The sequence below is a fragment of the Tetrao urogallus genome, assembly GCF_951394365.1.
Source record: "Tetrao urogallus genome assembly, chromosome: 9".
Taxonomy (NCBI): domain Eukaryota; kingdom Metazoa; phylum Chordata; class Aves; order Galliformes; family Phasianidae; genus Tetrao; species Tetrao urogallus.
The window spans coordinates 17347733-17491911 of NC_136822.1; the positions used below are offsets into that span (position 1 = coordinate 17347733).

At 43.0% G+C, this 144179-nt stretch overlaps 1 protein-coding gene across 1 annotated transcript; it reads left to right on the forward strand.

The window, feature by feature from the left end:
* Positions 1-16195: 16195 nt before the first annotated feature.
* TBL1XR1 (TBL1X/Y related 1) lies at positions 16196-101450 on the forward strand (the record flags this gene model as incomplete). Its single annotated transcript, XM_079539860.1, has 17 exons — positions 16196-16230; positions 51419-51483; positions 72466-72533; positions 86881-86983; positions 89421-89566; positions 91052-91271; positions 93266-93398; positions 93597-93738; positions 94030-94093; positions 94195-94292; positions 96042-96102; positions 97204-97325; positions 97747-97821; positions 98937-99064; positions 99263-99428; positions 100225-100326; positions 101424-101450. The coding sequence occupies exons 4-17, from the start codon at positions 86926-86928 to the stop codon at positions 101448-101450; spliced, it is 1542 nt and encodes a 513-aa protein (XP_079395986.1). The 5' UTR covers positions 16196-16230; positions 51419-51483; positions 72466-72533; positions 86881-86925.
* Between the last annotated feature and the right edge of the window lie 42729 nt (positions 101451-144179).

Consider the following 144179-nt stretch of genomic DNA (forward strand, 5'->3'; position numbering starts at 1 on the left):
TGCGTGGCTCACACAGGCTGCTTGTGACAGGACGTTGAGTAAGGAAAGTCAAAGTGCTGCAGCTGTGCTGTGGGGTGTCATTTGGGAGCAGTGATCAGCATTGAGCTCTGCTGAACTTCAGGCCCTTGGTCTCCTTCCTGTGGCTCCAAAGCCTGGGTCAATCAACCAAGATAAACTTGTTAATTTGCTGTCAGGATTATGTGCCTCAGGTCTCACTTGAGAAGCACTGGGAAGGTTCAGGTGATAATAAGGCGATCCCAGACAGTCTGGATGTTTAATTAAACTTGGCTGTGCCCTCTTTGACCTGTGATGGGCTGGAAATGTCACCAGAACAAAGGTTGCTAGTGAGGTTTGCAGGTCTATCTGTGCTTTGCAGGGTTTGTGATGTAGGTGGGGGTTTGCACCGTTTTTCCTCATGTTTTCACATCACCTTTGGGAAGGGAGAATTGTGTTCTGAATCTCTGGGGGGAAAGAAAACGTGTGTATGTGATGAATAAACCTTTTCTTTGAATCTGCTATAGCAGATGAATTTGTGTGCTTCTGAATGAAGCAACGTGTGTGATTCTGGGTCTCATGGTAAATGGAGAAAACACACTGTTAACATCGTAGCCAGTGTTCAGCTCCTAATCAGCAGCAGGGCTGTTCCCAAGCTCAGGTACAAACTGTGTGTGTTGCTGGGTGGGAGGGCAAGCAGCTTTCCATAGCGTCGTCCCCAGGAACGTGGGCTGAACCCTCAGCAGCAAGCAAACCGAGGATTCACGTTTTAGCTTCTATTGTTTCAGTCTACGTTTACAAACAGAGGCTTTATTATTATTTTTAAGGCGCTCCTGAAAGCAATCCATCAGATTCCCAGGGAGTTCAGCGTGGCAAAGGAAGCCCCAGCTACAGAGTCGCCTTTGTGGAGCAGGTCTGTGGGCGCTCTGCCATCCGCGCAGCAGGAGAGCGTTGTAATAATGACACCAACATCTACCAGATGTCTTCTGGAGGATTTTGTTTCAAGATGCATGGCTGCTAGTTCACAAAAGTGCGTGGGGGGTTTTCTGCCCTAATATACATGATTTGTTTAAAAACTTTGCAGGTGTTAGAATTTTTATTGAAGTCAGAGAGCTGAGAAATTATATACAGTCGGTGAGGTAATGGCTTTCTCCTCTCAGATGGGTGCAGAGAGTATACACAATCTGTATTGAATAAGGGGCAGCTGTGTTGCCAGCACAATTTTATACATCTGAAAACTAATCCCAGCCATACCAAGCCAGCTTTCTGTTCCTGCAAATCCTTGCGGACAGCAAGAAAATCCACCGATTGCTTGCTGCTTTCCTCCAGAAGCTTGCAGGGCAGACCCTCCCCATGGCTAGTGGTGGTGGGGGACCTCTTGGTGCAGCTCTGTTTGAGCCAGCACCACATCTGGCCAGCTGCAAAGGAACTCCAAGCCCCCCAGCTCTTCCCACAGCCCGCAGCCGTGCCCTGACAGCTGTAGGGAAGAGCTGGGGGTATTAGGGCTTGCAGTGGCTTTGGGGAGCAGGACAGCTGCTTCCTCTGTCATCACATCATGCAAGGATTTTGTTTCTTTTCCTCTTTCTCTGGGCTTGATTCAGCCTGCTGAAGCTGTAACCTGTAGAGATTTGAGATTTTTTTTATTATTATGATTTTTATATAGGTAGCTTGTAATGTCAGGATATGAGGTTGAAAGGGCAGGTCTGAGTCAAGCCTCCAATGAATTCTAAGTATTTCCTTTCTACGTGGATGGGATCCAAAAATTTATCTTGGTTCAATAAGCCCCACTTATTTCTGATGCTCGTTCACATAGACTTTGAATCCTTTGTGTCTGCAGAAGAGGGCTGGTCATTTGGGTTCAGCACAGCTCTTTCCTGAGAGCCTGGGATGTGCAGAGTCAGCAGGGGAAATATTTTGAGGTGGCAACTGAAACAGGCCATATTTCTTTATATTTTAGTATATAAAATGTATATTTAAATAGTATATGTGCAGAAGGTGGTGCAGATTGGGGCCTCTCTGTCAGGGCCCCCTGCACCCAATGGTTGTTCCTTCTGTGTCCCTGGGCTGGGCACGTCCAATAGGGTCTCTCAGCTGCCTGAAGTAAACATTTCCTTATTTCATTCCAGGATGTCTTTCCCCCTACCACTGAATTTTGCTCAGCATAATGATTTCAGGGCACCACTTTCACTTTCCTCTACAGGGCCAAAATTAATACTGTGTTATGCCATAGTGCAGCAGAGCGAGGCTTTAAGCATCCACCAACACTATGCATATTTCAAAATAACCTAATGGCTTCTAAAACCCAATACTGCTAAAAACCACTGCCACAGTCCACAGTAAATATCTGTGGTGTCTGCCTGAACTGCGCCAGTGGGAGAACACTGCTAGTTGGTGCCTGTCACCATCCAACATCTGAGTTGGAAGAGGTCTGCAAGGGTCATCAAATCATTGATTGAGAGGTGCTGGTTCTCATTTTCTGTCCATCTGCATAGGGCAGCTCACTTAGGGGCTCACTTTCTCTGTCCCCAGGCCTGGTGGGCAAAAATTAAGGATTTCAGTTTGTGCCTTTCTGCTCATGCCTTGCCCTTTACCAGGGAGATCCTGTTTTGTTTTGAGAAATACATTTAGGTGATAGAAAGAGAGGAAAGTTCATCAAAACACTACGTTGTAACTGGGGTCCTTGTGGCTGCCTCCTGCTGTCTCAAGGGAATTTTGGCCATCTACAGCTCTTCCTTCGTGGCTCGTTGCGACCAAACAGCACCACACAGACTCAAAATGGTGACGGATGGGCAGGTAGAGGTCAGCAGGCCATCCTGGTTTATAAGAGCTCTTGCTCACTGTGTTCCAGAGCTGCTCAGGCTTTTCATTCATTTAGATGCCGGAGAGCTGTGCTTAAGTGCTGGTGTGGGCTGCTTGTAGGAGCAGGAAGCCGCTCCCTTTATCCTTGCTTGATCTTTGGGAGTTAAATAAGTGCAGTGCCCTTGTTGGCAATAAGAGCGTCACAAGGGGTGGGGGAAAGAAATGTTAACACGGATGTTTACCTTAACTTCTTGTTTTGTGTGGACTAGGGAAACTGGGGAAGAGAGGAGCTGAGGAACACAGTTCTGCAGAGCAGGGAAAAAAAACTCCCCGAAAGCCTGCAGAGGTTGTGTCAGATTGGATCTGTAATTCTCTTGATTTTTGCAGCGGCTTTTCTTTGTCCTAGCATTTTCTTATTGCTATTTAAGCTCACCATTCTATTAAAAGAGAAAGATAATTGCTTTTTCTTTCTTCTGCCGGAGCTCCTCAACGTGATTAAGATATGGAAAACAAATGACTGGATGTAAGGGTGATGTAACGGGTAGAGACAAGCCAAAGGTCACTGTGGCCCAGTTTAGAAACCGTGGCACTTCTCCAGGATCTATCTGTTTCTCTTAATGCGGTGATTTGTTTTTATATATTGCTCTCTATAATTATCATCACGCTATGTTCTCGCTGGCTCTAGGTTCAATATAATATAAATCCAGAATTAGTCTATTGAAGTCAATGTCAGATACATTTGCTTTAACAACCAAACTAGGTCCTAGTCTTGTTTATCCTACTGTCGCTCCAAAATAACTCCACCAAAGTAAATACATCTCTCTCAACAGGGTTTTCTGAAAAGCCCTTGTTGTGCTCCTTGGCTACCCCTCCCCCCCTTGTGCTGCACTGCATGCTGCAACACTGCTCAATTGTTCATCTTGCTATGGCGTCAGACTCAGCCTTGCTTTAAGCCCATCTGTGTTTGCCCAGGCTGAAGGAGCAAGGATGTCTTGGTTGGAGCCATCTCCTCTGTGCCATTGGCGATGCAGGCTGGCATTTAGGTGCAACCTAAACTTTTAAGGCAGATCTTCGATCGGACCGAAAAGTAATACTCTTGAACTTAGAAGATTTAAACCCCAGATTTATTTGTAATACTGGATCTAGAGACAACTTTTAAAGGGCCGTGAGATCCCTTGGTTTCTTTACTGGGCTGCTCTGGTGAGCCACACAAGGCTGTGGTTCTTGGGAGCAGATGAAGGAGCTGACTGCCTCTGATCATCACCAGCTAAGCTGGATCTTTAACTCATGTTTATGATCTCCAGCCACCAAAGCCAGAAACAGGGCGGTCGTGTGTGCTGATCCCTGACTGTGTTCCGGGGTCTCAGCTGTCATCCAGGGATCTGAGTACTGAGTTTGGAGGTGAAGGTGGAGAGGCTCAAAAGAATATGGCTAAATTTGGGGAAAGCCACAACAGCTCTGTGAAAACTACAAAAGGAGAGTAAGAGGGCTGTGAATATGGGAGGTGATGCTGAGGGCTGGGGAGGCAGCGGGCGAGCAGCCAAGCTGAGGTTGAGAAAACCTCTGCAGGCTGGAGAACAGCCACACAGCTGGAAGCCATCAGGGCCGTGGTGTGGGAGCAGGAGGGCAGGCACACGCTGCGGTGTGATGCTGGGTGCTGTGTCAGTGCTGGCAATGCAAGGGCCTGGCCATGCTCAGGTTTGCTCCCACATGAGTGGGTGGTCATGGCGCTGACCTGCGGCGGGCTCTGGGAGTCTCTTCTATCTATCTGATAGGGCAGAAAATAACTTCCAGTGTTTGTTTCTGATAATTTGGTGGAATTTTTGTGTCGTCGAGGGCAAACATCAGTTTTCTTCTTTTCCTTTCTCAGACAAAGACATTGCACGTCTAGGGATGCCCAGAATGCTCAAACTTCTCTGCATTTTCCGCAAACTTTCTATTCGGTAGATGTGCAATAATTGCTCTTCACAGTTATATGCTGGTACTTGATAAGACAGCTGCAAAAAAAGCTATTTTCCGATTTTCAGATACAGCAGTTTATCTCTAATGTGAGTTTTTACTGGCAGTTAAAGAAGTTCCTAGAAAACTGTTCCAACTTCCCCCTCAGTACTAAGATGGTAGGAGGCAGATAAAACTTATCATCTACTAATAACCAGCAAAAAGCTTAGAATTTTTTTTAGCTGTAAACTGGGGCCGTTCATTTTTTTGAGATGACCACAGATCACCTCTACCCCAAGCAGAGGATGGTTAGCCCTACCAAACCCAGACTGGAGGATACAGTGTTTTGGCTGAAAATTTGAAACCTAAAGATTTGGGGCAAAAGACTCCTAAAATTCATAGTTTTGATTTGGAAATGTCATTAAGAGGGGATAAAGGAAAGTGCAGGAGGATTTCAGCCTGGCCATACATCCCATACTATCCTGCAGTGCTCTCTCAAATAGGAATAAAATGTTCCATTGCCATATGAGGGATGAGGTAGGGCCTGGGAGCTATTTATTGTTACACAGACACTGATTTTTCCATAGGAAAGCAATCTTTTTCTCCTAAGATTTTAGCTGGAAGAAAAAAAAAAAATTGCCATAAAACCTTGCATGTGCTGGCTGTGTGCATTGCTTCAGAACCCAGAGCTCCTGCTCCCTCCCTGAGTGCCCCAAACCAGCAATATCCTACTGGCTTCTTCTCCCCATTAAAATTCAAAACACAGCCTTTCTCTCCATTCCTGTTCTCAGATGACATTTAAACCTGTCAGCAGTTACAACTGGTGTCATGTAATCTCTGTAACCAATGCAAAAATTGCTCTCTTGCTTCATGATGGCCTCTAAAAAAAGAAAGCGCAATGGAAAGAGGATGGTGAGTCTTCCACAAGCACTCCAAAATGCCCATCTGCTGCTTTCTGTATTTCTTGGTCTGAAAGCATTCCCACCACTCCTTCTCTCGGACAGCAAAATAAACCTGCTCCGTAGTTAGCAATCTGCTGTCCCAAAGTGCAGAGAAAGAGCTTGGTTTTGCTGGATCCCATTTGGCCATGAGGACAGACAGCCCATTCCCGCTGAGCCTCAGATGAGATTTCTTCCATGCATAGTTCAGCTCATTGGAGTGTGTTTCTGGATAAATATTCTTCAGACAGAAACAGTTTCATGTCTGCACACAAAGCCGAGCCGGCGAGCGCACAGGCACGTGCTAATGCTGCCTGGAGCTTTGGGTGAGCATGCAATCATTTCAGTTGCTTTCTTTGCTCTGGGCGTAAGTTTGGCCACCGGTAAACAGTAACGTCGTATTGTTTATAGAAAGTGCTGCGGGTGATGGACGGTCCTGCCCGCCTGTTTCCATTTCCCTGTGATTAATGTATTCAAGCCTATAGCCATTTGCTTTTGTGAACTTCACAAACACAAACTTGATGTTTTGGTACCGAGCTCAAATATGAGAACAATTTTATTCTCGATGCCAGCGTTTGTGATGCGAGAAGTGAAAGGCATCGAGAAGTGCTGTGTTTTCACGGAATATTCTTCGGTCCCAAGATTTAGCATTGTTCAAGCATTACAGAAGCAAAAACAATCCCAGTGCCTTGAAAGCTTTTCGTTCTGCCTCTGCTTCACGAAAACATGACTCAGGGCCAAATGGCTGATTGTATCGTATGATGTAACAAGGAGTTAGAGAGCTTAGCAGGGAATTAGAATAATGCGTTCTGTGTGTGCCTGTGTGAAGGGAAAGGGGGGCACAGTGGTTATTGGAAAGCTCTAAGTCTTTTTTGCAGCTATACGTTATTCACTTGCAAACCTATCCCTTGTTAAAACCAATGGGATCTGGTGTGTGCCAAGCTCCTAGCTGCCCAACTGAACCCAAGGTCAGGATCTTTTCATCTCAATTAAAGGCTGCAACATCCTCCTTGCTGGGGTGTGGAGGAAGCGAGCTGGGTAGGAAGGAAAGGATGAGCAGTGAAACCCCTCTGGGAGGGGAAGGAAGGATCTGGCCTGGCCTATGTCATCATAGCAAGCTAAACGTCTAGGGACATTCAGGGCTTTCTGCTGGAGTGGGTGTTGTGCTGCCAGGAAGTGGCTGGTGGTGAGGTGTGAGGCTGCCTGTGCCGCTGGTGGATTTTGTTTTGCTTTCTGTCTTGGTCCTGTCAACAAGAAAAGGCATTAATTGTAAGCGTGAACTCCGAGACGAGAAAAAATCAAAGATGACCCATGTGCCTGGAGGCATAAAAACAGCTATGGAATTGTTCAGCTTACTTAATGAAATGGAGCAGCACAAAGACACAGTTAATGTATAGATTTATATATACAAATACAGCAACACTGGCACTCAGCTTGCTGCAAATTCTCAAATGGGGAAGCCTGTCTCCTGTTGGCTATTAGAAGGAGATTTGGGACAAAAGGTCCCATTGGAAACATCCTGCCTTTGTTGCAGTGCTGTGCTGGCAGAGTGGGAAGGAGTCTTTGGCACACTGCTCACAGCCTGAGGCTGGCCATGCTGGGTGCCAGGTCCCTAGGGTCTGGGCCTATCAGAACCCATGTGCCCCTGCCCCTCGGGTACCTGGGGTCTCATAACTTCATGTATAACTTCCCATGACATTGGAGGAGAAATCCTCATCCCCTGCTGTATCTGCAGGATAGACAGGGCTACGAGCTGGGTCTGCTGCTGTTTGCTCCCACTGCCTACATTCATGTATCACCATGCTTCTGTGTATCCATGCACATATACCAGCCGTGGGAGACTGTGCCATTCCTCCCCGTGCTGGCAGCACACTGGTGTTCCTTTTCAGCTGGTTATCTGCTTGCAGGGTGAGCAGGGCTGTCTCGCCATGTCTTTTTCCATCTCCAGTGATTCGTAGGAAAAATGAAATGCCTGTGTTGAACTATATTCAATGCTCATATCTGAAACACTGGGTTTGAATGCCAGTGCAAGTCATTAGGTCCTTAATTTTCTCTTTAATGGATTTTCTAATGCATCTGATGAGTAAATAGATGCTCAATAACAAATAGAAAATTCCATTTGTAATCTTGGTCTTGAAACGGCCATAATGTTGCCATTATTTATGTTTACAGAAATCCTGCAGACTTCCTGGGAGATGCAATACATGCAAATGTTAGGATTGCTGGGACCCAGACACGTGCAACCTCAGCCCAGGCCAGTGTCAAAGAAACAAGTCGAGTACGTGCTCTGTTTTAGGAGCATGAATGATCCCATTGACTTCAGATTGGCTACGGCTAGACCCGAATGTATGTCGTGTTTGCACAGAAAGATGATCCAGAAGGAACTGACTGCGCAGGAGCGGTGGGGCTGGGATTCATGTAGGTCTGCAGGAAAGGGCCAGCAGAAGGGCCACCCCATGCAATGTGTGCTGCCCGATGCTCTGTGTGCTCCCACTTTGTGCAGGTGCTGCAATCTCTGGGCAGCTTCCTTCTGCCAGAGCTCCCTGCCTGCTGCTCCAACAATCTGAGCCTCTCGGTTTGCAAGTACCATGTTTGTGCAGAGTAATGCGATTACACGCTCACATCAATTTGTGTAAAGTTGGCAGCGTCCTCAGTGAATATTTTTGTACCTCCAGCTTCTAAATGGTATTGCTCTTAACAGCAATGTATCATCATTAGTAGCGAGACTTTAGTGGATGCACGAGCAAAGTGTGATATTACTTCAACCTCTGAAAATACTGTGTGATAATTAGTCAGGCGTAGGTTTACTGTGCTTCCACATTACTTGGTAGAGACGAATGCAATGCCATGAGCAAGCTTTTGGTTACAGGGCAGCTGTAAGCCCAGCAGTGCAGTGCCTCCCAGACACCTCTTTTGGTGCAGCACCAAGTACTGACACATCAGTGCCTGAGGTGGGAAGCCAGCAAGACGAACCAAAGCTCCAGTCCAGTGCTGCAGACCCTCAGCCCAGACCTTGATTGATTTTTGGGTCTCATCCTGGAACTGTTATGAGGAGCAGCAGTGCTGGCTGTGCTGCTCCCTCCAATAGTGCAGTTATGTATTAATAGGGGACAGCGCTGGCAGCAGGGAAGGGTAGCAAAAGAACACATTTGTCTTGCTGTCCAGCAAAGCACGTAACAAATAGCAGTGCCAAGTGTAATCCTGCTTTGGTTAGAACTGTTACTTTGGTTTGTCATCGTTCATTGTTCGGAATACAGCTGCTTAATGACAGGATGTGGGAAATGAAGTTTTTTATGTCCTCGTGGACTTTTTAAAATAAAAAATCCCGAACAATGGAGGGGAAGGATGCGATTGCACAGAGCAGTCTGACTGTGCTGAGATGCTGCAGAGATGGAGCTCTTGCCCTTCACTTTAAAAATAACCTGCTGTGTAAACCAGGGCAGCATCCACGCCGCAGCTTTGCTTACATTGCACAGCTGTTGCAGCTGCCCCTGTTCAGCACTTGGGTTTGATAAGAAGAAGTGAAGAATAAAAGACAAATGCTATGGATCTGTGTGGGACTGTCGCTTTTTTGCAAGTGCCCTTGGTCCAATTCAGCTAGCAAGTGTTGTGTTCTTACCAGAAACGGGGAATGGAGGGAACTGGCTGTACAGTCTGGGGGCACGTGGAAGCATGAGAGGGACCAGCTGGAGCAGGGGCTGTTCCAATGCTGTTCTCATTTTTGTGTTCATTTTAATAATGATCTTCATTTTTGTACAGGCTGTGATGTGGGTCCCCCCTTTGCATGTTCGTTGCTTATTCCTGGCGGTGCAGAACGGCAAGCGGGCACATGATCCCTGCTCCCACTGGGAATTCTTTTATCTGGGTGCGCTGCGCATTATGTAAGCAAATGGGGAAGCTGATGGGTTTGGTGAGAGACGCTTTTCATCCAGGCATTAGACTAATTTTTGGCCTCAAATAGCAGGCACAGCCCTTGAAGAACCACCAAGGGCTGGGATGCAGCCAACAAATCTGCATAATTGCCAGCCCATCCCCTGCTTCGCTGTGCCTCTAGAAATGTTCTCCCTCCTCCCCTACATACATTTGTTAAGCCCTGTCCTGAGCTGTGTGAAATCAGTGAGGAATTCGCCTGAGGTTCCTCTCTGCCAGCTCTGGCCCAGGGCTTCTCAGCAACGTAAGCAAAATTAAAGGAGGTTCTGGGGCTGGGCTGAAACCACCCTGGCTTGTGTACAAGGGCACACAAGGGAGAAGAGAAGAATGGTGATGCTGAACTTTCTGCCCTTAGTGCAGTAAGAAGGGTGGGGAGCTGCCGAACCTCCAGGCTGTGGACTTCCCACATCCCTAGAATTTTCCGTGTCTTACAATCTCAGCTAAACACCATCTTTTTAGGATTATTTGTTACAGTCATTTATTAACAGCAGGTCACTGCCATGCTCATCTCTACTCTCTTAGTTATAAACTTGTTCTCTTTTTTCCTTTTTGTGTCCCTTGCAAATTTCTACTTCCAACAAGCCTACTGTTATCTCACTTCTGCTATTTTAAGGTCTGTGGCACAAAAACGCTGACTCACAGAAAGCCGTGTTGTAGGAAATATTGGCTCAGCTGAGGAAATAATTCTCCGTTCATTCTTCCACCATGTGCTTTGGTTTTGTTTCTGTCCTTTTTTTTCTCTCTGTCTGTTGATCTCATGTTGTGCCACACATCTAGCACTGTGAAAGATGGAGAGCTATTTCTAATACACACAGCACTGGTCAAATGTCTTTCTGTATATACCCTGGAGTGTTTTATGTACCTGCTAGAAATGTTACACTGAATGCTCACATAGCTCATAAAATTTGGTCTTGTATTGGAAATGTTTTGTGGAAATACGCTGCTTAATCTACTGCAGCGGCTCACAGTTAATGTTGTCAGTGCGCATCAGAGGTTGTGAAGATTACAACTGGTTCAGAGGAGTATGATACGTTATCACAAGTCCTCAAGAATGAAGCTGAGAGAAAGGAATGTTCCACAAAATGTAGATAATTGACAAAAAAGGGGAAATTCAGGAGGCTCAGGCAACGTAATCCTTATCGCTGGACCCGTGTTGATGCCGTGCATCACTCTGAGATAAGTACCTGCACGCACCATTTCAGAGCTAAGGGGCTGTATAAAACAAAGCCTGATCCACGCTAGGGTGTGCTTTGGGTGTTGAGCACGTGGGTGAAGAGCAGTGAATGTCTAGGATGAAATTCCAGCTCGTGGGGTGGGAGGGGTGGAAGGGGGAAAAAAAAACAACCTACCTCCTATTGACTTCACAGTGGCTTTAATCGTTGGAGTAAGTTGCCTAATAACGTACTGCAGGGCGTGCTTTGGCCGTATAGTTCACTTTATGTTTAATATATCAGAAAAAGATGCTTAAGGTCTTCTATATGTGGATATAGCTATCTACAAGAAAACATCTGATGTCTATAACATAAGAAATTGAAAAGTCAAGGACTTCTGAAAGTACTGATTGATATTTTTGGCGATATCATCAGCAAAACCTAATTAGAAGATGGTTTTCCACAATTGCTGTCCTCTGTACATAAAGTATAGCCCTCCTATAAATAACATCACCATCTTTAAAATACTTTACAATAAACACTAATTTACCCTCAAAATTTTCTTGTGAGATAGATAATTATGTGTTAACAATATAATCATCATTAGTAGCTGTGTTAGTCCTCTCTTTTTATAGATGGAAGCTCATGCACTGATAATAAACAACTTGCTGAAGGCCACATGAGGAGCCTTTCAGGACTCTGATTAGAGAGCAAACAGTTCTGGCTCCCAGTCCTCTGCTCGTGTGGAGGAGGAGAACAACGTAGTTATAATGAGAGAAAAGCAGGAGCTTAAGTGTTGGTGAGAAAAAGGAATCCTCTTCAAATTGGCTGCATTCCTGTGCTGCCAGGAAATATTAAAACATGATGTGATAGTGATGAAGGTAAATATCTAGTAGATTTTGCGCCTTTTGTGCTTGTACTTTTATTTAGCAATTGTACCACGTAATGTGGACTGTTTTATGAATCACCATGACACTTAAAACACCGAATTTTTGCAACCACATCCTGGTGCCATGAGATAATCCGTTTTGATCTCAAGCTGCAGCCAGGTATGTCTCGCTTGAAACTTCAGAGGTGTGTGATAGCTGCCAGTACCGCACCCTTTTCATAATGTTGTTAAAATAAAACAAGTTTGGATTTGCTTGGCCATTGCAGGATGTGAGATGGGAGTTAGAACTCTGCCATGAATGCAGCTTTGCTGTGACCGTGTGGCTAATGGCTGCTTCAAGGATCTCAAAGTGGTGAACTTCCATTTCCCTCGATAGCCACCGTCCTCTTACGCCAGCAAACCCACAGCCAGATGCAGTAGGAGCAGCTCATTCCTTCTATTAAAGCCAGCAAGATTTCAGCCCCACTTGTTTAAATATCAGGTTTAACCAGCACTCGCCTGCATATCAAAGGCAGTATGGTAATTTTTAGGAGGGAAGGTTTGCCCCAGTATTGGCCAGACTTGTCCCTGGTCTCCCTGTTGCACAATGTGCTGCTGAGTCACTGTCATTTCTCACCCAGTAAGAGCGTATCACTGGGGCTGTGTTCGTGCAGCACAGGGTAATACAATGCACGCTGTAACCGGGAGAGTCTTTGCATAAACAAGAGCTAAAAATGAACGAAGAACATTCCTGGGTTGCTCGTATTTATTTATGCACTGCCATACATGGCAAGTTTCATTCTGGCACCTAAGCTGCATGGTGGACTGGGCTCGAGCTTGCTTTTCTGAACTCGGTAATCTAATTCCTGCTGATGTTCTGGCACCTCACTCGGCCTTTAGCTCCGTCCCAGTCTGTAGAAGATTTATGGTCAGATAATATACAGATTTAACACAATAGCATGGGTTTTATTATTTGCTGGAAAATGTTAATAAAAAAAACCCTAGTATTACAGACACATTTTAATCCCTGAAGTGATTTTCGAGTAGAATGCATGAATTATTAATTGTTGTTATTGTTATTACTGCAACACATACCTATCTCACAGGACACTGTGAGGATTAATTAATTCTTGTAAAGATGTAAAAGGCCATATAGGTGTCAAGGGTTATGACTAAAGTGCTTTGAAAATGGAAACCCCTCTGTGAGTGCCAAGTATTATTATTTATGGAGTCCAGGCGGTGTGCTTGGTGCTGTGCAAACACCGGTCCAGTTATTGCAAATATTTGCTTCTATGTGCTTAGTAGGCGGAGCACTCACTGTTACAAGTAATTTCAGCTATTTTAAGGATATGCCTTATAAATATGGCTGTGAGAAGACTTCCCAGAAGTTGAGGTGATGAGACCATGGAAAGCAGCAGCACGAAGCAATGCCCTGTGCAGGCTCGTGAGGTGTTCACTGAGCTGGGGCCATAGTAAAGTAAGAGAAAATGGAACAAAATGGAAGGGGTAAGGTTATTGCAGCATACATCTGCCAGCATGCACTTCGCAGATTCTGCAGGGCAGAACATGCATGCAGGTAATCACCAGTTCAGTGCGCGATAATCGAAAGTGAAAGCCTGGCACGCTGGAATTGTGACTGAACATTTGGTGAACAGGAGACCACAGAAACCTTCAGCCAGATGACTTCAGCTCAGCATGTTGTCGCTGCTCGGCAGATGGATGGGAAGGCAGTGTTTGCAGTTTCTGTGGGCCAAACAAGGCACACTTGAGGGGTTTTCCCTCCCTCGTTTCTGGGCTTATATCTCCTATTGCTATCTTGAGGATGTTTTGCAGCCCCTCCCACATCCTCCATCAGGGCAGTCCTCTACTTGAGGTCCCTTATCTTTCCTTCTGCCTCAGGCTACGTGCATGCTCCCATTCCCCCTTCCTCCACCCACTGTTACTCCTTATCTGCTCCTAACTAGGAAATAAGTCCTTCCGAGTACAGAGAGGTTAAACTCCTTTAGACGCACGGACACATCTGAGATGATAACACAGGAAGGTGCGAGTGAATCTCTCACCACTTCTTCCCCCCCTTCTTACGTTTCCCAACCTTCAGCAAACAGCTCATGTCTTCCTTCAGATGACAACAACCTTCTCTGAAATTCTGGTGTTGGACTTCATAAATTTACTGCATCCTTAAAGCCTACGCACCAGCACTGAGAAGAGAAAGTTGTCCACTTTGCCATCAAAATTATTACAGAAATAAAGGTTGAGCACTTTGCAATTACAAACATGCTGCCTAGCTTTCTAGAGACTTCAGTTTCCTCATACAATTTAGTCTTCTTAAAGCAAATGGATTGAAGGCCCACGGTTTTCTCAGAATGAAATAATTTTGCGATGCAAGAAAAAACCCCAACGTGCTTTCTGCAAAATTTAAATACTATTCTTCTAAAACAAAGGGAAGCCCATGGACATGACCCTAAAAAATGAGCACTGCGAGATGATGCTGCACCCAGAGACCCACCCCATCTGCTTTCATCACGATGTCATGGAGCAGAAGAGTCCCATTGGCTTGGAAGTTGCAGCTCAGGTAATGAAATCTGCCTGCGTTCAGCTGAAACACAACCTTAGCTCTAGAGTTGGGATGAGTGTGATTCTCCAGCAATTTCGAGATATTAAACAAAAAGCAGCTACGTTTGTGGCCCGTGCGTCCACAATCCTATTGTGTCAGGCCTGGTGGAAGTGCATTCTGCAGAAAGACGGTGACATGAAGGTCCTGTTTTGGCCATTCTGCAGAAGAGCGGTGACATGAAGGTCCTGTTTTGGCCATTCTGCAGAACGGTGGTGATGTGGAGATCCATTTCAGCCCTGTGTTGGTGGGAGCCTCATACAGGACCTGGTGCTGCAGTGGGGCCCGTGGTGGTTGGCGGTCACTGCAGTGCCGATGAGCGCTGGACCAATGCCCAAGAGCGTGAAATACTGTTGCAAAAGCATTGTGTGATGGAAAGGATCGCCCAGTGATGAATGTGGTTCAGATCAACAAAAAAATAAACAAACCTGCAACAGAAATGATGAACAGCTTCATATTCTAAAAATGAACAGCACGCAGGTAGGAGACGTTATCACTGCGGAGGATTATTTTTATTCAACAAAATGAAAATGGGCACGGGCGTCGAGAGGTGCCGATCCTCAGGCCCTGTTCCTGGTGCCACGGGAGCCAAGCACGCCGTGAGCGCCGCAGTTACACGGCGCCATTCACATCTTTCCTAGACAAACGCCGAGGCCCAACCGGCCGCGCCGCCCGGGCTCCTGACCCCGCGGCCGGCCTCCCCGCCCCGCTCCCCTTCCCGCCATGGCCCTCAGCCCTCCTCCCCTCGCGCGCGACGCTGCGCCTGCCTGGAGCGCGCGGGCGCGCGAGGAGCGAGCGGGCGGAGGGGAAGGGAGGAAGAAGGAGGAGGAGGAGGAGGAGGAGGAGGAGGAGGTGGGGGCCCAGCCGCCGCCCCCCGCCCCGCCGCAGGTTTGTTGTGCCGGGCGGCCGCAGCAGGCCGGCCCCGCTCCGCCGCTCCCTCCCGCTCTCCCGTCCCTCCCGGCGGCCCCGCTCCCCCCGCGCCCATTTCCGTGCGGCTGGGCACCCTCTCCCGGCGCGGAGTGTCTGAGAGCCGTTGGCTGCTCCGAGCCGTTTGGCTCCTTCCCTTAGTAACAGCTTTCACATTCTGCCTCAATTCCTCCTCAATCTAAATCACACGCGCGCACACACACAGATATTACTTTTTTTCCTCCTTCCTCGGGACTTAATCTCTAATCCCCCCTCTTTCCCCACCCTCCCCTCCCCCGCTCGCTGGCTCGGGATATAATTGAATATCACAGCGCTGTTTGGTGGCTGCGTGGTGGTGGTTTTTTTTTTTTTTTTTTTTTTTTTTTTCTTCCTCCTCCTCCTCCTCCCGTGTGTGTGTGGTGTTTTTTTTTTTTTCCCCTTTTTATTTTTATTTTTTTTTTACCTCTCGCCGTGGACTTAAAATAATAACAATAATAATAATAATAAAAAAGCGATTATCCCTCTCGGTGTGTACACACACAGACATGTGCCCGTCTGTCTCTATGGCCGTATAAAAACAACCGCGGAGGAGAGGCGGACGCGGGCGGATTCCTCTCGCGCCTCCGCTCCCAGGGAAGGGGAGCGCCGCCGCCGCCGCCGCCCAGGTAAGTGCCGGGGGATGGGCGCCGCTTCGGGGCCGATCCGGGGGGCTTCGGAAGCGGCGTGGGGGTGCGCGTGGCTGCGGGGTGCGGGGTGGTCCCCACGTCCCTTCCCCCAACCCGCGCCGCCGCTGGCCGCCCCTCCCCCCACCGGGCCGCGTTTTGGGGAGGTTTTTAGGGGGGAAACGCAACGTTGAGGCGTCGGGGGGTGAATTAAATAAAGGAGCCGTGGTGAGGCGGGTGTCGGATCGCCTATTTTTAGCTCGATTTGTGTAAAGAGGAGCGCTCCCCTCCCCCCGCTCCTCTCCGTACATATTTACTTCTGGCGGAGGGGGAGGGGAAAGGGAGAAGAGAGAGAGAGAGAGAGAGAGAGAGAGAGAGAGGAGAAAAAATAGATTAAAAAAGGGGGAAAAAGGCATCGAACGGAGCTGCGGAGGTAGGGGGCCGGGAGGGCGGCGCGGGGGTCCGCGGGGCCCGGCCAGAGGTTGGGGGGAGGGGCGGTGGTCCGGCCCGGGGCTGCGGGGCCCCGGGAGGAAAGTTTGTGGCTGTGGGTGCCGCACGTGAGCGGTGCGGGAAGTTGGGCGCGTTGGTCGCGGGGAAGTTTAGGAGGGAAGTTGTGTGCGCTCTCCGGTGTGCCCGGCCGCCTCGAGCTCCGTTCGGTGTGAATCGGCTGATGTGTGGGGTGACCACGCGACGTGCTCCTGTGTGCTCAGCCAGCTGCAGTCGGGAGGAGCGGATTTGGGGGCCTTCTGGGCTGAGCGTCCCGTGGTGCTGAGCATGGATGGGGCGTTTGGTTGTATCCTGAGGGCTCTGCTGTGCTGCTGGGCGCTACCCCTGCTTGGGGGCTTGGTGTGGGGCCTTGGCCTGTGCCAAGCCAGCCTGCGTCAAGGCCCAGCGCCATGAAGTTGGATTGGGGCCTTCCTTTGGGTGCGTTTGTGTGAGCGCTTCTTTCAGAACATGTTTTGTTAAGGCTTGGTCCTGCAAATCCTTTTGTATGTCTTTGAACTTTGGTGAGTGTCTGTGGAGGAGAGGTTGTTCCTGGGTTGTTCCTGCTGGCCGGAGAGAAGAGGAGCTGTGCTGTTGATGGGTTGTCCATAGGATGCGGGTGGTGCACTGTGCATCAAAGTAGCAAACTTTCTGTGGTTTCTTGTAGCCATTCATTTTGCTTTCCCTTTGGGTAAGGCCCAATGGAACGGCAGTGTCTTAACATCATCTGTGACCTTATACTGTCACCGCTGTTGGGTTTCTTGGGGAGTATGGAATTGGCTCCGTAAAAACAAAGGCTGGTGTGGTGCCATGCCTTGGGAACTGGTGCTAGAGAGTGCCTGGAAATGTTTGCTCCTCTCTCCATGGGATGGAAGTGCGATGCGAGAGTATGGAAGGAGTTGGGTTTGACTTTCTTCTGATGCTGTGCAGGAGTTGATAATTTTTACTTCATATCAATATGCACAGCCGTAGCATGTGTTGATAGCATGAAGAATGTCATGATTACAGTTAGGTTCTCTTTCTTAAGCTTTTTTTCCCCTTCAAACAGGTAGTCATGATTTTTTTCCATTTTTTTAATATAGGTGCTTTCAGTTTTTGCTCTCTATGGTAATTATTGATGTTTGTGCAGTGCTTTGAAGTTGTAAGGCATCACGTAAGTGCTAAGTACCTAGGAACAGCACTTCGGAGTTCTGTTTCTATCATGAAAGAGTTTGATGCTAAAAAGTGCTACAAGCCTATGCATAAAGAGGCATGGATGGATTAGGGGAAATAGTTAAAATTGCTTATAATGTTGTTTTCAGGTAATATTTTTTAGTTAGGAAGAACAGATCCAAATAACGTAACACAAACTGAGTTATTTTACCTAACTTGATTTTGAATGCAGAATTTAATTTAACATGGACTTCACGTTCGAGTCAGAATGTGTTTGCTGTTAGAAATTTCGTAGTGGCAATAAAGACCCACATCCTACAAGGATATAATTGTGCAGAAGTCAGGAAGTCCTGTAAAGAAACACACACAACTTCATGCACATCAGCAGCATAGCTCGGCTGAATGAGCTCCACAGATGTCTGTTGAGTCGCACACAGATGAGTGTGTTTTGCATTAGTGGCAGGCAATGGGATGTGCCTCTTTCTTGATGCTGATCTTTTTTTTTTTGGTATCAAAGTGCTATTCAGTGTTCTGGGGAGGCCAAAGCGTGGCCAGTGAGGCACCTTTCCTCAGTACATGCGGAGCCCCAGTTCGTGCCTGCGTGGCCATCTGTCCCGTCAGCTCCATGGCCCTTGGCCACTTGGGGTCATGGTGCTGTGAGCTCGGTGACTTCACTGGAGGGGACTTCTGCTGCTGACGAGATGGGGAGGTTGCGGAAATGCTGAGGTGTGTTGTGTGGAAATACCACTAAGTTCTAAGAACATTCATTTTGTTTACACTGAGAGTTGTGATTAATGCCCTGTGTGTGACCACCCTTACTGTGTGTTTACATGTGTGCGCTGCACAGTCCTCAGTAACGTGTGCGTTTAAAGCTGTAACCATCTGCTCATGCAAGTACTGTGGGCCGGGAAAGAAGTGAAAGCGTGCGTACACAGCGCGCCCATGTAGGGCTGCTGCAAGAAGTGACAAATAGGAGAATAGACTTTCTGTGTGCTCGTTTTCTTAGTATAAATATTTGTGTTAGGTGAAGAAATGTCTGAAGCTTACTGTTAGGAAAGATGATTGATGGCTCTTCTCAGTGCATTTGTGTTGCGTTGCAGCATTAATTTTGTACCTTCAAATTAACAAGTGTTGAAGAAACGGTTCCTACATTCCTGCCATTGCTTCAGGTATTGCTGTCCTCAGTATGTGCAGCTTTCCAAGCACTGTGGTCTCAAATTAGATGATCTTAATTTCTGTGAAGTAGCTTAATGAGAAGAGTGACTTTACTAGGAAAAAGTTCATCTAGTGATACCAAACGGAGTGGATAGAGACTGCCTTATTCATCTCATAATTGGTTTCCTCTGAGATAAAGTATGACAATGAAATAAGGAATAAGAATTATCTTTTGCAGATGAAACTGTAGGGGAATATATTGACTCCATTTTTTTTTTCTTTTAATTTAGCAAAATTGAATTAGCTGACTTGAGGTAAGAAGCAGTGAGATCGCAGCAGCATGGCTGTCATTTCAGGAGAGTTGGTGGGTTGAGTATAGAAGTGTGGAAGCCTGGTCTGGAAATCACTGCCGTTTGTGTGGGAACTAGGAGCTGTGTTCTTGTTCGGGTTCTGCCTTGTGCTACCTTGGCCGTAACAGGGAGGCCCTTTCCATTCTTCTCATGAAAACAAGGCTGAAATGGCTTATACAAAACGCCATGGAGTCTTAATGGCCATGTTTGAACTGGGAGTTGAGTTTTCCTCTGTTTCTGAAAGACCTGTAGAACTGTATTTTAACATATCCTCTGAAACCTTGATGTTGAATTCCAGTACCACGTCGGTTCTCTTCAGTCCTCTACCCTCTCCTTTTTATTCTACAAAGGAGCCTTATAAACGTCTTCCTTGGTAACAAACAAGTGGTCATCCCAACTAGGAGCTTGTGTGGCTGAATGGGAAAACGTGTCCAACTGCTGGCTTCGCAGGTCCGGCTGGCTTGGCTAGCCATGGTGCAGCTGAGCCCTGGGGGGCTGCTTGCTAAAGAGACTTGAGGTATGTGTTCTTATCTCAGAAATAATGATGAAAGTGCTCGGTGAATTGGCAGTACTTTGTTTCAGAAGCAGTGCTGTGTGCCTGCCTGGTTCAGCGCCTGCACGGGGCCCTTCCACATCTGTGAAGCAGGGTACTGATACGCTTGTGTTTGCAGAGGTGCTGAGTCCCCGCAGTTGCACTTCGAGTTGGCAGTCGCCGCGTGTGCTCAGCATCTCGAAACAAGTCTCGTGCATGGCTTGCTGGCTTTTGCAAAATCCCATTAGGGTGTAGTTTCTGTTTCTGGGAGTTGTATTAGTGAAGGCTGTGTTGTGTTTATTGTAATTCTTGAGACTCCATGTTGCAAAGAAGCAGTCGTGTTTGTTCATGTTGTCTGGCATTAAAAAATTTAGAATCATCCGAAGAAGGAACATATTTTTCTCCTTTTAGTGATTTTTGGAGATGCATCTCTGTTTCTCTTCAGTGTAGGCATGCATAACAGGCTCTCCACATCCCATGCTCTGTGCAGAACTGCATACAGTGCTGTTCCAGCTGGCTGGAGGTGCAGAGGCACTGGTCTGGTCACTGGAGCGGTGCAGTCCTTGGCTGGGCAGCATCCAGCTGTCTGCAGCTCATGCTGGGACTCCTTTAACCCGCTGGTGGGCAGGCAGGGAGATTGAGTCGCTTCCCTGCCTTTGTGTGAGTCTGCCATGGAGCTGGCTGGTGACCTACTGCAGATTGTGTGAGTTGGGACTGTGTGACATGTTCCACAACTCTTCTGAACGCCTCTACAACCAAACATTTTCCCAAAGTTACGAGTTACAAGTCAGATATTTACTATTTATGAATACGTGGTGCCTGAACCACAGACGTTGTCAAGGTTTGGAGCTGTAGATATATAAGCTGCGTCCTTTTGACATTACTGGTGTTAAAGTTCAGGCCCATGGATAACCTCTGGCCAAGCTCAGAGCTGGAAACTCTGACAGCAGGCACACGTGGGGTGGATTCCAGTCCCCTGCTGGTTCCCTGAGAGTAGCAGGCAAGGACGGAGCACTTCGATTCCTAGAAGTCTTCTAGACTGGCACAGAGGAAGTACAGTGAGTTGTGCGTGTCTTCTGTGGGCATTTTTGGCCAGACTGATAGGTGCTTGAGTGTCAGCGTGACTTCTGAACGTACATTTTTGCCTTGAAAAAGAGTAATACAAATATTAAATATTTTTCGTTTATCACTGGCAATGGTCTAACCTACAGTTGTGTTGGGCCAGGTGAGAAATGTTGCTATTAGTTTCAGCAGTTGGCAGCATTAAGTGCGGCTGAAAATGTTAAAATACCAATTGATTTCATCTGAACTGAGTCTGTTTGCTGACCCCCTCCCCCCTTTCTGGGTCTGCTGAGCTCACAGAAATGATGACAACTTTACCTCTTTTAGATTAAGTCTAAATTTGTAGGAAAAAAAATAGTTTTGCTATTGCGTAGACCTATGGGGGAAATAACAAGAGATCTGGGTCAAAAAAGTAGGGCATGCAAGATATAGAAGCTGTTGGAGTGCATTTATTTGTCCTGTGCTAGGTTAAAGGAAGTGTTGGTGCTTTCGGTTTGGCAGTGTGTCCTGCACTGCCGTGTGCTGCAAAGGGAACACGGCTGTTAAACGAGGAATCGCAGCTAATTTTTGTACAGATGTCAACATTCTTCCCCAGCGCAGAATTTTTTTGCTTGGATGTTAACAGAAACATGCATTCCTGAAATGCAAACTATTAGCGATAAATTTTAATTAGGAAGCGTTCTGTGAAAATGTGGAGTTTTGCCACTGCGGCTATTTGTGAATCTGCAGCGTATTTACTTTGGAGTTGTGTTTGTTCAGATTTAATACTTTGTAATGTACTTTCAGAGCAAAGTTAGCGCAGATGCGGATGGAGGAAAATGAAGAACAGTGCTGTCAAACCATCTATTAATGTTGGCATGAAATAAATTGTGCTGCAAACACGCGTTGTGTAGCAACAGGTAAGCTGTTTCCCATGGCTGATGCAGCAGACCTGAGGTGTACAGGAGCAGGGCCTGTGCTCTCTTTATAATGGGAGTGTTTTGCTGATGCAGATGTGGAACCTGATTTTTTCACTGTGTTTCAAATGCACAACTGAATTTCTTCAATCTGGCGTATCGTGGTTAGATGGTAAATTTCCAGCGCCGTGTGAGATGAGAAAACGTAGAAATACAAAACTTCCGAATGTTTAATTGCAATTAGAAGAGAAAGCCAGAGTGAAAAAGCCTACTAAGCAGTTCTGGTAAGCTCAATCTGATAGCAGGAACGGATATCTAAATGTAGCTGATTAATGTAAACCAACTTTTTTTTAACAGCTTTCATCATTATAGTAAATACTTGTCTCAAGTGGTTGAGTTGTAAGAAAAATGCTTTGTATGTCTGTTACCATCTTCCACGGCAAATTCTGAATGGCCTTTGATTACATTAGAAATATCAATGTGTTTACTGTACTGTTGGCAAAGGCCGTGCTAGTCGGTTCCTCTGCTGTCTGCACATGCAAGGTTATTTCGATATGGGTTGTTTCTAGTTCGTCAAGGGCCTCTATAAGATTCTGCCTTGTAACACACCGTACAAAATGCATTAGAAATGAAGTTGTAGGAGTGTTTTGTCAGATCCCTCCTTGGCTGTTTGTTGGGTGCCTGGGCACCCAGGTACATAGTTTTCTGGCAAAACAGATGAGTGTTGCTTATCTCCTAAAATGAGCTCTCTGCTTTCTGCGGGCACTGGGCCGGGGGTTCCCATCGCCTTATCCCCGCATTGGGCCAACCACAGGGTTCTGATGCAGCAGGACCGGGATGGGCGTGCTGGGGGGCACAGCGGCCCTTGTAACCATCCTGTTCGCATGGACAGAACCCTAAAGAGAGTTTAAATTAAGTGAGGGCTCAGAGGAGTTTTGAAATAGCCCACGGGATGTTCCAACTCATTCTTCGGTGCTGCTGGTGACTTGCTACCAGAGGCTCTGCAGGTATGGGAAGTGTCGGCCTTTACCCAGGAGTTCTTCCATCGCACAGACTGAGGCTTTCTGTTCTGCTAAACTACCAGCCAGCATCAGAGCTTGTGTATGTTGGACCTTGATAAATGCAGCTTTCTGCTGCTCCTTAGCATGTTAAATATGCAAAATCTTGTTGGTGTCACGTGCTCCCTGCTTTCCTTGCTGCCTTGTGTAACTGTCTGCTCCTGGGATGGAGCTTTCCAAGGGAGAAGAAAGAAATGCTATGTTTTCAAAAATGTTTTCAGTGATCAAATTAATCAGATTTCATTTGCATTATATTACTATAAGTGGTAAGTTTAGAACTGTAATGTACATCCACATGCCCTTGGCTGTCTGGTTCTATTTGTTAGCTCAGAAGAATAGGAGAGTGCTGTTGGGGCTGCTGCTGTTGCGTATCATTAAAGGAACCCTCTGAGGCCCTGCTAATTAACGCGAGTGGTGTAGGGCTGTGCTGCTCTTCTCGTGAACACGCACACCTTCCTGCAGGCTCCTGCCCTCTGCTCTGCCTGGTTTTGCTTCCCCTGTTTGCTGTTACGGGCTTTGCTGTTGCACATGGGGCTCTGTCTCGGGCACTGCACTTTGCATCATTTCATTGTAATCCCTTCTAAGTCTTTATTTGTTTTTCTAATCTCCCCTTTTTTGATTTCCTTCCTTTCTTTTTCTGCTCCTGTGATTTTTGGACTATTCTTTCACCTTCTCCCCATCTGTTCTTCAGTCAGTGCTTTGCTCCAGACTCGTGCGTTTCCCTCGTGACCTTTTTGTTTTCCCCCTTTTCTCTTTCTGCCCCTTTCTCCCACCTTCAGCGCATACAGAGGAGCTGCCCCTCCTGTGCAGCCCATGGTGCGGTGGCCATGCCACGAGGAGCTCTGACTGCTGCTGGCATGGAGGAGACGGGGCCGACAGGGTTTGGCAGGGCCTTTAATTGATAAAAATAATCCTGGCTTCCCACATAAAGCATCGATCCAAGGCTCGCTCAAGTCAAAGGGAGGCTTTAGAGGAGGTTGGCATGGGTGTTTAGTGAGAGCGCAAGAAGCTGAAGAAGTTTGAATGGGAAGCTCAGTGCGCTGCGAGGTGAGCTTTGTGAAATAAAGGATTTCATGCCATGAATTTTACTGGCATTGACTTGAAATGAACAAAAACAAAGTCGTGATGAAATCAGTCATGGCCTTATCTTATTGTGTTTATTGTGGGTAGTGTTGACAAGTCACATGCCCCATTGTTCGAGGTGAACAAATATAGCTTTGATACTGCAAGCTGATACGTGCGGACAGCCGCCTTTGTCCTGCGCTGCACAGATGAGTTTGCAGAATTGTGACTTCAGAGCTGAATGCTTGTCTTTGGAGAATTCATGTTTCAACTTAATCCTGAAACAGCCTAATGTGCATGATAGTCTGTTGCTTGATATTGAAGTGCCTTTTTTTTTTTTTTTTTTCATTAACTTTTTTGCAGAACATAAAATAAGAGGCTAATGTATCATCAACTTTGTTCCACTTGTTGCCCAGTAAGGCCTGTGGAAGAGGAGCTCGTACTGTCCCTCTGGCGTATATGTGCTTGGGCTGAAAGAATGCAAGGTGTGCTTTTGGGGGTGTCGGTAACAGATTTCTTCCTGAAACTCTTCTGCATCCGTATCCCTTACTCTTGGTCACAGTGAACCTCATTTCTACTGAAGCCAGCGGGTCGTGGATCATCTCTGGATTGCTTTTACTGTTGGTGAATTGCTATAATTAGGATATATGTAGTGTAACTAGAATATATGTAATAGGGACTTGCTGCAGGGGCAAACTTAGCTGTGGATGTAATCATCCAGTGGTATCTGGGGGAGAATCCCATTGAAATTGCCTGGGGATGTTCAGAAAGATTAGTCTGTCTACAACGGTTTCTTTGTTGCTTTTAGCACATCTTAATAATGCCAATGTAGTTGGTTGTACCGTGTTTTTAACTGTTAGACTATATTTGTTTGCTTTTTCTTGTTGTTAGCTTGTGGCCTTGCTTGAGTAGTCTTTTTTCCTCTTCAGAAACTGGTCTTTGCAGTGTAGTTCATGCAAACAACATGCACCAGAATGGTACTTCAGGCAGGTGCTACTGGGACACGTAAACACTTAGCAGCACTGAGGCTGCTGGTGGCTGTGGCTGCTGCCTTTCCTGCTTGTGACAGTGTCAGCTGTGTGTCTGCCTACCCAGCAGTAGAAGGCTCCTCCAGTTGTGGTGGCTTACAGACAGTGTAAAGTACCCCCCTAATTCCGATACAGAATTAATGGCAAGCTTTTGGCATCCTCATGTGGGTGCCATATGATAGTGGAATGTATATTGTGGGTCACTATGTGATGTTTTCAGACCTCTCCTGAGCTCTGCTGCAGTTTGTCCATGCAGTTCCGTGGCAGGGACTGCATGCAGGAGGTACCTCCTGGTTATGTGTGTCACAGGCTTTGGTAGTCCGTGCATGGTGCAGGGCTCTGTTACATCAGGCTGCGCGGTTCATGAAGTTCAGAGTGTTCGTGTGCTTAGTAAGGGGGAGATGGAATGTTGTATGAAGTGCCAAAAGACACCGGTGTGTGCTCCTCACGGCCTTCCTGGACGTAGTGCTCGTGCTCCCACAGTGCCTTGCTGCTTGCATTTGTGCATATGTGGAATGGCCGTAAGTAGTGACGTGCTCTTCGTCACATGGTTGCAGTTCCCCTTGGCCTGCTCTTCCTTAGAGTGGCTTTGCTGAATTTGGGAAATCTCGTCAGTTTGGGAATAGTGCTGAAAGTTGTGTGCAAGTGCTTTTTACTATTGTGAGACATACTTCTGTATTGTGCCGCCTTATTTTCACTGTACTTCACACTGAGAAGTATCTTTTGGTTAATTTAAAAAGAAAATCCTGCTAGCACTCTAATAAATCCCTCAAACATTGCAAGAAAGCATTTATACTCACTGGGTAGTGCGGCTTGAAGTTAAAAGAGTGAATTTACAGTGTGCTCCCATTTTTTGGAATGACTCCAGAATGAAAGTGTCTTATTCCTGTGTAGTGTCATCCTTTTTTACCGCATAGAACTGTTGCCATGGTCCTAATTGATAAAAATAATAATAAAAAAAAAGAAAAAAAAAGAAAAAAAAAAAAAAAAAGAAATAAAATTAAAAAAAAAAAAAGGAAAAAAGAAAAAAAGCTTTTAAGTGTGATCCTTGGATATTTTTGAAAGAGCTGAGTGAACTCCTTTCCTTGCTGAACCATTTTCTGGTGGTTGGAGACAGTCGACGTGTTCTTTGTAAGACATATATTATCACTCTATTTAAGTCGATTCAGGTTCTCTGGAAGTGATCCAAGCTCCAGGAAAGAAAAATATTAGTGTGTGTGGTGAGGGAAAGGGTTTCCCTTTATTTCGGAATTTGCTTGTCATGTTTAGCAAGTAAGCCATTTGCAGATGCATTAAGGCTCTGTGAAGCTCATTTTAAGGGCTGACAGTTTTCCAGTCTCGGCTTGAGTGGAAAGATTTACATTTAATGTTTCAGATTTTTGGTTTTAAATAGCCGGGGATATGTACATTTGTTAAGTTGTAATTTGAGTGCCACACGTGTTTCAGGAGAATAAAAAGCAAACTGTTTAAAATGATGGCAACAGTGGGTAGCATTTTTTTTTTTTAATTTTCTACAACCCGACATTTGTCTCAATGTCTGACGTGCTTTGTTGTGTCCTTAAAATTGTTGAAGTTTAAGTTAAGTAGCTTTTGCTTGGAAGACTTAAGTATTTGCAGTGTGTTATTTGGCTTATGCAGTTTTACACTCTTTAAACACCACTTTGTTTTAGTTCTGAATTCCAGCAATGCGCCATTGTAGCACACGCAGCTGCTCCGAGGGAAGCTGGAGGCACTGCTGCTGTACCTGCAGCTGTACCCAAGTGTGAGGTTAGATGGAGAGGCTGTGTATGTGCATGGCGTGGAGCAGTGCTCTGTGAGGACACCGTGCTCACATTGAAGTTCCTCTGCCTTCCAGAAGGAAGGCAGCAGCCGTTGAAGCCTGTTATGACTTAAGGCTTTATTTGGAGGGTTGGGTTGCAGATTTCTAGGCTTGGCTTATGCCTGAACTCCAGTGCTGTGCACACGCGCTTGGCTCAGTCGGTCAGTTTGGCCTGTTGACCAAAGCAGGTCGAGCTCCTGAGATTTTTACTTAAGGACAGCTGGACTTTCCATTGGGTGCCTTTGTGCCCCTCAGTGCAGGACGATCTGCAGCATCTAGCAGCGGGGCTTTGAAGTCTGCGGCCCAGCTACCGAGGGCTGAGGCAGAGGTGCAGTGAGGAGGAGCCCCAGGCTGGAGCACTGCCTTCTCCACACTGCTGGTAGGGCTGAGGAGCTGAGCGCTGCAGGCTGAGGCCTTCCTTCCCGGCTCCCCTCCTGCCACAGCTGCCAGACAGGATGGTTTTCTCACACTTTTCCAAAGTGCTTCTTGTAGTGTTGGTTGGGAACCAAATGCCATCTCTGCTCCCAGTCACTGTAATCATTGAGCTGTGGTTTAGGAATTATTTTTTTATATCGATGTACATTCTGGATCATTTTCCTACAGTGCTTTATTTAGACTTCTGACATCTTAATGACTGAAAATCTCAGCTGGTTTTGTTTGGAACTCTTTGTTCCTCGTGCAGAAATCAGACCTGAAAATGTATTCCTCTGAAGTTGGTGAGGGAAAAGCTCTCTGGTAGCATTGCTGACTTGTTGAGATCAGCTCTGAATTGCCAGATAGTGTAATTTTCTTCTAAGAAGAGCCTTCCCCCCACCCTCCCCAGCAAGCCCCAAAGTGTTCTTTGTGTGAGTGTGCTGTACGGTCTCTAATTATATGATCACATACCATTCTGCAAATAGTGCAATGCAATAGCATAGAATTAATTCCTGGATCTTGTAGAGGACTATTCAGCAGTCTGCCTTAAGCCCTCGTCTTGCAGGCTGGTTTGTGGAAATCGACTCCTTCTCCTCCCAGAAGCAGTGTTTACTGTAGCTCTTTGTCAGAGCTGGGTTCAGAGCTCGTTACAGAATCTGGGCTTGGGATGTCATTTCTGAAAGTTACCATTTAACTGCTCTTATACAACATATGCATATTAAGTAGGATAGCAGAATAACAGTGAAATTGCTCACCTAGGTCTGCAGATGAATTACCATAATTAACTGCTTCTTCCCATGAATTGCACCTAACGAGGGCTGTGCTGTTGGCTGAAAATAAATTGCATAATGCATTACTGGTGACTAAATTATTCACATACCTTAGAGAGGAGATGGTATAAGAAGTCTGCAAAATAAGTGCTGGACCATTATGAAAATGAAGTGGAGAATAAAAAGAAGAATCAGAGAGAGAACATGGCACAGTGTGCATTCTCCTGGGTCAATGAGGAGTATTGTTTTTGGTTTGCAATATAGTGTGTGATTTCATATTTACGTATTTATCACATGGTCCGTGTAGAGTATACGTGCAGAAGGCAGAGTTGGGTCTGTGCATAAGCACTGGGCCTAGCATGGTTACAGTTTGCATTTATTTAGTTTCTGTTGCTTCACTATGGTTGCAAAATATGCCAAGTCAAAAGCAAAAGTGGGTAAATAAATTTTAAACAAGCCATGCAATTTAGGATATGCTTGCTGTTCTGTGCTTCCGTGTGAAGTATCCTTTATGTTACTGTCTGTGCTGTGAGGCATGCAGGGATTTTTAGTCAGTGTGCATGGCCTGGTTTTTATAACATCATCTTTGGCCAGGAATAACTTGAAAAGCACTCTGTTTGCATGTGTTGATAATGCAGATTCTTTTAAGGACCTGTTTATGGATTTATATTGTAAAAGATGGTTCCTGCAGAAGTGTCCTTGCCTGGATGGACACATTCAGTTCATTTTCTCCAAATGTGTGGAATGTTAATGAGCACTTTGCTGTATAATGCTCTTCACAGTGATACGTGATCCACACTATTGCAAATACGCCATGTGCAGTAAATACTGCAGAAGACAAGATTGAGCTGTTTTTCTCCTTTTTAGTTTACATTTCTGCTTTCCTCCCATCCCAGGGCATATTCTGGAGTGTGCATTCCCTATGCTTCAAACTTCAGTGTGAGTGCTGAGTTCTGTAGGTGAACACGGCGAGGTGGAAGTGCACGGAGGTGCTGGTAGTGCCTTGTGTGGGACATGGAGCGCTCGTTTCAGTGACCTGTAGCTGTGTTCACATCGCTTTGGCTTTTTGGTTGGGTGGAGTTTTCTGTACATCACCAAAGAGAAATGTTTTGAAATAAAGGAAAAAAGTGGGGAAAAAAATTATGAACGCTTACAGAAGACTTGAGGCTGTGAGAGCCTATTAGGAAGCATGAGTAGAAGGGCAAGGCTTTCTGTTTAGCGTATAATTACGGGTATGGAATAACTGTGAAGTTGCAGAAGAGGGAATGTTCAGTTTTGCATCATAGGCTGCTGAGTCCCAGCTGAGCAAGGATGGAATTCATCTTGGCCAGCATCTGCTCCTTTCTTGAATTCATTTAGAGAAAGGCATGAAATCTGTATGTGTTTACCTCACTCTTTTCGTATTTTAAAAAATATATTTTGTTTTCTTAGATTCAAAAATTTAAGGATACCTATGCAAGCTGCTGGCTCTTTATGCAATTAATCATATGATAAATACAGTTAAATTGAAATCACTTCCATAGGAAGCTGGCTGTCTGCCCAGACATCTGACGTCATGTAGGAAGCACACGCTCAGCTTGGACAAATGGTTTTGGCACAGTGCTGGGAAAGTCACCGTGGTTGGGTTCTTCATGTCTGCATGGAAGCAAGCTCCAGAGCTGCTCCTCCCTCGGCATCTCTCTCTCTTCCCTTGGATGCCTTTCTTGGTGTGTCTGGGAAGCCCTGCTACCCATAGGTGCGAGGAGGGTAAGGCCAACCCTCGGTCCTTGAAGTGTGCTTTCATATGTAAAGAGAAGTTTCCATTCAGCCTCCTGGATGTTTGTTTCCTGGTGCGTAAACTGGGACAAGGACTTGGCTATGGCTAAAATAATTCTTGGTAAAATGATACGAGGAATGATGTCTCATTAAAGAGAATGTATTGTGCCAATACAAAAATCATGTTTATTTCCAGTTCTAGAGTTGTATAAATATAGATGCTAGACATATGCTGAGTATTGCTTTAGTAGAAATACTGAAATTGCTTTTACTCAAGTTAATAAATCCCAGAGTTAGAAAGGAAAGTAGTGGAGTGATGGGTAGAAGCAAGACAAATGAAATGAGCAGTAGAAATCAAACGGTGGGAGAGATGTCTGAATATATTTTCACAAGAAGGCAATTGCTTAATATTGCTCAATAAATTAGGCTTTTATCTACTTATGCTTGTTTTAAGGGCATGACAGAATAAACACGACTGCTGAAATCCATGCAGCAGGCAACTAATTATTCTTTTCCTTTTCTTTAAGTGAAAGTAGGAATGGTGAACGTAATATCGGATTGGCAGTAGTGAGAGCTGTGTCTGCAGAATAAATGCTGTCTGGAATGCAGAGCTTGCTGTACCATTGGGCCAGTTGGAGGGGTAGTCCAAATTATAAAAGGCTTTTCTGTCTTCAATTTCTTACACCTCTGCAGAATTTGTTCTTGGAAGACAGTGCTTATGATACAGTGTCTGTTTTTTTTACTGTTATTTTTTTGAAACAGTAAATCCATCTCAGTAAGTTTCTCCAAAGCAAAACAACATCAAATCCATAAAATAATGCTGCACAGTTTTTCCCTTCAAACTCCTCCTCGCTGCTTGAGCATATAATTATCGATTACAACAGCAGTAATGTTTGCTCAACACCTGTAGCTTCTCGCTGGTGTCGACCTTTCTCAATAAAAAAGCATTCTTCATTCGCTGCCAGTAGAGCAGCCAGCTCCTCCAGCACATTCCCAACTGTTTCAGCTTTATCCACATCTAATACCAAAACCAGGTTCTTGTGGCACATCCACCTGTTTCTACATTCTGACCCTACAGTAGATATGATTTATTTTATTATTTTTTTAAAGGGACTATTGATAGAAATGTTATGATAGCATTCTGTGGTGGGTAGCTTAAGCAAGACGAGCACGGAAGAATTTTTGATGAAACTAGCTTAATTCTATGATTTTTTTCTTCTTAAGGCATATTTGCTGTGTATACCGAGGTGGAAAAATTGCAATGTTTTGAATGCTGTCCAGAGCCATCAGATAACTCATTGAGTTTCTGTGGTTGGAATATCTGTTTTGATGCTCTGGGGACACAAATGCTGATTATTATTATTATCTTGTGTATGTGTGAATGAAATAGTTTAGTTCTGTTTAGTTGGAGTTCTGGTATTTGGTGGCCTGGCATAATGACTGGAACGGGACGGCATGGCAAGGCTGATGGACTTCATTATTTATGGGGTAGTTTTTATTTTGTTGTTCATCATGTTGATATAATTAATTCACAGCAAGATTCTTATAAAATTACATTTTTGTGAAATATTTATTTTGTGTTTTATAGAATGTCCCAGCTGTTATGATAGGCATGCAGAATAATTGAGACAAATGATAGGCAAACAATAACTCGAATGCCTTGGCAGTGGGATGTACCGCAGTACGCGCGGCAGGACGCCGCCAGCCTGCTAGGGTGAGTTCCCAGCCCGTGGCTGTGACTCTGTGGCCAGGGCTCTGCCTCCTCAAGTGTTTGTAGGCCCAGTTTCCTCGTGTTGCTGAGTCTGCTGAGGCTCGGACTGATGTCTTGTCCCCAGCTGATCTTAATCACCCTACACGTATTGCAGTGTAGATCTGTCTGTAGCTCAGAATAATTTATCTTTTGAAATCAGACTTCACTTAGGAAAATATGTGGCTTGCAGAGAAGAGACTTCTATTTTCATTTATCACTTGTGGTGATGAGATGTACTTCATAGCTTGAGAGGTCTCATCTTGAATTGACTTCCTTTTGAGTCTAAGCTCATTCTGGCAGCATGGCTGGCTTTGATCCCAGCTTTTACTGGGAGAAAGTCTTGTAATGGTATGGGTGGCCTGTGGACAGATCTGATAAGAGGCAGTTTCTTATGTTTTGTGAACAGGTCAGGCTGGAACTGACAAATACAAGTTGACATAGTCTCTCCCTGCTTAAAGCCTAAGTGTCACTGAAGGTAAAAATTGGGTTGGTGTTGGGAATGGCTGTGGTGTGAGAAGTTGCTGAAGAAAGACTGTGAAGGTGGATCTTAAGGAGTTACTACTGGAAGACGTGTGAAGTGCTTTACTGTCATACCAAGCTGTGTCTGAGTGTTTTCTGTGTCTTATCAGTACACCACGATTGAAGGAACTTACATTGTCTGTTTTTGGACTGCAGTGGGGATGGATGTTTAATAACCAGTTTCAGGATTTTTAGTTGAGGATGGTCAAGGCCTTGGACGGTCCAAGGGTGAAGTCACATACAGTGCATGTGGTTTTGGAGTAGGAAGGAATGGGGTCACTTGAGAAGAACACTTGCTGATTTGATGGAAGGTTATGAAGAGCTAGGCAAGTGCTTGTTTAAGTTGGTTCACCGAATTAATTTCTGGGCTGCCTGATGGATCGGAAGCATTAAGCCTTGTTTGTATGGAGGGCACTGAACTGGTTTTACTTGCTCATAACTTCTGGTTCTGGTCTGTCCTGTGCAGCATTGCATAGCTGGATGTTAGGCAGGACCTGTTCTTCATCAGTGATGACTTCCTGCAGCATTTTTTGGAGCCGTTTGTTCCTGGAAATGATAAGCTTTGAGTGCAATAGGATATTTTGCTATTTTGGTAGTTACTCTGCGTAACAAGTGTAAGCAGCTGTGCAGTTTCAGAGAGCAGATACTGAAGAACCCAAAATCTGCATGCTGCTGTTGAAGCTTTCTGCTGTAATTGCCCACGATACATGGCCAGATGGAAAATCACAGAAAGATTGGAAGGATCCTCTGGGTCTACGTGGCTCAAGCAGACACCCAGAGAGGGTTGGCCAGGACCACACCCCAGTGGTCGTGGACCGCTGTGATCTGCATTCATATTCATCTTTCTGGTTTTACTGTGATGTAAAGACTGCATACATTGTCTAAACTACCTAAAAATGCAGGCAGAGCTAGGCGCATGTATGGGCTCCTCATTTGTGCTGTCTGCCTGTTGCATTTCCAGGGAATGGGCAAGAATGTGACAGGACCAATTTGCAGCCTTTGGGAGGAGAGGCAGTGTGTGATGAAACACGAGGTGTGCTGCATCACAGCCACATCTCTTCCACTGTTTTATACTAATTTAATTCAGCTACTTAATTTCTTCCCAGCTCTTTGCTTTGTCTTATATGGCAGCCTTGTGGGGTTCTACCTTCAGCTGAAGGAGCCCTCGGCTTGGTTCAGCTGGGATCTTCTGAGTGAGTGCAGCAACAAGCGAACTTCCAAATGTTTTCTGGAAGTGGACTTCTGACAGCAACACTCAGTTCAGGTGACTGAAGAAATGGAAATTGCTTTGTGCCAATGGTGGACTTTTACACCTCTGTGTGATATGCTCTTTGCGTTCCCTGATGACAGTTCTCAGTCTGTCCTTCAGGCTTGCACTTACTGGATACGTGTTCACTGAATATTCTCCTTCATAACAACCAAAATGCTTGTTTGCTCGTGCGTGGCTCATGGCAATTTTAGGTATGCCTCTGCAGTGAGGAAATATGTAGTCATTAAACTAGAGGGAACTTGAACACAGCTCGCTCCAGGCAGCTTATTGCAAGGTTGTTTAATTATTATTATTTTTTTTTTCCTTAGCAGAAGAAAGCTAGAGCAGTACAAACTTTTAAGTTCTTTTTCTTGCTGCTATTTCTTGTCTCCTCTTCCTTGTTCCGTTTGCAGTATTACACAATTTTAGGGCTATTAGCTTACCAGACATTCTGCTTTAGCAGAGATGAAAATAGTAACCTGAGTAATGCCATACGCCAAGGATGGCACAGACACCAGCTTCTCTGGGTCAGAGTTTGAAGCTTTGAGCCTGCAGTTTAGCAGAGGCTGGGTGATGTGCCTGTCCCTGCTGCTCTGGTTCTGGGAGGTGGTAAGAAATAAAGGGCTGGAGGTGGAAGCCAGAGATGCAGGGGTGGCTGCGGCCCTGAAAGAGAGCAGGAAGGCATCGGGTGGGATTTGAGGCCTGGAGAAAAGATGGGTGGAAGGTGTCAAGGCAGTAGACGGAGGTGGTAGAGGACGAGTAGCCGACAGGGTAAAAGCTCCTTTCAAAATGACTGGGATCATTTGGTTTACGTTAACACGTTTTACTTCACAGCTGGAGAGGAGTGCAAATAAACTAGGTCACTTCATGCAAGCTTGTTAAGAGAAACAGGAAAAAATGGCTAAGCGTCGTAGGAGAAGCTATGGGAGGCATCAAGGATAAAATTGTATGATCGGGTTTGCGATTTCTGAGGTGATTATTTTTATTATGGTGGGTATGCGGTGTTGACTTAGCGAGACACCATGGATTTTATTTTCCCTGATGCTGTAGTTAATGGTTATCTTGTTTCTTCCAGAGAGTGAGAAATAACACTGGTTGACTGTGGCTGCTAGCTTGGAAATGTCAGTGGCTCGGTGAGAAGCAGTGAGACATCTCTGCAGAGAACAGAAAAATCTCTAGAGCAGGAGAAGTGAAGCCTTCCAGTGCATTTACTGAAGTTCTTGTGGGTTCACACCTAAGAGAAAGCAAAAGCAATATTAGAGAGCCTCCTTTGCTTGTGCCTTCAAATCTGTACCAAAAATGAATTTCCTGACTTAAAATTAAACATAGGCATTTATTAGGACAGTGCTGCTTTGCTGTGGGTATCATGGGGAAATTGCTCACTTAGTGTAGTAATGGCAGCATGCATGTTGAACTTCATTTCTTCCATTCCTTTTTGCTTCTTAGAGCAGGAATAGGAATTGGATTACTTTTTTTTTTCTTTCCCTATTGTTGCAGGATGAGGAGTGGGATGAAGAGGCAGGTCGGGCTCTGGGAACCCTTGTATGAGGGCTGCTACTGGGGTGTACAGGAACCAGGGCTGTGACTTCGCTGCAGGTTTCTGGTTCTTCACAGCTATCTCTTAATCCTCTGTGAAGCTCAGCCCTAATTTTTTTCTCATGGCAGGAAGACAAGGTGTGGAGATGAAATAACCATAGTAGCCAAAGGAAGATTTGGCACATTTCAGCTTATGTACTGTACTTTCCCTTCTGTTGGCATGGGTGATCCTTGCAGCAGAAGTTTATAGTGTTGGCACGTTTCCTTGTATACTTGATGCTGGTCTCAGCATTTCATGTCCTTGAGGCAGAATAGTTCCAGAAGCTCATCCTGCTGAAGGGAAAACAAGCTCATCTCTTGTGTGTCTTCAGTAAGACCTTAGTGAAGCAGCCCGCCGAGAGGAAAGCAGCATCATCCCTACAGTCAGAATCAATAGCAGAAGTTTGTTGAGAAGACTCATGGTCTTCAGTTTGTGGGTGGGAGAAACCAAGCAGACCTGAGTGAGGTCATAGGAGAGGTTTGTAGGATGGGGGGTGTTACAGTGAGGGTCGTCAGGAGGTGTTTGTTGTTTCTGCAGTGCTAAAGCTAAAGGCATCAACCAAAACTAGAAGGCTATATCCCCCAAAAAAGGAAAATTTGGTGTATTTTTAGAGTATTCCTGCAGAGATCTTGGTCAGAACATGGTAATGCTAAAAAGTTTGTGAATTCAAAAAGCTGTTCTGTATATACATTAATGGAAGAGAAATTCACCTGGAGCTACTGAGCACGCAGTTTTCATAGTTGACATGGAAAAGGAGATTTTTGAAAAGGGATTTAAAGGAGACTTGTGAATTTGGGAGCCCCTCTCCTAATGAGCACTGTGTGAGAAATTGTGCTGATGCTCATTTGAGTCAAGTATGTTGTTAGCCACTTGGCAGAGCTGGAGTCAGCTCTTTGGTACCAAGTCAGCGATAAGCACAGTGCAAAGGCCCTTTTCCTTATTAAAAGGGAACCTGGTGTGTTATGCTTGAGGGAATGGGAAGTGAAAATGACAGAGGAATACAAAGAGGTGAGGCAAGATAAAAGATAATGAACTTTTCAGAAGGGTCCTAAGCAGATTTGAGTGGGACAAGCTTGATTTTTGTTTTTAAGGACCAGCGTAAGCTGAGGCAGAAGGTGATAGAAGTCTGGGCAAGGATGTCTCTCACATGGGTGGCTGTTCTATAGAAGCACTATGCAGAGATCTGCAAAGTGTGGATGTAATCGGGCTCACCTGAAGTCCATGTAAATATGGAGGGGTGTAGACCAGTAGAAGCGTGTTTTTCTTTTTAATGAATGGCACAAATGTTTTGCGTCTTGTATGTATGTACTTGAGCTTGCTGAAGATGTGTGGTCGTTGTTTAAGCGTATGGAAACCATTTCAAATAAGGATGGCATTGTTGTTTTGTTTTTATTTCTCTTTGCTTAATGTTTAAGGAGCTTTCAGATATTGTCTCGGACTTCCAAGATTGTCTGGGCTCACTGCTTTTGGTTATTTAAGGGTTGGACATTCAGAGTGCATGGCCTTAGCTAACAAGATTTTTATTGGAGAGCAACAGAAACTGAGTGATGGTATATGTCAGATATGAAAGGAACTGCCTATAAGCCTGTATTCTAAGTATGTGCTTTAATTAATTTAATGATCACTTTAGGTGATTGTTATATAAATAGAGTATGCTGTGATCTGCCAAGTATTGCTCTGGTGCATGTCATAGGTTCATAATTTGGGTTTTTTTTTGTGGTTATTAATTGTTGTGCTGTGGGAAGAAATTTTGCACTAGGCTGCTGTTTAGCTAAAGAGAAGAGAGAGGAATTTTGCAGGTATTTCAAAAATCTGGAAGCACTGTAAATACCATTCTGCCAAATTAACCCTGCATTAACCTCAGGTGAAGGTGGTTTAAAACATAACATTTTCAAGAGAATTCTGTTTAGCAATGTGAAACTTAATTTGTGTCTATGGAAACGTTAGAAGCCTTGTTAAAAAACCAGAATTTTGCTATGTGTTTATATTATGAATGCTCCAACCAATCTTGGTGCATTTGCAGGGTGAGATATGTTGAAGGCAGGATGCTGCTGAAGCTTGAGCAGAGACTCCTGTCAGTTCCTTCCTGCTTTGCTCTCACCTGGTGCTCGTGGCTTAACCTCTGTCTTTTTGCAGCTGTTCTGTTTCCCACCAGCAGACATGGTGTGTGTCGTGTTGGTGACTGTGTGGTCACACGTGCTTTAGCTTTCCTTGCACGAGGGGAAGTGACAACTCATGCTCTCCTCATGCTCCTCAACATGCTCTCCTTCATGCTTTCAAAGTGTGCTCCTATATAAAATATTTGAAAATGTGTGCACATGCATACGTGGATACAATGATGTGTTTGTGAACGTGTTTTTTGTCTAGATTTGCTTTGGTTTGGATTAGAAATAGTGTTTCTCTATGCAGAAGCTGCCTATTGCAGATAGCCAGTATATGACTTTTTTTTTTCCTAGCAATTTGTAGCAGTACCAAGTGTGTGTGAGCACGTGCTCTCTCTCCAAAACATGCCAATTGTTACACACTGAAATAAACAAATTTGGCTTTTTTTCTGTGTGTGTGGGACGTACTGAATTGATAAGGAATCCAAGATAAATAGAAGTTCAAGGATTCACTCAGCTTCTGGTGAATGAGTGTTAAGTGCTTGCTGCAGCCACCTTTAGCCTTGCTCAGCTTGGGCTGAAGCCCACAGCTGTTCCCTTTCTCCACAAATCCATTCCTTTGTGTCAGAAGGCCGTTGGGCTGCTCAGGGATATCTGCCCCTTGTCCATCAGTGCTGCGTGTTTGAATCACGTTTGTCCTGACCTATGTCCCAGTATGTATTAGGCCATCCATGAAGCATGGAGGTGTCCTAGATTGCTCCCAAGGTCTAGTAGTTGCTTCTGAAAGTTTAGTGCTTCTTGTCATCAGTCTGGGGTGGTTTTTAAGAAGTTTTCTGACAGATACGAGAGTAACTCTCATTTGATTTTTCCATCTTTTATGATAGTTTAATTTGTTCACACACATACTAGTATTAGAAGTAACACCAGGAGAGATAAATATTATTATTTTAATTTTTAAATTTTAAAGCAAGTATATGATCATCTTAGAGTATGAATGTGTGTGCTTGGGCAATGCCCAGGAAAACACCCAGCATCTGTATGTGCCTCGTTCGTGGCAGGAGAACCTCATGCCTGCTCAGAGCTGAACTGTGCCATAAGCTCAGCACGGAGTGTTCATTTGTATGGGCTGCTGCAGTTGGAATTTCTCTAACGTCATGTGGTGGCCATGATAATGTGTTTACAGAGTGTAAAATTTCAGCTTGAATTATGATTGCTAAAATAATTGATCATCAGCATTTGTGCTTTGCGTAAGAAGAAGAGTTGAAGAAAGCTGAATATTAAATAAACCACGCGTTGGATGAGCGGCGTTTCTCTTTCCTCACCACTCATCAATGAAACAAAAACTAAGAGCAGCGCGTGTATCTTACTGCCAATTACTGTCCAAGGAGGATAATGATGCAATCTTAATAACCTGCTAGAACTGTATGGTTAAAACAAATTTCCCATTACATTCCTCTCAGTGTTCAAGCTCTGTCTTTGTACCCACGGAGATGCTGTGCTAAAAATAAAGCTGGAAAGGTCTCTCATACATAGTTTCTGGTTATTAAATAATGTGCTCGTTCTCCATCTGTACCCAGTGGGCTCTTCTGCTTTTTTCTAAAGGCTTTGGGAATTGCTTTATGAAGCCAAGGAGTCAGTAGATGCGGGGGATGAATGAACAAAATTCAAGTCCCCTTCTTAGAACCTCTTACTGGTTTTGATCATCTTACTAACAGGTAGAAATCTATGGGATTTTTATTTAGTCTTAAAATATTGCTTGTTCTGTATCTCAGATACCCACAGTGTAGGAGTTTGGCATAAAGCAGGATCCTCCTCCTATGGTGATTTTAAGTTCTGCAAATGAATTACTATGCAAGCTTTTAGATATGAAGGTCAGAGGAGGCTTTTTAGAAGTTGGTAGTGCACCACTGGGTACATTTAACCAGCCCACAAGTGTGAGCGTGTTGGAAGGTGACCAAAGTGCTCTGTAGCATGTACGGGTCTGGGGAATAAGTTGTTTTCTTAGCTTTCTCAAGTGGTGTCCCAGCCATAGAAACAGCTCGGTGAGCGTACTTGTGGTGTGGATGCACATCAGGGATTGGCAGATTCATACTGCCTTGTTTGGAAATTTCTCAGGCGCTGAACTGAAGAAAAGTGAATCTGACAGCAAGTTGATGGAGCCAGAGTGGCAATTAGATGCCAATCCCATCTTGCTGGATCCTTTTATGCACTTTGTGCTTAGGGACTCCAGCATCTGAGTTTGATTACTTCCCAGAAGGAATGACTTGGCAGAATGCTAATCCCTAATATCTCCAGACCAGGAGTAATCTGAAATGAGACTTTGGTGCAACGATCCAAAGGTTTTAAAGTTACTGTGTATAAAACCCTTCCAAAACTAGCAGAGGCCTTGTATCTGCTGATCAGAGAGTGCTGCTGGGTTGCTTTGGCTTTTCCAACAGGATGCTTAATGAACAGTGACTTTTCACATAGTTCTTTGAAAATAGGGAAACAAAGTAGATAAATCCTTAGAGATTGCATTCAGTTAATGAACGTTTTTGCTTGAACTGAGAAAAGCTTGAATGCCTTCTAGAAAGCCATTTCTCAGGTGTGTGTTCTTTCTATGACATGCACTGTTTGGAGGTGCAGGCAGGAGGTGTACAGATGCTGATAGACAATGTTTTGCTTCTTATGTGAAGGTCTGTTTGGTTTTCTTAGCTTTTACTACCATACAGTATACTGCTTAAAAAAAGTGTATATATAAAATTTCTACATGTTAGTATCTTACGGGATGTATGGATACTTCTACATGTCAGTGTCTTATGGCATATATGGATATTTCAGGGTTTGGCGTGTTTTTGTAGTCTCTAAGGTGGAATTCAAAAGGGGATTCCAAGATTTCCTGTCCTGTATCTTCTGTTGCTGTTAGCTTCTTATTTGCTACCGTACAAATGGGAACAAGTGTATTATTCTTCTGCTGTTGTTTGCACTTAATTCAGTACTGCTGGTCTTGTAGTTGGTGTATCTGTTGGTGTTGCAGGTGGGATATGGAGAAAGATGAGATACAGTTTGAGATTTTATGGTATCCAGAGTGACCTACTGGGGAAAACTGGCTTGTAGAAGCAATGGTGGTTGGGCAGTGCTGCGTTATAGAATTATGGAAGTGGTGTAGAAGAGGTGAGTTCTGAACACATACAGCAAAGAAAAAGTTCTGCAGGTTCTGCTGAGATGGGCGGCCTTATGTGTGACCGTCCTTTAATTCTCTCCTTCCTTCCCAGCATGTTTATTGAGGTTTTCCCGAGGTCTGGATGCAATTTTTTTCTATTTCAGTGTTGAATGTTTGCTGGATTGGAATTGATAAAGCTGAACTCAAACTAACAGAATGAAGAAAAATCCCCAAAGAAGATGAGACTTGTTCTTTTGTTGGTAAGGCCAAAGTATTGGCCTCCGTTTCTAACTTCTGGATCAGTGATGTGTTGAAACAAATTGCCAGGAACGAGGCTGCAAATTTGGGTGTTGCATAATAGATTGAGCCTGTAAATTGTAGAAGCATGACAAACTGATATATATATATTAAATTTGTTCAGAAAGCTCTATTTTGTCAGGGCAGAAAGCAGTGCCATCACCTGAAAATTTCCGGATGCGATTTGTAGGTTCTGAAGTTGTTCAGTAAATCATACTTTTGTTCAGCAGGGCAGAATTTACAGCGTTGTCAGAATAGCACCATCTGAGAGCTCCCATTCTGTTGTTAGTGCTGGAGCTGCCTTAATCACCTGTGTGCCACGTGTGCAGCCTTACCTGAGAAGGGTCGAACCTCGGGATGTGGATGTGTCCTTTTGAATCGGTGCCCACTGCCTTGCATCCAGAAATAGAGATGTACCTGTGTGTGGGCTGCTGCCTGCCTTTCCTTCCTACTTCAGATCTTGTCCTTTTGAAAGCACTGGGTTGCTCTCTGAATACTGAGGTTGATCACTGCTGTTTCTCTGAGTATGTCTTTCAAGCCTTCATTTACACCTTTGAGTGCTTAATAGCAGGAGGAATTTCTGCAAGGCCCAGGGTGGATCAAAATGAAAATGATTCACATCAACATGCCCTTGTTTCAGAGAATTGATTGTGATTTTCTTTTGGATTTAGAAAAGCCTTTTTTTCAAGGGGATAACTGCTGGAATCTGTTAGAACATTTACCTGCTGTTGGTATTGAGTTTTTTTTTTTTTTTTGTAGTACAACTGGTGATTTTTTCCTTCCTGGGCAGATCTATTGCTGTGCTGTACTTTGTTAAAGCAGATAAATACGTAACTTAGCCTTTGCTTAGGCCTATTCTGTCAGTTTTTGTCACTTCTTAGAAACTTGCAAACTGATGAAGAGCACGTTTCTTATTTGCCATGTCAAGCTGTAATCAAATAAATGAGGTTATTTGGTGCATCACACCTTTTGGTTTAGTTGTTGCAGTGTGCTGGATACATTCATGAAGACTTCAGTATTAAAAGCTAGGAAGAAGTGCTGTATCCTTAGTAGTGGAATGAATTGATGCTGTTCTTTGGGATTTCAGAATTTGAGAGGTTAGGTTTTCAGAAGCGGCAGATTGAAGGCTGAACAGAGCTGTGGGTGGAATGCCCGCTGGATGGGGTAGGAGGAGAGCTTGCTCCCTGCTGACACCTCTAACGAATGCGCCTGCAAATGCTGCGTCACTGACTTCCATCTGAATGCGTATCTCAATATTGTATTTGTTTGAAATTATCAGAGTGGCTTCAATCGGATTTTGGGATAAATTGGCAAAACTTCAATTGAATTGAATTGGAAATTAAACTGGGAGCCTTGGCCTTATGTGCATGGCTCTGGGCTGTGTGAAGTACCCCTCTGAACTTTTGTAGCTGTGAGTAAATTGGGAGTGCCTTGTGTTTCTGCCACTGCTGTTCTTTACCAAAGAAACAAGTGGGGGTCTTCAGTTACTATGGAAGGAGGAGATGGCAGTGAGTGCTTCCTGTAGATCAGCGCTGGGCTCCCATGTTGGGACGTGCTCCCAGCCAGGCTGAGGGAGGATCTCCAGTGTGCTCAGCAGGCTGTGCCCAGGGGAACTCGGAGAAGGCTCAGCTTCTGTCCCCAAGCTCAGCTGCTGCTATTGGGCTCTGGAGTGATTTCAGTCTTCTTGATCTGGTTGGCATCAGCCAGCGTCTTTGGTTGTGAGCTTAGAACACTTTAAACTATGGCAAACTGTGTCATTGGGAAAACGTTACATCCTTAAAGGACTGGGAATGGGCATGCATACTGAGGCTGCTGTAAGGATGAAAAAGTGTCCTTCTAAAAGAGCAAACCGAAATACTTCTGATCAGAAGTACTGTGCACCAAGCCCCACGTGCACGGTTTGAGGCTGTCAAGTGGGGCTTCTCAGAGAAGGTGCAGAACCAGACTGATGGCAGCACTGCTGTGAGGATATGGCAAATGGCTTTATTTCTGGATAAAGCCAGTGTACAAATAATTGCAATGTGTTAAATGGGATAGAAGTGCTAGTGTTTGAGATGGCTTTGTAGAGCAAGGGTTTCTTGTTCCTTAGGCAGTGAAAAGCGTAAGACACAAAAACAACTCCAAACCTCTTATAAATGATTGCAGCTGTACAGTTTCATGCAATTAAATGTATAGATGTTGGACTGTTTGGTAAATAGTCTCTTCTGTAGTGCAACAGTATGTAAACCTGGATTGTTACTACTCCTGAGCCAGTGGCAGATGCGTCATTATTATGCCATCAAGTTTCGTCCATTTATTACATAACAGCTTAAGTTCTGTGTGTCTATTAGTGCTAAATACCTCATACTATTCTATTACCAAAAAAAAAAAAGGAAAAAAAGAAACAGCCTTGACTAGGTGTGACTACAATAATATCTGCAGTGTGCTCTGCTTGGAGATGAACCAGAGCCTGGGATTTGACGTGTCTGACACGAGTGGAAATAGTTGTGCAAGGTGGAGTATTTTGACAAGCGTGTTGATTTAATATTCCTGGCTCAAGAATTTGTCAGTTGTTTTCTTGGTTAATGAACCTGTTTTAGCATGATCACAAAAGAAAGTAGGAAAATGCACAGCCCTCCGTTATGGTCTATCAGTAACAAAAGAACTAAAAATCTGCGTATCAAAACTGAAAGGTATTGACTGTATTTTGGAATTTTATGTATGTATTTAAACTTGTAGACACTTCCTGCATTTTTATTTTAAAACGGAGTGTTTGAAAGCTGACCCTTGTGGGCAAGTCTGTGGATGCCTTTGGAAATCATTGTCAGCAGCCAAAAGCACACAGGGAGCAAGTAATTTCAGTGATAGTAGCCATCCAGTGTCCTAAAAATAAACTTTGGATAAGCTTTCTGTCTTTCACATGTTGGAAGATTAAGTAGATAAGTTTGTTTTAATTGAGAGTAAAGGGTTGACGTTGTTCTTTTTTTCCCAAGACCAGTGCTGGAGGACTTCCAGTCTTCGTGCTTGCTTTGATCAGTGCAGCAGATCCTGTTGATAATTGTGAGTTGACTTGGAGGAGTAAGCCAAGAAAGCAGGACCTTTTTCGTGAAGACCAGACAGCAGTTGGAGAGAAATTCTGCAGGCAGTCTCAGAGGCAAAATTCTGTAAATGAAGTTCCTAAATGGTAAAATCCTATCTTCAGCCTAATCTAGTCTGAACGGCAGGATTTGCCGGATGTGCAGCTCAGCCAGTTTCAAATTCCTGGTGTGAAACAATTGAGATAAGAATCAAAAAGTAAAGAAAGGGAAAAGACTGAGATCAAACACTGCGCTAGATGTGTCCTGAGGCAGAATTACTCCTTTCCCAGTCTTTCCAAGTCTTTCTTAAAATAACAGAAGTCCCATAGCATAGGTTATTTCCTATAGCAATTTTCCAGTTGCACATTTTTATTTTGGGGAAGCTTTTCCTGGTTATTTAACATGTGTTTCCAGTTACAGCATCTTCAGTAGATCTATCTAAAGCCTGGATCTCTTCTTTCCCTTGACTTCTGCGCCTCTGAAATTGCCACGTCTGTTCTGTCTGTTCTCCTGGTCAGGGAAGCTGGGTTGCTTCCCTGAGCTCACATCCATTAATGGTTTCTTGAGTGATCAGCTAGGCTTTCATAGAGCTGAAAAACCTGCTCAGTGTACAGAGTAGGAAACAGTTCCATTTTTGTACTGATTTTGAAATTGACATACATACTTGAAATTGAAATAACATACTTGACAAAACTTTTTTTTTATTTTTTTTTTTTCCCCACAGTGCTTTTGAAAACAGTGTCAATTCTTGAGAAAAGCTTAAAGCTTAAATTTAAGTAATTCCTGATGGCATTGATACATCCTTTACCGTTGTCTGTTAGGACAGATGTTACAGGGAAAACAAATGCTATTAACCCTGTGTACAGGAAGCTCTACCGAAGAGGAGAAGAGAAAATAAGAGTGGAAAGGTGAGACACTGAGAAGAGTATTAGCCAGATTACGGTGGAGATAAGATTTAGAAGTTGATAGCTTCCTGAATAAAAAGTGGCACACAAGAAACAGAGTTCTTCGAGGTGTGAGCTCACAGTAGGTGCATGTTGGCTGATACTCTTTCAAGGATAGTCTTGAAATGTTACAGTGTTCTTTTAAATAACATGCTAGGTTGTAGTCTCCATTCCCCATTCACTTTTCTAGGTGAACACTTCCAGTGTGCCGAGGGCTGTTTTTTGGTGATGTATAAGTGGTGTTTTTCCTCCTTGCTGCCCTGTCAAATGGTAACACTGGAAGGATGGGAAGTGAAGGAGAGTTGGAAATGCATTGGGAGGCTTCAATTAACGCCACGCCAAGTATGCAGTTGGATGAAAATGTACCATGGAGACAAGGTGTCCCGTTCATGCAGCTTCTGGATGTGGAAAAGTTGTGGCATGGGACTGCAGCTGTCCTCTGCAAAGCCTTGAAAACCATGGAGAGGATGAATAGGATCCGAGGTTCCTGTTCTCTTGCAGTGATGGCAGGTTACTCTGGGAAGAGGCAGATGTGTGAATGAGCAAAGGAACAGCCTGCGTCTTTCATTGCACAGCAGGGAGCAGATTTGTAAAACTGCTTATGAGGAAAGGTATGTGCTCAGTGTTTGTGGGAATGAACAAGTTAATGGAAGGTAATTCTGTTGACATTACTAAATACTGAATTACTAAAGCTAAGCAAATTGTGCTCAGAGAATTCATCTGAGTTGAAAATAGCTGGAGGCTAGGAGATAATTTAGGGGACTAGATTCTGTGCTCGTGCTGTTTTGACTCTTCCTTTAGGCATCTGCCTTTACATCCCTTCTGAAGGGAGGTGAGGGCTGGGGATCCCCAGGGTGGCAGTCCTGAAGTTCTCATTTGGGCCCTTGGAATTTCTGCTGGATGGAATCTTTTGACTCGTACAAAGGAAGGTACAAGGTGCTGGGCAGCTCACTTTGGCAATCTCCTCTTTTTTCTTCTGTGCAGAGCAGCGCAGTAGGTTTCTGACTGTGCTTCTGTCTGCTTGCAGGAGGAACGACTGCTGTGTGTGGCTCTGCACAGGCAGTACATAGTTTAGAAGGGCTGTACGCTGAGGCATATGTCTACTTATGGAAGGACATTCAACAGGTTTTTCAGTGAAACAAAAATACTGACTTCAGTCATTTTGACAGTGAATGAACTTGGCTTTTTTTGTTGGTGATGGTTTTGTTTTATGTTTCTTTGCACTCATTTGCAGTAAGAAAAGCTATTTGCCTGCAGTAGGAAAACCCAACACAGTTGAAAATTTAATTGCTGTAATTAATCGCATTTTTAGGGAGAGCTTTTTTTAGAACTGGACCACGTAGGGTGGGAGGTGCACAGTATCACTGTAACAGCTAACTGAATGTGTAGGTAACCCTGTTATATCGCTCCTTTCGGCATACTGGGTTTTGTTGTTGTTTTGTTGTTCCCAATTAATCATGGCCTCAATCCTGGGACCTCTGTGCTGCAGCTCTGTGTCCCCATGCTCGTCAGATCCTTCCAGTGTCGCTGATGATTCAGATACACTTGTTTTCCCTGGTCGTGCTTAGATCCTGCTGTTCAAAAAGCTAGGTGAAGCAGTGGCATGATTAGATTAGTTTAATGCTGGTGTTGATTAATGGCTTCAGTTGTTTTATTTAATAGGCACTATTCTCTTTGACCACACTGCTAATGTAAATATTTGCTGGGTTTTTCTGTAGGCTGCTTATTCTGTGGAACAAGTTTCAGTGTCTTTTACCACATACATAAAAGTGTGATAGTAATGCAAATATTTCCCATGTTCCATCAGTATGGCAGGCACACATCGGGGTCTAAAGCAGACAGTCTGTTTTAATACTGGTTTTGTCTCTGCTGTGATCTTTGTTGCCTAATGCATCATTCTCTTCTGTTGTGAGCTGTTGTGCTGGGATTCCCAGGCCTGAGTAAGGCAGCAAGCAGCCCCTGGTAACAGAGGTGTGTTTTGATGCTGTAGCTGCAGCTCTGCTCATGAGCTTCTCCCTTCCAGGGCTGCATCCCCAGTGACCCCACAGCGTGGTGGCTTAGGAAGCCAGGAGGAGAATGCAGAACGTAGGGCGTTGTACACAAAATAGACCTCAGCAGTAAGGAGCGTGCTGTGGGCTCAATATCAGCAAGACATGGAGCTCTTGGCTGGCGTGTGAGGCGAGTGGCTGCGGTGGGACTTCTAGTTCCCGTTGGCATCAAACTGTCTGCAAATGCTTGTCCTGCAGCAGAACCCATGTTGTGCTGCACTGCTTGAACATTCTCTGTAGGTCTTTAACTTGGCTGAACACACAGATTGAGCATTTGCTTGGAATGATACTGTGTTGGACTTTAAGTTGACCGAAAGGTAAGGGGAGTAGCGGTGCTGATGCTGAGAGAAGCACAGCCCCAGCCCCAGTGGTGGTTACCATCTGTAGGATTGGAAATACCACGATGTTATGTCCTCTTGTTACTTTCAGGGAATTCCTTATTCAGACATTTCAGCAGCACTTCCAAATGTGATATCTACCTGTGACGTGCATCCCACCTCCCAAAGCATGGCACACTTGACACAGAGTTCTGATGAATTCAATAAATGAGATTATTTAAGAAGAAATGAGTCGAAGAAGCATGTAGGGTGGTACCCTTGCCCTACTCTAGCAATTTCTGGTGCTTTCTGCAGTGGACTGTTTCTTCTGCAGCACCATGGTGAGTCCCAAAGCAGAGGAACATCTTGTCTGCCCTGCCTGTTTTCAGATATGGAGGACACCGGGAGCAGAAATCTCAGTGAGAAAGGTCTTTTATCCAAAGCTGCCATTTGAGCTTTGTTCCGTACCAAGATTACAGACCTGTTTAGAAGCCCTGGTAACCTTGTTATCAGTTCATAGGAACAGATTCCCGTGCTGGCAAAGGAAGGGATCTCTGCCATCCAGCTGTGATGCTGTGCTGGAAGTCACTGGTGGTTGTTGCTGCTGAGGCTGTTTGGGAAGTGCTGTCACAGGGAACAGACTCTTCCTACCTCCAGGAGAGTGAATTAAACACAATTTGGAACTTTTTTTTTTTTCTTCATTTTTTTTCCCCCTGTGGTGAATTTAAATTTTGTTTGTATTTTTATTCTAGAACTGAGATACATTTGTCAGTGAATCAACATCCACTATTTTCAGAAGAGAACAAACAAGCAGCACAAATTAAATGTACCTGGGGTTTATATGGATGCATGGTGGTCATGTACATGGCAGTGTAGAGGTGGGATTTATAGCACATCGTGCTCAGCACTTGGAGCAAGAGCTGTTGGAGCAACAACCATTCATGCTCTTCCTGCCCTCGGCTGGGTTATACTTTGTTCTCTAGGATTTTTAACTTCCAGTTTGTGAATTGGGTTACTTACTAATGAATTTCATTTAAATGACTTGCAAGTGAAATTGTGCTGCAGCGGGGCTCTTCCTCCGCCTTCCCTGATGGTACAAACTAATTGGTATTGACAAGATTACTCTGGTGCTTTATGTGTTTTTAATGGGGCTGGCCAGTACGGTTTCCTTTCCAGCAATTGAGCTTCCTTTCCTTTCAGTATGTTATAAGCAATCTTCTATGATTCCCTCAGTTTTGGGCTTTTAAAGAAATTTTTGTTAAACGTGGAGGCAACTGCTGCCGTGCTGCAATATTGTCTTGCTTTAGTCTTGCTTTTGTGTGCTTATCATAGCACAGTGAGTGCTGCATTGTGCACTTTGAAGGGTGCTTGTATATCTGGATTCTGTTTTCTCCAGAGCAGTTGTGCAACTTTTGTGTGTGTGTTTGTGTATGTATATACATATTCATCTAAAAGTCCAGAAAGTTGGCTTGCATCTGTGTTTTCCAGATTTCTTACATAATAAAGACCTAAAACCAGAACCAAGGTTAGGAAATGGAGATTTCTCAGTTAATTGGCAGAGGAAAGCTGCTTCAGATGGAGCTCAGGATCAGACAGACACCTCACTGGGGATCTCTGAGTACCGAGTGTGATCCCACGTGGCCTCGCATGCAGTGCTGTGATGAGCCCCTGAGTGGTCTGGTTGTGATGCTGGGCCTTCCCTCTGGCTTGGCCCTTAAGCAGCCCCGGGCTGGCTCATGCTTGGCAGCACCAGCCCAGCTGCAATTAGCCACGTGATGACCATTTTTAATGCTGCCTTGTGTGCGGTCCTCATTTATTCTTTACCATTTTCCCTCACTTGTCCATATTTGTTTCTCTTCTTGACTTGGTCTTCTTGACTCCAGTTGGTTGACCTTCATGACTTGTGATAAATCTGAATTCAGTTTCTCTCTTAGATCCAAAAGCAGATGTTATTGCAGAAGTACTGGGCTGGTTTCTTTAAAAATCCCATAGATTGCAGTGAAAGTGTGATTACAGGAAGTAACTTTTGATTTTCTCTGTTTACGTTCCAAGCGTGGCAATGGCAGAATCACCACTGGTTTTGTATATGCCTATTAACCAAATGAAAGGAAGGATTCAATGCAGTGATTAGTTTTCAATTTAGGCTTTTAAAGCTATTGTCTGATGCTTTTTGCAGCCTAGTTACTGAGGGGAACATCCAGGATTTAGTTATTTTTAATTCTGTTTTGATTGGGACACTCTGCAGATACTGAAGCCAGATGAAGGTGGGTCACTCGAGGAGAATTGAGGAGGAAAGAGCTGTCCTTGGAAGGCCTTTGTAATTCACAGAGCACAGCATTTAATGAGCAAATTTGTTATTAAAGCTCAAATAGCACAAAAGTCTCAGAAAGCAGTATAAACATTGCTGTCCTAAGAGGATTAGAAGAAAAATCCAAGCATGCAAGTGGAAATGGGGAGTGGCAGCAGCTCTGCTCGCGCAGAAGATGATGAGCATTTCCAGCCCCAGTGCTGGTTTGTCTTGGTAGCACACCATTATGACTTGGTGATGATGACAGGCCGAGATGCTGATAGCATGAGCTGCCATTTTGGTTTTGCTTTTAGCTAGCAGGTGTGGGGAGAGCCTTGCTGGTGGGGTGGTCTGTGCGGTGCGGGCAGAGCTGGCCAGAGTGTGCTGCCAACCCCGGGATCTGGCAGGATGCACTTCTTCCTCAAGCTGTATTTCTTCTTAGGTTGAGAGGAGTAGTCCAGTCAAACTGAAGGTGTTCAAAAGAAAACACCAACAAAAACTAAAACCACAAAATCCTGCTTTCTCGGAGAGGAGGGATCTAAAGGCAGCAGCTGATACTCTCTGCACAGGTGTGTCTTATCAGCTTCAAGGGCATTTAGTGGGTTATTTTTAAATGTTGGGTAGTGTGGCTGTTACTACACCTGGTCACCTGGTCAAATCAGTGTAGCAGGTCGTCTATAAAGAGAGCGAGTCTAAAATCAATACATTACAGCTGTCACCTGCTTTATTTCAAGGTATGTGCCAAATAATAAATTCCAATAGGATAAATTGGGAAGGAAAAATCCACTGACAAGGCAGAGTCGGTGCTCAGCACTGGGCTCTGAAGAAGGACGTCCCAGTGTTTTCCAAAAGTCTGTGTCATTTCAAGTGCTCCTCTTTAAAATCAGAGCCACAGCAGACAAGGAGGAGCGTAGCAGAGTCAGGGAGCTCTTGGTGTACTTGCTTCTCTTCTTCCAGGTTTTCCCATGTCCCTGTTCAGTTCAGATGTAAGGCACAGGTGAGGAGGCTGGGCATCCAGCCTGGCCGTGAGGTGTGCGGGCAGTTGGGGCAGTGGGCACTGAAGAAGGCCTTTCTTCATTGGAAGGGTTTGTGCAGTTGCTATTTGATTTATGTTTGACATGTTCCTTTGCAAGTGAAACAACCTGAAGGACATGTTGCGTGGAGCTCTCCTCCATCGTGTGCGAGACACAGACCTGACACTGATCTATCCTGCTTTCAGATGAGGAGGGCAGATATTGGTTGTTTCTTTTTGTTTTTGAGGAAAACTCCAGTTGTTGGTAAATAACGTTTGTTTATGGGATTTGCTGAGCGAGCCCACAAAGCCTTTTCTTCCGTGGTGCCCTGCAGCCCTTGCGGCAGGGAAGAACACTGTGACCAGCCCCACGTGGGCCAATGTGCCCCTTGGCAAGGGCAGCTCACCTCTCCTCATGTACATACCTACTGCCCTGCCAGCACAGCCAAGGAAAGGAAAATGAGCATGTGTGCAAATTCTTTCAATTCCCCACATACTCGCATTCTTCAGCATCCTCTGCAGCAGCTGCTTGTGCTGTTAGGTTCTGCCTGCTCTGACGGTGGGTTCAGACATGGGTTTGTAATCAGCCGTTTCCTACCGATTGACTTTGGGAATGGCACTTGAGAACAGTGTTAGTCACGAGCCCTGAAGGTTCTTTACTTGCTGTAAAGGTTTTTGAATAGCTTGGAGATGTTTTGTTTAATCTAAAACCAGACGGATAATGCTTTACTGGTCACCCATATCCTTCTGTCCCTCTTTCTGCTCTTTGAGTGGGTGATGAAATTATTTCCTAACAAGAAAGGTAGTGTGCAAGTACTTGCATGGTGAGCAGCCATGCATAAATGTTGGTATGAGTAAAAATAATTCACTGGTGCTACATGGAAATGGTTACAGCCCTGCATGGAGTCCACACACACACACACACACACACACACACACACACACACACACACACACACACTTGGATGTGGAAAAGTGTTTGCCTGTACTTACCTATTTTATTGTAGGATGCATGAAACAATTACCAGGGGAATTTAAAGAAAACAATGGCGGTCTTATGTTAGCATGGGAGGTTTTGGACTACATTCTTCTGCTTTGGAAGATGGGAAAGATTTCTTGCAAGATTTCTGTTGTGTGCATATTGCCAGCTTCGGGCAAGCAGTGCGAGCTGCTGGCTCAGGCGCTGAGCTCACTGCAGAGCTCTGGGCTGTCTGGTGCCTGGGCACACCTGTGGCTGTAAACCTGGTTGTCCAGCACAGAATGTGGTAGGAAAACAGCTTGGATTTATTTATTTATTTGAATTGCTGCTTCTCAGTGGATGTAACCATTTTGTAAAAGAGTTTCTCTGTCAAAGCACTGCAGTGTTAATTTTTATGTGGGGCTTTCAGGGTGTTTAATGTCCATTGCTGAAGTTTGTTTCTGGAATGGATTTGGCATGGGCAGAAGGTCTTGGGAGCTGCCTGCTGTGCCTGGTTAGCATCCCACAGTCTTTTCTGGAAAGTTAAGGCAAATCCAGACATGAGGGCTTTGATACAGGTAGTGGTTTGTGCTCCTGATTGGGTGCAGTACTGTTGAGGTCAGGCAGTGGTGGTGCTCATCGACCAGGCAGTGCTCAGAGGTGGGTGCTGCAGGCTCCCCACTGGGTGCTATATGATGGGGCTCTGCAGGTGCAGGCAGAACACGAGTTTGGTGCCAGGAGCAGTGGGGTGGGCTGTGCTGTGTTAATGCTGCTGTTCTCAGAATAATAAATACTAATTTTTCCTATTTGTCTCCTTGTTTCTTTCAGCATCACCCCTCTGTGGCAAGAGACACCTGAAAGGAAAACTTCTGCATATCAATGCACTGCCAATGGTAAGTACCTTTTTAACTGAGTTAGCGGTGTGGTTTCTTCTTGCAAATACACCGTAGGTCCTCTTCTGCTGCAGACAGTACTTTCAGAGTGACTGTGGTGGTGGTGTTTTTTTCCAGTACACAAATTGATTTATTTTTTTTTTTTCCTAAGAAACATCTAGAGCTTTATTCTGTTTGACAGAATATTGAAGTTGTTTCTCCTTTACCTTGTGAAAAGTGGGGCAGCATGTTAATCTTGAAGCAAGGAGAGTGACTTGAGAATGACATAGCTCATCCTGCTCGTGGCTGGTTTTGCTTCCTCTTTTGGCCAAAAGCCTGTTCTGGGCAAGTTGTAGGTGAGATGAGTGCTCTCTTGACCCCCTTGGGGGAGGCTCTCTGCTTCTTATTTCAATGCTAACAGCATCTCCTATTACAAATGTACACAGTGTCAGGTGTATTTTGCTTCAGTGCATTTGACAGAGGAAGACCAGTGAAGTTAAAGTTCTCTCTAGAAATAGTCTTGGTTGGTGTGATCTTCTTACTCCCATCTCTGGAATATTACTGAATGTTTTGGATGGCTGGAAGGTGATATTTGCAAATTGTCATTATGGTGTATTTCTGTATTCTAACAGTTGTGTAGGTGGAAGGCAAAGGTGAGTTCTGAAGACTGAGTTCCAATTCTGAGACTGGAACTTAATCTGTGACTTTGATTAGATTCAAAGTCTCCTTTCAGCAGTTCTGAGTCTTAGGTTATCACAGTGAGCTGCGTTATGGGAGTGTCAAATGCAGCACTGGACTTAAGAACTACATACAGGAAGTGTCAGCCTGCATTTCAGGCATGTCTAGATCATTATGCTCAGTGCTAAAAGGATGGTGTTTCTAGTCACAAGGTGTGAAACTCAGTTTGGGATCTGAGAGCTGAGTTGATTTGTGTGGGCGCGTGGGTCTAAAGAGTACGTTGTAGTTGTAGTTTCACCAACAGCTTAACAACTCTGCTTTGTCCCATGAAAAAAGTTTGAGAGAGTTTGGGTGTAACTGATTGCTGGGAAATGCAGTCAGTGAGCCTGTTGACTGTGGGACATCACGGGGTGAAGAGTAATGCAGCACGTGTTTGGCACCACGCAAAGACAACTCGGAGATCGGATGATCTACACAAGAGTTTGTGCCCTTTAATACCCTGATGTTTAAGCTCAAACTTTGCAGGTATAAACTGCACTTTATTTTTGCTTGGGATGAATTTCAGCTGTAAGGAACAGAGCTGTGGAGTAAGAAGGTGCCAGTTGTACCTGGTCACATAGCCTGGCATTTTAATTGCCTGAATGTGAAACCAGCAGTGCCCTCGGACTCTTCTGTTGCTGCTGAGTTTTCACTGTGCTGTTGACCTTTTCCCTACAGGAGGCTTCTCTGATTTCTTTTTTATTTTGTATTAGTTGTGCGTGGTTTTAGTTATGACTTGAAATTCAGGTCTGTGTTACTGCTTCTCTTAAAAACGTGACTCATTCTGTATTAACCTAGTCCTTATACTTCATAAAATTTTAAAGTACTCAGAGACTCTGTTTGAAATGTTGCTGCGTTTTGCCCTAATTTTCCCTCTACAAATTATGTTAGAAATTCAGAATTGTACTCTCTCAAGGGCATGCTCGTTGTTACAGGGATCGTAAAACATGCTCAGCTGTAACGTGTAGCAAAGTGAAATAGTTTCTACTTCTGCTTTTTTTTTTTTTTTTTCTGTTTTAAAGGCTGCTTTTACTATAAGTTGGCATATTTCATTATTCCAGAGATTTCTAAACAATTACTCATCTCTTGATTAACTTTGAAACAGTTTGAATGTGGATTTAAGTGCCAAACTAGGCACCTTCATCACCATCCCAAAGTAATGACAGCATACTCCAGATCGTAGTAAAATACAACTGTCGTGGGTTTTTATTATGTTATTATTCTCTTTGATGTGTAGACAGAGTGGGACAGGGGCTGACCTGCAGAAAGCAGTTTGTGCTCTTCTCACAGCGTTGGTTTCATTTGACTACCCGTGTTCAATAGTGTTTTTCAATCAGAAATACGTTTTTGATTCCCATGAGAAATGATATGAGCATTTTGATCAGTCTGCTAATCATGACTGTTAGTTCCATTTCTTGCAAGTCAAAAAAAAACCAACCACACCAGAACGAAAATGCAAAAGTTGTACATCCTCTTTTGTTTTTGCTTTGTTTCATTTTAAAGGTGAATGAAAGATGATGTTAATTTTTTTGTATGTGTTTCAGATATGTTGTGTTAACACATAGGGTACAGTATTAGTTCATTCTTAAAAACATACTGGAATTGTTGGCAGTTTTTGTAAAATCATGTATTTATATTGTGTTGAAGCCTTTTAAAATGGAGTATGGCTGTGGTTAGTCGGTGTGGATTGGCCTCTTAAGGGAAAGTTGAGAAGTTAACAAAAAAAGGCTTTGTGAGGAAGGCAGATAGATGCATAATGCAACGTTTTCTGGGATTTCAGAGGTTAATTTGGAGGCTGCTAACGGGGTGCCTCAGGTCACAAGTGTGAACAAGTGTCACAAGAATGTGTTGGAAATAAAAATGAAAGTCTTGGTCCTTTGGCCTAGAGGCAAGATGGCATCAGATTTTCCATAAAAGCTTTAGCAAACTATTATTATTTTTGCAGTGTGATGGAAAAGCTAGCTTACCCAAGAGGTATTTTCTGTCCTACTGTGCAGTGAGTTTTGGAGGCAGGGCAGTTTGCCTTGCTTTCTTTTTCTTCCTTTCTTTGCCTATGTGTGGGTATGTGTACGTATAAATACATGGAGCTATATATGAGTATTTTTGTTTATATTCATGTGTATGTATTTATATATATGACTAATTTGAATAGAATGGAAGGGGGTTGTCAAAGCTTGTCTAGTCCAGCAGCCTGAAGGAGTGCACAGAAACTAGAAAGCTACTGAAAACTGGCAAGCATTGGGTTTTAGCATTGTATGGCAGCTTGCTGTGATGGGTTTAATTCCGTAGGAATGGTAGAGCAGCTGTTCTTATGTGCAAGAGACTTGTTCAGGAGAAGAGCTTTGCAGGCACCAAGACTCTCACGGCGGGAAGTTCCATGAGTGCAACACTTCAGCATAATTAACCTGACAGGTTTTGCCCAGAAACAGCAAGAGTGGTTGGAGGATGGGCAGGAGAAGCACTCCTCTGAAGAAAATGCATCCACTGACAGGATTAGAAGATATCTGCAAAAACCTCCCTGAGATCGTGAGGGATCTTGCTCTTGCAACTCTTCTGTGGTGCTGTCTGTAGAGTCTTCCTGTGATCTTTCTGCTCCTTCTAAGGCAGCAGAAGGAGTGAGTGAATGTAATTTTCTGGCAGTCCATTTGCTTAAGATGCCCAAGGGCAACAGGAGGTTGTGCCAATAGCCTCAGAGGCCCACAGGGAAGTGTGATGCAAAGGGAAGTGAAGGATTACTGGTAGTTGCCCTGGGTCGGTATGGCAGGTTTGGCTCAAGTCAGGGGAGTGGTAATAGGTGTGAGTGTGCGAGTGCTGTTCTTGCAGGAGCTGCATGTTGTGTCAGAATCACAAACAAATGGTACAGCTGAAGTTTGGTTTTTCTTATGTTAAAAACAGGGGCCCTTGCTTTGAAGAGGATTTGAAACTTGGAAGTCCTTAAGATACTGCTAACATGATGTGAATAGTTGCTTTAAAGTAAATAGCTCTACAAGACTAAGTAGACTTAGTAGTAAGACTACTTCAAATGCATGTGTGTATGCATGCATATAACTTCAGGTGTAGGAATGGTTCTTTTCAGATGTAAGTGAGAAATACTTATGTGCGTAAAGCTAACCAAGCTTGAAAGTGTTTTCAGTGGTAGAGCCTACAAACGCTCATGAAATTTACTGCTGAAGGTTTTGGCTGTACAGCTGATGGAGTACACCTTTAAAAGGAAGTTATCTATGTGTGTATTTGTAGCAGTTTTTGAACTAGTCTAAACTGAGTGATGACATGAAATTTTGGGCTGTTCTGCTCCTTCTAAAATCAATGGATGCTATTATCAACAAAGAAAGGTGGAGTGCAGTGGTTTTCTTGTCTGATAATTGGTTACAGCTGAAAAAATATATTTCAGAGTGTTCATCCATAAATTCTCTTTATTGGATCAGCATGAATAAGCTGACATAGTGGTATATGTGTTGAAGAGGAAGTGCTGGTAATATGATATAGAGGAAGTATTGACTGTATTGTGAGAGGGTGCATACTGTGATAAGAATTAAAAGTTTATTTACTGCTGCATTCTGAGACATCTGTGGAGGGGTTCTTAATTATATATGTGTATATATGTATTTACAAAGAACAAATAAAAGCCACTAGCAGTCTCTGTTTCAAAAGGAAAGCACCGCTTGCCTATATTTTGCTGCCAGTTGAAGTTTACTTACTGAATGATTCAGCTGAAGAGGAAACCACCGTCCTTAACAATTACAAGAAGTGGTGGCTCTCTTGTGAAGTCTCATTTGTTGGAGAACTTTCTCTGCTGATCCTGTAGGCATTTTACAGTTCAGAAATAAGCTTTGACTAAGAATTCTCGGCAGAATCATAAATATGTAATTATGTAAGCAGGCAGGATATGTAGCCCCTGGCAGGTGCCCAGTGCAGTGAATCACAAGAGCAGAGGGAACCGGGCCAGCATCAGGCCAGGGGAACGTCCTCTGTAATCGGATGAGGGCCACTGCAGCTCCTTTCCTATTGCCATTCCTGGTTGTTAAATCGTAAATGTACCCAAAAGCAGTCTGCCTTTGCTGCTGTAGGTTGTCTCCTGTTACTGTTCTTCACTATTCTTCCTTGTTGTCCTCTGCCTCCCGTGCATTGGGGTTTTTCTTTGTACTACTTTCCACTGCTTTTGGTTCCTGATTTAATAGCAGTAGTAGTGCAGCTAGCATCAGATTATATCCGACTTGATCGGCGTGCCATCTGTTTTAGAGGGGAGGAAGATCTTGTGCTTCTGGTGTGGGTTTGCTGCCATATGCCAGCGGTGAAGTTGTGCAGCCTGAAGTGACCCTTTTTCTACTCAGTGAATGATTGTAGGGAAGAATTGGAAATGTAGTGTTAAACATTCCTGTCAGTGACTGCATTTGTTGTAGGACTAGAGGGAATGGCTTCGAGCTGAGCCAGGGGAGATTTAGGCTGGATGTTAGGAAATTCTAGTTTTCTGAAAGAGTGGTCATGCACTGGAATGGGCTGCCCAGGGAGGTGGAGTCACTGACCCTGGAGGTGTTCAAGGAACGTTTGGATTTTGTGTTGAGGGACTTGGTTAGTGAGAACTATTAGTGAAATGGGTGGATGGTTGGACTGGATGATCTTGTAGGTGTTTTCCAGCCTTGGTGATTCTAAGATTCTGCACATCTGAAAAGCACGCTGGCTATGAGGCGCATGTGGAGCGGGATGTGCAGAGAAAACCCAAGGATGGTCCCTGCTGTCTGAGCATTGAGTGTTGTCTTCTGGAGAGGAGAAGCACTTGTGGCACGAGTGTTGTAGGGTGTCACATGTGCCGTCAGGCTGCGATCCCAGTTTCGTTGTTGTCATCAGAAGGCTGACACTGGTTCGACTCAACAAAAGTAAAAGCTCCCGTTAGTTTCAGTGGTGTAGATGCTGGGAGATAATGCGTGCTGCTGCAGAACAGCAGGAAGTCTGTAGGTTGGGGGGAATGGCATTGAACGTACACGTGCTTCTGTTAGCTCAGGACGATACCTGCAGTCTGCCTAAGACCAGGTGCCCTCCAACTGCATGGCCATCAAAGTGGATGCCTGAACAAGAAGCATGCACTTATAAATGAAGACTCTGTAGTACTCCATAAAAACAGAAAGAAAGATCAAAGTAAATGGAGGCTCCTTGTGTTCTTCTACCATGATTGTAATGAACGTATTCGGGATGAATCCTACCATCCCCACCCCCCGGTTGGTATTGATGTAGGATCCACATCCATAAATTGTTTGCATAAATGGAGGGCATGGATGTCAGATGTGAGCCATTATTTGGATTACTTGTCCTCATTAAAGATGTCCATGGCATTTTCCCCTTTCATTTCATTTTTTCTGGCTATACAAGGACAGTATTTTATTGTGTCCTACCTGTGTGTTAAAATGTTCTGTCATACGCACGGGTATTTTGACATCTGTTTCAAAAAGAAAAAGTTAAAATCAGTAACATAAATGAATTTCAAGTCCCTTGTGAATATGAGGGGACTTCAATAATAAACTGACAAATGGAATTTCATTACAATCAGAATAGCCATTGCACTGCTTCCTTTGAGGTGGTTTTCCTGCGTGAGAGTAGATGGTGTTTCTTGTGAAGGCATCTGTGCTGGTGAAGAGAAATCCAGGAAGGCATGGGAATGTAAGATGGGCTGTGAAGAACCAATTTTAAGTGCTTGCTTATTAATGAATATCTGGAAAAAAAGTCAGCAGTGGCTAAAATGAATAGAGGGCAGCGGATTCTTTCTTCATGAATAAAAGAAACAAGTTTAAAACTATCAGGTACATAGCACACAAATTAAGGGGAAAAAATAGATGGTCAAAGGTTAAAGAGGGAATGAAAACACAAGTTTTATGGTCACAAGATCAAATGAGGCATTAGTTAATTTTCCTTTTTTGGTGCAGTTCATCGAGAGTTCAAGTAATTCAGCAGAGTGATTGAACTGGAACAGAAAAGAGTGCCAGAAAACTGATTGATAATAACATAAACAGAAAAATAATCAAATGAACTTAAGACTTGATGTCAGCATTTCACATTAAAATAGTTACAAAAAGGCTGGAATTCCATTCTTGTTGCACAAAATCTGATTTGCATAGAAAACAAATGTCTAACAGCAACAGTTGATGAATGATTCTACTAATGAGCCGTCAGCTTGGATTTAAGCTAGAAGGGGCTGAGGCACAGATGATGCTTTCTGGAGATAGACCATCTGGGATGTGGGAAGTAACCTGAGGAGTCGGTAAGGGTATGAGAACCCAAGGAAATGCTGTGAGGAGATCAATGTGAATTATACATTGCAAATGGAAACAGTGCTAGAGATACTTGCTGTAGACAGAAAATGGCAATAAGTTGCTGTTTGCTACCATCAGTACCCTGAGGCCATCGGCTGCTCTGTAGGTGAGATCACTGCTGCCTTTGCTCCTGTAGGTTTGGTGCTTTTTACAGTAAGCAAATAACAGGTTTGCTTATGATTTTACAAGTGTGAATACAGCTTAGAATGGATTGCTGGCATACCTTTCTGCTTGCTTCATTTCCCAGTTTCTATTATAATTAACTTCTTTAAAAAAAAAAAAAAAAAAAAGCAAAAAAATAAGTAGGAAATTGTTTTGTGCTCAATCATTCAGCCTCAGTCATTGCCAAGATATTGTCTGTGCTGTTGCAGCTTACCAGGGGTAGCTGGTTGAAGACCCCAGGCAGGCTCTGGGGGCTCACGCCTCCTGCTTCTTAGCTCAGCCTGAACGGGCTGCTGAGAAGTGAAGTTGCCTTCACTGACCCATCCAGTTTTGCTCCACTGCCCTGTTTACCTGGGCTGCCTGCCCTTTCTCCCTGTACCAACCTCCCCTTAGCTGAAAGGAGCAGGCGCGCTTTTTTTTTTTTTTTTTTTTTTTTTTTTTTTTTTTTTTAATTCATTCTTGCTCCCCAGTCTTCTCTGTGGTGACCCAGGGTATTTCAGTTGAATTTCCTTCTTCTCCTAGCCTGACTTAACCAAGCTGCTGACTCTGTCTTGCATTAGTTGGACTTTATCCGTAATTGCAGTATGCTGTAGCTATCTGGAAGAAGAATGAATATTTTATCACAGAATCATAGGATCGTCGAGGATTTGGGGTAATGCAACTGCAGCCTCCTGGGATGCCTTCGTGTGTCCTGACATCCTGGCCTCTGGAGCCACTGGCTTTGCTTCAAGAGGGATCTGAGCAAGGGTTGCTGCCTCTGTGTGGGCATGTGTATGGATGTGTGTCTGTATAGGTATGGATTCATATAAGTAGGGCTGTGCACATAAATATAATATATGCATATAATCACAGTAGACACAACGTAAGCACATTAGTTCCATGGATGCCTATAGTGGGATCCATGTTGTCTTTCCTTTCTGAAGTTGCTGTACTTGGGTTTTAGAGAAAAAATTTGAGCTAATCTGCCTGTACTGTTACAACACTTGCTCCAGCAGTACATAGGGCATCATTAGTAAGAGACTGATGAGATGTAGAAGAGTTGTTAGGGGAAGGAGGTCGCCTGCAAAAGAGGAGGTCACATTATTATGTGATCAGAGGAGGGCTGTTGAGCCTAGAGGAAGTTAGTTGTGTTAAGAACTGGGCTGACTTTAATGCGTTTGCTAATTAACTTGACTTCAAAAGTAGGATGTGCAATAAAATTTGCTGATGACGTTAGATTCGGATGTGCTGTCAAAGCTGATGAGGAACAGAGTACTGAGCAGGAGGAGCCAGATGGCCTTTAGGACTTGAGTGAAAAAAGTGGGCTGAAATTTCATAGCACAAAATGGCATGATTGTGCACTTCTGGATAGATGTGAATAGTGCCGTGACCTGGCTGCTGGTCTCTTGAAAATGACAGAGGAACAGAAAGTCTATCAATCAGTTGAGTAATTAGCCTGTTAAATCAGGGGTAACTTTTCACTAGTACCCTGCTGTCTGTAAAACATAGACCTAAGGTCTATAAGGTGTGGGCTGACTCACAGTAGAAATCAGAAAGCGTTACTGCTGCTTGTGTGATAGGTGACACTGCAGTGTGTGACACTGAGTGGATGAGGCAGGCCACATTCAGGAAGGACAGATGTAATGTGGAGCAGATGCAGAAGGAGATGCCTGAAGTGGGAGGGATGAGCAGAGGCTGCTTTGCAGTAGGACACCGAGAGCCTGGTTGGTTTATCTAAATAAAGAGGAGTCTGAGAGGGCATACAGTTGTTTTCTCTAAATATATCAGGGCTTGCCAAAGACTTGAATGGGTACAAGTATTTTTTGTTACACTGAAGGCAGCACCAGGAAAAAATGCATATGTCTTGGCAAGGAGCGTATTAGGTTGGAAATTGAAAAACAGATCTCGTCCATCATGGGAGTAAGATTTTGGGATAATCCACCAGTAATGAAGTGGGAGGCAAAGAGGCCTCCCTCGTGTTGAGGTGGGCGCTTGTTATTGCAGGCTGGGCTCCAGGGGCGACCCAGCGGTGTTCCCAGCAAGCACCATTCGTTTCAGGAGCAGCAGGATTTCTGAAAGAGTAGGGAGCCTCATTTCTGTATTGTGCATCGGCTGTCTGTCAGCTATGTTCTCCTTCGGCAGATGAGGAAATCTAACACATACAGAAGTAAATGATGTCCTCCTGTTAGGCCAAACCTGCTGTTGGAAAAAGACTTTAGTGAATGCCAATGCCATAGGTCAGCAAATTCAGAAATGTGTAACAGGTCTTGGACTCTTCTTTTTTTTTTTTTTTAATGTGGAAATCAATCAGCTATGCAAATATCTTTAAATTTACGCATTGAAAAGAAGTGTTCCCCTCCTTAAACGTCTGAAGCTTTACACAACAAACCCATAGAAAAAATACTTGTTTGGGGTTCTTCAGCTTCCGTCATTATCCCAAGATTAATCTGGGACTTTTTGCATAATGCATGAGAGGAGAAATGTCAGTGAAGGCAAAGCTTGATGAGAGTGTTTCTGGAAGTGCCAAGTTACAGCTGTGGGTGACATCTACTTAAAAAGATCTCAAGTATGCAGGAGTCACGAGTTAGGAACCCCAGTGCTTGCTTTTGAAGAAAAATGCACTGCAGCTTAAGCCAAATGAATTGTTCCACATATTTTTGTGACTTGTAACTCATCTGGTGGAAAGGCCGCTGTGGTTTGTAGGCAGCATTCTGCTCTGTTATTTTCTTGCCCTGGCAGCACGTTCGTTTGCAGTTTGAACAGTGCTGCCTCCCTGGGAATCTTCCATTGGAAAATGGATGCCTGTCGGAGCATATCTACCCCTGCACGTGCATCCTTGCTGGCTCCTGCCCTGTGAGCTGCCTGGAGGTCAGCTAAAAGGACCTGTTGGGAACAAAGATGGGAGAGACGTGACTGCCTGCTGCTCACAGCCTGCTCTGCTCAGCATATGTGAGCCTGGTGTGCTCAGTGAGCTGCAGGGTACCTGTGGAGGTGGGAGGTGATGCAGCACAGACACCACACGTGCTTTGGTGTGTGTGTGAAGAGAGATTTTGTGGCTCGCTCTGCTTCAAATTCACAGTGTACTGACACAGTGCCTCAGCTGTCGTACACTGAAAGCCTTTTTCCTTTATTAATATACAATGAAAGAACTGTACATTCCTATGACTGTAGGATCTAAAGCGCAAACTTCAGTGCAGGAAAAGCATCTACATGTCAACTGCAACCAACTCTGGGCAAGCTGTGTGGGTTTTTAATCACATCTTGGAATTGTCTGTTTTGGGAACCTAAACCTGCTGGATATTTGCTGAATGGAGAAAGAATTCTAGTAGGCAGGTGCACACATAACGTTTTGCTTTGCATAAGGATAATGGCTGTACATCTCTGGAGATATGGCTGTAAAGGAATTCCCTCACCTCAGACCCAGCCAGGACCTGAAGCAGTGTTTGTTCTCGTGATGCTGTTCCATCCTTCAGGCACGGTGCTGCTCTGTGCCCACGTTCCTGCCCATGAGAGGAAGGGAGTCTGTAGGAGGCTGCGCAAAAAAAGCAGAAAACACGTGCTGCCACTACTAGTTGTATACAGGTTGTTTTTTCTAAGCACGGAGCAGTATTCTTATGCAGCTGCTTATCTAGTTTTGCTGCACATGAGCCAAGGACTCACGTTTAACTCTGTTTTGGTACTGAAAATATTTAGTTTCACTGACCAGGGAAGAAATGACTGAACTTAGAGAAAGATGTCAGTGTTCAGCAGTGTATTTATCCTAATGCACAAACATCAAGCACTTCAGGAATAGCTGTACTTTCACAGCCTGAAAACTGCTTGATTTTTTTTTTTTTTTTTTTTTTTTTTTTTTTTTTTTTTTTTTAACTTTCACAGGGAAGGATTTGAAAATAATAGTAATAATAAAACATTTTTGAGTGAGATTTGTCATGTGGACCCAACCTGCAGCAGTGGCATGCAGGCTGTTTGCAGGACCTTGGACTTTGATCAGTAAGAAAGATTGTAACAGATTGTAACAGTAAAATATATTAAAATAACAACAGTTGCACATAGGAGATTTTTTGTTGTTGTGGCTCCCTTACTTTTTTTTATCAACCTTATCTAGTTAGATTACAACCTGTTCAGCACAGCAGCCAAGCCTTACATGTTTCCGCAGTGTTAGTGCAGCGTGGCCCCAATACTGGAAAAGGATCTTCTGCATGCTGCTGCTGCTGTTCAAATAAAGAGTGGTGACAATAATGTTCATACTTTCTGGTTTTAATTGCTGTGAAGGTTCCTTGACCAAAAGAGAGCTCCCTGAAATAGAACAGCAGGCTGTCAGTGAAATGAGTGAAATCCCTGCGGTGTGTTGCGTGTGTTGCTTTTTAATTGCACGTGGTTCTTGGTACACCTTTGATGTAATTATCCACATATAACCACCTCACAGGTCTTGTAGGGATTTGTATCAATGCATGTTGCATTCTGGTAGCAAAGATGACCACCCGAGGGGTTGGGGCTGAGGAAGCTGCCTGCCTTGTAGCCCTGTAGCAGATGGGCAGGATGGGGCAGAGCTCATAGTGCTGGAGTGGGAATGCAGCTCTGTGCTGGGAGAAGTGCTGCTGTGTGTACGCTGCTCATTTGGGTCTGGAAATTGGGTCAGTTTTTAATTGTGTTGCCGGGGGTAGCTCAGGCTTAATGGTTTGCTTCTGTAAATAAGCAGGAACAAAAGTGGGTCTGCTATTACCTTCTTCTCACGCTTAAAAATATGATATATACCTGTAACTATAATGTGCAACGGGTCAGGAAAGCCCAGTGAACTCCTTCCTGCTTGCAAGGGCTGTTTCCTTCTTGGCAAAGCAGGAGTTTCTCAGTAAGTAGTGCTGTGGCCGTGTGTGGTCTGGTCTGCCTCCTGCTCACCTGCTGCTGCTGTTCTGTACAGACAGGCGAGGTTGCTTCACCTGAGGCAGAAAATAACATTTTTGATCTATTCTTGAAGAACATTTTAAAAAGCTCTACAGATTTAGGAACTTGGGTCAAGTTCCAAACTGATTTGGACAAGAAGCAGCTAAACTGAAACAAACTGGGCCTTGATTTGGTGCCATAGTGTTTTCCATGGGGCCTCGCAAGGTTGGTTGAGGCACTGCAGCGGGCGGCTGAGCTGGCTGATGGAGCCTGGGCCCTGCAGTTCCTTGCTGGCTATGGGATGCATTGATCCCCATGGCGGTGGCTTCAATGTAATTCACTGATAATGGAAAATTTCACTTAGCTGGTGGAGCCCATCCTAATCCTGAAATGTTTAGAATGATCTATTTAGGGTTTAAAGATTTTTCAGCATATGAAAGGAAAAGCCCAGCAAAGTATGTGGATGGGACCGCATTCGTCTTTTCTTACTAATCTCCTTTAGAAGTACCCTGCAACTTTCCTGCTTACATGTGTGACGGTTATTAGAAAAAATAAATGAGCCAGTGTACAATGGATATAAAAATATCCCATGTGATGAAAGTGGCTCTGGATCCCGGCTGGTTTTTGTGCTGTTTCTTCTTGCTGCACTTGTTTCCTTCCCTCTTTTCTGTCTCTAGGTTTTAATGGCTGTAGCCTTAAAGTGAATTTTTGAGATAAAAAGGAAATTTAGGAAAAGAAAGAATGCAGGCTGTCCTACCCAGTAGAGAGTGGTGATCTTAGTAATCCAGGATTTGCATCATTCCCAGTTGCTTCAAGGTGAACCAGCAACATGCAAAGCTGCTTGCTGCTATAGCTCATTTCTTTGCATCGATGGTTTGGAATAGATAAATGCATGAGAAATTAAATGGTTGGCAAGGGGCCCTGTTTTGGGGTTCATGTTAAGGCTGAGAGGAGGATCATCTTTTTCTATCGTAAAAGAGGGAGCTGGAGAAGGAAGTTATTCAGATGTGGAAGATGTTAAAAGAAGACTGCTTCTGTGAGCTGATGGAAAGCGATACGATTTTACACTGAGAGATGAGCAGCAGTGATGGCTCTTTCACTTCCAGTCTGTCTTTCAGTGACTTCTCACTTCCAAATTTAATCTGCTGAAAAACTGTACCATATACCATTATCTGCCAAAATGGCAGCACAGGGCATCTCTTGTCACGGAGATGGTGTCAGGGTTATTTAGGGAGCTGTTCCTGTGTAATTCTTTCTCCATTTCTGTTTTCTGTTTCCTCTGTGCCCAGGCACATCCAACACAACAAGTCCCCTTCTCTGACAGGGCAGCAGAAGACTGAGAACATGTTGTCAGGACTTGCCTTGCCAGCTCTCCTGCTCTGTGCACCTTTGCTGAATACTCTTTTCCCTCTTCTTCCTCTGGGGATGGTGTCTAGTATCTGGAGAGAGAAGGGGAAGAGGGCTGTTTTCAAGGCAAATCACAAACTGAAGAAAATGGAGTGGAACAGGCCATCTTCTTCAACACCTATCTCACCACATGCACCTGTGGAATCCAGGTTTGCTAGCGAGATCCTTAACTGCATCGTTTTCCAAAAGCTGCAGAGGAGTTCCCTGCTGTGGGGCTTTCTTCTTTCGTTGCTAGTAGAGGAGCTGGAGAGGTCGGAGACATCAGGACATGGCCCTGTGTGATATGCCCAGCATCCTAGGGTCTGAGCAGAGCAGCTGTGGGTCTGTGCAGGGTGTCAGTGGGTGCCTGCGCCTTTCCCCACTGACTGACAAGAAGTATCACTGGAGATGTCATTTTTCTTCTGCAGGTAACTTTGTGACATAAATACAGTCTGAAGATCTAGCAGTACCTTGCAGTTTTACGTCCATAACACGCTGCTTGCAGTAGTCAAAGCTTATCACCAAATGGAAAATAATAAAATCAGATTCAAGGCTTTCTTATTAGCATCTCCTGGACAGCCACTCCTCCCTCCTCATTGCTACACAGGAACTTGAAGATACAGCCACATCCATGTCCTATGCAGCTTCATACAGATGAATTAGTTCACACTACTTTTTTTTCTTTTTTGACCCCTCTCTGAATAGACTTCTGTATGGAAGAATGTCTGTACCAGCTCATGTGATGTAATAAAGACTATAAAAATACAATATGACTTTTGTACGTATGGTTGCCTATAATGAGAGTTAGGTGTAAGGGTTTAATTCAGGAGGCACACAATAGGAGCATTGTAGTTAGCAGCGGCTGACACGTCTCTCAGAGCTCCAAGTAGGTTGTACTATAAATACAGCCTCTTGTTTTACAATTGACATTTTGCTAGTGGGTGGCTAATTGCTAATTTGAAGGGAAATAGACCAGAGATCTAATATTAATAACTAATTAATAGTTATGTGGATATTTTAAGTATTTTTTCTGCTTATTTTAGGCATGTTTTATTCATGTGCTGTGCGAATCCTTCTTTGCATATACATGTCTAACTGTGAAAATTATTTCTTCAGTAACATTCAGGCCTGTGTGCAAACCGAGGCTGGAACACCAAGGCAGGTTGGCTGTCTTTCTCAAACCCACTGCTGCTGAGTGATGATTTGAAAGAAGGCAAATGGCATTTGAGGAAGCTATTTCAAGAAAGATGCCTTCCTCTTGAACCAAGCCCTGAGAGGAAAGCCAGCATTGTGCTGCCTGCCCCGTATCATCTTAGTTTGTAATTACTGAATCAGCGTCAGCACTGGGTGTTCCTCTGAGTGAAATACAAGGTGAAATACAGGGGCATGTTTAGGCTCGTTTGCTCTGGGAAGTGAGCGTGGCCCCGTTGCTCGGTGGCTCTCATACTGCTGCTCTCACTGCCCATGTCACTGCTCTGGAAATCAGTGTGCGGTGCTTTGCCCTTGGAATGAAATCCCAGTTTGTGGTAAGAGGGGAAGGTTGTGAGAGGTGCGTCACCATTGCACGTGCCTGATATTTTCACATCTGTTGTATCACAGTATTAAATGTGTTCCTGTGAGCTTGGTGGGCAGTTGCTGGGCTGTGCCTGTGCTGTGTCTGTTCTGTGGTTCAGGTAACTGCTGTGAGCACTCACGTGAATAACTCACGAGGAGCAAAAGCTTCTTACCTGCTATCTGTGGAGTGCCTACTATTCATTTTGCTGGCTGTCCTGAGGGATTTAAGCTGTGTCCTAGAAAGTGTTTGCTCTTGTTAGATTAAAACCTCACTGGCTGCTGTCTGTGAGGCTCACGTGTCAGAGAAGCAGTGGAGGGGCTGTGGGCAGCATACTGCACCTCTGCACTGAGGTGTTCCCAGCACTTACAGTAGCTGTGAGCACAAACCATCAGTGCCAGCCTGGTGGGCAATTCTCTGCAGTCCTGCCTGCTTTGGATCCCGACTGCTGGGCCAAGTGCTGAAGGCTCAGTTGTCCTCCACTTGTTCAATGCAGCTGGTGGTCTTTTACCTATTCTGCAGGTTTTGACCCTGTGTGTTTTTCCAGCTCCTGCATCACAGTACTTTCCATCCTCAGTTCCACGTGATTCAAGACATACCATGTTTGTGTACCTGCTTCCTGCGCGCACTCCTGTAGGAAGGGCAGTCTTTACATGTAAAACATCTTCACGTGCCCTGTGAAGGGCTGCAGGCAGAGGCAGCTTTTGGAAGTGGGTTCAGTTTGGTGGTATGTGCTGTGTTGGTGACTGGGTTTCTGCTTGCATGTATGTATTGTTATCTGCCATCTGAATGAATATTTTACCTCTTTCCTTCGTTATTTTTTTCTAATGTTTCTTAAATAATTCATACGTGCTCCTTCAGCTTCTCCTGGTTTCTGTGTGGTGGTTTCTTATAAACACGGAGCTTACTGAGTAGCACCAGAAGTCAGCGTCTGCTGTGACACGTTCTCGTCGCACATTAAGAAAGGCCCAGTGTGTCTGGAGAAGTCACGTGGCTTTCCACAAGCATCACGATTGCTCAGTGTATTTGGAAGATGTTTAGAAGAACTGTCTTCAGACCTTTACAGCCAAGAAACCAACCAAAAACCCATCAGTGCACATTGAGATGTGTGCGCTGCCTCCATGTGTGCCCTCAGCAGCTGCTCAGATATAGAATGTTTTGAGCACCATCACTGGGCTTTGAAAATGTCATCTACTCTGGTAATATATGACTTCTTAAAGTGCAGAACTGATGGATTACAGAACTGACAGTGATTAAAGAGGAGAAGAGTGATGCGTTCACTTGGGATGTTGCCGTGGGGTGGTCAGAGCATGGCATTAATATTCTACAGATAAAGATCTTAAACTTTATCATTTCGTTGTCAGAACCTGGAGTAACTGTTTTGCTAACAAATAGCATTCTGTAGTACTGTTACACTTAAGGATGTAAAACTGTGAAGCTTTACTTGTCATTGTCAGTTCAGTCCATCTCTGATCATCCCCATCCTGGGGAGCGTTATGGAAAATGTAAGCTTCTAGCCCCAAAAGCCAACAAGATAATATTTTCCTGCCTGTTACTTCAGTATCGTTACTGACCCAAAGACTTGAAATTTACCATGGTGAAACTTCAGCCCTGGCTGCTCTTCAGCCTCTGCTGCAGTGTGAATGGAGGGGATCAATAAGAGCAGGCAGCAACCCGGCCTGCCTTCAGGCATTGCTGATTTGTGCTCTTTGGAAGCTGTGGATTAGGAGCGAGCACAGTCGTACTTAAGGAGACTTGCTTATGTTTTGTGGAGCAGTTCTAGGAGACTGATGGGAGTTTTTCAACCCAGGAATTTGATTTTCTTAAACCACCTCTCCTGTTATGTTTTTGTTTTTATTTTTCTTTTCTTTTTTTTAAATCTCCTTTGTCGCCACGGGGACTTTACAATGCTGCTTGTAGGGCAAAATGGAACAGTCTCATTGTTGCGGATGAACCACCCCTTATTTTGTTAATGCATTACTTGAATTTCAGTTTTTCTGCTGGTGACATTTGTTGGTTGGATGGTCTCTGAAACAGAGGGATTAGAAGAAATAAGTGGCAGCGTGCAGATCAGATCTCACCATGATAACATTTGTTTTTATGCAAACAGAGGGAAATCAGCCCCGGAGTTACGCTGCTCTCATAGGATGGAGCGAAAATAAGGGCTCATTTGTGCACTGGGCATTCTGAATATCCAAAATACATCCATTGCTCTAAGTTCAAGATAGAGTTTTTTATGTAATGTCAGCTTATACTGTTTTCCTTTTCTGTACACACGCATTTCATCGCCTTGGCAGCATTCTTGGTTATAGCCATACTCATCACACAGTAAGAAAACAACAGCAAATACTATTAGCAGGCGCTCCAGTGGGGAAGAAAGCAGTAAACAATACTTCTTTAAAGTGGATAATTTCCCTCTCCCTCATGGGCCACGTTCAATTTACACATCAGTGCTTTTTATGAGCACATGATTTACTTCTTTTTTTTCTTTCCAAGTGTACATGGTTTAATATCAAAACAAGCAAAACCCCAGGCAATTTTTTTCAGAAATGTTATTTGTTTGTTAAAAATCCATTTTGTTTTTGATTATTAAAAACAAAATTGCATCGACTAAAGAAAACCCAAATCCAAATGTTAGTAAGGATTTTGGATATAATTCATGGACAAGGGGAATCCGTAATGGAAATGGCTGCCCAGAAGCTTGGGAGGGTTGCACACAAAAGTATGATTATAAGGGATACTCAGTGGGCAGCTGTGTTCCTTTAATTTAGAGAAATGCAAGACACGCTTTTTTCCCTGTATTTCTTTTGGTTAGCAAAACTAAAATGTGGTGGGGAAAAAAAACCCCAAACAGTGATGTGAGTGAATAGGTGCCAGTGCCACAGAGCAGCGATGTGCTCCTGGAGCATGGCTGAGCTGGGAGCAGCCTTAGCAGTGGGGTGACCCAGATGGCAGCCCTTGGGGCACCTCCTGCTGCTTCCATGTACTGCACTGTCAGCGTTGGTTTATCATTTGTCACATCTGTAGCTGTCCTTTGCCAAAGCGGGGCATTGTGTATTTACACGGGGCATCATTGGAGGTGTCAGTAGTTTGATAAAATACACCCTCTGTAATTAATTGTGAAATGTGGAAACTATATATATAAGAAGTACTTAAAAATACACAGGTGTTTTAAAGTGCAGAGGGAAAGATCTTTAGCTCACAAGGCACAAATTCTTGCACGGTGAGCGTTTCTGTAACAGGTCCCATCATTAAGGTTGGCAGTTAGAGTCACGTGAAGTGCTGGGTTTTCAGAGCATCCACGATTTTGCATTATTTTCTGTCCTTGTCCTTTCCCAGAGCCTGATTATTTTTTCCTTGCCACTTTATTAGCTGTTCCCTTCCTCCCAAGCGTTTTTGTTGTTGTTGTTTTAAACAAGATTGTAGATTTGTGGTTTAGTTTATTTATGATGTGTTTCCTCCAGCTTCCCTGAGATATTTCAAGCTAGGCATCTCCTAGGAGAGAGAAATAAAAGACAACACGTGCAACTACAAACCAGCCCCAGCACTACTGCAGAATGAAGCTCTGAAGGTTAAACCTAGTAGGGGAAGTTCCACCCTGTGATGTGCTCCACTTCAGCACATCACTTGGAAGAAACGCAATTAAAAGTGAAGTCACAGAAGCATTAAGGTTGGGAAAGACCTCAGGGATCAGGCAGTCTGACCGTCCAGCTACTGCCCACATCCCTCAGTGCCACATCTCTGCCGTTGCTGAACGCCTCCAGGTTCGGTGACCACCACTCCTTGGGCAGCCTGTGCCAGTGCCCTGCATCTGCTCTGTGTCATATGCAAGGCTTTGCAGGACACGCCATAAATTTTACTGTAGTCGTTAATTTGAAACCTGCTACAGCTGCTTCCAGGGCGTCTGTGGCTTGGGGGTTCCCATATGATGCAGATGAAGGCAGCAGCGAGATGCTCGGTCTCTCTGAAGGCAGCGCTGGTGCTTCGTCACCCAAAGGGCCGCGTGGGCTGGGCCCTGAGCTTCATTCTCACCGCGTGCCCTCTCAACCCTGTCCATCCCATGGCAAATTAGTTAACTGTAAACAGATTTCCTGTTGTTGTTGTAGGGGAGGCTAATAGAGCAGCGAGCTTCTGGTGTTCGGTTTGTGTTGTGCTTTTATGTGCGCTCTGTGGGGAATTGAAGAGAGGAAAGGAATTCCTCTTGAACTGGCTTCTGTTCAGGATGTGGTGGTGCACTGCTTTCCTTCAGGGCCTCCTTGTTCTTTCTCCTGTTTGGCATCATTTTGGGGGTAATATCAATTAGTTTCTTCAAACAGCGAGTGCTCTGAATGAATGATAAACGCTTAATGCAGAACGCAAGAAGTTCAAAGCATGTAAATATTGAAACGTACCATTCCCTTCTGCCAGCTCAGGCAGAATGGCAGCAGCCCTATGTGCTGATCATTTCAATTGGAAGGGACCCTTAAAGGTCACCTAGTCCAAATCCCCTGCATTGAGCGGGGAAACTATCTTTTGCACCATCACTCATCTTGCAGTTAAAATGCTCTAAGTGTTTCAAACTTTGCTTTTGTTGTTGTTATTTTTTTAAAATTTTTTAAGTTCAGTGTTATCAGTGCACTTGGTACATACATACACTTACATACACTTAAGTTTGCAGGAAGTGATCAGAGTAGCACGTAATATCTGAGCAGGGAATTGTAACTGCAGTAATACAGGTCAGGACTTCCCGTTCGGCTTCAGCTGTGTCTGTGCGTGTTGCTACAGAGAGGGAGTGGGACACTTGTCCAATCCAGGCTGGTGGATGGGAGAGGTTTTCCAAGGTTTGGCAGGGGCAAATGCAGTAATGGGCAGTAATGAATGAACTGATGTGCTTTATTAGGAAGCTGCTGATCTCTGCCACCATTGACTTCTCACCCATCTGGGTAACTTGGTAATAGAGTACTGGAGGGGTTCACAGAGTCTGAAGGTGATGTGAATTTGTAGTGCTGCCTGCTGTTGAAGGCACGAGTTGCCTTTTTTGGGTTTGGCCCTGGTTTTAAGGAGGTATTTGGAAAGTTTGAATGTTGGCTGTAATGCATTTGTCAGCCTTTATGGCAGGAGCTTAGTATTTAGAAAAAAAAATTGCTGTTTTCCTCATCTTCGTCCATCTGGGAGATTTTTTTTGTTCCATGAACTGTATTTCGCTTCAGACAGCTTTTTTTTTTTTTTTTTTTTTTTTGATAGGTAATTCTTCTGTTGTTGTGCCCAGGCAGTGTTCCTGTTCTTTTACCCCCAAGCCTTTCTCCTTAATCCCTTAGTTTATGTTAGATTTCTCTCTAGTGATTTCATCGGTAATGAATATCCGTGGTAGGAACCTCAGTGTTACATAAAGGTGTGATCAGTAATTGTTCTGATCACAGGTGTATAATGTGCTTAAGTCCTAGGGAGCGGTTCAGCTTTGAAGTCACTTGTGGAAATTAACTCTGTGAGGGTATCCTAAGGATTCTTCCACAGAACTGCTCTTCTTAATTGGCTGATGTTATATTTTGTTCTGCAGTAGTCAGTTATGGGAAGCATAACTGGATGGGTCGGTAGAAGCCTTGTGTTTCCTATTTGTCGTCTTACTGCTGAAATGTTTTAGTTGTATTCTTGAATAAGACTGAATAAAGCTGCCACATCAGTCTGTGCTATTTGTAAGCTGGATCCCCTCAAAGTTCCCATTTGTCTGTATGAGCAGACAGAAAGAAGAGAAATTCCATTGAAGTGAATGCTCTGTTCTGTGCTGGGGGTTTGTCATCAAATAAGGGTGAGAAGAGAGTAAAATTTGAATTTTTTAAAGCATGTTCCATGTAAGTAACCAAAAAGGTGGTCTTTAATTTTTGTTTATTTGTTTTTGTTGCATAAAAATATATTATGATCCGCAGGAAACTAAATGTTATTTTAATGCTTTCTCTAAAAAGACTGGTGGAAAAATAGCTTTTATCCTTTTATCATCTGTTAAAATAAATATTGATAGAAACTATCACAATATGGTTTGTGTTACAGGTGGTGTAATACCAGGGGCTGTACTGCTGCCACATCACAATTTTGTGGGGTTTCAGAGAGTAGTTCTGGTAAGGACACTCAATGATTTATCTATTTTACTTCTCATAATAGTGGACGAAAATTTGGTACGGTTTAGAATTAGTAATTACAGTTACATGCATTTACAGTATTTGTTAGGTATCCATTTTTGCAGTCCATTGAATGTCTACATTAAGTGTTCTTTTATTCAGTGGTATTTTAACAGCTCCTTTTGGAGCTGTTATTGTCTAATGTGTAAATCCATATTCACTTTATTGAGAGCTGTGATGATATAACACATCAGTTCACAGCGTGGATGCATTAATAACTGGACCTTTTGACAAAGCATCTTGTATGATCTACATGGTGCATGGATCCTTAGCATGCGTCAGCTTCGGAAAGGGATGGGGGAGGCAAAAAAAAAAAGTTTCTGTGTTTTTGTTGCAGTGTGGGTTTTTTTTTAATTTGTTTTCAAGTACCAAAGTCTTTGCTTCCTAAAGGAAAATATGAGTACGTCATTCAGAGGGCGAACACCCAGACTGTGTGCTGTTATCACTCTTCTTAGGCTTAATATACAGTCATGATTTTGCAGTTGTTTGCATTAAGTGTACGTAAGTGCAATCCCTCTATCATTTCCCTTGACTTGGCACACTTCTCTTAAACACACTTTTTTATCTTTAGTCTCCTCTCTTCTGCGAGGCTGGAGTTTCAAAGGAGAGCAGATTACCTTACTTTTCCTAATAAAGGGAAAATTCATTCTGAACCGGTCTAGCAACAGCACTGCTTACGTATTGTGCAGGAGCACAATTGAATGTTTGTTCTTGCAGCAGTGGATAACTGATACCGCATTGGTATCTGTAGAATTGTTCATATATGCTGTAATTTAACAAATGTCTTGTGGGTGGAGCAGATGTCTGTTTTTTTTCTTTTCTTTAATCACAGTCTCTTAAAATTTTTTTCATGAGCCTTCCTTGAGTGCTGTCCTGAAGCCATAGAGGGCACTCAAAGACAGAAGGAGGTTGTTTTTAAAAACTTAGCCTGCAAACAGACCCCCACAGCCCACAGAAGGAAACTGCTGACTGTTCTTAATGGCCTTGTTCTTGCAAGGCACTGTTGTACTGGCTGTGCTCCAACAAATCACTTAAGCAATTGAAGTCAATGGGACTATAATATGCTTACATATTCTTCTGGATTGATCCCTAGCTTTCTATACTTTCACAAGCTGTTTTCCATCTTCTAAAAGCAAGGTGGGGTGCACATGAGTTCCTTAATTGGGGTTCTCAAGTCAGCCCAAGAAAGTAGGAGGAAGCCTGTTTGTGTTGGAGATTTATTGTTTGTTGGGTTTTGCTGTTTGTTTGTTTTTCTGTTTTCCCCTCACCCCTTTTTTTTGTCTTTCAAAGTTCTACCAGGTGGTAAATTAGGGAAGTCAAAGGATGCCATTTGAAGATGCAAGTGAAGGGTGTAAAGATTGAAACAGTTTTCACTGTTGTCATTGAATTAGATTGGCACATCTGAGATATTTGTGTGTGGTAGCATTCATGCTGTATATTTTCCAGCCCTGTAAACAGGTAATACTTTGAACATGCATAATTAACACATGTACGCTCACGTTAGTTTTTCTAAATCTTGAAGTAGAAGAATAAAAGCTCTCGGTTTTATATGAGAGGAATGGCGTCACGAAGTTTTGAGTAGCATTATTCAAGACTATTAAAAAGTGATTCTGCAAAGTAAAGCCTTCACAGCTTTATAAATATTGTAAGAAATGAAAGATGCTGGGAGCTCCTTGGAGACTGAAAAATACTGAGGATTTTTCAAAACGTTGCGGGCGATTTGTGCAGTCGTTACTGAAGTGTGATGTGATCTAGCAAAGGCCTGCCCTTCTTCCCCTCCATCATCTCTATTTTCAAATAACACTGCCATTACTGGAAATGGGTAAGCAGAATTTATTCACGCGTGGGAACTTGGGACTCCTGTGTTGGAGATGAGGTAAAGATAACCCAGCGCTTGTGTTCTCAAAAGCTGTCATGTCTAATTTCTTTAAATCTGAACTAGCAGTAGTTAATGTGGTAGCTTAACTGCACAAAAGACAGCACAGAGGTCATGTGTGGGACAATTTAAAGATGATTTCTCCGCAGCTGTGTATGTAACAGTAGCCTGCGGTTGCTAGCTGTGGTGTATTTCCATCTCTGCTGATGTTTAACTTTTCTGCATGGAAGTGTTTTCTGTACATGAAACACAAAACCACGATTATGTTTCTAGCAGCACCAGCAGAGGAGACTATTTGCCATTTAGCTGAGGGGAATCCATGTTGGACACATGATGCATCTTCAAATGGTGAATCGGTTGCTTCGGAGGGGATTAACTCAAAAATTTATGAGACTGGATGTCTGATGTTGGCCTAAGCAGCCAGAAGTGTCCTGATTTTGAACTTCTTGTCTGAATTGGATCCTTTGTGACTTCAATCAATTTTACAATAGTTTCTTCAGTAGACTCCTGCCTCTGCTGAACAAAACCATTGGTTTTAAATTTTAACGTTTTTTGTGTGTAGGCACTCATTGTGAGCGCTTTTTCCCTCCAAACAGAAACCTTCTCCACAACAGGCTGCTCTGCAACAGCTTTTTATATACGACGTGCAAAAATAAAGTTCCTTAAAAACATCTTTTAATATTTTGTAGAAACTCCTTTTGCATGCGTCTGCCATTGTGATCAGATTCTTCGAATCAAAGACCCTCTGTACAGTGCCAAATGAGCAAGAACATTTGGTACATGCCTTTAATCTTCAGAGAACACCAGTGTGATTGCTTCTAGAGATACAGGTGACTTGTAAAGTTTAAAGCCTTTAAAGGCTGAGTGAACTGGGTCTGTTCAGCCTTGGGAATAGAAGACTGAGAGGGGACCTGATCCAGGTCTATAAATATCTAAGGTGTGGGGGGCAGAATGGCGAGGCCAGACTGTTTTCAGTGGTGAGTGGAGACAGGACAAGGGGAAACGGCTGGAAACTGCAGCATAGGAAGTTCCGCACAAACATGCGCAAGAACTTCTTTACAGTGAGGTGACGGAGCACTGGAACAGGCTGCCCAGGGAGGTGGTGGAGTCTCCTTCTCTGGAGATGTTCAAGACCTGCCTGGATGCCGACCTGTGCTACCTGGTGTAGGGAACCTGCTTTGGCAGGGGGGTTGGACTCGATGATCTCTGGAGGTCCCTTCCAACCCCTACAATTCTGTGATTCTGTGACTTCGCAACGTGTAGGAGCCATCTGGGGCTGTGTCACGGCAGGCATGTTCGTAGCATCTCTGGGAAGGGTTGCTTTACATAAACATGCCTCAGGACATCACAAAAAACAACAACAAAACCAGGAAGTATTGGCACTTGGCACTCATTCAGTGCTGCCAGTAGTTTTAGGCTAATTTGTTAGGTAAAAGATTCCATTTTCAGAGGACAAGGAAAGAGGCTTGTTTTTATTTTTCAGGGTGTTCAGTGAAAGAAAAGACTGTTCTTGATGATTCAGATTTTGGAACGGCTCCCAGTAAAGAAAGGATGCATTGCAGGGTATGGAAAATCTTATCAAGGACGATGACTGTGGTGTATGTCTTTTCTGTGTTACAGACACGGCAGCTCACGGTACCTGCTTTTCTTAGCGTTTTGCTAAAAGACCTTTGATACACCTTCATTTAGAGGGGGGGAGAAAGAGAAGCAAGTGCTGGAGGTAGGGAGGGGGGTTGGATTAATGGCTACGTAAGTTTTGGAGGTGTAAGGTTTTCATTACATGGAAATACAGGTAGAGCTAATACAGATTAAGATATTCCATGCCAGAATACATGGCAGTAAGGCAGTAATGTTTTTTTCGCTCATGACAAATTACACAGAGATAGGATGTGGTGCAGAATAGGTTGTGGAGATGCGGGGACTGAAGGTGTGCATTGTTGAGTGCACAGAGCCTGGAAATGGTGTAAATTGAGTAGGAGCACAGTTTGGCTTAGAGAACAGTCAGTGCACGGCTCCCATGGCCGAGGTGCTTCTGTTGGACGTGTGTCCCGGTGAGGGTCTGGTGTGTGCAGCTCTGACTGTGGTGTCGGCCTGCCGTCCCGCAGCGGAGCGGGGCCATCTGCTCCGCCAGTCAGTTCCCTGCCTCCCCTTCTACAGCGTGTGGTAGCGATGCTGACAGCCACGAGAGAGAGATGATGGGAGAACGGTGGCCCGGCAGTGCCCGAGCTTTCATGTCAGTCTCTTACCATATGGTGCTTGTGCTGTCACAAGGCTTTTAGCTGCGCTGTGCTCTGTCTGAGCAGTGGTTACGGAGCTGCTGAGCAATCCCCAGCTCCGACGCTGCTGTTGCTGCTTTCGATTCTAAGAAGCCATTGCGTCCAAAAGTGGTTCTGTGCCCTCGTGCCTACATGTGCATGACCTACAGCAGCAGCCCTTTGTCTGCCTCTGTGTCCAGATGCATCTTGCATGTGCAGCCGATTACACCGCTATTGCAGGCTGGTGCACGGCGCAGTAGAAGAAAAAATGAGAATGCTACTTCTTTGTATTTACAACCTGAAAAACAAAAAAGGATGATTTCATTGATGGCAGTAAGGCACCGCACAGACAAGTCGCCACATGTTTCGTTCTGCCTGTGGCTGCAGTTGGTCCCATTCGTGTATCGCCGTGCCCATTCTCATCAGGAGCTCTGAGACCTGAGGGTATTCAACTTTTATTGTTGTGTTTGATTTAAACTTAACAGATGACAGGAGCTTTGAATGACAAAGAATAATGTTTTCAGACTGTTTATTTCTTAATTTACTTCGTAGTTCTTGAGAGATGTGACCTGCATCTTACAAAATACACCAAGAAGGCAAGCACTTTGTAGCCTGTTCTTCATTAGGAGTCAATTCCAATAGGGCTCGTTAGAGTTTAGGTGTTTCTGGAAAATTTGGCTATCTAACTTCAGAGTTCAATGCTTTATGATCCTTTTTAACACTCATTTTTCTGAAGTAAATTTTAAAACGATCAATTAATTTTAATTCATTCAGCTGCCTCTTCTATGGAATGTCCTGATAGTTATGTCTTGTTGGTTATTAATCTTTAATTAAAAACAACACAGCTGGAAATGCTTTCACACTGCCCTATTGTACGTGGTCTTGTGTGCGTTGGTATCCCGTCTGTTACTGCAGCTCAGATAGTGCAGTCCAGCTGATGGTGAAAGAAACGTGCTGTGAGACTGCTTTAAAGACTCAGCAGCAGTTTGCACCTTACTTAATACTGTCATGGCATTTGGTTTCATTAGACACGGGGAATGAAAATGAAGTGGTGTAGGTGGTATTGGTGGAGTGGATGTGAGGAAAGTACGTCTTGCTTTGTGAATTAGTGATCTAATAAGGCTGGGATAATTGGGGATGTGCGGGAATGAATGTATCTAACGTAGATTCACAAGTTGTTTTTATAGATACGTCATCTTCACAGTCAGTTGCAGAAACGTATTATTTCTGCTTTGGAAAAAGGGTTTTTCCATTTCTTTTCCTTAATTTCTGAGCTCATGATGGTAATTTATCTTTGCATCTCCACTGGCTCATTCAAGGCTGCTTCAGTGACTGGCGTGGATGTATAAATGTTTGAGTTAAGGAAGTAGAGTTGAGTTTTTAATCTGAGGGTAAACTTTCTTAAGCCTTCCTTCAAACTCTTCATTCAGGCATAATGCTACAGTCACTTACGGGTTATATGTCTTTAAGTCTTGTAAGTGAACATCTTGGGGCTAGAAAAAACTTGTCAACGTGCATTTAATTTATTCCAGGCTTTAGGATATGTTTTGTGGCTGCTGAAAACTTTGAATGCTAAATATGATCAGTGTTGGCACGTATTTTCAATACCAAATCCCACTGTTTGACTGCAGTTACGTTCACAGCACACTTAATATTTGGATTAGTATAGAAAAGCGTGTCTCAAGCACATTGTATTTCTACTATTGACGTTCATAAGTACCAATCTACCTGTTTGCCATCAGTCTGTGACTCATGAGTAGCAATGGCCTTGTCCCAAGCAGTCAGAAGGTGTTATAAAAACATACTGCCATCCTTGTATCATTGATGCGTTGGCTTTCTTCTATGAAAGGCACTTTTTGCTTTTTTTCTTCATCTCAAACAGAAAAAAAAAACTAAAAAGGAATCTCGCTTTCCTGCTTCCCCTCCAGAAAGTAGCAGCAGCTCTTTATCACTGGAACTGAGGTGATGCTTTCCCTTGTTTCCTTGTTAGATTTGAAATTGCAGTAAAATGTAATTGAAGGATTAATTGAAGGATCTTTGAGTTCGGTGAGTTTGCTAATTTTTTTTCCCCACCCTATTATTATAGTTTCTCATAAGGGTTTTCCATTTCATCAGAAACAGTGGACTCAGAGCTGCTGGTGCTCAACAGGACATCCACCTCAGGAAAACATTGGCAGCTTTCAGGCACTTACTGGTTGTTAGCCACAAGCTCTGCTGCCAGAGTACGTAATTCTGAAACTTCTTTTCTCATGGGAAAGGCATGTAAGACTTAGTCTTAATAACCAGGGAAGCAAGTCAGCTTTATTTGCATTTGGAATAGGTCAGCCCCTTTTCGCTGCCTTTATGAACAAAACACCTTAATTTTTTTCTCCCCTTAATCAAATCGCATGTTTGTGTATCCCTACTGCAGTACTCATGTGCCATGCCTGATAAAATCAGAGCTTTTCTGAGGTTGCATAGTGGGGGGAAGGCACTCATCCAGCACTGCGAATCCTTTACTCCAGACAGATTCACAGGACTGCCCTTCTCTGCCCTGTGCTACATGTGTTGCTTTTGCACCAGGATATGGCTGAGGATGCAAGGCTGAATGGCCAAGGGCAAGTAAAATGAACAGAGTTTAGGTGGAATGAGTATCACTGGGGTTAAGGATGAATTGAATTTTATTCAACTACCAGATTGCATTGTGAGAAGTGTTGGCAACTCATCTGTTGTAACAGAAAAGCAGTAAAAGAACGTGAAGTAAGAGATTTCAGAAGGAAGTGCTGATAAAGTCAGTGCTCTTGAAAGTGGTTGGGGAGATGAGTGCAGGAGAGCAGAGTCAGTGTAGGCTGTGCATGGTGAGGAGGTGAAAGCCAGGGCAAATGCATCACCACAGGCTCAAGATTGTGTGTCAGATGAGGAGATGAAAGCCAGAAGATGGATCACCAGCTTGAAAAAGATGGCAAATGCAATGGATAGAAGCTGTAAAAGGGTGATGATATTGGGAAATGGAGTCCATACAACTCTGTGAAAAAATCTCTAGTCAACACAGGGATGCTCTTGCAGGTGTGCAGAGATCCTTTCTGCGGATGCTGTTGAGTTGCCATCAGGTAGCAATGTAAATGTGTTACACATAACAGGTGGAATCGCTGGCAGGCTGCACGGCCCCAGTAAGTTTTCCAGAGCAACAGTGAGTTGAAAATCAACAAATTACAGGAGTGTGCTAAAAAGCCTGTAGTAGTTGGCACTGTGGAGCATGGAGCTTTAGCTCGCACTCAGGGTGAACCTCTGTAACCCATCGGTATGCAGGTCAGCTTCAGCAGCGTGGTGAAAAACTGCGTGGCTGTTAGCACACCAATATCCATCAGCTCAAGCAATTGATGTAGATGTAATCACTGTCTCTAATAGAAATGAAGTCGGGGTAATGGAACATTGTCACAGGATCAATGTCTCCTGTTTTGAAAATAAACCCCCTCAGCTTTGCCTTTGCATTTATGTACCAGCAGGCGACCATATCATTCAATTCAATTGACACAGTCTCTAAGAGCTCTGAATGATCTATTGTGGGAACATCAGGAACAACACATTGGAAAAAATGGAATGTTCTTGATCAGACTTGCAGGCCATGGGATTCATTGGGTTTTCCAGCAGTGAAAATGAGAATAAATCAGCTGAGAGCACAAACTTAGCACAGTACGGAGGTCGTTAACTCCATTTTTAGCTCCAATTGTTCAGTTTTTCCATATTCCTGATCAAAAATGTTGGACTGTAGCACTTGTACTTATTTTCAATGATGAGTAGTCACAAATAGAAGACGTTTTTGGCTGTTGCCCCTCCCTTCCCTTAGTCTCAGCAGAAGCCAGAGGCTCTTGATAGAGCTTATTTTGACTGATTCAAGAGCTCTTCTCATTCAATTATTTTCTCTGAAATTTTTACACAGCTTGATCCAAGTGAGGATTAATGGGTGTGTTCTCATATTCATCCATAATTAATTTTTTGCTAGGGCTTTAATGCAGAGCAGGACATAAGCAGTCGTGTATTTGCACTCTCAGAACTGGGTGCATGGTTAAGAGGTACATTGCATTGGGTTTTAAACAACGTAGCAGGTAATGCTTATTGCAGTTTTCGTTTTTCTTGCCCTTGATTCCAGAAATCTGATGTTAGATCCAGAGAATGGCAGCAGGCTGTTAGTTCCGTGGGCTCATTAAAGCCATTTAATAATTGACAAAGCCTCCTCAGGAGTGGGTCTGTGCAGTTGATTGCAGGAATCTATTTCAATCAGATATTCCTGAAGAATTGTAACTTCTTCTAAAGGGACGTGGCCTGAGAGGAGTTGAACCTCAACAGCGTTTATTCAATATCGAGTATAAGTAGCAGAACCATCCTAAGTCAGTATAGGGAATTACAAAATATAGCTGCCACGAAGCACTGTAAGATGCTGTACAGCTGTGTGGGAAGCTGGGTGTGACTCCAGAGAGGAATGGAAGCTTTGGAGCCCAAGCACGGGAAGAGTGGCACTGACTGCATCGTCACTGGTCTCTGCTTTCACAGCCAGGATCCCGGCCTCCTGGGTCACGTAGCATATGACTTTGGGGAGGAGATTCATAGTTCAGTAATTAAATACTACTTTGCTCTAGGCAAAACCAGCAAATAGGTTTCATCTGCAGCTTATTTTGTAATAGTGCTCAGGACTGTGCCTGGTGTTCCTGGGGACTGAGTGCTCAGATAAGTAGACAGTAACTGTTATTTTTAGCTGAGTTTTTGGGTGGTTTTTATTGGCTTTTTTTCTTTTCCTTTCAGGGTTGCAGTTCTTTTTCTTCCGAAAATTGCAGACTGGCTTTGTCATCTTGTATGCTTCATACTCTCAAATTGGCACAGAAAGACAGAGACTGCTGCCATAAATTAGGTCACTAAAGCTGAAGTACAGAATACAAATATTTATTGCCTGAGCTAAGGAAAACAATTCAGATGAGGAAAGGAAAATGTATTTATTTATTTTAGTATTTGGCAATGAAGCTGTATTCCTGAGATAATAAGTAAAACAAAGCAGTGGAGTTGTAAGATAAGCCTGAGAAGCACCTCTTAAATTGCTGCAAGGAAAACTAGCAGGGCTTGACCTTATGGTAAATCACTACAAAGGTTCATGAGGTAGAATTACAGTTAATTTTTCATGCAGGTTCACATTTGGCATAGATTTAGCCTTAACAGCAAAAAAACCCAAAGGAGATAGGGTGCTTAAAGATAGCAGTGTAAAAATACAGGTAAAAATGCAGAAAACAAGATACCATTCATTTTAGAGTATATTTAAAAAGAGAAAAGTGAGTATGTGTAATTTTAAAAATATTTATGTTTAAATTAAAAGTTAGTGAGAATTCCTAATTGCAGATTTCTCAGATAGTCGGAGGATCTCCTCAAGGAGCGATCTGTGCTGTGCCCTTTTCTCGGAGGAAGGTTTGAAGGAATGACTGGGATTCCTCAAAGCAGTTGAGTTAAAACAGTGAAAAAGACGGGTTTTTTCCCTTCTTTTGAAGTATTCATTTTGATTGAAATTAAATTGATTTGATCAGTTGATACACAGAAGGGCATACAACATTGGCTGCGTACTGTAGATTTGAAATAGAGGATTCACCGGTTTGTTCATACAAGCTGTCCATTGCAATCAGTTTTTAAACAGTTCTACCTATAAAACTCCTTGGAAGACTTCTTGCTGAGTTTGGAAACATTGTGGAGCAGCCACATCCTGGGGAAGAGCCCTGGAAAACACTGGGAATAAAACAGCAGCCACCAGGAGAGGAGTTCCATGAGGCAACAGACCAAAACTTGGGTTCTGCGGGCTGCTCACAGCATGAGCTGTGTGTGCTGTGTGTGCTGACCAAAGAGTCGTCAGGTTTTCATGGAAGAGGACGGAATGACGAGGACTTGTAGCAGTGTTGTTGGTGTAGGAGATGCTACTGTTTTTGTAGCCAGGCTTCTGTTTTCTGTGCAAAAACAGAGTGGGTTGTTCGCATCTGAACATTGAACACTTCTTAGAGCTGCCCAGAGCATTAGCTGTTCCCTTTAACGTATCGCATTGGTATCAAACTGACAATTGTTATGTTTGGGGAATTGCTGTTTGCAGCAGCTTGCCAGGCGGTTCTGTTATCGTACCTAATGAGGATGTGCTGAGCCCACCTCACACTGCTGGATTCTTTCTTAAGCTGTTGGTGGATGTAAGGAGTAAGTCTGAACTGTAGTAAATCCACTATATATTATAAAACAGTAATGAAGAGGCACAGAATGCTAATCTCATGTATAAACTTTCTTTGCCAGTACACCGTCTTTTTGTTGTTTTTTTTTTAAAGCACAGAAAAGCTATTAGGCAAGGAGCCATATCAAGCAGCATCTGTTCTCCAGCATTTGGCATGAACCTGGAATAAGAGTACAAAGCTAGCATAAGCATGTATGGTAGAATAATAATTTGTCAGAAATGCAATCAGATTGGTGCTGCTGGGTACCCACCAGTCTGTAGATCCAGTTTTCATGATAGTGGAGCTTGACCTCTCTAGAATGAATTCTACTTGCAAGTGCCACACAAAGTATGAAAGAACATGGATGGTACTTGAGGGCAGGAGATGCCACACTAACTGCAGCACACTGGTGCTTTGGAGTCACAGTTGTGTTGCAAAATACAGGCACGTTTTCACTGAGCGGAAGCTGAGATGGAGTTGGTGTGCGGGCTCTGAGATGAGAAACCTAATTTCCTTTGAAAGAATAGTTTCTGAATGACTTTGACTCCAGCCATCGATTCGCTGCTTGGTTGAGTCAGGGGAATTTGTCAAAAGCACAGGAGTGCATCTTTTGAGTTTCTTACTGACGTGTGACACACTGAGCTTTTGCCTATATCTTGAGGCCACCGTAAGTATAGGCAGTTGGCTTTTATTTTGTGGCTGGTATGTTATATGCCTGCTAAATTAATAATGCCCTGAGATACTTTGGTACTGTATTGATTGGAATTTCACTAGTGCTGTGCATCCTGCCAGTGCCTGTGGCCCAGTGGTTTGGGGTGCTATGGGGGAAGAGCACAGTTGTCTGCCACTGGCACACTGGCATTGCTGAGCGTGACTGGGACGCGTGCGGGTTAAAACAGAGCCTGAGCAGCGTGCTGAGGTGGATTTAGGGCCACCAGGAGCTGCCCCAGGGCTGGAGGGCATTGTGTCTGTGGCTGAGACCCCTCTGCAGGGGCTGTGGGTGAGGCCTTGGGCCTTGTTGCTGCTGTGCTTTCCCCAAAGCTGCTGTGGGAAGGCTCAGTCCTTGGGCCTTGGGGTGGAGGTCAGGCTGGCTCCCGCAGGTGCCCTGGTTGGTGCTGACTGGAAGCGTGCTGGGGGGAAAGAATGATGGAATCCCTTCGTTCTGTATTGCTGCAGCATTTTCCCTTTGGGGGTGGCAGGGAGAGTCGTTTGGTTCTGTGTTCCTTAGTCAGCTCCTCGCTTCCCTGGGGTGTGCAGTGGGTGAGCCGCAGCCTGCTAGGGAGGGAGCACCACAAAAGCCTCTCAGATTGAGACAAGCACTGAAAAAACGGGTAAAGCAATATCTTGACTTTTTTTTTTTTTTTTTTTTAAAGGAAACTTTAGCAGCCTTTTCGGTTTCATGCCCTCACCAGGAAAGCTGTGTATTTATTTAACACATTTCTGCATTTTTGGAGTTGTTACCGTTGCAAAGGCAGTGCTGCACTGCCACCTGTTGGCAGCCGGGCAGGAACGTGCATTTCCAGCAGTGGCAGCGCCTGTCCTTGCCTTGCCACAGCTTGCTTAGAAACACTTTGAGCCAGCCTTGAAAAATTACACTCATTTGACTGGGGCAGGGTGAGTAGCACTTCTGACAGCCAAGCAAAACGTTAGCTTTTTTCTTTGGTTATCCAGCTGCGTAACGTGTGGCAGGTAAATGTGTGACATTTCAGCGGTTCTGCTTTCAGTGGGGAGTCTGTTCGTATTAATAATACAGATCTTCTCTATGTAGCAAATAGTGCTCATATCCGATCCTTGCGTTTTGATCCATCTTTCTGGATGATGCAGTGAGATGTTGAAAGTCAGTAGCAGACTCATGAAACAAACACTGCCATTTGTGTGTCTAATGTGAAAAGGCATCTTTACAAGACTTTTAAAATGGAGTTACTGCTTCTTTCTGAAGGATATTGTACCTCTTCTGTAGAACTTTCCTGCGATGAGCAGACTTTGAAGATGATTTGCTCCAGGTTTGACCACAAATACAGCTGATTAAATCAGTGTTTGGTGCTGCGTGTGCTGTAACCGGTTGTCAGTGCATGAAATGCCTGGAAATGGTATTCATTTCACACACTTAATGAACAATCCCTCAAAGTACATTGTAATTTGTTAGGTGTACGGCGTGCATCCAGCGGCCGTGGATGGGCAGTGCAAGGATAGTGTTGATGTATCTTTGGAAGCTGAGCTGCATTAGCAAGAGGCTATACTGGAATCATTATTTTTTCCTTAAATAGAGATGAGAAGGTTTTATGTAGCTCTGCATTTTTATTTATCTTCTTAAGAAACCAAAGGCAGTTTCTTGCATTCCCCACTGTGACCCATTTAAGTGCAGGAATGCCCAAATCCTGCATTTCTGTGCCCATGGTTAGCATCATTCACAGCTCCCAGCTCCCTGCTCCCATGCACAACAGTCCAAACTCTCCCTCCTGGGTCCCACCAACCCCTATGCTGTCTGGATTCATCATGTAGCCCCCTGTTTCTGGCGAGTTCAGTTGAGTCTCTTCACTCTGTTCAGCTGCTAACACAATGGGGCTTGCTGAAAAGTCACATTTGTGAAAGCTTTTCACACTGCCGTATTTGTTTATATTTGACTGATGAATTTCAAAAGTTAGATGGGCAGAGAGACACTGTGGTTATTTTGTCCTGTCTTTTTAGGAAATCTTGCTAGGAAAACGAAGTGCTACAAAGAATATGTGAATTTTACTACCTGGCAGTCTTGTAATGCAAATCATAATCTTTTACTTGCTGCTTACTGCTGCGTTCATAGCTTTCCCACCTGGAGAGCAGTGATGAATCACCTGCCCATGCAGCCACGTAGCTGGAAGTAGCTAACTTCTTGTTCCGAAGCACACAAGAAAACCTGCACTCTAGTCCTTTCTAGTCCTTCTTTGTACTGTTTTTTTTTTTTAATGCCAGATCCAGGTCAGACCTCATCCAATATCTATAGGATACCTTCTCTGATGAGTTCCATGTAAATCATGGTGGCATCCAGGCAAAGCACTACTAAGGTCTACTCCTATTAGGCGCTGGAGGTGGGCATCATTTCATGTTCTGGAAGCTCATGTTCCTACTTGTTTGTGTGATGTTATGGAAAACGTCAGGACTTTCATTTTTGAACATTCAGAAGTCATGGAAATATTCTTAAAAGTGAGGCTTTAGGAAGAAGAAATACTGTAGGCTGTCTTGACTTTGTCTTAAATCCTGTTCTTGCTTTATATTCAAAATCTCTAATCCAAAGTACGTATATTTTGATGCATTATTTGCCTTGCTAAATATTTACTTTTAATAAAATCCTGTGGAAAAAATGTTGCATATATACATATGTATGTATTCATATCCGTAAATATTTTTAATCACTGATGAAAGGCACACAGAACTGTTATTGACATGCTCTGTTTAAAGTTCACCTCTAATTTTAAGGATTACTTTCATAGAGCATAAGTACGGGGCTGAGATGTTTTCTGATTTTTGGTGGAAATAGTTGGGTTTGGGTTGAACATACACAGTGCTGTAGTCCATAATATGCCTTTAACTAGAGCAGAGATACTGAACATTGAAGTAGATCAGAAAGTAGAAGTGAGTTATAGTCTAGATGCCAAAGTCATCGTTATCCAGATGTTGAGAAAATGTATTTCGTAGCAGTGATGTTGATTAGGTGAAACTCTTGATTTTTGAATGCCTCCCCAGTCCATTTCAATTTTACATCATCTGCGAGCGTGGCCCTTCAGTATTTAATTTACTGACCTTAATGTTGCTAAGAGAGAAATGACATTTTAATGACTGTGGTGGACTTACATTATCAAAATCATTGACTGTGCTGCCAGGGAGCTACTTCATTTGTAGATATACAGTATTTGTGAAGAAATATGTTACAGTTCCCAAAAAACATTTAATTAACCTACTTTTCTTATTTTTAGGGTTGTGTCCTTTGTTGTGACCTCATGGTTTAACTGGGAATAAAGATGAGTATAAGCAGTGATGAGGTTAACTTCCTGGTTTATAGATACTTGCAAGAGTCAGGTGAGTTTTTTCAATTATGGTTGTTTTAACAATGTTTAATTTATTTGGTTTTCATCTGCAAATGACTTCAGCAAATGCAAACTCAGTTAATTATTTTGCCAGTAGGCATGTGCTTGTGTTTCATGGTGTTTCTTCCCAACAAGAGGATGAATTCCTGCCAAGTTACCTTCTGTAACTTAATCAGATTTAGTCATTTGGAGATTTCAGATGGCAGTCAACCAAGGACTCACTTGATTACTAGAAATGCATTTTCCTGGAGATCCTTTTCAGCTACAGGATCACAGCAGTACTTTGCACTGTACTCTTTGGGGCTACTTGAATAGGAGAGGAGGGAAAGAAGGATGACATCCACAAACCCAGTTATTTTCTGCTCTGTCTTGAAGTACTCATGCTGGTGCTCCTGTGAGCCGATGTTGCACGACCACATTCCTTGCCTGAATGTGGCTGTGGGAAAGGAAGATGTTGCTGTATTTCAGATGAAAAAATGGCTTCATCCTCCTGTGTACGGCTCAGCTGAAGTCTTCTGCTTCGCAGGAGTAACAGCTAAACACGGGTGAATATTGTCAAACACACCAAGAAACTTTTTTTTTTTGCTCTGCGTATCCAAACTGACTGCATCTGTACAATATGAGAAGGAACTCTATAGCCATCCCTTAGCATACTTTTAAAAACTTCCAAAAGAGCAGGAGTTTGGGTTGCAGGTTGGAGTTTCTAGATGTGACCATGCGGCTGCAGGGCTTTTTGTGGTGGTTGTTGCTCTTGAAACTAGGAGCAGAAACAACATTAGCTTTTACTCACAGCTACGATATTGATTGCTTAAAGCAGTCTGCATTTAGACCGCACAGATTTAGCTGGAAATCAGGGCATGCCCAGTGTGTGAACCAATGATGACTGTCAGCTGGCAGGGTGGTATGTGCACATACAAGAAGTCTGCCCTTAGGCCTTATGGTGACAGTGCAAGGAATCAACATCAGTGTGTATGCTACCTTGCTTTTCCAACATTTACTGGTTATTATTTTTCATTACTGTTTGCTGATGGAAGGGCTTCAGGCTTCTTGAAAACTTGTCTCATGGTTATGCATCATCAAGTCAGATAGGTGATAGTTAAATTCAGTGAAGTAAGACTCCTTTAGCTGAGTTTTTCCTAGGTAACTGTTGAGATTGCTTAGGTTTATGTGAAGAAAAGGATACAAGAACGTTAAGAATAGTAGGAAGAAGTAAAAACTGGCTGGATGGAATTCTTTGGTCCAATTTTACACATCTAGTTTTAATGGGCTTTATTGTCAGCTTCTCAAATTCCTTGTATTTTATCAGATGTTATCTTAGCATGTTACCACTGGCCCAGACCTGGTGATGAGAGAGGCACTTAAAAAACGGTGTAGAGTAGATGATTGGCTTTGGAAAATAATGTCGTAGATAATTCCAAGAGTTGGAGGTACTTCTCTCTTCTTACAGTCCCACCCAGGTGTCAGTAACTAGTTGTGTCCTTCTTGTAGGTGTGTGTATGTAGGGTTTTTTGTTTATTTGTTTGTTTTTTGCTTTAGTTGAGTACTTTACCTGCAGCTGTGGTATTTATTTATTTTCTTTTTACTCAAGAGACTGTGTCTTTAATGTGTACAGCTTTCCTGCAGAGCTGGTGGAGACTGATGCAACATCTGTCCACTGCTTATCAACTTCTCAAACTGAGACAAGGAAGCACCAGAAACAGTGATGGATGGCAAAGCTTTTCAGTCTCTGCTTGTCAGAAAATAGAAGAAACTCTTTGTTTCACCTGAGTTTACAGAAAGCTATTACACATTCTCATTCCAGTTGCAGAGAGCTTTAGTCACAGAAGCCAAATTTTAAAATTGCTTTATCTTCGTTTGAAAGTTTGCAGGCAGCTTGGTTATCTGACAGCAAAAGACAAAAGGAGTAACTTCAGAAAAAGTGTCAGTGATTGCTGAAGCAAATACTTTTCTCTAGGTTCAGTTCACTTTTCAGGGCTAATAAGTAACAAACAGCTACCAGTAGTGCATCACAGTGTGCCTGTCACTTCTCAATCAGTGCCCAAACAGGCACGGTTGTGACAGCATCATACCATGCAGTTAATTCTGTTTTATGTACGGGTTCATTTTATTTTCATGGATAACAAATCAGTGAGAGAAACTAACATAGCAATCTGTTAAAGTACCATTGCCCATTCTGTATTTTATCTTTTTATATATTCTCATGCACAAGTGTTTTGCCAGTGGTAAAATCAATTGCTGTGCTATTTAGAAACTTATTTTTTGTCCTTCTATGCTTTTTAAGTTAGAAACTTGGGAAACAGAAGTGTTGTATTCTTCATATTTTAAAATGTGCTCTAAGTTTCTTTACCTTAGGTTTGTATACGGATCTTGCATACTTTGGCAAATGTCACTATCTGTAAATAAATTTTCATGGTTTTGCCTTCATTTAGGGTTTTCCCATTCAGCATTTACCTTTGGTATAGAGAGCCATATCAGCCAGTCCAATATAAATGGTGCTCTGGTGCCACCAGCTGCTTTGATTTCCATCATTCAGAAAGGTCTGCAGTATGTAGAGGCGGAAGTCAGTATTAATGAGGTAAGCAAGAATTCCCTACGGGAGCATTATGTCCTTGCTTGCAGTAAGTTTGAGTGCTCAGCGCTGTTTCTTAACTTTTTTGTATCCTATTTATTTACTTTTACTTCAGATTCCTCACTGCTGGTGTTCACCACGACTCCAGTGGTGGAACCAGAATGGAGTGACATAACTGGGTAGGGGTTCTGCCCCGTGCAGCCACACAACACCAGGCATGGTGTTCTGGCTCACAGCTTGAAGGTCCGTTGTCTGTAGAGTTTTTACCCTTATATAATGTTGCAGTAAATCCAGAGAAGTGCAGTAAAGTAATTGTAGAGACAAGTAACCTTTTAGTTTTTGTAGACTTGCTCTAGTGAGGTAAGAGAGTGCTCTGCAACTCTCATTTGGGTGACGTGTTGTTGTAATGATGTAATGAAAGCCAAAGGGAGGATTTCCAAATAGAGAAATGGTTTCAGTTTGTGGCAGGAAGGATGGAGGTATGTGTCAGTTTGCTTTTTGCCTCTGCTGACAAATTCCTCCTGAGCAGGATCCACTGAATTTCACGTTCAAATGGTTACTCCAGCAGTATGGAAAGCTGTGCATCTTCCTGCCTGGTACTGCAGATATTCACCCTTGATTTCCATTCTCCCTTATGTCTGAGAGGTTAGCAGCCTTTGTGTGTGTCAGCTGTACTGGATAAGGAACAGTTTTTCACTTATTCTGCTCTCTTTCCAGTCTCTCTTACATCTTCTTTTTATGTATTATTTTCATAGTGCCAGTGAGGCAAATCTCTTCCCTTAAGAAGCCTCAGAAAAATAAACCAAGTGATTGGAATAGAAGGAGACCCTATATTTATCACAAGGAATCCTTTTAGGTCCTAAAAATAGGTCCTTACAAAGCCCTAGCATATGTATAAGTGTATTTTTAACTAGGTTGTGTCCATTTCAGGATAAATTCTTCTTTGTTGTTTGAAAGTATGCCAGCACTGCTTTAAAAAAAAAAAAAAAAAAAAAAAAAAAAGGAAGAAAACTGGTGAACTCTGGATAACGTGTTTATGGAAAGTATTAGTCAAATAAGATAGAATAACTTCACCAGCCAGTGACCTGACTTGCAATGTTTGCAGCTTTTCAAACAAACCATTAGATTTTGTTGCAGCCGCTCATGTTTGAAATGATATTTATAGATAGCTTACAGATATTTTTTGCTTCAGCAGACAACTTAGCAAACTTGGAGCATGTAACTTGTAATTCCAGAACCTCTGCCAGAGAGGCCTGCAGTGGCTTTTTTGCATACTTATGGTGGCCACTTCACTTCAGAGTAAAGTTCCAATTCTAGCCACAAAAATGCTGAGAAATTAGTTCTTGCACCATTTGTAAACTGTTGCCTTTTTATTGTATTAAATTAGAACTTTTACTTGTGTTTTTCTCAGAGCTTTTGCCAATGATGCTAATTCATATTTGGTGGTGTTTTTTTTTTTTTTTTTTTTGCTCTTTCCCTTGTTGTAATTAGGATGGTACCTTGTTTGATGGTAGGCCGATAGAGTCTCTCTCACTGATAGATGCAGTGATGCCTGATGTGGTACAGACAAGACAGCAGGCCTACAGAGATAAACTTGCACAACAGCAGGCAGCAGCTGCTGCAGCTGCAGCTGCAACAAACCAACAGGGATCAGCAAAAAATGGTGAAAATACCGCAAATGGGGAAGAGAATGGAGCACATACTATAGCAAGTAAGTGGAGACAGAAGTGAACTTAACCTGAGTTATGTCATTTCCTTGTCATTTAACGTGTTTGTGGGCCTTAATATTAGCTAGCAGAGAATGAAATAAATGTGTAAAGATGTTAGTAACCCTTCATCTTGAGACAGTACTTATTTTTAGTAGTGCTTCACATTTGACTGTCCATGCTTTGATGTGAGGAGTTGCAGGAGATATGAACTTGGAGTTCATTCAATCCGAACATGCCTTTGACAGGGTTTCACTTCCAGTACTGCTCCTTTCCTATCAGTTGAAAATTTTTCACGAAGCCTTAAGTAAAAAGCAGGCAGTTCTTTAAACATTACACCTCCTCAACCTTGAGCCCTGTACAAGGATCAGGGAAAGGATTCTGCTTGCCCTTAGCTGGTTAAAACAGGGTCCTGCTTGCAATGCTTCAGCAAGTACTGCTTCTGGCAGATGCTGCTAACCCAGGGAGTCAGGATCTGGGGCTCATTCCGTGCTGGACTGATTCCTTGCCATGCTGAGATGGCAGTTGCCAAGACGAATCTCATGTCCTTTGTCTCCTTTATCAGTGTCAGTTTTCACAATTCATTGTGCAGGGTTGATGCAAGTGCTTGCCAGTTTTGTTTGTGCATTGGTTTATTAAACTGTACAGTTTTAGTTGTGTTTGGGGAAACAAGTGAGTTTTATTTATCACCGCTGTTCAGAGGAGCATAGCTTACAGCTGGGCAGTAACACGCAAGTTCAGGTAGGACATTACAGTGAGAGCTCAGAGTCTGCTTTTGCTGTAGCAGCTGCTGAGGAAAAGGCCTTTTTGAGAGTGTGTTTGTATCAGGCCACGTACGAGCTTTGCATTTTACAACTGGATTTTACTGTTTTATTCATTATTACGTATGACAAATAAACTTGGAAATATAATCTTTGACTTAAATAAGCTCTCCACTTTGATACTTTCATTTCCAAATCTCATAAGAGCATTTGCTCATTAACTGTGAACTGGAACGAGTGCACTTATGGATCTCAGCTACTGTAAATGTGGAATACCAGCAACCCCTGCTGGCTGCACACCGAACTGTACTGGCATCGGTTCTCTAATGGAAGTGATTTGTATGGTATGCCAACTGAGAAATATTCATGTCCTAATAGCTTTTTCTGTTTTCTCACACGTGCAAACAGTCACAGAAACCCTTAACGTTAAATTAAGCAATAAATGTAAAATAGTTTGTTTAATCACAGTGAATAAATACAGAGCAGGTGAACTGCTTAGCGTTTCTTGTATTCTGCATTCGTCCTCGATGTGAATTTATTTTAATAATAGAAAATGATTGATGGTAGCTGGCAAGAAAACTGTTTTGTCAGTTGAATTACCCCCAGTGCGATTTGCAGAACAAAATGAGCTCAGCATCACTTCTGCACAAAGAGCTGCCTATTGCCACAATTTCACAGTAATTGCCAATGCAGTTTAAGAAGCTGCGTTATCAGTTTACCTTATCACCAAATGTTATTATATTAATCAAAGCCATTTTGGAAGTGAAGTGTCTGAAGTGTAGATTTAAAACCGGTTTGAGCTTAATTCTGAAAAGATTTTTTGGACACCAACCTGTCATAAACATGTTTTTAAAGCACAAGATAAACTTGTAGCTTATCGTGTCAAGCAAAATACAGTATGAAAAACCCTGTGTACTTTTAAAATCAGTGTTTATTTTTCAGCGTGAAAATTGAAGCTAAAAATTATTTCGTTGAGTTTCAGAATAAAGTCGTCTTGGATCCTGAGATTTGAAAGTGCAATTTCTTCCTTGCTGCTTTTTTTTTTTAAATTTTAAATCCTTATCTTTCATAGTACTTGAAAAGTAAAGAAGCATAACAGCTTTGTCAGATTTTGGTCGGTGTACACTGAGAACTAATTGTGCTCATTCCGGGAGAATCTTAATTACGCAGCAGTTAAAGCATGTAAGTCCAAAATATTGAAGTTTGCCTCTTCTCCACTGTTGTTTCCCATCGTGCAGATAATCACACAGATATGATGGAAGTAGATGGTGATGTCGAAATCCCTCCCAACAAAGCAGTGGTGCTGCGTGGCCATGAATCTGAGGTATTCATCTGTGCCTGGAATCCCGTTAGTGACCTTTTGGCCTCAGGGTACGTGCATTAGCCTCATCTTTACGGAATATTGATGGTCATTGGGGTACTTTTTCTTTGTTTATGGGAGCAAGTAAAATAATACCACTCTCAATGCTCCCTATGTCAAATACCACAATATTCACTGTTTTGAAAGGAAAACGCTTTGAAATGAAATGAACTGAGAGAAGGGGTTGTATCCTCCTAACTGCTTTGCAGATCCGGAGATTCAACAGCACGGATATGGAACCTCAGTGAGAACAGCACAAGCGGCTCTACGCAGCTGGTACTTCGACACTGTATACGAGAAGGAGGGCAGGATGTACCAAGCAACAAAGATGTGACATCCCTAGATTGGAACGTGAGTAGAAATGACTGCGCAAAATACTCTGAGAAAACCAAGCTTGCAGTTTTGCATAGTCAAATTCTAAGTGCCACCAACTGTGCATCCTCTGTTACTGTTCCAGAGGTGCATCTCATTTTGAGTTGCTTTGTAATTTCTTCTGGTATACTTTGGGGATTTCTTATTAATAATTGCAGTCTGTGGAATAAATACCATCAATCTTACGCAGATGTCTTCCACTTGAACTTTGCACTGTGCTCCTTAGCCTTGAATTGTGCAAAATTAAACCAATAACCTTTTTGCTGGCAGAGTGAAGGTACACTTCTAGCAACTGGGTCTTACGATGGCTTTGCGAGGATATGGACTAAAGATGGTAAGTGAAATATTTCATAGTTGTCAGTATATTTCCTGTATTGTGGCTCACAACACAGCTTTTTATTTTTTTAATGTATTCATATCAATATAAATTTTCAGGTAATCTTGCCAGCACCTTAGGGCAACATAAAGGTCCTATATTTGCGTTAAAATGGAACAAGAAAGGAAACTTCATTTTAAGTGCAGGAGTGGACAAGGTGAGATAATCTTTGGTAAAATTAAAATTCTTTACTTCACCGTTGTAATCTAATTGTAAACATAGTAACAAAGCCATAGAAGTAAATAACTAAATTTAAACTTAAGGCATGGGACATAAATATGTACTTACAAAGAACTTGTTGTGCTAGCTGTATTTCATTGTGTTTTATAACAGCCTACTGAAATACTCAAATTCCTTAGGATTTAATGCCCCTGGATCTCTTCCCAATTAGATTAGCATAAGCTGGAAAGTAAGTGCATTGAACACAGTAGCGTTAAACCTTTGTAAAAACAAATAATCTAAAATTTACTGAATGACCTGATGCAAAGCCTCAGAAAAAAACATACTGGGGGAACAGATCAACGCTGATTTGGATATCAGTCAAGCCTGAGAATGATTTAAAAGGTTAAAGCTGGAGCATAAGGAAAGTCAATATATCTGACTGGGGAGGTGCCAGCGTAATGCCACGAAGCCCATTGTTTAACTGTGTTTGATTTCGTGCCTCTGAACAAATGCAAAGGCTCGCAAGGTCTTTAGTTTGAGAATCGTTGTTAGTGTGAGAGTTTTTATGAATGGTAGGAAGGATACAGTAGGGATGAAGAATAGACCTAAAGCGAGTTCAAAGGGTAATAGATGTTGTTTAGTTCTTCCTGTTTCAACCAATTCATATTGCAGAAGTAAAACCACAGTTCTGCAGCACTCAGAACTGGCAGTACCATGCTAGGGTAGTAATATAACCCTCAGAGATTTTCCTCTCTTTATATGGCTTTTCTTTCCTACATTAACTTAACTTGCTTTGCTTTAGTACCGAGCTTTCTGAGTGCTTCTGCTGACACAAAGGTAGGAAGAGAGTAAATATTTCAAAACACGGAAAGGATGGATTTCCTCTTTTGGCAGCTTGGATGGCTTATGCCAGTTTTAACATCTTTGTGGAACTACAGCTTTGATTTGCAGAAAAATATGCTGTAGGAGATAAAGCCTCATTGTTTCAGTCAATAAAACTCATTGACAGAGGAACTGAAATTATGCTTTGAAAAATATTCTGCGTTAGTGGAAAGATTGACTCAGCCCCTTGTTTCATTTTCATAAATAATTTGTGATCAGTTCATACTTCCACCAAATTCAGTCTCAAAGTTTTTATTGATGAAAATTTTCATTGCTAAGGTAGGTCAGGAACATGAGCATGTAATGCAGGGATGGCAAAATACCGATTTTTGTCATGAAGGTTTCTTCCGTGAAAAAGACAGCAGAATACAGAGGACAGCTCAGATCAAAATTACACCCATACTTAAAAATGAAGGAATCTGAAAGATTTGATTTATGAGGCAGCGTTTGTATAAAGATTTCCACAGGGACAGACAAGTATTTGAAATTACAATTTGAATATACGAGTACTTGAAATTAAATTAGGTATGCAGTGTGGATTAGAAGAATATAAATAGAACTGAGGAGATACATTTATTTAATTAAAAAAAAACACCATCAGAACCCCCTTTTTTCCCTTCAGACCTCCAATATGTCACCATGAACACCTTTTTAGTGTTAGAGCATGTCAAGGTTCTCTTCTGTTGTCTGTACTGTACCACTAGTTGCTTTAGAACTAGGTAAAACACTTGAAGTATTGAGCCATTGGTAGACGTGGGCAGTGGGGAGTAGGTTAGGTAGTTCGGTGCGTGTGAATGGCGGTAGTTGTGGGAAGCTAGTAGTTGGTGCAAGTGTTTATTGTTAATTCATCTGTTTAATACAGACCACAATTATTTGGGATGCCCACACTGGTGAAGCCAAGCAGCAGTTTCCGTTTCATTCTGGTGAGTGTTGATTTTGCTCATTCGCAATTGTTGTCTGGAAAAACTCCAAATGTATCATTTATTTGACAAATAACGTACTTGAAGTTTATGGAGTCCATTCACACCTTTTTGAAGTCTTACAGGCAGTCTTCAAATACTGACTCCCATATTTGTAGTCTCATGTAGTTTTAAAACGTTATAACTCACAATTTTATTGCAGTTGCGTGGAAGATCTTAAGAGATGGTCCAAGTATCACCAACTCAGTGCAGTGCAGGGGCAGACATAGCGTGGATGGCCTGCACAAGATTTATGTTTATCAGCTAAGGACTGCGTTTGTCATCGTCCTGCTACAGTAATCCAGTCTCCACATCCCGTTGTTCCTTAATTCCTGCTGTGCTGGCCAGCTGGGATGAGAGAGCCACCTCCTGGGAGGGCAGACAAATGGCTCTGCAGGCTGTGTGCTGGGCAGGCCTGCCAGGATCAGCTGGAAAACAGCAGGGAGAGGATGATGTACAAATCATTGGGCCTTTAAGAAATGTCTCATTTCCACTTTTTATTTTACTTTCCCTATGTTTTTGGTACCATGGCAGCAATCAAAAACATGAGTTCCTTATTTACTCCTAGCAATTTTGTGTGCTCTTGGCCACAAATTACTCATCCTGGCCAAACGAAATACGTAGACCATGATTAAGCCTCAAGTTACCACACCCTGAAATGCTGAAATTAAAATAAATAAATAGATTAAATCATATTCCCTTTCACTGGCTGACATCGGTGAGCACAAACATGCACTGTAAGCTGAGAGAATGTCTTGGGTGGGCTCTCGAGATTTACTTTGAGGTGACTTAATGGTAGCTTGCTTTCTTGTTGCTCGCTGTTCTGTATAACTGTTGCATTTCAGATATATCCTATGTTTTAGTGACTGTTGTTTTATGCCATATTTTTTTATAAGACTTTTTGGCTGCGTTTCTCCTTGTTTTAATTGCTTGATAGTCTTTAAAACTGCTGTAAAATTAATAGTTGCTTCCTGTTGGCATTTGTTTGAAGGTAGTGAATGATATATTTGTAAATCAAATTCCTGCAGAATACACATCACAGTTTTAAATGTTCTGTTCTTTTAGCACCAGCATTAGATGTTGATTGGCAGAGCAACAACACATTTGCCTCTTGCAGCACAGACATGTGCATTCATGTCTGTAAACTAGGACAAGATAGGCCCATCAAAACCTTCCAGGGGCACACAGTAAGTACTGGAAAATGACAAATTTTATGGTGTCTTTATTAATGAGAGGCTGATGGGGTGGGCAGAGATTGTCACTAATCTTGCCAGTATACAGTGCTTGCGTAAGAGTTGGTCATGGCAAAAGGCAATAGATAGGTACCCAGGTAGATGTAGTTAAGATCCTGTGATAAGCTCTGTCCTTCTGATGAAAATATTTGCTCCTGTCTGCAGCTTCTTTTACCAGGATGGCTTTAGAAGAAGAAACAGATGAACTTTAGATTTTCCTATGTATTATGTTGTGTTAAGGCCATGTATGGAATGAAAATTAGATGTTAAAATAGTGCTAATTATGCAAATACTTGCAACTGCAACTTCATCTTTTGTATGCTGTCATTTGTAATGGAAGTGAAAATTCTAATCGGCTCTCACTGCTCAATTTTAGAATGAAGTAAACGCAATCAAATGGGATCCAACTGGTAATCTTCTGGCATCCTGTTCAGATGATATGACTCTAAAGGTAATGGGAGTGATGGCTGCTGTCTTCATAGGACCACAGAAAACACACCATTAGTTTGAGCAATGGAGCCATGTCACTGCACACTCTGTACTGTCCTAACGTTTGTTCTCTTTTGATGTAACAAGATTAGGCAATCCCAGCAATCCCTTTGCTAATCAGAGCCAAGCTTTGGTCCAGAGAGCTTGTTACAGGCTGCCACCTTGAGACTCGGAGTGTGATGTATTAGGTGCTTTTAGCTGTTTACAAAATTAAGTCATTAATCATTAAGCTGTCACACTTGTTGGTTGCTTTTGGTTAAAAGCAGTAGTTGGAATGCATGTAATGTTCTAACACGTACAAGAATCGGTGACTAGATCCTTTCATAGTTTTTTCTGTTCTCCCCTTCTTCTGAAGTTAAAACCCTAAGCACGTTATTTCTTGTAAGATGGTGTGCATCCTTGGTTTTCCACTTCAGCCAGAGTCATTCTACTGTTTTAATTGTACCAGCGTGTTTCCTCCAAATAATTATTGCATTACTATTATAACTCTTAATAGAATAACTAAATTGTTTTTGTTGTAGGATATCATGGATGAGTTGGAGTCCTAAGGGCCTCCTTCTCTGTGCAAAATATTGCACAAACACCTGGCAATGCCAGTCATAATAAGCCAAGAAAATGTCATAATGGCTTTTGCACTATGCATCTATTACTTTGCATGAAAACAGCACATTTTCCTACTCTGTTTCACTCAATCTGTATAGCAAGAAGGAAGTTCATTTAAAAATAGGACTGTGATATTTTGTCAACTCAGACATGAACATACACATATTGCTCTTCTCATTTTAGCATCTGTTATCTTCCATACACTTTTCAAGTGACTTGTGGTTAGCACATTTAGATTGGTTTTTGTAGACAATATCTTTATTACTTATTATGCCATCAGATACTTAGTGCCCTCTGTTTATTGAGTTCTGAAATAATGTGTACTGTAATTACTGTAGAAACAGCAGTCACAGAAAATGCTTTTAGTAGCTTAAAAGGTAGCAGTCAGGCTGCAGAAAATAAAGAAAGGTATAAAAAATATCTTAATACAATATTGTGCTGAATGTCTTTGTGTTGTCTTCCATTTTATCATAGATCTGGAGTATGAAGCAAGACAGTTGTGTCCATGACTTACAAGCACACAACAAAGAAATTTATACTATCAAATGGAGTCCTACGGGACCAGGAACAAATAATCCAAATGCCAATCTTATGTTAGCAAGGTATTCTTAATCCTGTTCTTAGAAGTTGGGTTTTTTTTATTTAAAGAAATTGTGCACTATGTTTACTTTGCTCTTTACTTATATGTATGTGCAAAATGTTTCTAACTATTTAGCATGCTTTGTCCTATGACAGTTGTATTAAAAACAAAATTGTGCAAAACTGAGAAGTAATTAATCCGTGTTTTTCTCCCTTGACAGTGCATCCTTTGATTCTACTGTTCGGTTATGGGATGTAGACAGAGGAATCTGTATTCATACTCTGACAAAACATCAAGAACCTGTGTACAGTGTAGCTTTCAGTCCTGACGGCAGGTACCTGGCCAGCGGCTCCTTTGATAAATGTGTACACATCTGGAACACACAGGTACAGCTCTTCTGTCTGTTTAGAAAGTTTTCTCAGTCTTTTCCATCAGTACTTTTCCAACCTTAGTTACGTCGTCTTTTTTTGGATGTGGAGAACTTTGCCCTTGCCAACGTGCTGATTTACCTTCTCCTTGTCCTAAGGTTTCTTCTGTTAATGGATGTATGTGAAATTTTGCTCTCTGTGTGAAGTGTACCCGCCTGTGGTGCAGGCACCCCAAAAGACCCCCAAAACCACACCCCAAGACACATTCAGCAATCTCTGCAGTAGCATGTTGCATCCAAAAATTGTTACCTCTGACATTTAAACTCCTGATAAATTAGCTTTGCTCTGAAAAAATGTTAAGTGAACGTAGGTGTACAGGTCTGACACTTGAGAGCTATTTCATTGAACGTCGCTGAAAAGCAAAAGAATGTAAAGTGAGAGAAGATGGTGACAGATCTTGCAAAACTTCCTGAGGAAGAAGGCTATTACTTTGCTTTTCTGTCAGAGAAGAACTGAAGGAAGATGAAAATGTAAAACCAGCATTGTTAGGCAAGGTGTGATCTCTGGTTACCACGGATTAGATGTTTTATAATTTGATGAAGGCCAACTATGGTTTCACCTTGAAAACACAGGAAGGAGATTGAGATGCAGTAATCGTCAAGTCCTTTCACACAGCTCTTAGATAGTCCTTGAATCTCAACTGTTTCCCCTGAGAATTTCAGCTGTTGAAAATGACAGGAGTTTTACGTGTAGTAGAAATGTACTTGATTGCATGTATTTTGTTATATTAATTATGTGTTTTGTCCCTTTTTAGACAGGTGCCCTAGTTCACAGTTATAGGGGAACAGGAGGGATTTTTGAGGTTTGCTGGAATGCAGCAGGAGACAAAGTTGGAGCAAGTGCTTCAGATGGTTCAGTAAGTGTGGCTTGACTTGTTTAACAGTCTAATGACATATTTTGGCTAACAGTGGAGATGATATTTCCTTACGTACCTGATGTTTAAGTACATGCAGCTTTCATGTAGATGTTCTTCATGTGAAGTTTCTAAAATTTGAAAGTAGAATGTCTTTATTCCAGCTTGATCTATTACTGTTCTAAACCGCCCAAAGTCAGAAGATGCATTTAATTTAAATTCCTTGTCCCTTCTGGTGCTTAATGTGGAAATCTGTTCAGAGTGGCTGGTTGTTTTTCATTTTGTCATATGATTGCAGAAAATATCCTGAAAGGAACAAAAATCTCGAGGCGTATCCTGAGTGGAAGTTAATTGCCATTCCACTCATGGTTACTCTTACATACATGCAACGTAACCTTTCCAGTCTTCAGTTAATTTGACCCAAGAGGCTAATTGTACTTGCAACAGATTTATTTATGATTTTCCTTTAATTTTGACTCTTCTAAAATGTATCCTTGCTATGATTTGTTACTAAAAGTCCACCTCATCCCCTCTGTTTTAAATACATTTTTAGCTGGCAGTAGCAAAGCGAATAGGAGCACATTGGAACCACTTGATGACTAAAAGCATAGCTTGTCTATGGTTGGTTTTGCTTTGTCTGACAGAACTAGGAGCACTACTTAGTGAAGGCTTTAGAAAATTAAACTTGGTATTTATACAGTGTTAATTTTTAATTTTTTTATTTTTTAGAGTATTCTGATCAGTTCATGCATTTTCTGGAAATGTATTTTTAATTATTTTTAATTAAATTTGACCATATTTTTCAAAATAAGATTCAGGTAAATTGCCGACCTTCTAATACGAAGCAACAGGCAAACAGCTCCCATAAGGTATTTCGAATGATGGCAGTGCAGTCGGCAGCAGTACTGCAAGCAGGCCTGGCTGCGTGCTGATAACCCAGGAACTCTCCTGATGTGCTGATTTTTCCCCCCAGGTCACTTACAGATTTAAGGTTCCACCATCTGTTCCGTAGGTTTCGCTCAGGTGTTTCACACACCGCTGTGTAAACGTGCGATGTCGTACAACGTGCATTTCCTCTATGTGTATTTCTTTTCTTACAGGTTTGTGTATTAGACCTACGGAAATAGCGCTACTAGTTGGAAGCCATGGACCGACTATGAATGTGTACATAGCCAAAATGACTGTCCCTGACCCATGTACTGCTATAGTCCCAATTGAACCATGGCCAGTCCACTACAGCCAAACGTAAAAGAAATATATACATATACTGTATATAAAAATAAAAGAAAAAGTTACACCCTGAAGAGGATGACAGAGTTTTGTCACAGCTTGTGAATCCCATTCACCAAGTGCTGGAATCTGCTGTGCCCCAAAATAACATTTTAATGTTTTGGATATGAAAAACAGAAGAGAGAGCGAGAGAGAGAGAAATATACCGTATACAAGAGCAGACCCATATACATACCAAATTCAGAAGATGTAATGGCAGCCTTCATTGCCCCTTTTCCCCTCTTAATCCACTACGACAATGGATTGTGGGGTATCTTTTTTTTTTTTTATTTTCCTTTTCAGTAGTTGAACAGTTTGTGTGTACAGAGAAAACGGACTTACAGAAATCTGCAGCAGTAGTTTTTTCTTTGCTTTTAACCATTGGGTTTTCTGTTTTGTTTTGGTTAAGTTTACGGATGCATGAAGTAAGGGAGTGAATTAGTTTCTTGTTTGTTTGTTTTTTTATCACCTTGGAAAAAAAAAAAAAAGTGTTTCTTTGAAACATATTTGAATGCATTCTTTGAGGAGGTAGATTGAACCTGACGATGTTTGGTGCATTTTGTGACTCCCAGAGCACAATTTTGTGAACAGAAGGAGGGTGGAAAAGGGATTATGGAGAGAGAAGAAAAAATCCTTCTTTGAGGCGTGATATTTCACGTCCTGCTCATCTACCAAGTGTGACAGTAATGGGTAAGATGCTGTGTTTTATTTTCTGGTGACATGGCTGGAATGCAGTAGTGTCTTATTTCGGACGTAATTCTGCCAAACTAAAGAATAGAAAGGCACAAAAATACAGAAAAGAAAAATACAGGGATGCAAAAAAAAAAAAGAAAAAAAAAGAAAAAAAAAAAAAAAAAAAAGAAAAGAAAAGAAAAAAAAAAGACAAAAAAGAGGAAAATGAAATGCATCTTCTGTTGCTTTAAGACCATAGCTAAAATATGGTTAAATGCAGATAAATTGTGCACTATTATGAAGAGGAGCAAAATATAGCTGGGGGATTTGTTAAGATCTTTCTGGACAAGGGTTCATGCCACAGCTTCTCTGGGAGTTGCCCATCGTTATTTGTAGGAGCTTAGATGTATAATTGTAACCAAACTCCAGTATTAAAAGTGTCTCATGTAATTTTTCTTTATTAAAATAAAATCTTTGGCATATATTTGATAACACTGCCATTAAGAGGCAAAATGTTTACTACCTTAGATTTAAAAAAATATCTTAAACAGAGGACTTGCTTCAAGTTTATTTTAATAGCAGTGATTCAGCTTATTTAAAAGATGAATACTTGCACTAATTCCCCTGCTGCTCCAGTCCTGCAGTTTGTTGTATCACGTGACTACATTTTTTTCCAAATATAGGGTAGATGTAAGCTGCTATTTTTTTAATAATCACTACTATATAGTGTCTTTTACTCTGTTTACAATATCGAGTATTTTTCTTACAATGACAGATGTATATGGCAAACCTTTTTCTGCTCATGTGATTAAAAATATACTGATAGTGGTTTTATTTGTAAATGATAGCATGAGTTTGTGTTTACGCGTACGTGTAGTTGAGAAGGTTGCATCATGTCTTGCATACGATTCCAAGAGTGTAAATTTATACAAAGGAGAGGTCAAATTTATGTCCCAGGCGTTTTACTTATGGAATGGTTTATATTACAGAGAGAGCTTTGTGAAGTTATCAGTTTTATAACACTATTTTCAATCACAAATAATTTTGTGACTTACGATTGCTGGTTTTTTTTTCTTTTATTTTTCCCCTCCGAGTTGTGTGTAAATTGATTTAATCAAGATAGTGCAGCTTTAACATTTTAACAGTTGTCCTTTAGGCATTGAGTTCTGCTATTTCCATGGAATAAACATGACTTGAAGCAAGTCTGAGTTTGACTAAGGTAGGGGAGCAATTTGCCAGTGGTAAAGAGAAGTCAACAATGCTTTATATATACCCCAGGAATATACTACTATCATAGACAGCATTTAAAAACAAGAAAAAAATCATATCCATAAAGGCAGTCATCCGTGATGGTTCAGTGCCAGCTGTTGTTAGGGTTTGGGAACATATTACAAATGTTTAGAGCAATTACGCCATGAGTTACAGTACGTAGGAAGCCTAATATATTGAGTGTCTGGCACTTGAAAATATTGCTTTTATTGCTGGAGGTCCATGACTGTGGCTGACCTCTGTCATTAATGAAAAAAAAAATAAAAATTCTGTGCAATAATTTTAAACTGTGCTCCCAGGAATAGACACAAATGTTTTGAGTATGTTTAAGCTGCATTTTTCGTTTAGCAATGCATTTGTCAATTGCACTGAATTTAAATCTGAAAGTCAGAAGTGATTCTTGATAGTACTTTTGTATTTTAATATGGACAGTTTATTCATTCTCATAAAAGTTATTGGGTGATTCTTTCAGCCAATCCAAACAGTCATGGTGGAGTTCTGTGACATAGCTGCAAAATCACACAGCCATGTTTTAGGGTATTGCCATTTTCCTCTTTCTCGATCATCAGCTGTTTCGGTTGTAATTCTAGTTGCTTAAGCATAGTATCACGTATTCATGAATAGATACAACAGAGCTTCAGTCTCAGAGGTCCAGGGTTTTCAGGTGCTCGAAGCATAGTCCAGCAGTGCCAGTTGTGTTGACTTGAGTGCTCTGGACACACAGGCTAACGGCCCAGCCCCGTGTTAACGCGCCGTGCCCACCGCAGTGCAGTTGTGCCAGGTCCCGCAGCAGCAGGCCTGGCTGTAGGTGTTTTATTGTTGTCCTTTACTAGCATGCCACAGTGCTGCTCCTGCTCACACCTCTTTTTGCCTCTTGTTTTATACACTGTTAAATGCATGCATGCCGGGTGTGCTAGGTTCTGTGATTCTGTGAAGTAAAAAGAAAAAAAAACAAATCACACACAACAAAAGAAGGAAATGATACGTTTATTACATTTTATAGCACAAAGACCTCGTATTCAATAGTGAGGTAGACTGTCCAAACTTTTCCTTTCAATTGAGTATGCCAAATGTCAGTAAGAGCCTAATTTCGTATTGGTGTATGCACATGCTCAGTCTTACGTGGAGATTAATTCTGTTGCGCCTGTTCTCATTGTGAAGGCAGATGTGTGCGCAGGCCTTTGCCTGCATGGAAGTTACAGTCTTTTCCATTCAGTGTCAGTGGGCAGGCATCCAAGTAGAGGATAAAAGGAAGGGGAAAAACTGGGCACAGAATGAATGCTGGAGTAAAAAAGGAACTGCTCTTCAGTTTGCTGTTTTTCTATGCATCGACGTCAGAATCCCGTTGCTCATTTCTGCATAGTTAGGTCCAGGTTTCCGTAGAGTTCCTCTTTTTCTATTTTGCTTTCTCTTTTCCTGCGTTTTTAAATCGATGTAAAGATTCCCAACCAGTGGACTTTTTAGTGTAGTTAAGAGAATATCTAGGTCCTCGTAAAAGCTTTTTTAGACTCTTTATAATGTTGATAAACTCAGTTTATTCTGGGACTACAATTGTGCAGGGTTATTTAGCGTGTCTACTAGATGATTGGAAATCTTATATGAAACACTAAAAGTGCCTCTTTTTCTGGGTTGGGTGGAGGGAGGTAATAGTTACCAGAGTCAGAATGACATGGCATTTTGAAGCATGTTTCTTCATTTCATGACACTTTAATGCATCTTGAGAGAAAGGCCAAAGATTTCTACCAATTTTAATTAATTTTCCTTTCAAAAGCACTCCTTTTTCCTTACACTGCTTACCTCATGCTAGGGCGTGTTTGACGGGACGCTGTACCTTTGAGATGTTCTTTGTGTTCAGGAAGAAGGGCCGGTGGAACCGGGCGCTGCTGCCCACAGAGCAATCTGGCAGCTGACGTTCGGTTCTGCGGAGTGAAGGAATCTCCTTAAGGCTACAAACTGGGTTTTTCAGCTTGTAAATAAAAGGTTGTATGTTTTTGTCCGTTCAGCAAAGAGGAGCCTTGGGACCCAGTTTTCCAATCTTGACTCGATCAGAAATCCCATTGTCTTTCACTTCATGAGGAAACTTTGTCAGAACGGGCGTTGGAAGATGTGGGTCTGTGTCGCACCGCGCCGTGTGCCGCGAGGGCCGGGCAGCGCCTCGCTGGAGCCAGGGCTGCTGCTGGTGCAAGCAGCTGGGCTGCGCCCCAAGCAGGGCTGCCGCGCTTAGCGCTTAGCCCGTGTTCCTTTGCGCTGAGGAGCCTTGTTTCTTCTGACTTCACAAAGCCCTGTAGAGCTGTTTCCTGGGGGGATCGTTTCACACTCTCCAGAAGTCTGAAGAAAGCAGAAGCAACATTGTGGCATGTTAGAAGCGAATAGGCTTCCGGAGACAGCAGTAAATCTCCATCCGAGATCCCTGACATTTTCCTTAGGGAGAGAGCCAAGGAGCAGTCTTCACATCTCCCTCTAGAGAAAGCTCTGAAATCCCACGTTCTGTGAAAGCGTGGCTGTCTTCGCTGTCGGTCTGAAGGCAGACAGGGCAGGAAGATCTGCCATGTCTTACAGATGGCGGAGTTAGTGTTAATAGTGCTTCAGATCAGTAGTTTTGAGTACATACTCTCTTTCTCTGCCTTTAAGTTTGCAGCTTGACAATAACTTAAGGCACGTTTTGTTTTGTTTTCTTTTTTAAATAATCATTCATTTTTACTTCATGATGTTTTTGTCATTTGTGGGTAAATACAAGAAAACAGTCTGCATGTTGTTGCTAGTCCAGTGTACTTTGCAATCTTGTCCTCAACAGACTGCAGTGTGCAGAACAGTAATTCTAGAATACAGAAGTAATTTTCTCTCTCTCCTGACATTGACATTGTAGTTGTAATGGTTTCATTTGGAGTTACAAATCCTTTGGGTCTAATTCTGTGAGCCTACCTATAGCACTGGATTAAAATGTCTGCATCATTTCTTCAGTTATCCAGTTAAACTACAGCTGTTGTAAAAGTGTAAACCAGCCCATGACAGTTTTTTGTACTTGTTTAAAGGACTTTTATTGTTCAGTTTTCATGATTATTGTCTAAAGAAGACTGATATAGATGTTCTATACTGTCCTGGACCATGTTAATTACACTTTATGATGTATTTTGGTTCTACATCACAATGATTTGTCCCCAAGGCCCTTATATCCCTTCTAGGCACATTTTCTGTTGCAGTTTCCCTTTGCATTGTATTGCTTTGACAACTGTAATTTGAATCAGATCTGAAAGAGGTCCAGAATAAAATATATTTTGATATTACCTTGGCTGAATATTATATCACGGTAATTTTTAATGCTTGGTACAGAAGATTTGCAGATGATTGAGTTGGAAAAGCGATAGATGTGAACAATATTTGTTTTGGCATGCTTTCATTTAAGACAATATGCAAGAAGCAATGGAAAGCAATACGTTGTGCTGTTACATACTCGTTGTGAACAAACAGCAGACCGTCTAAAAAGCGAGGTTGTTCTCGGCACCAGTTCAGCACTGTGCATGTGGTGTAACAGAGCTGCTTTTTCACATGTGTGTTTCAAGGCCTTTGTCCTTTTTCTTGCCCGTACGCTTGTGGAAGAGAGACTGAGTCTGGTGATGCTCCCAGCTACGTGCAGCTGCTTCAAGGACTTGGGTGAGGTGTGGGCAGGTTGCTGTCCAGTAATGCAGTCTCACTTCATCTGTTCTTACACAGTAATTTAATTGGATTTTGCAAAGGATTGTTGTTACCTTATTTCACGTATTTGAAACTGCTTATGGTCAGGCATGAAAAAGCATCCATCCAGCTATACATTAAGAGGCTTGAACTCCTCCACAATTGTGAGTCTTGTCATAATGCAGCAGGGAACCCAAACAGTTGGTTTTCAGTGTCGCTGGAAATGTATGGTAGAATTAGTGCTTTGTCATATAGTGTACTTATTCACTACGATATGGTCAAAAGTAATAGCTTTCAATCTTGTTTAACTAACTGTTAATGCAAGTACATTATCAAAATCAATTTATTTTAGCAATTGAAACTTGCTGAAAAGCATCCCTAATGGATTAAAAACAGAGGAGGAACTGTTTTTTTTTGAAGTGTGAATACAGTCTGGGATTTCATTCACCTGGAGTTCAGGTGTGCTTGGGGATTTCTCTGTCACTGCTTGAATGTTGAGAGAGCAAAGCTGAATCAATTTCATGTTTTTCAGACAGACTTTGTGTCACAATACAGAAAGTTTGTGTGTCTTCATACTGTGTTAGTGCAGATGGCCCACGCATCAGTGCAGCCACCCTGCGCTACCACGGAGAGATTCAGGGCTCCAGAGCGTGGTAGCAGTGCTGCTTGCCTCCTGTAAGGAGGGGATGGTGTTCCAGGTAGGTCGGTTGTGCCAGTCCTGCATGAATTTTTCTTTTGAAGTGTCCTCCCTTTATAATAATCTGCTGTTTGTTTTTCCTTAGGTACTCATGATATTAAGTATTCCTAAAATCCATAGAGAAATGATTTAATGGAAGTTTAAGCAACGCTTTTGTTTCTCTGACGGCAGAGCAGCTGTAACAGAACTTAGGAGGAATTTGGTGATGACTGTGGAGAACGATGATGCCCGGGATAGTACAGTTGTCCTTAAGGAAGCCTGTCCAGGAGGTCCGCAGTGCAGATCTTACTAGTATCAGTAAGTGAAAATGATACCACAAAGGACAGTTTGAAGGATTTAAAAAAAAAAAAAAAAAGCCAGAAAGGTTTTCTTAAGAGAAGTAATGTGAAAAAGCTCAGCTTCTAGATCTATTCCTTGGATACCAAGTCAAGATTGTTGTCTCAAGAAGACGTCGGGAGATCTCAACAGCGGTCAGATACTTTCAGAAGACTGTTCTTGTTTCCACAGGGGTGTTTTTTTGTTTGTTCTGATGCTGAGAATGTTAATTGTTAATGCTAAATTGTTCCCTTAGGAGAATTGCATTTTGAGCTTTCTGAATTTCTGAACTTTGCAAGACTTCTTTACAGCTAAAATTGGGAGCTGCAGTTACCTGGTGTCCCTAAGTTCTTGTAATAACTGAATCACTTTATAAGGCGGGAAATTCCTGCTTCAGGAGAACAGTGAGGAATTGAAATTGCTGATGCTTCGTTTACTTCTTAAATTGTTATTTGAAAGTTCTGTGGTTCTTTCACTTCCTCTTGGCACATCTCATCTATCTTTAGTTCGGCTGAATACTGCAGCTAAGTGGGATGCTGATTAAGTGCAGAGCCAATTCCCAAAGCAAGGAAGCAGAAGCGTGTGCGGCTTGTTGCAGTTGTGTTGTTTACAAATTCGTGCTCAGGTCTGTAAATTTTGCACTGTGTGCTGAATTAAATATTCTATTATTTTATTCCTTAAATATTCTATTTCACAAGAAAAGGTTCCATTTCTGCAACAGACTTTACAGGAAATCGTTCAAGATAGTTTCTATGGAAAACAAAATAATAACAGCAGTGTGTGCTTGTAGAGCCAGGAAGTTTTATGTTTGGAGCCCATGGGGAATATCAGTTAAACAGAGGGGCTTCTTGTTTCCAGGACAGCAGGTCTGCCTTTGGCTTTGAGTTTCAGGAGTAGGGTTGCTGATCTGAGTGCTGAGCTGTGAAATGTTTGTTGACCCATTCATTTGCCTCTGTCCTGGCTTATTGGTGTTGACTTAGCAGGTGGATGGATCCACTCAGTATTTTCATCAAATGCTTTCCCCTTTGCAGGTAAGTAGTGCCTCTGAACTGAAGAAAGAAATCTGTGCTGGTAGTTTGAACGTCAGCCCATTGCATGGCTGTGTTGTTCGTAATTTGGTCACATTTTACATGCATGTGTGGGTGCAGGAATTGGGAGAGCTCTTCCCAGTTTTTCAGCCATTTTATTCCACTCGGTTTAGGAGGGGTTTTAATGCGGCTTTAGGGGGTTCTGTTTGAAAATAATGGGAAGGCAGTGGGACATGACTGCAATCACAAGCCTGGAAGAGTGCTCAACAGTCAGGCAGGGCTGCTCGTGCCCATGACTGACAGCTGCTAATTTGGTCTCTAAGACCTTCCTGAACAAGATCCCAATATTGTGATAGCATTCATGATAAAGTACATTTGTCTCATCTGTATCTTCCTTGTAGCAATTAAAAACTTAGTGTTTTGTCCATCCTGAATGGGGACTGGGAGGGGAAGCTGTTGCTTTATTATGTGTTGCAGCCTTTTACGTATTTGAAATCTGTTATTGTGTCTTTTCTTCTTTAGGCTGAGCCGTCCCCAGTGCATCTTAATCAGTTCATCAACAACAGCTGCTCTTCTTGACAAACAATCTAATGAATACTGAAATAAGAATCTTATTTGTAAGAAATACCTTCTGTGTCACTACTGAGGAGGCGAGGGGGGGCTGTGTAAATGAAATAAGACTCTCAGTTTTGAAATTCTGCTGTAATAAATATGAACAATGGCTCAGTAATTTATGGGTTTGTATTACTGATGTTCCAGCAGAGATGGGCCCCATTGTCCTATGGAAGGTTTATGCATACACCTTTCTGCTCTTCTATAAAGGTTAGTGCCGTTGCCCCTCCTGGTTTTCAGGTCCTGCAGGCCCATGGTGAGCCAGCAGTAACACTCAAAATTCTCCTTCCTAAAATAAGGCAGGATGGAGGACCTGGCTGAGGGTTGTGGCTACCTGCAGCTTCCACATGGGGCCACACACCCTAGCCAGGCTGCCAGGGGTGCCCAGAAACAGTGGGAATGGGGCAGGATCCCTGGGAACTGGAGATGTGTGTGATGCTGCATTTAGACAGAATGGAGAACTGAATTCATAAAATGTTCCAGTCAGGTGCTAATATAATGGATGAGAGGACTAAGAAAGAGAATTTTGCATTTCATTAGAAATGCTTTCAGGCAGTATACATTTTCAAATGTGATAAAAATTTATTTCATTCCAAGCTGCTTCTATCTCATGGTGCAATAGAAGGGAGACCTGCCTATTCCTGACTTGTGCCCACGCAGCTGTCTTGTCTCTCAGAGTGTTTTGAAGTACGCCAATGTCACAAGGATTCAAAAATAACCAAATCTATTGTAAATGCAGAGCTTTAAAAGTGTAACGCTTCTTAAACTGGAGAACCTCAGCCACCTTCTGACAAAATGTCATTTCTCAACTGAGATCACATACAACTAATCTCAATTTGAATGGGGATTTTGGGGGAAAAGCAGTGAACTGTAGAAACTAGATCTCTGAAGCTTCTGCCAAGCATTCCGTGTTGTGGTTGCATCCAGCTGAAGCCCAGGCCACTGCAAAACAACCCCTGAAAGGCCCCAGAGCAGCCAGTTCAGACGTGCTACTTGCGTGGCACTCACGAGTCCTAGCGAAGACAGCATCTAGCACTGCGTGTCTTTGGTAGAGAAACAGCTCCCAAAAGGAGATGCATGATTGTCCTCCACGGGCTCGCTGATCCTGACTGGTTTTATTTTACTTTTTTTCTTCCCAGCATGGAGCAGCAGAGGTGGCAGGATGCCCAGCAGCAGGCAGGCTGTTGAACCAATGCAGCAGCCACACCTGGCTGCACCCATAAGCAAAAGCCAGAGCCAGTCCCTGCCCCGAGGCAAGCAGGACAGCCCACGGAGTCCTTACCTGATATGTATGCACCAGGACCGGAGCAATGTGAGTGTCCCCTCCCTTCTAGAGCTGCTCTGCAGCGTGCACAGAGGTGCTCAAGCATATATGCCCTTGTACACACACAGAGAAAAAGATGCTATTTCTAAGCTAAAGCACAGTGAGATTTCTGGAGGTATTCTCCAACAAATGGGCACCTGAGGGTGCTCTTGTGTCTTTCAGCATGAGGAATGACTGAAAAAGCAAGAAGATGCATGTGCTGTCCTTCCTGTATGCAGATCGCTTCCAGCTCTGGGTTGCCACCTGCTCTTCCCTTGCCTGCACTGGGTGAGCGACCTGAGGCATCTGCTGCTGCCGCAGGGGACAGATCAGAAGAAAGGAAAATCTCCTCTATCAGCCCTAATTGAGAGAGATGTTAAGGATTCAGAATTCTCGGTGGAGGCAGAGGGGTAGGTGTGTGCTGTGTTCTTTGCTGCTTCCATATCCCCAAGGAGAACTTGAAAGCGGCAGAGATTTTATTAATACTATCTTATCACTGCTGAGCAAGAAGGATTTGTTGATTTCCCATTAGATTTCTACATGGCCACCTTTTTCCTAAACTTATTACTCCAGCTGGGATTGGTGCAGCAATGCTGTATGTTACAGCAAAGCCCCTGCATTGTTCATGGCAAACTGCTGGGTTTTGTTCTCCTTTCTTTGGATTCCCCCTCATCTTGAAGGCCGATGGCAGAAACTCAGGTAACAACTTGGGCTAGACTAACAGGGCTGGTGGGCGACTCACTGAGGTTTCCTACGACTCCTCCTGAATATAGCACAGCTGTGCAGCATCCAGGGTGTAACTGCAGAGAGGTTAAGATCACAGTGCAGCAATACAATCTGAACAAAACTGGGACTAGGAAACAATCACCTTGGAATCGGAACAATCCTAGTAAGATTCAGAACATAAGTGGCATTATTATTTCCCATTTCTTGTGAGCCAATTTGCTGTACTTCCAGCCGGCCTTCTTTTCTATACAAAACAGCAGCCGGAGGAGTCATTAAACAAAAAGTTTAAATCCTAAGATTGCCTGTAATTCAGATACTTCAGTGATATAAAACTGTATAGTTTCAGGATAAAGCATGTGCAAGTACCAAATCTCACCAAATTGCAGAGATGTTAGTTTGTTCAAACCAGCCCCTCTGTGCTTGTAGACGAAACAATTTACTCCTTTGGTAAATAAACACAGCTGTTAAGAAGTTAAGATCAGCCTGTCAGCCCAGTTGTCTGCTGAGTAAATGATGCACTGGTCTCCGCTAGCTGCTGAGGTGGAGATGCTGAAATATGCTGCAGATACAGAAAAATTGAGACGGGAAGGTGAATGTGACAGAGTGTGAACTGGGACCACAAGTCCTCCAGCTGCAGGGCGGGCAAAGGTGGTGCAAAAGGGGAAAACAGCATAAACAGGTGGGCCAGAAATGGGAAAGAAATTTACAGGGACTGTATTGCAGCAGGAGGCTGTCATCTGCGAACACTGAAATAAGATGCTGATGTCTTCCAGGAAAGGTTTATTGTCAAGTCTCCCAGTATCAGCAGCCACACACTAACTAATGCAAGCAGCCAATTTGGTATCATCTATTTTTCATCAGCTCAGGGGACTCTGCAGGTGCCAGGAGCCACCCACGAGCCCTGCTCCTTCCCAACTAAAGCTCCATTGGTTGTTCTGTTTTTGTCTGTCCCCGTGCCCTTCAGCAGTAATTAAAATAATAAAATGTTCCCTGGTCCATCTCTCTGGCAGGCCCACGTACATTCCTGCATCTCTGCCATCCCTAGACAGCTGCTGAGTCTCCATTTCTCCTTTCCAGCTGCCGTAGGAGGTGACATTTCTGTATAGTGGCCTGTCTCTACAGCCGTCCAAATTCTTAATCTTATTAACTGAAATATTGATGCACTGTCACCACGGAGGAGGTTGAAATCTGAAAGCAGATGTCATGGCAGCTTCCTCCAACTTAAAAATGCTCTAGTGAGCTGCACAGAGCCCTGTGCTTACAGCAAGCTGTCTGTGTGGGTACAGCTCCCAGGTAAGAGGGAGCAGCACACCTGATAGTGAGCTGCTGCTGGGGCTGTGGCCGTGCTCCGGGAGGTGCTGCAAACCCCAGGCTTGGCATGGTTAGGAGGAAGGAAGCAGGTGTTGGGAGATGTTCAGACATTCACCGAGCTGGATGAGCACTGGGTAGCCCACCCACTGACGTGCCTCTGTGTGTTGCTGTGCAGTAGTGCTGCTGTCAGGCTTTTGCATCCATTGGAGGTGTGATTTTTCTCTGAGATATGCAGCTCAGCATCTCTAGTTCACTGTAAATTATGAATGGAATCAAGCCCTATCTTTTTTGATCCCTTCCCTGTTGATAGAGGAGAACCTCTGTCTGAAATAGCATTTATTTAGGAACTCAGCTACTTCAGTGAATGTCAAAGAACCGACCAATGTTTTGCATCAAAACAAGCAGTAGGAAGTTAAGGGAGATACATTTTGCCTCGTAATCATTTTTCACTTGACTGAAGACTCCAGAATTTTGAGTTTTTGGGAGGTTATGAAGGGCTCTGTACTTAATCATGCCTCGCTGCTCATTCCGAAATCATAAATAGCAGTATAAAAGCACACAGGAAAGACATCCGTGATTAATAGCGAGTTAAAAGCCAGATGCATCAGATGATGTATCTACGCCATGCATCTTGAGGTTTTTTTCTGAGATAAGAGTAGACGATTTGAGCAAATGAAGTTCTATTCCGCTAGCAAATGTAACGGTTACTTATTGGGCTTGATTATTCCATATGTTAATACGTCGCTGCTCCTGCAGCTGTTGGCAGCGAAGGGCTCCATTCAGGCCGTTGCATGCATGCTAATGAAGCCCTGGGCCTGTTGCAGAGCTGCTGCTCTGGCTGTTTGTGGCCCTGGCTAACAACAGCAGAGGATCCCTTATTTAGCACAAACAAAACCTGCAGATGACAAATGTGTTTCCTGGTGGAAGTTGTAAGGATTGATGCAAATTCAGCGCGAAGACAACCGTGGAGACTTGTTAGAGAAAGAAGACATGCTTTTAAAAAAGATGGGAGAAATGATTCAGGCAGTGATTTCAGCTGTTGTTCAGAATGACTCAGGTAAAACTGTGCTCCCTTTCCACCCGAGAGCCTCGCAGCTCCAGGAAACTCAGACACCAGTTGTGCCCACGACATTTTTTGTGATTCCGCACTGATGCTTGTGAAGTGCTTGCATTTCATAACCCATGTCTTTCACTTGGGGGCACAAGCTTCGACTACAAAGTTTTGCTTGGTCCTCAGCTTCTGTCACATTTATGGGCCCCAGTGCTGTGCCTAATATCTGCTTAAGAGACTTTCTGCTTTATTTCCATGCCTCTGTGTTATTTCAAGTAGAGCTTGCCCACACATTCATTGCCCTGGTTGTACATATATTTCTCAGGTGCCAAATGCTGAGCCTCTGTGCTTCTGCACAGCCTCTGGGAGCCCAGGTTTGTGCCGTGTGCTTGTCCACCTCAGCTCACCTCTTCTGGGTGGGATGTTTGTGCCTCATTGCCTCACTTCATTGCTGCTTGCCCTTAAAAGCAAACAGTGGAAGAAAAAAAGAGAAAAAAACAAGGCAGGCTCTGCTGCTGCTGCTTTCTGAGCGTTACTCAGACCTTACACATCTCACACAACTCTTCAGAGGTAAGTAATTATCTGGCAGAGCCACGTACTTCGCTATCCACTCTCTGTGCTGAGACAAAGCTGCTGAGCCTGTGTTCTTCTGGAAAATAAAAGTAATTAAAAAAAAAGTCTTTGAAGGAAAAGCTGCTGTTCCCATGCAGAGTGTGCTTGTTTGGGCAGTTTGATGTCCTATTTTTGTTATAAATATAATTGAATTTCCAATAGTTACATGCAAACAACTGTTGTCTGGGAAAGAAAAGAAGTAGACGTATGCTAATTGAAAGCTCTGATAATTACACAATCTTCAAATTAATTAACGAGCCAAAGGCAGCCAAACATTAGCATTTAGAAAGTGCTTTGCTGCATTAACCACTAATGAGTTCATTTAAATCTATCATGCAACGCATTTTGGAAAGCCTGAGCCATATTTAATCATATTCAATCAGATTTAATAATGAAATCCTTAACACTGAGCATTGTTGGTTGTGAAATTACCGAAGAATTTTAGTTATTAAGCACGGGGGATTGGATATTAATATTTATTGTTAGTTGAAATGTCTATTGAGGGAGTTATAGAAATAAAAGATGCACACGTGCAGGAAAATATATTCTTAAAATAAGTGAGAAGTGCCAAAGGATTTGGTACATTCATTTGTTTATATTTTCAGTAAATGACAGTCAAGAGTACAGGTTACTTTGGAGGAATGAACAAGTAATTTCTAAAGTATACTTGGGAATTCCGTGATCAAATGAAAATAGTTTTAACTATTTCCTATTTTCAGCCCAAGTTATTATGGCACTGCTGTTTGTTGGCACTGTTCTTTTTCATTCCTTTAAAGCTGAAATAACACAGAAGTCATCACAGGAGCTTCTCTTTCTCTGCATTTTAAACAGAGTAACTGAGGTGCAATCTCCATCTTTCCATTGCTTTCCACAGAAAGCCTAATTTCTGGTCCCATTGAAAGCACAGCCTACTTCATTGTGGGACTTAATAGAGCAGATAAATCACCATCAGCTCAAAAAGTAGACTTCTTCCACCCAAATCAGTGAAGTTAGAAAACTCGCGAGGTTCCCTTGGATAAAACATCTTTCTCTTCAAAATGTTTTGCTGAATATTTCAGTCACGTAGAGCTGTTTGGATGAAAATTTAATGCCAGCAGTTTCTTGCATTCAGTACTGCACACAGCAGCCGTCAGCTACAGTGCCCACCTGGGATGCAGCAGGCTGCAGAGAGGATACCAGCAGCAAGCTCTCCTGGTGTCAGAGTTACCATGGCAGGGGATTCTTTCCGTTTCTCATGAAACAGTTCATACAATATTCTGGTAGCTCCTGTTCTTGTTCCCATATCTTGAATTTTCATAGTGTGAACATTTGGTGCCCAGGGCAAGCCAGGACAGTGGAGATCAGCATTGAACCACCATGGTATAGCGCAGTCCTGTTGCGGTAGCCAGGCAATCAAGTTAGGATAAAAGTAACAAACAGGGACTGTCATCCTAAAATGGTGCAACCCTGAGGGGTTTATTCACATCCTTTTCCTTGAGAAGTTCATTAAGAAACAGAAGAAAAAGAGACAGGGAGTAGAACGAAATCAGTGTTGTCTGACCAGTTCTCTGCAGGGCTGCAAGAGGAAGCTTGATACTCCCTATTGCTCCATTGTGCCAGAGGGGCTGAGTGCTGTCCCGAGATCCCTCCTGACTTTTGTGTAATGCTTGTTCAAATGATCTCCAGTTCTCATCTGCCATGAGTCTTCATCAAGTGCAGGGAGTGAAAGATCTACTTTATAGAAGGACAGATTTTTTTTTTTAATTGAAGGAAACAAATCTGGAATACCATTAGAAATTGAGAGGTTTGGGAGTGGAGGTGGAGGTTTCATTTTCTTTCTAAGAAGTTGGTTGGTTCTAGAAAAATGGAATCTTTTCCCCAAATTAAAAGGGTTTATTTAAAAACGCCTTTATTATCAACTCAATTTGTCTTTAATTTCCACATAAATGCGTTACAGCCCTTGCCCAGTGTTGTTAGCTCAAATTCAGCATCTCGCTCTTGTGAGTCAGGTCAGTGCGAGAGCGATGAATTCACAAGGCTCCTATGAACACTCAAAAAACCTCACTCTTAACAGAGCATTTCAACCGTGAACCTCAAAGAACCTTAGCAGCAGCAAAATGCCATGGAGAAAACGGGCAGGTGGGGGGGTAGAATGCCAAGAAGTCTTACTGAACACTTGTTGATGCACTTTGCAACGCTTTCTTACCAACAGCATCAGGTGTTCAGTGGTTGAGGGGGTTGGTGCATCACTTCGGGCATAGCACGTCGTGTCTGACCTGCTGCTGAAGAGAAACCAAGGAATCCTCATTCCCAATCTCTTGGTGTGATTACAAAACCTTCCTTAGTAAAGCAGTAGTAGTAGGAGTTGCTGCTTTGCATCCTGATGCATAAATATCCACCAGTTACAGCAGCATAATAGAATGAATTTGCCAGGTCTCATGAAAATACGCCCACTAAAACACTTGATTAGGGCTAGTTTAAGACATAAGAGGGTATTTTTAGCTGCCTGTAGAGATTAAAGTAATCATAAAAATGAAATGATTCTCAGTTTGAAGCTATATTCTTAAGCTTTTAAATGATTTAAAATTGGATTTCTGTATTCACACCAGCACATTCCCTGTCGTCAGTAGTAGTTCTTGTTACAGCACACTTCACAAGCAGTAGAGCACAGTTTCAGGGTGGTGTTTCTACAAGTTGAAAGCCATCAACATTTTAGAACTTCTTAACAATAGGAAAATTGCACTGGTGTAAGGAGTGATTTTCTGTGAGTATAGTTAAACCTGCGCCAGGCAATCTGCTGGTGTTCATTTTTCATCTAAGAACTGTTTACTTTCCCTTAATTTAAATCAATTGAGAATCCATTCAGCTTGAACCAAATGCAGTCCTTGGAACCTGAAGCACATACGTCCCTATAGCTGTTTGTTCTGCCCAAGCTTGGTTGTTTCTGAGGCTGAAAGAAACTAAACTGACTCAGGACGCCACGTTCTCCCCTGACTACCCAAACATAAGTGATCTAAAAATGTGTTGCCCAGAAGAGGCTGTGAGCATGGGCCATCCCTGAAGCAGAGGTTCTGCTCCATGAGCTGCTCCAGGCTCTTCCTTGCCCTAGAAATTTTGCTGCATTTCTGCAGCTCCCCTGAGAGCTGTGCAGTGTACGCAAAGGGAAGACGCCACAAGCTTAATTATATGGCACTCTGTGGAATGCTCACGTATTTTCAGGGAGGTTTATTTTAAGTGATGTGTGAGACAACATCACGAGGTGCTCGTGTAGCTGGCAGTGTGTATCCAAGCGTGCTCTGGAAATATCCTTCTTACTGGAAATTGTATTTAAGAAGATGATTATGAAATTAGACAGGCCCATTAAACGTTTGGTCCTTTCGTGATGTTTCTCTCTCACTTTTTGTTCTGAAGGGATAATGGGAAATTCATAGGCCTGCTAAGCTGAAATGGATGAGCCAACCGTCCTTTCTTTCTAAAACCAAAGCAGTTTTCCCTCTGGTGAAATAAACCACCGAACAAGGGGATGTGACTTGCTGAACTCAGATGCATCTTGCGATATCAGGCCCTGCTGCCTGAGTCCACGTAGAAAAAGTAGTACTGCAGTATCTTGCAATACGTGAGTGCTGACTCCTGTGCCCCAATATATGACCACATATGAAAAAGCAGAGTTAAAACACCTCTGAAATAAAGAACCTGTGTGTTTCCCAATGGCAGAACTTCAGAGGTGCCTGAAATCCAAATCAGAGTTTAGTAGCTTAAGCCTCATCCCTAATTGAAATAAGTGAGAGTGCCTATACTCTTTACCACTGTTGGTGTCATAAATATCTCCATTAAGTAGCAATTAAGCTGCTGGGATTTGGGCTGTATGCCATTATAAGAGGTAATTATAAAAGAATTGGATTAATTAGTTTCTGAATTATTTATGCAGACATAAATATTGCACATAAGATCAGTGTTAAACAGGATGCTGGCACAGAAGGAGGAACGATACTTTGATTTATGCTATTTCTTCAGTTCTTCCTCAGCAAAATTCGCTAAAAGTTGAAGTTGGCTAAAAGTGAGCTATTCCTTTCTTAATGTGCACGCCTTATCAGCCCTTACAGAAGTACACTCCCCTGATAAAGCCGCTCTGTGTGCTTTTTGTAATCTCTCCAAGTCACTACAAATAATAAGCATTGAGAGTTCTCTCCTGTCAATACAGTGAAGTCAATCTTCTGTCTGTCGCAGTATAATTTAGACCTAGGGGAAATGACTGATTTCACAGATATTAACTTTATCGAATATACAAACAACAGATGTATTATAGGGGAAAGAAATTCCGTGTGAGCAGCACAAAGAACTCCAGCAATCAGCAAATTCAATCTGCTTTTGACACTACTGTGTTCCCAGAGTATAAAAGCAGTTGTCAGCTGTAAAAGTAAAATAATACAAAGACGGGCAAAGTGAAAACAGCGCAGGCTATTTAGTATGCAAGCATCCTAGAGCCTTAAACAGGAGGCGTTTATGAAAACAAAAAATGTGGTTTGAAATAAAATGGTCTCCTCTAAATTTATCTATTCTCGTCTATCAGGGCACAACTTGATCGAGTCAGGAAGAAATCTTCTGAAATATGAAAGCTGAAGTGGGAAAAGGCCGTGCTGTTCCTCACAGGATGGGCTGATCAATGGGAAAATGTGCCTAGGCTTTTGTGGGTTATCTGTGAACCCTGAAGGGAGACCAGTGGCCAGTGGGAGTGCTTGGTATAAATACATTTAAAACATTTAATAGAGCTCTTTTGCTGCCTTTCTGAAAGACAGATGGGAGAATCTCGCAGTACCACAGGGAACGGGTTCAGCCAGTGGAGGTGGTGCATGCAATGGCTGGCATGCTAGGAAACACTCAGGCAGGGGAGATGGAAAGCAGAGTGTCAGAGTGGATCTTCCCCTTGTCAAAACAGAGCACAACAACAAGGAGGGAACTCGTATGATATGTACAGGAAACCCAGCTGCCCCTGGCTGACTGGCAGGTGGTTTTGTGGAACTTAATTCTTTTCTCTCATTTTTCTGTCTGCATGGCAACGTAGGTGGTTGCCCTCCCTGCTTTTGTGAGCCCTAACCAGCATGACAATAAGTGTATTTGAAGTATGGCTTATTTCTTAAATGTGGCATATGAACAGGAGATAAGTGGTTTCTTGTTTTCTCTGGAGGAAATGATTTGTGGACGACCTGCAGCATCAAAAAACCTCAGATATTCAGCCCTTTTAGAAAAGCTGGAGTACCTGAAAATGACAGGTAAAAGGAGGTTGGGGCCTGGAATAACACAGTCTGAAGTTTCTTTGGTAGTAGTGAGCACAGGAAGGGAAATGTTAGCAGACAGCTTCTGATGGATCCGGTTTTCCTCCTTGATTTAAAAGGCTCTCGGTGTGCAGTAAATCATCTGCCTGTAATTACCTGTAATTAAGTGGTTTGGTACAGCTCTAATGGTTTAGATTGAAGTGACCGGTCTCAGTCATATGTGCTGGTTCTACGGAGATGACAATGATCATTAGATGGGCTTTAATTTCTTTTGAGCTGTACCTGTATGAAAGTTTCTTTAATTTTAGCTGCTTAGTAGGACTGGCACTATACGATGCCCAGCAAGCCATGGGTACTAATGGGGCTGAAGTCAGTCTGCTGGTATATGAAGAGCTGGTCTAAGACACAGGCTGAAAGAAGTACCTGAAGGGAATGCAGTTTTGTTAGTGCTGAAATCTCAGGTTTCTGCTGATTTGACAATTTAGAAAGGAAAAAGTCAAAACAAATCATTCTGATTTCCTTCTGTAGATTAATTGCATTTTGGTTTTAAAATGGGCATTGTTTACTTTCTTGCATATGAATGTTTTAGGATGTTTTGACATGATAAAATGAAGTGGTTCAACATTATGGAAACAACAGCTACACATTTCTGTCTCATGGAAGAGTTTGCTTTTCTCTTAACAGTAAGAAAAATACAATTGGAGTATTTTCCCTGAGGTTTTGAAGTTCATCTTCCTGAAAAGCTTTAATTTTACATTTTAGATGGAGACTCTCCTGTACGGTGAGAACCCCTGTCATTCATCTTGGGGGAGATTTCAACATAGAAGTCACCTTACTTTGCAGAAAGCAGATAGAATAAAAGTAATAGAGCTCAGGAGTTGCTGGGTGCCACTGCAGGTGCTGAGTTTGCTGATGGGATACGTGCAGTGACATTTGGGCAAGTGAGCCCATTTGTCTGCATCTCATACACCTGATAAATGGGAAAAACACTCATCGTTTAGCACGTTTCAAGGAGGCACAGATTGTGCTAACACTGCCCAAAAAGCACTTCTGATGTAAGATGCTGTTCAAGTGTAGTACAGCATGGATCACAGCATAGTGCAAAGCCCTGTTACCTGTTATTTAGACCCTAACCATGCTGAGTACCCCAGCCATGCACCAGCTGTGATCTTTTTAGGGCTGTGAGCTTGGAGAATTAGTGGTATCATTACTGTGTGTGGTCTGGGATCTCCTTAGCTCTCATCTGGCTACAGTGAAAAGGCTTAAATACACAGACAAATATGAATGAGGTCTGCAGAGAAATGTAAATGTTTGTACAATGCATTTGTGAAACCCAGTTGATAGCTTCCCAGCTGCCAACCAGCTCATGCTTCTGGGCAAATTCAGCACCTTATCTCTTCTCCTCTGGCTGGCAGTGAAGTGCTGTGGTTACTGATTTTCCCCTCCATTTTTAGCCACCTTAGGGAATGCACTTTGCACCTGTTTTCAATTAGTTTATCAGAGAGCTCCACACAATCACCTGTGGCAATTGTATGTATTCCCATGGCATGGTTTGGAAACTGAACACATCCAAAATCACAGATGCCTCCCTTGTGGACCAGTTGGTCTGATTGTTTGGGTTGCATTACCAGGAGGGCCTCTGGGGTCAGATGATGGGAGCTTTGGGGAATGGTGGAGAATTAAATCCAAATTTTTACATTCCTGCTCAACTACCAACAGTTCTGTGTAGTCACAAGACTCCGGGAACATCTGTTTAGGACCTTACATACGTCCTTAGCCTGCGGAATTGAATGGTATGCGAATGGTTTAAGCAGTATATTTCACACTATCTTTACTGTTATGATTTAAACACTGATACAGTGCAATGTGTCTCAGATGGTGAGTTGTGATTGCTCAAGCCATGCATAATTTTTTTTTAACGGATAAGTGGGGAGGTATCAGATGGCAGCAGTCATTCAGCAGCTTAGATGGCAAAGCAGTATCAGTAATTATTGGCTGCAAACGTTGATGCTCTCAGGATACTACCAACTGCTGTGAATTGCTAGTTGCTTCAGAGTAGGAACTGAACATAGATGCCTGCAGCAGTTTTTCTGCCAGCTCTTACTCCAGAGCTTTCTGGAGGTCCATTGGGAAGAAGGAATGGGTATCGCCCAGCTCTCCTCCATCTGTTGGCTAGGCTTGCAGACAGCGTTAATGCCTCAACGTCCGAAACCACCCCTATGCCTGAGCCGACCAGCCTGCAGCCGATGGGGCTCAAGGAGCCGGTCCCAGCCCGCTGCCTTGGATGTTATCAGGGAAAGCGCTTCAGCCAGCAGATGAAGTTCCTTCCAAACACAACCCAAGGAGCCTCGACTGCCCCAGATGCTAAATTCTAGCAGCGAAATCCTGCTTGCCAAAGCCAGTGATGGGCTTTCTGCTTGCAATCATCAAGCGCCTCGCGCAGCACCAGCCCGTGCTGTTGCCGCCTGGCACAGGTGCGGGGTGAGGGGCCGTCAGCGCCCGCAGCTGGGGGAGATTTCTCATCAGAACATTCGGGCTCTGGCAGTTGAGGAGCTCTTCAGAGCGAGAGCGCTGCTGGGGAGGCAGAAGCTCGGTGAGAGGAGTTGGTAATTCGTTATTTGTTTGTTCCTCTCGCCCGGCGATGCGGTCTGCGGGCGCGGTGAGAGGGCTGCAGGCTGTGTGGCGGATGCCGAGGCTGTAAAAGCGGTTTTATGGGGCTTTTTTTCTGGCCGCTTATCCCCAGGTGGAGCCTGTAGCGGAGGAGGGTTCGAGCAGGATGCAGGGGGCTGCAGACTAAAGGAGGCTTTCCCTTCTCCCGTCCACCGTTCTATGGCAAAGGTGAGGAGATGGATTTGGAGGTGCTGAGAGGGTAGCGGTGCTTTTGAGTGCTTCGAGGCTCAAGGGTACAAGAGCTGGAGATCTGTCGGCCAGGCAGCGTGCGGCCCTGTAGGACGGTGATGGCGGCCAGGAGCGGGCTGAGCACAGGGGAGAAAAAGGGCGCGAAATAAACCATACCGGCAGGCGGGCCTCGTGCTGCGGCTGCCGCCAGGTGGCGCCCGGCCCCCGCCTGCTGCTGCTGCTCCGCGCGGCGCTCCGGAGGAGCGAGCTGCAGGATTGGGGTCGCGCCCCTTCCTCTCTCGGTAGCGCGTTCCTGTTTCTGTGAGCAGAGCAGAGGATTCTTCTCTGTGTCTTAGGTTTGGTCCTGGCTCTCTGTGGGAAAATCCTGGGGAAGAGAGGAAGAATTGCAACGCTTTTAGGTGAAACTCCGGTCTTTTGGTGCCTTTGGTGCAAAGGGACGAAGGGAGCCGTGGCGCCGTGCGTCAGCTCAGCTGTGAACGTTCTGGAGAGGGGAAAAGTTTCCCTTGGGATCTGCTGAGGGCGTGGGATGTGCCCAACTTGATTGCCCTCTTCCAGGTCCCTTACCCTGGGCTGTTCGTCCCTGTGCACTGGGGTACGCAGAGCCTGGCCGTGTGGCACAGGGCAAGAGCAGTTGTAGCTCTCATGAGCTCCACCGCGGTCCTACCCTTTGACCTTTAGGTACCTGGCAGCCTGCTGTGAGATTTGCAAGCCCGTGTCCAGCGCTCTGCAGGAGGTGGGGTTAAACAGGTGGGGTGGGATGCTGTGCATTAACACTGCAGCTGAAGCCTTCGATCACTTGTTACAGCTGTGTTATTCTGCGCTGCTCCTGAAAAGAGAGCTAAGGAAGAAGCACACAGAAAATTCTAGAATGGCCAGCTAAACATATAGCAGGGCAGCTGTGACAAAAACAAATTCTTTCCAGTCCTTCTTTCCAGAGGCAGAATGGCTCTCATAAGCTGAGAGCACCCCAGCACCAAACTCAGTGTCCCACAGAACCTGCCTCTCCTACTGGTGCATGGAGCCGTGTGGCTGGCTGTTAGCTCTCTGTAATGTACAGGAATTTGTCTCTGCTCTCTCCCCTATGGAGCAAAGGTGTTTAGCTCTTCAGAAAATAAAATAAGATTGCTGGGTCATGTAAAACGGAGAACCCAGCTCTGTATTCCGAAAGCCTCGGAGAAAAGACATGCCTCGCTGCTTCTAAATTAGATCACAAATTTTCTGGCTGATGGCAGCATCTCAGGGTTCACCCTGAAGGCAAAGATCTGAACAAATTACATTTTACTGTCACAGGTTCATGTATCCCTGCTGCGTTCCCGCAGAAGGCAGAGGAAGGTACTTGTATGAAATGTGGTGGCTTTGGGGAATCCAGGGGAGCTGCTGTTCTCAGGAAGGCACAGCGATGAGCAGCAGGGGAACCGTTGTGCTGTGTGTGGTCAGCAGTCTGCAGCACTTAATGTGTGTCACCGATTTGGTGAAATATGATGCTCTGGGGGAGAAACACCGCGTGGTGGATGTGTGTGCTGTGATCTGCTATTGCTCACGTAGTTTATTGCCAGCCCCTTTATTCAATCAAATTCTTCATGAACATGGGAAGTGCTGATGTTGAGATGTGTTATCTCCTGCATCAGTAGGTGTGCTTCTGCATCTCTTCTCTTGTTAGAAGTGTTGTCACCAGGCTGAGAAGTGCCCAGCAATAGAGAGTGATTATGCTTTGGGGTCTCGCTTTCTCCTTTGTATTGCGTCGATAATGGGATCAGACCATCGGGATGCACAAGGTGATGTGACAAAAGAGGAACAGATGCAGCTGCTTTTTCTGGTCTTGGCTCTGAATTCTTCTTTTGTTCATCTCATTGATTGTTTTTTCCTGATACCGGTGTTTTCTGTAGTTAGGATGTTTCCTGAGCAGGATATGCAGTGATGCTTGTGCCTTTGTCTGTTCTCAACTCAATAAACTGCACACTCTGGAGAGAGAATCAGACTGGGATTGCAAATCCAGACTTCAGGGCAAGTTTTCTTGAGCTCCACATGCTCTAGATCTCTGCACAATTCAGGTGGATTTGATTGAAAAGACGTTTAATATTCTTGATGAGAGAATGTGAAAAGTTAAGGAGGTGGATGCACATTTCTATTAGAAGTTCATTAGTGCAAGCATGTTCTTGAGATGATGAAAGAGGGGGACCTTAATGAGAGCAGCTGTGCTTTGAGAAATGCTAAGTTGCCCAGGCTGGTAGGGAGGTGCACGTTTTCTTTGAAATAGGGAGTGTCTGCAGTAACTTTGTCCCTCTATCCTGCCCCTGTAGATGTGTGTATAGGGAATGAATGTCTTGGTTGTTTTTTTTAGTAGATACAAACTTTTTGAGAGGAACACACACAACCTTGTTGAGCCTCCTGAGTAATCCAAGGTGGTGCTGCTGAGTTTTTGTTCAATGTGGGAGGGAGGGGGATTTTTGCAACTGAACTTGAAAAGTAGTGAAGTCAGCAGGAAAGCATGTGAATTTAACCTTTGGCTGTATAAACAAATTAATTTCATGAAGTTTGCACTGGAATGACAGAAGGTTTGTATTTTCCCCTTGTTAGAAGGGCGTAAACTTGGAGTGTGGGGAGGAAGAGCAAAACTGCTCAGTAAAGGGTTCTTTGAAGGTCGCTTGTGAGTGTGCTTGCTGTGAGTTCATTTCATGGCGATGCATGTGCAGGTCTGCAGCCTTCTGCAGGACTCCCTATCCTAGGGAGGGTTCTGCTCCCATCTCCTTGTGCACAAGGAGCTGCTGGCAGGGTTGCATAAGAAGTGGGAAAGTCCTTGGCTCTGTGCAAGCACTAAACCATTGGCACGTTGTCACTGCTGTTTTATAAGAAATCCAAAATGTGGCATTGTACAATGAAACAGTACAGAGAAAAATAACTGCCCATGCCAAAACCCCAACAATCAGCCGTGGGACACTGGTTGCTTTAGCACACACAGGCTATAACACAGTTGTTGATTGTATTGCAAAACAGCAGCGAATTAAACAGGTGCCAGTGAAGTAGTTGGGTTGCTCTGCTGCAGCCCCGCCATCTAGCAACTAAGAAAAACCCTGCCAGCAGAACAGCTCTGGTTGCTGTAACCTCATTACTTCAGGCAAATCTCAGCTTTCATTAAAAAAAAATATATATATGAAAGAAAAGGTTAAGACTATCACTTTCTTGATCCAGAGAAAAGTTGAAAATGTTAACCAAATATGACCCTGCATTGCAAAGATCAGAACTCAGTTCCTCCCCAGAAAGGCGAACACCATCCTCAAGTGATTAATGTAGTTATTATTTATGGGATTTTTATTAACTTTGTGATTTTTGAGGCAGTGCTGTGATGCTGGGAAAAACACAGTCAAGATTTTGATCACTGAAGCTTGGCAGTTTGTAAACTGTTGTGCAGTCGATGAAGATGCTTCACAGTGGCTGAGAATATCGTGAGATCTTGAATTAACCTGGCTTAATTAGTACTAAATAAAAAAGCATATGCACAGAACGCTTTGCTAAATTTTCATGTCTAGATCAGGGGGAAGTGTGCAGATATTCCTGTTTCTTTCTGTTCTGCTTGCTGCCTGTGCTACCAAAGATAATCAAAGGTATCTGTGTTTGTGCTGATTATACAGTTTCTTGTGGTGTACACTTTTAATGCAAATGATTATTCTGTGCTTGCTGCCTGAGTCTGTGCTCATAGGGATGGGAGGTCCTCCACCAAGTTTAAGTTCCTAGAAAGGCTCTTCGGGTGATGCAGGTGAGAACAAGACTGTGTAGGTGTGTCTGGGACTACCTTTCATTGTTAGAATTTATACATTCAGTGCCTTATCTGGAGATGAATTAGCTATGTGAGTGTAATCACTGCATTTGTTGAATAACAAATGGATGCTGCTGTGTGTCTGCCCTGTGCAGGAGCCTGCAGCAGGTGGCTGCAGCCGGAGCAGCCCTGGCTCCGGGCAGTGCTGGCACAGCCGCCTGGCTGAGCTCTTGTCGGTAGGAAGCAGCAACTCTGGGGAAGCTGGGGATGAAATTCTGCCATCAAACCACTGACACGTAGCTGAGGTGAATGTTGTCTGGAGTGCTGTAGTCATTGGAGGGTGATGGATATCTTTAGAGGAGATTTGTTTTGCCAAATAGGTACTATTTAAGAGTTGCAATCAAGTGCCTGAGATCGGATAGGATGGGTTCAAGCTGAAGTGCCAAAGATACCCTTAAAAACAGGCGCTTTCTTTGTCTACGCTGTTGTTTCTCTGTGTAATGAAAGCAATGCAGATGAACCTGCCTGGCTGTAGAGTGGAGAAGTTAAATCCTTTTATATTTAAGACTCTCATTCTCACCGTGCGCTTGGACACCTGATGTCTTTCAGCGTCTGTGCACCTGCATTGCCTCACTCATCATTCAGAGGTGTTTTGAGGTTCAAGTGTTCCGCTGTCCTGTACAACTTGTATGTCCTGCCATTGTGAAGAGGCTGTGAGCAAGTGTTGTTTGTTCCACGGTGCTCAGAAAAATGAGCCTGCACCCTGACCACGAGACAAATTGGTTGTAACAATAATTCCCCCAATGGAACGACAGGCTCAGCTTCTGCTGGCATCTGCCCTAGCGTAACTAATAGTAGAACCTGCTCCTCGCTCTTCTCTTGGCTGTAACCGTTCAGCTATATTGCTGTAGGGAAGGGAAGCAATTCAGGATGGCTGGCTCGTACAAGGACAATAATGATAGCTGTAATATTTTATGTGTCTTCTGTTAACAGTGCTTGTTGGCAGGAGGGGAGAAGGAGGTTGATTTCTTTAAGTGATACCTTTTTAAGTGGAGAAGTATAAGTAAAGAGTGAGAGAGGCTTACCAAGAGCAAGTTTGAGTTGATTATTAGTGTTTATTAGTTTTGTTCTTTCAGGTTTTAGAGTGTGTGGCTGAGTGATAAGGGATGTGCATGAGCATATATTTGATTAGAGCCAGCAACTAAGTCCAGAGGGTGGTTGCTTTTGCTCAGTGTTTTTAATAACCAAATAATTTCTTTGGTATGGTTTCACAGGCCGCCAATATGAGTCACGTCATTTAAGGCTATCATCCACCTCCTGGGGTCATGTCCAACGATGTGATGATTTTTTCCTGGCTTAATTGCTCATTTTTCTTCATGATGAGAAGTGGACTGTTGCCCTCTGACTGGAAAGCATCTCTGAAATATCTGGCTCCATCTTCTCCAGGAGATATGTAGTAATTAAAAGCTGGCCAACCCAGTTAGGCAACAGTATGGACGTGTTTTGCTCTGCTTTCTACATGAAATATAGTAGACTGCTTTGTGGCTGAATTGAATGTGAGATGCTGAAAATCATGTTGCTTCTGAGGTACCTGGTAGATCCCTGTCTGCAGATGCTTAGTGTCTCTCTATGCAAAGAGGATCTGCCCCCCCAAAAAGAGGCTTTGAAGCAAAAGCTTAAGACCTGACTCACCACAGCTGCATTCAGTGAACCATGCTCCTGGAGGGAAGGTACTGTGTCCATGGACTTCAACATGTACTCTCATTCAAAAGAATTTGTCATGTGCTTATTTCACTCCCCTCCTTTCCAAAATATATATATATATATACTGGCCTTTTTAAGATATATTGTAAGTCTGCTGCTGTATGCGTGTCACACAGTAATCATGTTTTCTTCAGCAGAACTCATGAAATTACTACTGTATGTATGCGGAGGATTTGGACCAGAATGTTGGTAGGAGCTATATTCTCAAAATGGTTCTACAAGAAAGTCTGTTTTCCATTCTAGGAATGGAGCTGATTGTATCCAGGTCTGGGCTGTGTCTCTGCACTCAGATGTGGTCTTTGCACCTTCAGAGGTGCATTTTTGTGCATTTCAGTTTCTTAGGATGCTTGCACGGGTTGCCTTGTCAGCTAGAGGCAGAAAGGCACGCTGCAATTGCGGAGAAAGGCAGAAGGATCCAGTTAAATTAGAAGGAGAATGAATGTAGCTGGCCCTTGAAGATGGCTGCCATTTGTTGGGTTGTGCTCTGTTGTGAGTCTCTGTTCATTTTGCCCCAGGTCCCTGATTGTTCTCACTACATTTTCATTTAAAATAACCCAGGATACAAAAACTGTGATAACCTAAATAGGGTTTCCCCAGTATCCACGGTTAACTCTCATCGTAGATATCCCTCTATACAGATGTTTCTGAGGTATAAAAAAAATCATTCTCATGTGATTTTGAGTAAAAACAAGTTGTGTTTCAGTGTCTGTTGGGGTTTTCTCTTGGGGCATAAGCCACTGCTTCTTATTTGCTCTTGAGTAAGAAGCACCAGATCCTTCTGCTTCTTTAAGGTGAACACTTCTGCATTTCCCTTTTCTTTCCATCTTTTAGGGGAAAAACAACAGCAACCACCAACCTCTCAGTTCAGTGTCTTCCCATGGTCACCTTTAGCCATGGGATTACTGTGTGTTGTTCTGTAAGCATGGAGTGCCCATTGCCATGATTTTCTTTTCTGGGAGCAGCAGGCACTGCAGAGATGTCTCTGATCTCAAGCTGACCTCTGGTGTAGCTCTGACACTTCCATCATTTGATGGGCAAATCTGCAGACTGTCGTCATTATGTTCGCTCATATAAAGTGCTTTATACTTTAGGAACAATTTGGCTGAGGGAGCATGGATACTTATGTGTAAATATGTCAGGATTTCAAGCCTTTTAATGTTCATAGAAGACAGGGTGTCAATTTCGAGTCTCATCTGCCCCACATATCTTAGATGTGCTGATTTATGAAGTACTGTAAATCGTAATCGTAGAAGTCTGTAGCACTCTGGCAGCTATTGAAATAGCAGAACTTTCTTCCAAAAACATGATATATGGAAGACATAAAAGTTTTAAAAAAGGAGTCTGGCTTAATAGGAAAAGCACATTAGCATTCATTTACTGACAGGAAAGCTGATTATCTTTACAAGGAACTCTCATTCCTTAACCGCCTCATAGCTTTTCTACTGTTGATACCCTGGGTAAAATTCTGCTTCCGAGAGAGCTGGAGAAGGTTAATATTCTCTGAATGCCTCTGTGATGGAGCAACCAGCACGAGCTGTGAACTTCTCATCCCTGGCAAAACTAAAGGGCAAATGCTCGTTTTACTGGTGAAACCAAACAGGTGCTCACAACAAGGAGCGAAGCAGAATGGCAAAATTAATCGAGCTGGAAACTTCAAGGGCCAAAAGTCAAGCTGAGCACACTGCCCTTTGTAAGGGTGTTCTGCTGAACCCCGTCTGCCTCTGGCTGTTGTTCCAGGCGCTTCCCAAGGGAGCAGGATGCCAGCAGGCAGCAGTGCAGGAGCCTGCCAGGTCTAGGTGCATTAGATTGGCACTTCTGAGATGATAAAAGACACACGAGTCTCATGAGATGGGAATTGGGGATTCGAGCAGTCTGGCTAACTTGCTCAAGTTGGCACAGAACCCTTTGTTTGTGAGTAAGCTGAAGTCTTCAGCATTTAAAATAGCTCTTATCTTGAAGGCCACAATGACAAGGAAATGACTGTTTATGGGCAGCCGTGCGCCAGGAGGCAATGAGCAGTAGCAGAGCGCAGGGCCAGAGTGTGCACTGATGTGATCTTAACATCAGAGGATAATTGCAGCTCAGAATAAGAAAGGGAGCATAATGATTTTCTATATAACAAATTTCATAGGTAGTAAAGATATTTATGGAGAGAAAAGCATAACTAAAAGGTAATTCTTGCTTCTTAATGCTTCACTATAATTGGTCCCCAATCAATGTTGAAAATGAAATTATTCTACTTGACTGGATCTTGCTTGGTTCACTACGTCAGCTCGTAATTCTGAATACCTTAAGATGGAAAGGGTATAATTCTTGTTATTTTATAGATGAGCTATGTGTGCTCGTCATCCTAAATGAGTGGCCCTGAACTGCACAAGACATTGTGACAGAGAGAGAAGAGAAAACACACCTTTCAATATAGAGGGCAATGTACTGTGGTTGTGGGATCATTCTGGTCTAAATGAGACAATTTGTTAATGAGGGTAGCTCCATCTTGTTGTGGTACTGTGAGGGCAGTGCTGGGATTTTAGATTTACTTGTGAATGTCCTGGTGGGGAGGAGCACGTCGTGGTATCTCTTCTCCTAGGGGAGTTCAGGAGGCTTCTTGCTTTCAATACCACCAAAAGCTTGGAAGGAAGAAATAAAAATTTTGCTATTAAGTTTAAGCCCAGTAGTAAACACCAGACTGAGCTGTGTCATAAAAGGGTAAATTGGGCTGCTGGAACATCTGAAACAATTATTCACTAACAATGCTAAGAGCAGTGTGCATCTTATCAAACAAAAAGCCTGTCCCTTTTATACAAGACTTGCATTCAATTTTCTTTAAGCCAAAGTCGCTATTACAGCACTGTCTTTTGGTATAACGAGATGACATGCTGATTTTAAGGCTTGGAACATTTACTGAGAGGCCTCTTGAAATCATGCTTTGGAGGAGAAAGAAATGTCTAGCCCAGGGAGGGTCCACACTTACTATCTCAGCATTTTGTATAGGGAGGTATCATCAAATTCATTAAGCCTTTCGCACTTGCTCTGCTTTCTTGTGCTGGAGGAGGAACAAGCTGTCATAGATGCAAGTGTGCTTTATTTCACACTGGCTTAGGCTGTTTGTAAGAAACCCAGCTGCAGGGAAGACACACCTGCCCGATGTGTTCCTGGGGCCTACAGCAGTGCTTGTGTGAACTGCAGGCTGGCTGCTGGGCTACAGGCAAGTACTGTTCGTGTGCACACTGCTCCTTATTTAATTCTCATTTCAAAGTTAGGTCAGAGATTCATGAAAAGAAGCATTAGATTGAACATATGATGCTCTCTGCAGCGTCTGATTATCTCTACATCTCATGGCCAGATTTTCAGTGAGTGTTAATTTCTATACACCATCTTAACTTATGGATGTAGGAATTTGATCCATAAATTTTAAGTTCTGTTCCAATACGTGAATTCTGTGTCAGTGCAAACCTTCAGTGTTACCAGATTACAAAAGTTGAAGTCTGAATTTTAAATGGATTTTTACTCAGGCAGTATGCTGCAGAGTTCAGTAAGCATTACTGTGGGATGTGCAACAGATCTTTATCGCAGTCACGTCAATACAGGCTCCTGTGCCTTAGACAGGGTCTGGAGAAGAGCCCATCTCTTTGTGGGCACTGCACTCGGGGCCCGATCTCACGAGCAGCTTGGATACATGTGATGCCCTGGTACAGAAAGCAGCTGTGAAGTTTGGCCCTAGGAGGTCATTGGTGGGCTTGTTGTACTTCCAAAGCTGGTTTTACCAACTGAGATTACTGAAATTTTTGTACTTTAAAAGATGAAAACTTACCAAAGCCTGTTTGGTTGCTTAATGTTTTGGTTTTTTTCCTAATTTCTCTGAAGCATGTTTTCAATTTTTTTATAATGTCCTTCCAAATCCATTAGACTACTAAAGAAATCTTTTCAGAGGCTATTTTAAGTTAGCATTATGACTAGATACCATCAGCATAAATCCTGATCCCTGCCACAGATCCAGTCCTGAAGGAGCAGATGGACCACTTTAATAAAATGATGGTGTTTCCCACAGATTTGTTGGAAACAGGAATGCTGTTTTGGTGAAATGACTTTCGTATAAATCTGTAGGACAACTTGTAGTGTTTCTTTTCTCTCAGAGGATTTATGTCTTGGGCTCTTTCAAATTTGTATGAAGGTCTTCCCATCGAAGTGAATGGGCTGAATATGGAATAGCGTCTGAGGCACCATCTTCTAAAGCTTTGTGTTTTCTGCCTTTTGAGCAGGTCTTCCAGTTGGCGACAGAAGGCAGCACAGTAGTGTTTTAACTTCATTGTCGTGAGCAATAGAATCTCTTAAAAGCCTATTCTAACAGCTAAATTCCTAAGTTGGAGATTTGGATAAAATAATTGATTTCTCCATTTGAAGCCAAGTACAGTGTCACTGTTTGCAAACACATTTTAGTTACTAATGTATTGTTTGTGCATGAGATGTATATATTAGACCATAAAGGCAACTCAGAGTGCTTATGCATGGGTAGAATTATAGCTTTGCACAGCAAATCATAAATATCACATAATTCTACTGCCATTGGTCATACTGTTGGCTCCCTGACATTCTGAGTTTTGCTGTGGCAGCAAGTGAAGTTTTGCACTCTGGATCCTCAAGCCTCTAACACTAAATCAAGGAGCACCTCTGGTAGTTGAGATAGCAAAGGTTTGTGATGCACAGCTGTGCCTTGTGGCTTGATTTTGCGAGGAGAGTGTCTGTGAAAAACAAATCCCTCAATGCTGGGCAGCATCAGGCTCTGTTACACGCAGCTGTTAGGTTCTGGGAGTTGGACTCAATGATCCTTATGGGTCACTTCCAACTTGGGGTGTTCTGTGATTCAGCTCTGTTTAGGTGTAGTGTTGGTTTCAGTTGGTATACACAGTTGAATTTATAAGTTTTCTATGACTGTGAGCAATAGGTGGGAATGCCAATGTGGGGAGAACTCTCAGCTGGTGCAGCAAAATTCATGTGTGTGCAAGACACTTGCTTAGGTACTAGACAGTATGTGCTATATTGACTTTAGATGTGGTAGTACTGCTGCAGTTTAAAACGTGTCTAGATATTTTTCATTCCTAGGTAGAGCCAAAAAAAAGCTTAATTTGAGACTTGGATACAGCAAGGTTGTACTCGAGATGCTCAAATCTCTTAGTAACCATAGAGATATCTCAACTTGGAAAGGATTCACTGGTTCAGCTTAATCATTCTTATGCAAAATTTGGATCCACAGAGAAGCTGCTGTGCTTCTCTCTACCTCAAAGCCTATGTTGCTTTGGATGCATTCTAAAAATGTTGTCCCCTTGGCACAAACCACAGCAAGGACGGTACTGCTGTGTTACTTCTTGCAGTCAGCAAAGCTTAAATTCTTAGAGGAAAAAAGAAAAATTTCCACAGAGAAGAAAAGTGATATCACCACTTGCTTCATGTGAGAAAGCCTGTTCATTTGGAAGGGAGCCTGATGAATCCAGCAAGGACAGGTCTGTTTGTGATGCTTGACCCCTTAGCTTATGATTACACTGCAGGATAGCATGTATTCCTGTGATAAATCTATGCCATTGACTTTGCTTTCAGGTTGTTCTGCGTTCATCCAAAAGGGAGGATTAGTATGCTGCTGTACTGCTCTAGTGATTTACACTGGGCTTGGGATAATGGGACTCAGAGTGAGGTGTTAGGCAGTTCTTAGTTGCTTTCAAACCTGACAGAACTGAGTAATTTGTTTGCCCCATGGGTGCTTTACACATCAGTAGCTCAGGTCACATGCTGGGTTTGTGCTTCTTCTAAATGTGAGAGTTGGTTTGTATCTGGACTCCTGGCATTATCAAATTCTCTGAAAGACAATTCTTGATAATCTTTTGCTGTTTTCCAATAATGCTTTCTGTGCATTCATTTTCAGTCAGCTCATTCATTTTCTGTCAATTTGGAGTAAACAACAAACACATCTTCCAGAGGACAAGTTGTCCTTGGGTTGTAGCAACCTCCTGATGGGTAGCTGAGGATTGCTGCAAATGAGTGGCCTGGGGACCATAGCACCAATATATGTGGAGCAGCTATTGGTACTGGTGCAGAGTGAGACAGAGCAATGATGTGCTCTCAGGTCAGTGCTGCTTTATGCTTTGCCTGTGCTAAAAACAAATCTTGAAGATTTGCTATGTTTGTTTTGTTTTGTTTTTTTCTGTAGGATTTTTACAGCCTTTCAGATAGTATTAGCTCAGAGGAGGGGGAAGTGATATGTTCTCTCCTCAGTGTGATGAGGGACTGTTATCTGCAGTCTGCATGGGACGTCAAATGAACATGGTGTTCTCAGCATTCGGGGTATTGCTTCTTGGTTAATAGGCCTGATACTGAGACTTCCTTAACTACTGTACGTGGTCTATCTAGATAAGACCAGATCAGTCAGAGGATGGAAGCGTTGGCTCTGCTTTCCTCTTCTCGTTGTGCTCATGTTTTAACAGGAAATCTGCTGGATGAAGAGTTTGTGACAAGTGTATCTGCCAAATGGCTCAGAAGGTTAGTTAGACCTGTGTACTAAGGCTGATGATTTCCATTGGTGCTACTTAGAGTTTGTCTAACAGCCTTATCCAGTGAAAATATTACAGTTCTCCTAGCAGTCTATTTCAGTGTTTTCTTTTTCCCATCAGAGAGCTGCTTAACATTCAACATGAATCTGCTTTGCTGTGGTTTAAATCTATTACCTCCAGATCTATCCAATGCAACAGAGACTCTTCTTCAATGGAAAAACTCACATAACTCATTCTTTATGAAGTATTTTTCTTAGATCCTTGGTTGTTCTGGCCTTCTTCTGACCTTTTATCCGTTGTTATCCATGTTTTGAAATTCTGGACACAGTGCTCTAGCTGAGACCTTATTAATGCTGAGCAAAGTATTGAGAGGAAAGATTACATGGAACACAGTTTTTACTAAAATCTCCTGTTAAACCTTTCCAGTAAGGTTACTGCCTTTTCCAAGGCCATCTTCAGCTGATAGTCTGCAGCTCTCGGCTGCACTTTATTTCCTTAAATAATTTAAAAAATGAATTCAGCAACTGATTATTCCCACCTAAGCTTAGGAACAGTGTACTTCTCTTGGCTGAATGCAGAATGTCCAGGCTGTTTTTTCCATTTCTTAAAATTGTTTTGAATTCTGCACGTGTCATTTGGTATCACTGCAGTCCTTCCGAGCTTCATCTCCTTTGAAGCTTTAATAGCATAGTCCCCATTCCATCACCTTGATAATTAATGGAAATACTGAACAACAAGACATGCAGCAGACCCAGCAGAATCCATCAGTATGTCCTTACGTATTGAGATCATACCATACATGAACACTGTTTGGATACAGCCCCTCCATAACCGTCTGCTTCCCTATCCCATGGAAAGAAGTTTGAACGTGTTTTTTTTTCCTCCTTACCTTGTTTCTGAGACTGGTGAGTAAAGCAGTGGTGAAAGCCTTACTTTGTCTGAGATCAATGGTGTGCTGTTTCTCACCTCCAGAAAGTTTGTTACATGTGGTAGAAGTAAAATATCTTTCTTTGGCCTGCTGTCCTCCTAACAAACGTACCCCCAGCTGCTTCTCACCTCCTGGTTATCTTCTTGATTCTGACAAATGGTTTGATATGTTTCTGCAGGATCTGGAGTTAATCTGATTGATTTATAAATCTCCCAGCTACTCTCTATTTAAAGAGCTGCACTACAGTGATATTTTCAGTTTTCCCAAAACGGACTCCTCTGTAGAATCACAAAGATGAATGCTAATAGTTCTTCAGCTGATTGAGGCAGCTTTTTCAGCACCCTCACCTCATGTTCACCAGCTTCTATCTGTCTGAAAGTTTGCTCCTTTCTCGAGAGCACTGATCACGCTGACCATTTACTCACAAGATGACATGTTAAGTTTCATTCAGAAAAGCCTCCAAAATGGTGGGGTTCTCCTCTTCACATAGCTTTCTGCTGTTCATTGCTAACAAATTCTTTCTCATTGGTCTCTTTTCCTTTTTTCCCAGCCTTTCTTAAGCTGTCCCAGTTTGTCCTCTTCCCACACTTCCCTGTGTGAAGCTACTAGCTTTCAGCCACATCTTCTTGATGTTTTTCCCTCCATAATCCTTCTCCACTCTCTCCTTCCCCTCCACCAGGACTCAAGAGGTTCAAGTCATGGGCAGCTGCCAAACTGGGTGACGTTTGACTGGACCTGTCAAATTCTATATGTTAGTGCTTGGGTTTTTCTGGAAGTGTCTCTCTGCTTTTAATTTGGCGGGATCAATTCCCTGAGCTGGAAGTGAATTTATGAGTAGTTCTGTGCCCCTAAAGCCGTGCTCTCTGATGGCTATCCTGCTTTCTGAAAAATTTCACTCAGATCTAACTGCATTATTGGAAATGGTTGGAGCACTGTAATATGTGGGGGAGAGTTTTTGTGGTCCTTGAGAAATGCTTTATTCATAAAGAGCTAAAATGTCCACTTAATGCTTTCAGGAAAGAAACTTCAAAGAGATTTTTCTGCTTCAGAAGAGTGGGAGTCATGAATACTTAACTATAGGTGCATTCAAGAGAGAGATGTGGGATTTGGAGGTGGGAACTGTGCTTGTTGTGAGGCAAAAAATAATGAAAGGTCAGGAAATGATTTGTAGTTCAACAGGAAAATCTCTAGAATAGTCTTCATTCCTAGTGGTGTTACCCTCTGTGAAGCAGGCGTTAACACTCCATGTTGCCCTAATTAGTTTCCTAGGCCATGTATTCCAGGTAAGCTCACCTTGCAGTTGGCCTGGTGTGATCAATGTGGCATTTAGATGAACAACTGAACATCATGGGAACACTGCCGCAGGTCAGTGAAGGTCAGGAAGCAAAGACAGGTTGGGAGCAACAGCCAAAAATAAGGATTAAAAGTATGAGCTGCGTGTGAGAAAAGCTTTGTAGAATTTCTGGCCCAAATGAAATGGGTATGGAAGCAGAGAGTCTAGTCAGGAAGTGTAACTTAAAATATTAATACTGACAAAGAACAGGAGAACAACTCCACTTACTTTATCTCAAGCCATTAGCTTTGATTTAGTGCAGCCATGGAAGCCTTTCGGTACTTCCCTTAGTATCTTCACATTCTGCTTTAATAGCATTTGTTTAAATGAGGACTGGACCCTCAAGCAGTATTTCTTTTTAACAGGCAAGTTCCAGCACAGGGTAATAAGTAAACTGGGAACAATATATTTTAGAAGAAGAAATAGATTCTGCCAGCTCAATTTAAGGAAATATTTATTACACATAATTTCTCAACTGTTTTCTGAGTAGGCAATAGAAAATGATCCTTATGAACTGCAAAATGGAAGGAAGGAAAGAATCTGCATCATTATGGGGACTTTAATCTTCTGTGTGATTGCTTGTCATTGAAAGTGATGTCTTTACTTACCTGGACTGAGGGCATCAGAAATCTTAGTCCCCAGAAGACCTCTTTTAACACTGGCATGCACCCACATCCTCCCTTTTATGTGTTAATCATGGACCACAGGCAGATGTGAGGAAAGGAAAACATTGCTGCTGTGAGGACACTTCAACAAATGTTTGAACAACTGAGTAAGGAAAAAAAAAAAAAAAGGAAAAAACTGTGTAAAACACTCAGGAAAAATGTAGCTTCATAATGTAAACATAAGATGAAAGGACTGGTCCAGAAACTAATCAATGAAGGAAAAAGATACAGGTGTATATTTGAAGCTGACATTGCTTTTCACGACCTCACAGATTCTTTCTTGCAGTGCTTTTCTTGTTTTTCTTTCCTCTTTTCCTATTTTTTCTCCTCCTTTTTACTTTTCCTACAGATCTCCTGTTTGTTTATATAAAAATGCTGCTTCTAAGTGTTGAAGCCCTCTTAGTATTTTAATAATGCTTGTTTTAGGGAAAATAAAAAGGAGCTGCTGGCAGAAGTGGTGCCCCATTAGCAAAGGTAACTTGCTCACCTAGAGATCTGCTCTTTCTCCCCCTCCGTCTCTGACAGGCTTGTTTTGGCAATCCAAGCACCACCCAAATGTTTTCTTTCCCTCCGAGCTGTGAGTGATGACACTTGGCAGAGTGAAAATAGACTTGCTCCATTTTGTGCTTGCATTACTACTTTGTTCCCACATGTCTTGTTTGGTGTAACTTACTGAAACCCACAGGCACCAGTCCCTTGGAGGTCATGGTTCCTTGCAGCTGAGCGTGTTGCTGGTGATCTCTGGGAAGCAAAAGGCTGTGTGCAAGAAACAGAGGCTTAAAACACGTCCATCACATAGAAGTAATGTAGTTCAACAACTCAAAATAACTGCTTTTTTTTCTTATCACATATCACACTGAGACTGAGTTTCAAGGTTATCGTTTTATCCATAGCTAAAAATACAAATCTGTGTGCCATGTTTGGGAAGGCTTATCTCCACAGAATTGTTTATATGAGAAATGTTTCCCATTGTGCATCACAGTGATTTTTGTTTGGCCTGTGGCACCCCAAAATGCACTGCTGTGGAAGGGCAGTGTCTCTCCCTCTTCTCTTTCCTGTCACGATGAGCCTAGTAATCTCTTTGCAGACCCAGATCCAGATATTTTGCAGCTGCATTATTAAATTGTCATAGTCCTTCCTTTCACTTCCCTCTATAGAATTGTGAGAGAGTTTTCTATGTCTTGTTCTGTTTTGTATTGCTTTTATTAGTCACAAGAACTTAAATGAATTGATGGTCACAATTTCTAAGAAATCAATACAGTATTTTTTTTATTTTTTAATCCAGTTACCTGTGGCTTTAAGCTTCATTCTTTTTGTTAATCTGATCAAGCATCCTGTTTGCTTTATTTTGCTTATTGGAAGAGTGGTTGCTAACCCCAGAGTTGATGGCTTTAGTGTTATTGCACTTGTCTGTTTTATTTCCTTGCATTGCTCACACTTTTTTTCCCATCTATTTCTTTTATGGGGAGTCTTTCCAATGAGCATATCTTTCTTAGCTTAGTTCTTTGCCAAAGAACTTGAACAAGTTCTGCGAGTGTGGACAAAGTCTGGCCCATGGCCTGAAGATGGACTTCACTCACCTTTCTTTTACAGAAAATGCTTTTGCAATAGAAAACAGCACTGAGTCATTTAAGTAAGGAAAGAGAGAATAATGCATAGAAGGAAGTGTTCTTCTGGGGAGTATTTGAAGCATTTTGTACAATCTATTAAGCAACCAGCTGAAGATGAAAAGCAAAAGAAAATAAGAATGTTCACATAGATTACCCTGGGTGTTGCAAAGAAGCTGTAGTCATTACACTGGATGTGCTGTAAGTACACAACAGAAAACATCCCCTGTGCCTAAAGCACCTGTGGTGGAAGGCAAATGAGGGAAGGGGGGAAAGAGGGATATTTTAAGATGGGAATTTCAGGGAGGAGATTGATGGCACTGTTTTTCAAATATATACAAGGAGATGCAGCACAGAAGGAGTCATGGGTCTCTCTCTGAATGAAATTTAATAGGAGAGACTTTGAGTGTTATTTCCACAAATGCTAGATTCTCAGGGAAATATAAGAGCACAGTGCTTGAGCTATGATGGCATGGGTGAGAGAGGTGGGAACACAAGGCTAAAATAAGGATTAAAGTGTCCTTGTATTGCCAGAACTACAAGAGCAAAACAGAAACTGAGAATGAAAAACTGGGGACTGGGTAGTACAGTTTCCAACTGAAGGTCCTGGGCCTGGATCAGAGAAGGTCTGCTTGCTGGAGCTTGTCTGGTGCCTCAGGATTACAGTGCTTAGAATTCAAGAGAAATGAGTCACTTCAGTGAAAAATAACAAACTGATAGAACTAATAGTTCAGGAGTAGCAAAAAGTTCTCATTCAGAACTACTCAGTGAGGGGGGCAAAATGTGGTTTGGAAGTGAGACATCTTAGATTGCTGAAAGAATGGTCCTGAACTTGTGCAGTCAGTTGCATGGGAGATGTCTGCATCTGTTTCCCTTCTGCAATAACACTAACAAATGGATTTTTGGACCCCGGGGTAGGGACACAAATTGACTGGGAGAAAGGACAGCATACCCAAACTTAAGTGTCTTGTTTTTTCCAAGGAGTTTTGTTTGTTAGAGTGATAGGTTGGAAGCCACAACTTTCTGCTGTTTGTGGTGAGGCAGCTCAAGCTCTCAGCACAGAGTAGTTGGGAAAAGGCAGCAGGCAGTGCTGTGCTGGAACAAGTCAATGCAGATCCAGTGTACAAACCCAGGCACCTTTTTATGTGGAGATGTTCATGTGTTTGTGATTTAATGGAAGAGAAAATATAATCTGAAACCACAAAAATACATAGCTCTGGATAGTTTGGATTTGTCTGGGCACTGAAAAACAAAAACAAAATCAAATGAGAGCTTTGGCAGGAAGAGCTTTGTACAGGTACAGCTTCCAAGAAGGAGCTTTGAGGGGGCTGACCTGCACAGCCCTGACATAACTGTCCTGCTCACACTTCTTCCACTGGGTTCAGTAAAATGGACAGTGGAAGGGAAAAGCTGGTTTTAAACTTCATCTACTAAGTGCCTACTTAAATTTATGTTTTTCCCCTATGTTATTCTGTGCTGGTCTGGCATGTAATGACAGATCATATAATTGCAAATTGGAAGAGACCTTAAAGATTATTTAGTCCCAACTCCTTTGCTACAGATGGGGCTGCCGTCCGCTCGATCAGGTCAGGGCCCTTATAACCTGGCCTTGGAGGCCTTTAAGGGATCAGGCACCCCCAGCTTCTCTGGGTGGTTTGTTCTCAGGCTTCACTAGGCTGAAAAATTTCCTCCTGAAACAATGTTTTGGCCTGGGATCAAACTATGTATCTTTCATGTGTGAAGTGATAGTGAGAACTGCTGCTCTCCAGAAACCTTTCTCCTATCCGCTTTGGACTCCACTGGCTTCTGAGTAGCAAAGGTACGAAGCGGAGATGTAACTGAGCAGAGCCTTGGTGGTAGGGGGACAAAGCAGTATCACCGTGCAGAAACGCAGTGTTTTTCCTGGCATCTCTTACATCTGACTGAATGTCAGATGCGATGGTACTTGCCATTCCCTTCTGAATGATCCTATGAAAAGAAAAGGCTGCATCCAATGCGTAGTGTGCTAGGTGGGAGATCAGGAGAGGGCTGATCAATTGTTTTATAAACAGTGTAGGGCTATTAGCAAGTTGGAGACCTCTTCGGTAAACTTTTGCGGAGAAAAGTGTTAAGAGCATGTAAGAAGCAAGGGCATCTAGTACTGTTATGTGACTACTTTAAGGTATGCAATCGCTGTAAGGCTTGATGAAAGTCCCTGCTCCAATTGGTATTCAGCACAGAAGTTGGAAAAGTACTTGGAGTGCAAGCAGTCTGACCTGTGGAGGAAACCATGTGTCATGACTTGCTAAAGGTTCCCTTGAGAGAAATGCAGGAAGAAGCAGGGTGCATCCAGTATGTCACTGTCACATCACCTTCCTGCCCTGCTAATGTAACCAAAAATCAGCTGCAGAATTTCCTTTATGCACAGTTGAAGAGTTGTTGACTATAGCCTAAGCATTTTTTTCTGAAGATGTTGGCATTGAAGGTTTAAATTCCTGTGCAGAGTAGGAAGTTCTTCCAAATGGCCCTTGATGAATTCAGCCCTCTGTTGTTGTCGTTAATAAAATCAATATTTTTCCTGACAGAGAGACCTCCATTTGAGACAAATCATCTGCATAGTAGTTGATGATACCCCAGCAGCAGGATTTCCCTGACATGCAAAATGCAGTATGTGTACTCTCAAGTTGTTTTGGTTCAGTCAGCTTGATTGAAATAACTTTAATTTTAAAGTAAAGAGCGTTTTTAAATTTGAAAGGTTAAACATTCAGATAAGAAATCTCAGAATTGAGGATGAACGTCAAGCTTCAACTTGCTTGCACTGTCTCTGGTCTTCAGTTGAATTATTACTTACTGCCCTTTCCACTTACTTACCTGTCATGGCATTCTCTGGGGACTTGCACAGTGTTTCTTGTTGCTCCCCACATTCGGTGTGTGTCCATGAAAACTGACTCTTTGCTAGTTATCCAAATGCTGCACTGAATGAAACTTGGCTTACCTGTGGCATTTCTCAAGTGCTTTCAATATTTTTTTCTAAATCTTTTATGGATATAAATGAGCTGATCTTCATATAACATTGTTCAGAGTACTGGGTGACATTGCTACCTTATGTCAGTGGAACTGAAGCCCAGAAAGGTAAAGTCTAAATTTGTAGAAAATGTCATCTAGTCTGGGCTGACATGGAGATTTTATTTTAAAGACATCTTAGCATTTAAAATGCAGCTCTAATTGATCTCAGCTGCAGCTGATGGCACTCAGCAAGTCCTGCCAATCTGCCTGGAAGTGCCCAAATGTAGGCAGCTGGGAAGTAGAAGTGATCCCTCTTGAGATGATTGCTTGCAAAGAAGTCCTGGGCCAAAGATGAGGAGAATTTCATTCCTACGGGTGGCACTTAGTATTTGAGAATTGTGAGATAACTAGCCATGTTTCCTCTGTCATCCTCCTCCTCATTCAGTATGTCCTACAGTTAGTCATAGTGCAGATTTTCTATGTGGGCAGAAGATTTTTTCCAAATTTATTTGTATTTAGCAGCTATTAATTATAGGAGGTTGTTCTTAAAGATGGTTTTTCTTTATTGATCTCCAAATACTCTATTTTCTGAGTTCAAAACGTAAATGTAGGGGCAAAGCATTTCCCATTTTCTCTCTTTGCACCAGACAAATGAGATGACGTTGGATTACTGCATTATGTACTGGAGCAAAAGCATCTTTGGGAGTAGCAGTCTATTCATTTTCTTCATTCAATTAATCAACAGAAGTTGTTCCAGATACACTTATTTCTTTCAGTTTCCCAGGAGCTTTCTTGTTCTTTCCTCCATGCTATCTGACACCGATCACACGAAAAATCAAAAACAAACCACAAAGCAATAGCAGAGCTGTAATCACAGAGGTAGAACAACAATTAATATCAGGCTCATTGCAAATGACGAAGGAGACAAACACAGCCATGAAGAAAAGCAACACTTCATGCACACCTGAAATATCACCAGAGGCAAATCTTTAAATTACATTTCTAGGAGGTAACTTTAAAAGGCTGTGTTTCAAGTCTTTCTGAATGCAATCATCCAAACCTACTTCATGGTTTAATTGAAGGTCCTCCATAAAACCTTTCCTGTTGATAGGTGAAGGTACAGGGAACAGGGCCAGCAGCATCTCTGGGCAGTGGTCTTCATTGCTTACTAAGTCTCCCGACTTATGTGGTAACCAGAAGCTCTGGAAAAATCTTGTCAAAAGTGCTTGCACTGGTACGATTGCACACAGGTGTGCCTGTGTGAGTATGCAATCTATTTGCTATTATTGATTTTATTTTTTTCCTGATGATGTAGCAGCATCTACGTGTGGGAAAGAAATAGATGAAAACTGCTATTTACAAGAGTTAAATTTTACTGAAAATTGTAAATCTTCATTAGCAGACAAAATTCTGGAACGTGGTTATCCCCAGTGGCAGTGGTGATGAACAGAGGTAATTAATCGAGGGACAAAATGGCACCAAGTGCTTGCTTGTGCTTGGCCTTGGTCCAGCGATTCTCTGAGGAAAGAATGGTCTCAGTATGTGGTGTTACAATGCACAGGATTTTTTTGGAATTGAGGAACTCAAGCTTTTTGGTGTTTGTTTTTTTTTTTTTTTTTTTTTTTTTTTTTTT